General features: G+C 32.6%; 1 protein-coding gene across 5 annotated transcripts; it reads left to right on the top strand.

The window, feature by feature from the left end:
• Window positions 1-31236: 31236 nt before the first annotated feature.
• Window positions 31237-112221, top strand: LOC118187928 (lactadherin-like). 5 transcript variants are annotated; one of them, XM_035358225.2, is made up of 11 exons: window positions 31237-31454; window positions 68363-68443; window positions 85828-86027; window positions 89201-89323; window positions 96282-96420; window positions 97363-97503; window positions 97648-97820; window positions 98003-98147; window positions 101059-101106; window positions 102645-102878; window positions 106594-112221. In XM_035358225.2, exons 2-11 carry the CDS (start codon window positions 68371-68373, stop codon window positions 106854-106856), a joined length of 1539 nt encoding a protein of 512 aa, XP_035214116.1. In that variant the 5' UTR covers window positions 31237-31454; window positions 68363-68370; the 3' UTR covers window positions 106857-112221. The 5 variants fall into 5 exon arrangements, with proteins under 5 accessions (XP_035214116.1, XP_035214115.1, XP_035214117.1 ...); XM_035358224.2 differs by lacking the exon at window positions 31237-31454 and adding an exon at window positions 35920-36076; XM_035358226.2 differs by lacking the exon at window positions 31237-31454 and adding an exon at window positions 35920-36076 and having other exon boundaries at window positions 102645-102872.
• Window positions 112222-130072: the final 17851 nt, after the last annotated feature.

Raw genomic sequence — 130072 nt, forward strand, 5'->3', positions numbered from 1 at the left:
ACTTAAAGGTACATTGACTTATGTTATTACAGAAATTTATTATCAGAAATTTATTATTATTTTACTATTACAGAAATTATTTTATACATTCATACAGAAAACAAATTTTTTCCCCAAAATTCTGCGTTTAATAACACATAGAAAGAAAAAATAAATTCAGTCGTTAGGGTGGTACAAAAATACACATAAACTTTATTATTATTATTTCCATTTTTCAGAGGCGTGTCTTTCCCTTGACTTAAGTCCATTACTAAGTTAGAATCATATTGCATAAGCTAGAACCCCTTGAGAAAGCTAAAGAGTTTGAGAATAATCAGTTATTTTTTTTAAATAACTCGAAGATAATAAAAATTCCCTACCTTCCTAGAAAACATTTCCTCAATCCCTCTTGCAATTGGTTGTGTTTTGGCCCCTGGAATAAAACAAAAGTTCTGTATGGACCTGATTGTTATGCTAGTCGCACCGAAGCTTGGGTGTGGCTATTTCATTAATGCCTACCCGATAATAAAGATTAAACAAAAAAATAAAAAAAAAAAGAACATTCAGTACAACTTTCATTCTTTACTTTTTTTTTGATTTCCTAGTCACAATTTTCCACGTGAAAATGCTTTCTAGTTTCATAGGACTAGTATCATTTGCAGAAAGATATCTAAAGATTTTAGTTTGCGCAGCCAGCCGCCTGGATATATTCCGAGTTCAATACATTTTTATTTAAATCAATCATATTAAAAATGAAAAGAGATTATTGTTAAGAAATGTGTTAATTGGTTTAAATTGCTTAGTTTGTTAGTCAATAACAGACAAATTAAACTTGTAAATTTATGTTGTACCTATATAGTTACGTGTTTTCATGCTGGCAATATCGTAGTTTACCACAGTTTGGCGAAATTAGTTCCACTTCTAGAGCAATGCGATCTTCAGGCATATACGATTTTAGGAGGTAGATGTCTCCAACTACTTTTCCAAGGTAGTCCCATAAGTTCTCTATCGGTTAAGATCAGATGATTTTGTTGGTCTGGCGTTCGGTCAATGTCTTCGCTTTCAAGGAACTTGTCAACAAGGTTTGCTCGATATGAACGAGCATTATAGTCCATAAAATAGTCAGATCCATATGCATTTTTGAAAAGTCTGATATATGGTTCTAAGACCTCATCCCTGTTCAGACACAAGACCGTTGGTGAAAATGTATAAGGGCGTACGTTCATCGATCATTATTCTTCCCCATAACATCACACCAGCATTATCGAAGCGATCAAGTTCCATCATGTTCGAAGGAAGATTTCACGTTCTTGAATCCTTCCTGAAGTAAACAAATTTAGAATGAGATACTTAACAAAATCTCGACCCATTACTAAAGAGTACGTAGTTACCATCGGTGTGTTCACTTCAGTTCTGATACTCTTTGCTGCAATTAAAGAGATCTCTCTGTTGTTCTGAACACAGTAAAACACATACCCTTTGCTTTCCGACATAAAGGCTTTTTTCATTAAGCTTTCCGTATACAGTTTTCCGCGATGCAAATTCCAGTGGTGACTGCAAGATCTGAACATAACTTCTGAGCAGTAGACTTCCTGTTACTAAGAGGAATTATTGCCAGATTTCGATCTTGAGAAGCAATTTTGACCTTTTCCAGGTCTCCTTATAACAGTTCCTACTCTCTGTCTCTTCCTGGCTTTCTGGCATTCTCATTTCATTCCAAGCCTTTTCATTAAGCCTTCTGTTTACAGTTTGCTATGATACAACATTTCGATAACGGCTGCAAGCTTTGAACTTAACTGCCGAGCAGTAGATATCCTACTACGGCAAGAAGTTACTTCCAGATATCGGCTTGAGAAGTAGTAGTTGTTAGTTGTTTACTACCTTATTTAGATTCTTACAACATTTCCAGAGTTTTGAAGTTGTTTTATCATAGCGTCGAGACTTTTGCCTTGAAATATTCACACGTCTCATTGCTTCCAGGATTATCTGCTCTGCTTCTAAACGGCCGATGATTATCCACTTCATAGATTGTTCCAAATGATACTTTGGAACATGAGAAATCTTTTTGAGTCCGTACACATTGAGATCAAACTCTGTATTGTAGAAATTCTTTCAGGTAATGAGTGAATTTCTGCAATACAGATGCTTTGCAATAGAGATAATGATACTTTGCTCATAGCGCTCTTGATTCACTGTCAGATGAAGATGATTTGCATTTTAGAAACCCTCTGATCACTTTAAATTAGTTCTGTCTTTCACATCTTTTCTACAAAAAAGGATTAAATATCTCGCATATTAATAGAATATCATTATTTTTGTGTATGTGAAAATAACTCTGGACATGTGATTATTGTAACGATGCCCCAGCGTCGCTGCTAGACATCTCTCTAAGAGGAAGGTCACTGGCTGAAAACTCTATTATAATGTTATTTATAAGCACCAACCGAACATCTGAATGCTTAAAAGCAAACATGATGTGATGTTTCAACAAAAAGCATCCAGTTGAACATTTGATGTTAAAAAGAAAGAAGCTGTTACAAAAGAAAAGTAATAAGAAAAATTATTTTTCAAAAACATTTTGTGACCAAGTTTGCTGTTCATAAATTTCAGCCATTAAACATCGCTACCAAGGGATGTAGCAGACATTTTGCTTAATCTAACTAGGTTAGAGATGTACTGCTAGCCATCAAAACTGCAACACCATATGAAGGAAAGCAAATACAAAAAAGATATATTTATTGTAAGTTAACAGTATGGCATGAGGATAAAATTATTAAATTTGTAAGCTGTTTGGGGGCTTACGGGAGGAGCGGAATTAGTAGAAATAGCTGCCCCCCTGGCAGCTGAAACATCCCTTAACCCGGTTAGGCATGGAGTCGAACTGGCTTGGATGACAGAAATGGGCTACTCATTCCATGCTACTTCAAGTCTATGCCACACTTTATCAACCGTATCAGCGAGAGAGGGGTGGTGAGGCAGTCTCTCAGCAACCTATTACCATAAGTTTTCAATAGGCGACAGATCTGAAGACCGTGCAGGTCAGGGCAGCAATCTAATACCCTATATATCGAGGAAGGTCAGACATGCAACATGTGGTCTTGTATTAGCTTGTTGGAACATGGCGTTTGGGGGCCTCAAAGATAAGGCATAACCACTGGACGTAAGATATCAGAAATGTACCCATCTGCGTTCAAATTACCGTCGATCCGACCTAGAGATGTGTGTGTCGTGTACTCAATGGCTGACCAAACCATCACCACAGGTGCAGAGCCCCTGTGCCCATATCGAATAGAGGCAGGCGACGTGCGGTCTCCTCGGACACTACAAACACGTATACGGTCATCAGAATACTGCACGTAGAACCAAGACTCGTTTGAAATGGCGACATTGTGCTACTCCGGTACCCAACTTTGTCCTTTGGCGCACCAGAGTCGTCGTCTCTCTCTCTAAGGTGCATTGTCAAGGGAAGCAGAAGTAATGGTCAGCCTGCTGATAATCCACGCTGCTGGAAACGTCGACGCACCGCTGCTGGAAACGCCGACGCGGATACTGGGAGAGCTGCAAACAAGCCCATTTCCTGACTAATGGTCCGTTATGTGGTTGCACGATTTTTCAGGGCTGACCTCACAATATGTCTGTCCTCTCAGGCGTTAGTCATGGGAGAGCGTTGAGATTCTGCATGCCGTTCAGTAATACCCTCAGCAATCCGTTGATTCCATATTCGCATGATAGTGGTTGGATGTCGACCAGTGCGACGGGTGATATCACGGAACGATAATCCACACTCTCAATAGGCAACGAACCTGCCTCTATCGAATTGCAACACTTGCTAGTAAGCATTTCTTCTTCTTAGTCGAGGCATAACACGACATTCTGAGCAAACCCCGACCTTACAAAGCGCTGTCCGAATGAGATCCACTACGCAACTTTTCTTTTATGCAGTGCTTCAGATGTCGTTTCTTCCTCCTGCATCGTCTAAATGCGCTGAAATACTAATGATTTGCATATCCCAGCATCTTCTTCCTTTCACGCGATTTTGACGTTCGTTAGATTATTCCTTACTGGTGTTGCAATTTTAATGGCCAGCAGTGTATATATTTATTAGTTGATGGTAAGCGGTCCATCTCTATTTCGGGGGAGGAAGCAACATTCGGCCGTGTAATTATTGGCATGAAATTTCAGTACTCAGCTTTTATAAATATGCCATTTTTTTAAAAAAGCAGAGTTGTAACTGATATTTTAGAAGAACTTTTCCGACTGAGAACAAGATTAGAAAATTCACTACACCATTATTGGAGACACCCTGAAAAATGTGGAAACGCCGAATCTAAGCCATATTTCTGCACATTGTATCCAAAGTATTGCCATATAATTAATGATATTAAGGAAAAGGACCTTTTTATACAATTTGTCTACGTACGAATAAGAGCTATTAGGACATCAGTGGAATAGTTTGATGGTTGATTGTATTATAATAACAGATAATAATGAAGCGAAATGCAAAGCAGGTCCAGTCCTTGTTCTAGCTTTGAGTCACTCTGAAACAGTACCGTTCAGCTGTTTCATGATGCATTCAGTGTACGATCAACCTAATGGGCATCCAAAGCTTTCTCCTATGTTGACAGTAATAAGATTACATGTGAATTTGGAAGTTGAAGAATGTCATTTGTCACGTGGTGCACACATTAACGTCCATTTGTCTTATCAAAACCCATCCTTTATGAGTAAACTGCTCAACTTGGTAAATATATATTGGTTCTATACTCGTTTGACTTATCAAATTTTGCTCCCTGCACTTAACGGCTACGCTAGAACGGAGGGCGAGAAATTTCGTCTTCGTCGAAAAGTACCACTTTCGATGTTTAAAAGAATATCTGTTTGTGAAAGAATATATATTATTGTGATAGCATATGTGTTTTGTATTTTAGTGAGCTAAAGATAAGGTTTAACTGATCTCCTGTAGCTTTTTTCGAAGAAATGTGTTGTGGTCAAAATGACCTTCTGGGGTTTCCTTCAAAGAAATTCATGTGTATGTGCATTCATATATGTGCAGTATTGTATAATAATTCATCTGTGATTTAAGAAAAAGTCAAACTGACTTCCTGTGGCATAGAGAATATTTATTTGAAATTTAAAGCTTTTCAGATTTTACATTACTTCCAAAGGGGCATTTTTGTAACATTTTGTGGGTTACCTTTATTTATTCATTAAGTATCATGTTCTTTGCACTTAAACCATAAAATTCAGTTCACCAAAAATATCGCAAAATAATTTTAAAATGAGCATATCTTTAGAATTTCCGATACACAGTCTCGCTCGCTGCAGATAAAAATGCTTTTTTTTTCGTACAGTGTTGCTATTGTTTGCTTTGAAACCGTTAAGTTTGTTAATCAAAAATTCCTTAAAGTTTTACAAAATATGAAATAGATAATAAAACAAATTCCAACGTACGTTATTCAAAATTTGATGGCTTTAATTTTTTAAAATATAATACAGGCTATAATATTTAGTGGCAACAGTTTGAAAAGTGAACAGACATTTAAAGGTTTCAAGGCAAAATGCCGAAACAAAATTAATAGCCCTTCTGGGCTAACTCCCTTTGAGCTAAAAATTGTTTATTACAGCACTGGCTCTCATTTTAGACACTTAATCGTAGAATCGTTATTGCATGTCAACATGCAACGATTCCATCTCATACACTACATCTTGCTCTTCCATTTTCATGCAGCACAGTATTGGCTAGAATCTTTGCAGAAAAAATTCCGAGTATTGTGTTTCCTCACTTCGAACAAAGACTTAAGCAAATGCCTAATTCTCCGTCTAAGAGGAATGTCGAAAATGTGCTTTGCCGCTTGACATTAGAAACAGTATTAAAAGGGGTAATTGTTTCTTTGCTGGTTTGTCTTTTGGCATTGCATAAAATGCCTGCGCTAGGTTACGACTAAAATTGAATATACGTATAATGTCTAGAAAATGTTTGTTAATCATTCTATACTTTGACGTCCAATTTTCAGCATTCTAAATATTTATTGTGTAGACATTTTGAACAACGTCTGCTTCATGCATAGACGGTAACATATTTCTACAAGCTACGGCTTCTTGGATATCTCTGTAAATAATCTAAGCAGGAAGAGAATCTATATATATAAAGAAGAAAGTCTGTGTGTTTGTTCGCGATTAACTTAGTCACTACTATAGCTATCGTCATTAAACTTTCTACAATTCTTCAATTCTTTTCTGGGTCCTGTAAAAGGTTAACGTCTTAAAAAAAAAAAAAAAAAAAAAAAAAAACAGAGATAATTAAAAATTATGAAAACGCTAATTTTCGACCTTATTTTCCGAGTGGCAACAGTCTCGCAAGTTGGAGATAAAAATATGCTTTATTTCGATAAGTGTTGCCACTGCTCCCTTTCAAATCGTAGAGTTTGTTAATAAAAAATTTCTACGTTTTACAATGAAATAAAAGTAGCATTGCCAAACATTAAATACATTATTACCGATTCCAAAAATTCATGGGAAACCATTTTGACTATTCCCATCTTCGTACGACTTTAATCAGCCTAGATATTAATTAAAAACTATGGAAACACTAATTTTCGCACTCATTTTTCCAAGTGGCAACAGTCTCGCGCGTTGGAGGAAAAAAATGCTTTATTTCAAAGTGTTGCTTCTGCTCGCTTTCAAATCGTAGAGTTTGTTAATCAAAAATTTCGAAGTTTTACAAAATCTCTCTCTCTATATATAAAGAAAATATTGGAAGGAACTTGAGCTTTGCTGATATAATGAGAGAGAATTAGTTTATTTTTTATCGAAAATTTTTAATAGGGTTCCCTGTCGCATCAGACTGAAAAATGTAGGACTATAAATCGTATTTTTTGCATCATCATTAGAGAAGAACTACAGCGATATTGTTCTCTCTGTTGTTACTTTCAATCTAACTTAACTGACATCGGGTACTTCCACTATGGCTCGAAGAGAATGCAGATATTAAGCAGCTCCTCTTTAGTCATGAGAAATAACGTAAATTCACAAAGTAAATTACAGAATAAATTGTGAAATACAATTAAACTAATTTTCTTTGAACAGCAAACACTCTGAACTGATTAAAAGGTAACTAATCCTAGACTCCGGAGCATATTTGTATGGTGTTGCTACACCCTCACCTTTGGCAGATGCTGCTATTGCGCGAAGCGTAATATCTTTAATATATTTACCTTTGCACATAAGCGATTCTCAGAATGTTGTCACTCGGCAGAACATAAAATTTTAATTTATGTTTCAAAATTTATCAGTTTGCAATCGCTTAAATCTGAAACATTTGCAACTTTATTGCAAATGTTAAAAAACATTTTCTGCCGCCAACCAGTACAAAATCGTTTGAATTTCACCAACATATTAATTTATTTATAAAATAGGTGAAGCATGCTTATTTCCTACGCAACCGGCAGTCGCCTACGTAACCGACAACCTAAGTAAGTTATTATAAAAAATAAATATATATAATGATTTTCATGAACACAGCTAGTGTAATTTTACGGATCCATAATAATAGGGATGAAAGACTGCGTTTATTTCAGGCAATGGAAACGTATTTAAATACTGGGTTTGTTGATTAAATTTGAAAAAAAATATATTAAGCTTTATCATATCAAATGGCAATACATTTCTTTTAAATCGCTAAGTTTTCTGATTAAATTTGAGGCATAAGCATCGTACACTTTGCATAGACTTGAGTACACATCGTACACTTGAGCATACTGATTTTAAATCACCGAGTTTGTTAATAAAAATGTCATTAAGTTCGCACAAAGCACAGAATGCATCAAAAAACCAATTCAAAATTCAAAATTTGGTCTTTGCACATGTTCGGTTGGAAAACTACGTGAATTCAAAATTTGGTGGCTTTAGGTGCATCCATTTCTTCACAGTGCGAGGAATGTACACATATAGATTCTTCATTATTTACTAATAGGGAATATAAAAAGATAATTAAAAAAACACCTTTATAACGCCTGAGTATTTTTAATGCAACATAACTTTCTATGACAAGTGTTTGCAATATTTATTTTTCTTGTAAATATATTAATGTATATTTAATAACTAATTTTTTATTTTATTAAATAAATATCAAATGGAATAATGACTCATTTTATTTTTATCAGTTGAAACATTTAATGGAATACTTAGAATAAGGTTATCGCTATTTAAAAGCCTTTATAAAATGCATTCATTTTGTCCTTATAACCTTTCCAAAATTCTCGTCGCTTAGAGAAATCATTTACTAGAAACTTTTTAATATATCATTTCTCCATCTTTCCTTCTATTTTTTTCCATTAACATTTTCATTATTCAAAGCACAGTTTAAAGAAGAAAAAAAAGGATTTTCCTTTAGCCTCAGTGGTTATATATAGTGAGTTATAATCCATTATTAAGCCCACGGAAGATCCTTTAGTTATCGAGGGGCTTTAAATTCCCATGCTGTCTAAATTTTTCCTCTTTCCTCAGCCGTCTCCAAAATTTCAAGTAATCCTCTCCTGCAGATTTTGGAGGAGTCGAGATTAGACGTTATCCGGTGTTTACGTCGCCGGAGCCGAGTGAACTGGTCTCCTTTTTATGAAGAAAAATGGCGCTAGGGCGTCCCTTAGAGACTTAGTCGCCGTCGTGGGCTATTAGCCTCGGCCACCTCTTTCCACCTTGCGTGAGGGAGTGGCATAAAATTTTACAATAGTCTTGAGTGCTAGTCCTGCAGTAAATTGCATGTTGGTTATAAAAGATTTTTAAACGTTTGATCAAGGTATAGTCTTCGATCTTAATTTCTATCTGATTGTATCTAAATACTGTATTAAATGGAACATTAATTGGAAGTGTTTAACAATAAAATCTGAAGTTTATTTCTAAACAGTGTTTCTAATTTAGAGCAAGAAGATTATAACGTCTCAGTGAGATATTTAAAGCCTTTATTTATTATTATTTGCTAAGTTCTAAGACTTAATATGCCTTATTTTAGCGAGTTATTGTGAAGACCAGTTTACTGCATAAGCTAACAATTTTTCTGAATATGATATATGAAATATAAGATGCCTTTGCGGCTTAAAATCCCAGTTCAGTTAATTTAGCTCATTTCAGTTTCATGTAATTTCAGTTAACTACATTAATATATAATGGCTGAATATTACTATTTAATCGTAAATAGGCCGGTTACTGGGAGAATGATTAACGCCACACAACACTTTGTTTCTTGATGTTTAGATACTATATGAAGTTTTCGCGATTTCTTCCCAAGCTTTGAGTTAAATAACAAAATTTAGTTAAGTACTTGAAACTTTCCCATAGAAAGATTTTTTATAAAAGTATTTCTTTCTTTCAGCAGATAGCGTTTATTGAATTTTACTTTGATACAGTGATATTTACAGTGATATTACGTCTACAGTGATATTTATCGGTGGAATAGCCGTTAACATCTCAAAATTGCGTAGATCTGTACAAATTATGCTGTTTACCTAATATAGATGGTTCCACGAGACCCATATGATCCTTCAAATGATAGTGGCAATAAACATATTTTTACACTCGCCACCATATATTCTTCGTTTCATTCTTAAACCGGTGTAATGAATTAAAACGAATCGGATTGTAAACTAAAAAGATTATATGGTAATAAGATAGATTCAATCACAAGACATTAACCTACCCTTCCTGATTCTGTTTAAGAGTTTCTGTTTATTTAGACCAGTAATTTTTATATGCGCAGCTGCATTACAGGTACTAGCTGTTATTACGGAAAATATGTGCCAAGGTAGAAAGTAGTCCTAAAATATTTAAGCCCAGCATATTGCCATGCTACTAACCTTTGGTAAATATATTATCACTTTATTAAATGACTATTTCTTTAAAGGATTGATTTGTAGAGGGCAATATTCATTGCTCAATCATCCCAGGAATTGTTCCTGTGAGGGATTCCTGAATATCTGCAGAAATATTTAAGATAGAACACACGCATTATAGAATTTGTGCTACATTCAGTAACATATCAAAAATCCTTTTCAGACCAAGTTTGTTACAGAGCAGCGGTTGACACTTGTGTCACTAGATAAGCTTATTTTCAAACATGTGACATAAAAATCTTTTTTGTTTTTATATGGGAAGTTCAGAAATTAACATAATTTCTTTTATTATATATCTAGCCAGAACACCTTATTTTATTGATGCGCTTTAAAAAGAAACGATGAAACAAAAATTCTTTAAGAAACACAATAATTATTATGCAAAAGAAATTTAGAATTAAAATAAGAATTAAAAAAAATGTTCTTATTTTCAAAAGATGTACGAAAAAGAAATTTCCTTTTCCTATTGTAATGACAAGAAATGAATCAATGGTTTCTCTTTTGTGGAAGACAGTCTAATACACAAAAGGAATTAATGATGGGGATAAATCAGTTATAAGATAAACGATTTCTTATGTAATTTTAGCCACCTATCTCAATGCTGTGATCAAGAAGCCTATGTTTTCCGATTTCCCCGTTTAACATTGTGAGAAGAAGAAGAAGCTCCTTTCCAGAAGCGTTGCATTTGTGATCTCCTTTTTTAATAATGGGTTTTGTATCAAGTATATCTAGATTTATCTGACTCAGAAAGAGGAGGAAGAAGGATGATAAATAGGTTCAGAATTAGGGCTTTGAATAGATGAAGTTTCTGTTGTTGCGAGAGCGAAGAAACTGATTCGTTTATAACTTAGCCAACAATCTTGTTTTAAAGAGATGAAACAGGACTTTTTATATGAAAGTTTGGAGACTTTAGTTTACTTGAAATAGGTCTCTTAAAGTGAAACGTTGATAATTTTATATTAATTTTAAATCCTCTAGTTTCTATGATATTACATCAGACATAAGTATTAATACTTTGCAACCAGTTTCCTGGCATTATCTGATCCATTTGCTAAGCAATATCTTCAGTTGCTGCTACAAGATTCATATGAAGATACAGCTTAATTGTCCCCACATGGTTTGAACGGTTGTATAAATTGGGTATAATATGTGTCAGAATGATAAAGTCATATGAAAACTCAAACTCATATCGAGTAAAATATTCTGATAAATTAGTGCTGAAATCAAAATAAATCCCAAATAGATTTAGCATTTTTTTACATAAAAATTTCGATATTGTCTCGAAATGATAGAATTATTTCAAAAAAAAAAATACTCATGTTATGCGACTCATGTTATTTCAAAAAAATACTCATGTTATGATTCTGGGATTAGAATTGACAGAAACATGGTCTATTTTGTCGAAACTAGAATTTTTTTTCCCTTTCCTAACTAGCCGCCTAAAATATTTATTATGAAAAAGAAATATGTATACATTGGTTTTAATGAATCTAGCTAATGTAATGTCACGAGTCCAGTTAGTTATTATGAATAACTAAATGAATTTATGTTTATTATTTCTAAATCCCTTAATTTGTTGATTAATAATAACGGAATAAATGTGAAAGGAAAATTAAATATTATCTTACGGTTTGCTGTCGCTTTGAAGACAAAAAATATTCGGGCAATAACAACACACTTTTTTAAGTCTCTGAGTTTGTTGATTAAATTCGAAAGGCAAATACACCGCGGTTTGCGGATTGGCAACACACTTCTTCTATATTGTTGACTAAAAAGTTGAAATATTAAATTTGAAGGTATCATTGAGTCATATCGTTAATTAAATTTGAAACATAATTTTTTTACGCTTTGAGGAATAGCAACACAAAGCGTTTAGTCAAAAGTTCTTAAAATTCCCACAAAATATGAAATAAATAAACAAATAATTTTTTTAAAAAAACTGAAATCTTTCAGATTTTATATTACGCACAAATGGGCGTTTTTTCATTTACAGACGCATACTCGTTTCGAGAGCATTTGGGCTAACGCCCCATTGGGCTAAAAATATTTAAAAATAGCATATCTTTAGAATTTCCGATAGACAGCCTGACACGCTGAAAATAAAAATATTTTTTTTTCTTACAATGTTGCCAATGCTTGCATTGAAACTGTTGAGTTTGTTAATAAAAAATTCCTTTAAAGTTTTACAAAATATGAAATAGACAATAAAAAATTCCGAATTCCGGCTTCCAGGTGCTCATATTCGGGTGGAGGACTTTATTGTTCAAGATTTGAGGATTCTAGGTACCGTTATTTTTCACTGTGCGAGAAATATACATACATTCATGCAGATTCTTCATTATTTAGTTTCTTTAAATATAATACAAGGCGATAACATTTGGTGGCAATTTGAAAAGTGATTCGGCCATTTCATGATTCGGTCAAGTGATACGATGCTAAAGGCACTTCCGAGGCTAACAGCTCGAGGAAATAGAATATTCTATTTCACATAAAAAATTTGACCCAGCATTATTACTTGCTACAATAATAGCTCTAAAATGAATTGTCTTGAATATTTACAAGATTTGGACATTATATAAAACTATATTCGCGTTCACAGTCAAGAGAATTTGCAAATTGTGACTACTTTTGCGAAGAGTATTGAACCAAAAATCCTGATTATGTTCCGAAGAATTATGCAAGTATTCAAAGTCGAATACTTAACCTCTTACGTGCGTTTCTCAGCTGTGATTGTGAAGGGAATATGAGCGCACAAGGGTCGATTTATGTGCTCATAACTCTTTAAGGATATTCGCCATGTCTTTCGCAAGAATTGCATAAATTTTATAAGGTCAGACGAAGTGAGTAGCCACGAACGTATGGAGAATTACAGTGCGTATTGGCAACGCCCACTCTCTGCAATTTGTAGACATAGTTTCAAGATACTGGATTTATGTCGAGAGGTCGACAAGACCTGGACATGGTCGACCAAGATCCATAACAACGACTGAGGATCATTATTTGGAATGTTTAGCGCGACGAACTGCTACAGCTGCTGTAAGAAGTACAAGACTGCTATAGATTCCCAATCCTCACGTGAGCTGTATAGTGCCACTGGAACCAGAGTTTCACGGTGTACAGTTGCCCGAAGGCTTCATGAGATAGGGCTGTACGTCAAAGAAACCAACGTTTGCGTCCCGCTCACTGCAGTACACAAAGAGCGTGTTTATCATGGTATAGACAACATGCGCCATGGACCAGACTTCAGTTTTTACAGATGGGTTGAGATTCGACCTCGACTTTGATTTTCGGCGTACATGTATCTGAAGAGAGCCTGGAACACGATATCTTCCCTTGTTCATCAGGGAAAAGGACTTGGACGGTGGTGAGGTGGTGGAGGTGTAATGGTTTGGGTAGTAATTATGTTGGACGGCCGAACACCTCTGCATATGTTTGACAAAGGTTTCCCGACTGCTATGAGATATAAGAGAGGAGATATATGTTCGACTTTTCTAAGACGTATTTGGTCCTAATTTCCTCATTGTATTTGGTCACGATAGCTCTCATTCATAGAGCTCAGCTTGTTGATAATTACCTGGAAAATAAGGATAATTGGCGCGACGGTTGGGCAGCCGGATCTCCTGACCTTAACCCTAGAGTTCACATCCGAGAACCATCATGGAGTTGAAAACTGCCTACTATTCAAAATGCCGTCTTGCTGCGAGATTTATCTGGCTGTGAGAAGGCTGTATTCCATATTAGACTCATTTTCATTTCGGATATCACAGCGTGGATTTTTGATACACATATATTATGAGCTTTACTGATAATCATGCGTATAAAATGACTTTTAAATTGTATATCGCTTTCATTGTTATAAATGTATATTCATACCAAATGAGATTAAAAATCTGTTCATTAGGTTTTCAGAAATTCGACATAATGTGCAGATCTTCTTAATTTTACACACGAGTGTATATGAGCAAAATATCGCGGATGGTGTCTGAGATGGATGACAGTACAACAATGTTTTATTGTTAAAATATTCCTGATGACTCAAACATTTAGCATTGAAATACTGAGTGATCAGCAAATAAGCCTTGATTTCAAAATTAAATATCTCTACAACAAAGATAGATAGAATTATGTGGTAAACTGTACGTTTATTGGCAAAACTGTAAAAATGGTGTACAAAAGTTTATAAAATTTAGTTATGAAAATCGTTAAAAGATGGCGCTCTAATCGCAGTGACCTATAAATAGACTTTAAAATGTGCTTCGAAGTCGAAAGTGATCAGTACAACTGTTGGCTAGAGAAAAGAGGCTAGAGTAGAAAGCGAAATAATGTATTCCATTGAACAACGTGTATTTTGGTTCTGGAATTTCACAAATTAGAACACAGTCCTACGGCAACACGTCGCAGTTTTCAAAACCGATTCAATGTTCCAGTTGGACCCGATGCGAAAACCATTCGCATGCTCTTCGCAAAATTCGAATGGACTGGCAGCGGGGCTGATGATCGAAAGGCAAATGTTGGCCTAAGCAAACTATAGTCACCCCTGAAAATGCAGCCAAAGTTTCTGGATTTTTTTCAGCAAAATCCTAGGAAAAGCATCCGACGGATTGCATCAGAGACAGGTTTGAAGTACACGAGCACACAAAAAATATTTAAAAATAGCTTACAGCTGTTTCCATACAAAATCCAAAGTCATCAGGCCATACCCATGAAAGCTGTGCAACAAAGGGTTGACTTTGCGAATCAGATTCTAAGAATGATCGACAACGACAGTGATGTGATGTGAGCTGCATCTGGTTGAGAGATGAGGCACATTTTCATTTGAATGGAATCGTTAATAAACAAAACTGGAGATTTTGGAGTACCGAAAATCCTCATTTGTGTGAAGAAACAGCACTGCATTCGCCTAAAGTTATGTCATGGGCTGCGGTATGCGCCAGAAAGTTTTTCACTTTCTTCATGAATACTTTGGGAATAGAGTAATTGCGTTAGATTATGCTCAATTTACTGACACAGGAATAGCTTGGCCACCATATTCTCCCGATCTGAGTCCTTGTGACTTCTTTCTGTGGGGCGCATTGATAGACGCTGTCTATCGAAACAATTCTGCTACTCTAGATGAGCTTGAATCGTTTATGGGTGTTGCATGGGATTCCATTTCCGTCGAGACATTGCAAGACGTGATGTCAAATTTCATTGTTCGTTACGACACCTCATTGTTTCGAACGGTGAACATTTTGAAAAATTTGTATTTTGATTGCAAAGGCTGCTTCACTTTATTTTTTTAATTAATATTTTTGACTCTTTTCAGAGAGAGGTTTCAGTGCAGAGCGCCATCTGTTATCGATTTCCGTAACTAAATTTTCTAAAATTTTGTACACCATTTTTACAGTTTTGCTAATAAAGGTACAGTTTACCGCATAATTCTATCGATTTTTGTTGTACAGATATTTAATTTTGAAATCAGGGCTTTCTAATCAGAGTTGATCACCCTGCAGAATCTCAATGTTAAAAATTAAGCAAGAGGAAGACCTTTCACTACGACGAATTCAATATGAAGCGAAAGACCAACTTTATTGGATACTGAAAATATATACTATCTAATATAAATTTACGAAGATTTCATATTCGGTTCCATCATTCTAGGACAGATTTCAATCAAATTACTATTATTTTTCACTTCTAAGAAAGTTTTATTTTGCATAATTTAAAAGTTTTTAAACAAGAGATTTGAAGACCTTTTCCACTTGTTAATCTGTTCAACTTAAATAAATAGATTTGATTATTTACTGCAATTTTAATATGGATTTGCCATTTAAAAATGCACCTTATAAACGATATAATTCATAACATTCTAATTTTATTGAACGAGAAATCAATTCTGGCATGATATGAGATGATTGTATCAAAATGTAATCAGTTGTACTACTGATTTGCTCTTAAAATTATTAAAAGTTAAGCTACAAGTCCAAGATGATAATTTGTTTAAATGAACATGAAAAATCTATTGAAGAGGGCTATCGTTCTATTGTAGATCTCAATCATTATTTGATGTCAAAACGTCCTTAAGGTCTTTGCAAAATTTTTACGCAATTTTATTACTCTATGTTACCAGGGATATATCATTTACTCATCATGAAAAGTGTTGCCATTGCGCGAAACATAAGATGTTTAGTTTATTTTCCTCTAGTAACCAGGATGTTCGTATTCAGTAGAACATAAGATATTTTATTTATCCATAAAATTCAATTTAACCAATCCCTAGATACTCAGTGAGTAATTTGAAAGAAATTAAAGCATTTCTTAATATTTAAAGCTTTATTCTGATTTTTTAATGGTGCATCTTTCTGATGTACGCTAAAATACACTATTGTAATGCATAAAAAGGTTTTTAACGTCATATAATACGTTGCGGTGGAAAATCATTTAGTTTCAGAAAACAATTTTCTGTAACACAATTCTATAATTAACTTTTTTTCATATTAAACATAATTAATTGTTTTAGAAGTATAAATTTTCGCCCTTCTCTCTTAAACATTTCTTCATTTACCCTTATATAATATGAGAACCTATGATATATTCAAGTTAATGGTCTCCTCTGCACACTCTGTCACTTATAAGAAACATCCAGTGTAATTTTAGCAAGAGGAATGAAGAACATTTAAATTTTTCTGTTTGTGGAAGATGATAAGGTGCCACTAAATTGTTACGGATCGTTTCAAAATAAGAATATTACCTAAATGTGCATGCTTTCCATGTGGGCGAGATTTATGATTATGCTTTGAAATTATATAATACTCTGATAATGTTTAATGTAAAAGTTATGACAATTTTTGAAAAAGTAATGTTTTGGTGGTTCTGATTTTTAAATCCGTATGAAGTTTTATTTCTTATAAGCCAAGGGAGCATTGGCTACATTTTCTCAGGGCTTCAGTTTTCAGAATTTGTACTTTGTAGAGCTTTATTCTTTGGTAGCATGTCCTCATATAGCATTTAGTTCTATGAAAAGATTCCAGTGTGTATTATCTTATGGACTATATGTTTGTTTATTAGCTCTGTATTATAAATTGACTAATGAACTAAACTAATGAAACAGTTAAAATCAGATAAAAAATATCATTACAGATTTTATTATTAAAATATGGATTCTGTGAGATTCGAAAATTTTAGGAAATTCCAAAATGAAAAATAAGTTTTCAAAATAAAAATTAATTGACTGGTAATTAAGTTTTTGCATTTTATTTCAAGAAATAATTTATTTTAGGAAGTGTTAGTTTCATTTTTAAGCGTGTACAGCTTGGGGATGATAACAGAAATTCGTTCCTTGAAGACTTTATTATTTTTGGAGAAAGCAAACAGCTTATTGGGAATAGTTAAGACTTGTTTTAACCAGAAATAGCAATACTGTTCAGAGTTTTATAAAAAAAACTACATTAATTATAAATATATAATTCATTTTTCTTTTCTAGAGGGACGATAAAAGCTTCTTTCTTATTTCTTTCAAATTCTTGATTTACACTTCTCACACTACTTATGTATTTATTTCGTTGAAGTTACTGCAATAAAATGCAATAACTGTTTTTAAAATCGTTATTGCTTAGTGTTTTACATTACCTACTGAGGTAAACTCATCAGTATATTTTGAATTTATAAGTTAACACATAACTTAATAGTACTGAATTTATAGTTTGTCACAAATTTTCCTATTTTTCACAAATTAAATTCTCATAAATATCAAAGAAATCATTAATGACCATTAAATTATCGAATCTGGAACTCTACATTATTGTAGCTGTTTGAGTAAAGGCAGTGAACCCTTTTTGCCAAGACCCGAATAATGAATAACGAGAAATATTTTGTCCCAAAGATAGATTTTGGAGTAAATATGTTTGTTTAGATTCAGCTGTTGCGAGTGAATTGCCAAATTCACGGAGGCTCAAGAAAGCAGACTGAAGTAATTTAATATGCAGGATAACATTTAGTCAGTTACGAATAGCATCAATTTATACTATGACTGGGTGTTGTTTATTAATGGTACAGTCTATGTGCCCTACCTACTTATACATGACTCTGCCAGTGGGTGGACAGTTTGCCTATGTTTGAATAATTCAGCGTTTCTGGAGGGGACGTCTTGAACTGCCTCATAAATAAGTGAACCATTAGCAAGAATCTTTATAACGGGAATATGTTCAGGTGCAGGAAGAACGGTAATCGTTGGGGAAAGCCTGGAGAATAATGAAGCGCGTAGATTCACCTTATCAGACAATATATCTTATGTTAATATGTTCTTAAGTTCGATACTTGGAGTTCTTTCAAACAGAAAAGCATAATGTATGTTGAACAGTACTGCATGTTTAAGTTTACGTTTTGTACTTTTGCTACAGTATTAATAAAAACGTTTTGTACTTTTGCTACAGTATTAATAAAAACGTTTTGTACTTTTGCTACAGTATTAATCTACTTTTATGGTTAACTAATCTACTTTTATGGTACAGTATTAATCTACTTTTATGGTTTTTATGGTTTACTATTAATCTACTTTTATGGTTGCTTACAGAATTTGACGTTTGAAATAAATCTGAAAATTGTCCTCGAAATTTTCTTTTCACTTTCACATCATTTAATTTACCATATTTAAATTTGGCACTATCTTTAATTTTTTACTCAGTGGCAAACGCACCACTGCCTTCCCACCTCTCGGTAAGAATTTGGTGAGAACGAAAAGAATTTGCGGATGGTAAAGGAAGAACTGAACTTCTGAACTAAACACATTGTAGTTTGGATATAGTAATCATATTTCAACGTACAATATTCAAAATACTTTAACTGTTAAATTCTTCATGTTTATTCTTTCGGGTCAAATGAGCAAGTTTCAAAACATATTGCCTTATAACACTTTATGAGTTCTTACGATATTTAAATATCATGTTTCTTTGTTTTTTCGCTAGTGCTAAGTGGCAAGAATAATTTAATAGTTAGCGTTTAAAGCGAAGTGAAAAAACAAAATAGTAAAAATCTGCATTAAATTTAGTTGAAGCCCTGCCCACATTTTTTAAAAAGATCCTTAGTCAATTTTTGATTTTACCTTATCATTTTCACCTTTGCTGGTTTATATGCACATTATCGGTTTCTATTTTACCCTTGAAAAAGGAGTAAAATTACGGTGACGCATAAGATGATTTATGTAAATATTAACTTCCTTAAATTTACAGTTTTTTTAAAGCAAGTCGTCAATTCACTGTAACGTCCCTTTAATTGCAATCTAATTAGCTTTCAGAAAAGTACCCAATATGTTTAGCGCACGATAATAGCTACCGTTTGTCTGTGTTTCATAAATTTTCGTGAGGTGGTGTGGTGTATTTAATTATGGCAAAGCACACTAGGGCTATCTGCCTAAGAGGAGGGATGCCTTTCGTGGAGGACTTTCTAAGGGAAACTGGCTCGTATACACGTTACACATGGGGAAAACCACGAAAACACCCATGCAGCCAGCCCGTTCGCGGGATTCTAACCTCGGACCGAACTACCAGTGTTCAGCGACTTTACCGCTCGGCCGGTGGTGGGCAAATTTTCGTGAGGATTGATACGTAGTGATGATGTTTCTAACATTTGCAGGATAATTCTTATGTTAATTTTGAACTTTAATATAAAAATGTAATATTAAAAACATTTTTCTATGATGTATAAGTAAATAATCTATTTTTCTATTTTATCTTTCTTACAAAACGATTAAAAGTATCGTTCCCGTTATATTTCAATGCAAACAAATTATGAAGAAAATTACAAAATTTTCCGAAAAGTTATATTATGTTGATTCTGGAAGAAATCCTTTCGTTCATTATCTCAAGTGTTTACCATTTTTGCTAAATTAATATCAAAACATTCGATTTGTTTTTACATGAGTAATTTTTGAAAACTATTTTCTACTTAAAACAGAGCTTGCAGACTTTTTAAAAAGTTTATTTTATTACTCCTCGAAGATAGTGTAATATTTTCACTTAACTTAAAATTCTATCTTAATAAAACTATCTGATAAAAAGAACGGAAAGAATCTAGAAGCAACCCTTTACAAGTATTATCTTCTGGAGAAATATAAGCCCTTTAATTTATCTCCCATGCTCTATCGCTCATGGCCATTTTTTAAATAACCATTTAGCAAAGTATACGATCTTTAATTTGTCTTTCAAATATAATCGCCTACCATTGATTAACAAACTGAGCGATTTAAAAGCAATAAACTCAATTCTTAATAATTTAAATCTTCATTTCACTTTTTAATAATGTGTAACTGATATGAATTAAATTAAATGTAATTCATAATATATCCAATGGTAACTTTTATGAATATTTGTAGCTTTACTGTCATTAATCACAGATGTTTCTAATGCTGTTTGCTGCCTAATTGATATAAAATAATATATTTTTCAAATTTTTGTAATTTTGAATACTTTAAAATTTTTAACCATAAACGCTTTATTGTGATGTTAGATTGTAAGTCGGAGCTTTCGAATTTGCTTATTTAATTTGGTTATCTAATATTGCTTCAAAATTGATAGATCCATACCATTGGGCGACCAGTGTTTACAGAAATTTGTATCTATATTTACACTAAAGCAATTTGTGCTCCAATCCCGTTGGCTTGGAATGAAAAATCCTCATACACGAACTCCAATGTTTTCAAAATATAACTTAAGTTTATGCAGAGCTTTCTCTTCCGTAAAAAAGGAGACCCTTGGGTAGACATGCAGAAGAAACAGGCCTCGTTTCTTTATGATTCTTTCGGGTCCTTGAGGTGATAATATACTACACTTCGTAAAGAGAGCGAAACCAAGGATGAATGGAGATATAGTTCTCTAAACGACGACTAGATGTCAGCTAAATCTTCATTTTGTCTCTGGGACTAAGGGAATATGGAGAACAAAATTTTATGGAAGAATAAAAGAAGCAGAAAAATTTGCAAATGCTTTCGTACAGCTGCATCATAAGACACGAAGTTGCTTACACCTTGTTGTTCTTAATGTTATATGCAATGTGATGTCATTTTATTGACTTAATTTTATGAAATGCAAAGTCTTTTCCTACGTTTCTTATTTATGTGTTTCTTATTTATTATTTTTCGTGACACCATAGCACTTCTTTTCAACGCTTTTTAAAAGTAAATTTGTGAGAATTCATACAGAAACTTGTTTAAATATTCTGAACTTTTCCTTTAACTAATACTTTAAGAACTCACTGCATTAGTTTATTTGAAATGTTAATTGATCTAGTTGTTTAAATGTAATTTTATGAACTTGTAGAGTCATTAGGTTATTTTAAAGGAGGAGTGATGAAAAATGAGCAACGCCCTCGCCGGGAATCGAAACACAGATCTCTGGAATACGCGCCCAGCGTGCTGATCACTACACTACGAAGGCATGCTAAGAAGGCGGGAGAAATACCTTATAATTTGTTTTGCTTAAACAGTTATAGAAGGAGATCCCAAAGTCATAGGAACGGTTCCTGTAGCCGCAATTTTGAGGTTACAAAAACTATGAATCATAACATTTGCTCTTTGAAGTACCTCTATTACAGGTTCCGCAATCACAGCGAACATCGCAATAAAACAATCAACAGGACTCTTTAGCTTAATTATCATTTGAATTTTCGTCAGAACAGCACTTTTAATGTCTTTAAAGAATTTTCCTTTGCGTTCATAATTTGGCTAACTATTTGATGTAAGAGGACTGCTTTTCCATCTGTCTTGGATTTCGTTGAGTTTTTTCGTCTAAAGAATTACTCCTTCACTCTACTAATGCGGAAAAATCATTCGTAAACTATGACATCCCCTTCTCATTATAAAATATTTTAATAGGAAAATATACTTGGAGAACTTTACGACAGTCGAATAATCCCAGTTTCAAAATATTAATGAAAATATTTGAAATACCATGGAGGCTACCGGCCTTGGAGTTTAATTATTTAATGCCTTTAATGTTTAAAACAATGTGAATTGGTGAAAAGCAATTTACACAGTATTCACAACACCAGTTATTCACAACACCAGTTATTCACAACACCAGTAACCACCAGTTTTTCATATTAACAAGAATATGAAAACGAAAAGTAAATAATTAAAATTCTGTAAATCCTCGCCGTGGCAAATAATCTAATGACTATCGCGATTACAGAGGCTGTTCACACATTTTTTAGACAATGCATATTGTATTCACAAAACTAAATTACATAAAATTCTTGTGTTTTAAATGTTCTATTTGACATCCCTTATTCTGTCGACACCGCAATTTCCAGGATAATAATGCCTTTTGAAGTGGCAAAAGAAATATTCTATCCCATTCCTCCCGAACAGCTTTCCAGAGTCTTGGTAGGGTTTTGAGACAACGTTTGTATAATGCAGTTTTTAAAAGTCCGAAAGCACAAAAATCCATAGGGGACACATCGGGAGATTTAGTAGGGATATCAGTGAAGGGTATGGCCTTGATACCAGTTTTTTGTTCCATTTCTTTTAGGAAATTTACAGTGGATTTTGATGTGTGACTGATAGTTTTGTTCTGATGGAGTCTCACAGATTGATGGCACTGTGGGTAAAGCGATGGTATTTCATTCAGAAAAATTGGCGATAAACTATGTTCCTGATAGTATTTGTAGTTAATTTTGACATTTTTTTGCACTCTCTTTATTTTTAACTTGCCATTATAAGAAAAACCAGCAACAATCATGAATCCCTTAGAAAAACTTTCTTTCGATTCTTTGAATCATGCACTTAAATTTTTTCTCCCCTTTTATGATAATAAATGTCTCTTTTTTGTTACAATAATTTAAATACACCCATGCTTCACCTATTGTGATAATTGTTTTCCATTTTTCTTTGAATAAGTGTTTCGCATATAGAATTCTGCAGCGTTGAGCGATATGCTTTGGAAGAAGACGATGCACATTGCATTTTTTTGCTTTCTTAAGATTTAAATCAACGCTTATCATTTTGTTTACAGTGATCACTGAGTATTTTAATGATTTTGCAACTCTCCTTTGACTAGGGGGATTTTCTTTTAACTTTAAACAACGTACCTTTGCAATAGTCGAAGATTTCCGTTTTTTCCTTGGATACTTGTTTGGAATTTTTGTCTCATTTGAGGCTCCAATTTGAGTTTTTTTCCTTTCTTGTTGATGATATTACCTATCGACGCTTTAGATATCACAAAACCGTGACTCACATCGTTTTTGGATAACGGAGTATGCATATTTCTCTTTGGAAAGAGCGTAAATGTAGCCTTAGAACCACTGCTTTGTTAAATTCACCATTTTGAATAAAAACAAAACTTTCAAGCCACAGACGATAATTTTCACTTTTAAAAACATAGAACAATTGCAATTACTTCTTGTGCAGCAAACGATTTTTTATTACCGCTTACCAAATTCGTCTAAAAATATGCGAACAGCCTCTGTATTTATAATTGAAATAAACAGTTTATTTTTAGTGCTGTTTATCCGCATATATATATATATATATATATATATATATTTTTTTTTTGTGATCAAACAGACGAATTCTTAGCTCAGATGCTAAATTCCTTTAATTATTTCACCAAACAGGTAAATAGTGCTTAATTTATTTTTATATTAGCCAGTGTTCCTTTAACACACGGGTAAATTATATGAAAGATTAACCCTCTGGCTGATTATCCCGCGATTTCCACGGGCAACTCAAAAGTAATAAAATTTGCTCATCCCACGAATTCGGAGAGCATATGTTTTTCTTCCTTTATTGAGCAGCGGATCCCGTTTTTCTCCCGTTTAACCATTGAAATAAATTATATACAGTATTAGGCGTTTAGTTCACGTTTCTGGCAAAAAAAATATCGTTTAGTTGTCCATTGAGTTGCGGCATTTGAAGGCACGTGGTATTAGCGCTCAGACTTCCATTTTTTCCGCTGTTTTCTTACAGAAATGGCTGCTAGAAAACGTTCAGCGATTATCTTGATTATTTAATTAAATTATTGAATTATTAATTAAATTAATAATTATATTGATTATTAATTAGATTTATTGAATCTGGTGCAAAGATTGTGAAGTTGGACTTTGCCTTGAACCTGTTTTGAACTGCTAAACTGCATTTCTAAGGTATTTTTCTCTCAGCGCTTTACATTTTGTTAAATTTTTTACATTTTACTTTTTAATATTGTGCAATAAATAGAAATTAACTGTAATTCGACTGAAATTTATTTCAAAGAAGATTTTTTTTTTGGTGATAACATCTGAAATTGGTTTTTCTGGCAACTTAGTTTTATAAAAATCTATATAAAAAATATTTTCTAGGAAGAAAAAGTGCATTTTTCAATTCTCCAATATATATAGATTTAAAATATGAAAAAAAAAAAAAAAAAAAAAAAAAAAAAAAAAAAATTCGGAAGCGATTTCGTTCCACAAATTGAGCAGTCAGAGGGTTAAAACACAGTTTATTGCAGTTTCAAGTTTTAATCCGCTAGTTCTATTTGCATGGATTTACAAGTAAAGCATTGCTTCTCCTATCCAGTAGAAGAGCTAATGGTAGAACGAGAAAAATAATCACAAGAACAAAACAATCATTTGAAATAAAATGAAGCCAACGTTGCTTTATAGTTATTTTAAAATAAAAACTTCAAGGCCGTAATGACCTTTCCCTCATTTACAATGGTAGTGTAAGTTCTATCCGCACAGAGGGAATTTGGGGAGTTTGGCAAATTAGAGGATTTTATCTTTTCTCTGAATCTGCCATTGCCGTAGTTATGAGTCATGATTTAGAAGGAGGGGAAGAAAATGGTCTTGAAATGCCTATTCTAAGGTAACAGTATGAGAAATTTGTGAAAATAGTGCAAAATTCTTTAAAAAACAGGGAAGTGGATAGTTCTAACAGTTGAAAAAATTTGTCAGTAATTGCCGGTTCTAGAGAATCCAGATGCAGTATTATCGTTTAATAATTAGAGGCACTTTGAAACAGTTTCAGCGAGTAGTAATATATAGAAAATACATTAAGAATGCTGTGAGACTTGTCTGATCGGGGCACGAAATAAAAATTGGGATTGGCAAATAAAAAGGCTTAAGCCATAATTGCTACAAACTTCGATTAAAAAAATGCAATATCTCCAAAAATCAGGTAAATGAAACATACGTGAATAAATCGGGAATTACTATTGAAGAAGATATAAGTTTCAACGAAGGCAGATCCACGTTATCTATAGTAGTTTCTTTTTATATACAGTAAATGTTTTTTAATACACGAGGAGGCTTTCTTTATAACTTTCTATGTATGTGGGAAAAACACATTATTATCTAGAAAGTGAAACCCTTGAAAATAGTTATCAGAGGGTTATGCCATTGCTTGAACTGTACCTGGAAAATGAGCCAGGCTCTGAAAAAAATTATAATGTTGTAAAAGTAATGCATTTTATCATAGAATCATAAAAGTTCAAAGATGGGGTGGCCCAGTGCCACAATCGTTAGTTTTTTTTTTTTTTTTTTTTTTTTATCGTTCCTCGGACGAGAGAAAACTCATTCCGAGGGGCGTAAAGTATGCACTGCCGCACAAACGTTCTGACACCCAGGCTAAATGGATTCCAAAGCTCACGTGTTGCAACTGTGGAGGTGAACGAGCAGACAATTTTTCGAAATGCCATCAAAACCCTTCCAACACCAAGAAAAAATTTCAGGTCAACCTCAGAACGTAGGAGCACGTAGTGACGCGGCGGTTAAACATATAAAAAGGTCTTAGAAGAAGTTTCGGAAAATAGACCTTCGTATTTCTGACAGGAAAACTACCTCGATGATGAAAAATGTAAACAGCCTCGGACAGTATTGCTGCTACCCATGCTGACATATTTAAGGTGTTTCCTGAAATTAAGAAATTATTTACAGAATATTATTCCATCATTGACATTATTAAAATCATTTCGGGAAGGCTTGTGGAAATCAAAACTGCCCAATCAAAACTCCAAAAGACAAAATCTTTGTCTTAATAAATATTTTTGAAGAAATATTCAGCGAAGGGAACACTAGCAGTTTAATTTAAGTATTTTGTGATGTATATTCAATATATTTTATTTTGTGATGATTTTGGCTGGCAATTGTATTTTTCCTTTTTCTATATATTTTTATTTGTAATTTAGCATTTGTTATTTAAGTAGGATACATTTTTCATTATTCGTTACGCTGTCCTACTGACTCATACTTGCCTTTAAACCTTGATTGTATGTACTGTATTAACCAGGTTGACAGCGTTAAAGTTTCTTCTGTCTACTTCGGGATTAAGTTCGAAAGTTGCCAATTTGCAAAGGAGCAGGCTCTCTGAGCTAGTTACTCTGGTGTGACACTACTAGCAAGGAATCTGCGATGTCCATCATTATCCTTAAGAAATTTTTATATTTTTAAGAAAAATCATAAATCAAACTCAGGTAAATGAACAACCAAATTTTCATAAATCACAAATGCTTATCTCTGTTCTCAAAAGTACAAGTAACAACTTAGATATATGCGTTGCTAGATTAAAAACAATCCTACATTACGAAGTTGTAATAAAAACTAAGTAAACTGCTCAGAGAAAGAATATCAAACACTACAGTCAAAAGTACTCAAAATAGAGGGTTGCTTAAAATGCCTTCAGCAATAGTTATATGCTCTTTACTTTTGCAGTTCATTTCTTGTATTTTATGCTAAAAAGGTGAGTGGTAATTAAGACACAATAACACGCCGAATAAATACTAATTCAGAAGTCAAACAACAAAAATCAGCGTTATATTTAAGAAATTTTCACAGGACTAGTTTCGATGGTTTTACCGAACCATCATCTTCAGCTGCAAAACCGCAAATGAACAAGATAGGAAATAATGTTTAGATAAGATAAGAAAGCCTGGACAAGAATAAGCAAGTGGCGCCATCTGTTGGCGAAACCAGAACTAAAACATAATTTCTCTAAAAGCCGAAGGCAAATTTGGATTGGAATTAGGATCGTTAACTAGAACAGAAAGATTTTTATGAATGTGAAATGCCTCTAGAAAATCCAGTTCTCCAATGGAAGATGTTTTTTGAATAATTTTGGCAGCAGAAAAATTGAAAGTGTGATTTTCGGACCAACAATGCTGAGCAACAGAAGACTTCTGTGTTTCCTTTTTTCTAACATATGCCTCATGTTCTTTGACACGAAATTTTAAGGCTCTCTTAGTTTGGCCAATGTAAATTAAACCACACTGGCAAGGAATCCTATAAATACCCCAGGAATTCATATCCGGAATGGGGTCCTTGAGTATAGAAGTTGGAATTTTATTGATGGGAGAGTAAACAACCCGAAAGTTAAATTTCTGCAAAATATGTGCAACTTTATAGCTAATTGATGGAAAGAAGGGAATGACAACAGAATTTTTATAATCTCCTAAAATAAGAGTGTGGCTTTTAGTGTGTTGAGATAAGAAGTTGTGTTGAGTCCCAGTGGAGGGTGCATTAAGATGTCTAGAAACCAGACTTCGTGAATTTCATTTCTCTTGCATCGAAATTGATGAGCTAATTTCTCTCACTCAACTCTGCTTGAAACAAACACATTTTGTTTTCCAAAATAAATATTACAAGCAAACTGAGGGATTAGCCATGGGAAGCCCCCTCAGTCCCATCCTGGCTGATATCTACATGCATTATTATGAATCAAAATTGTTTGAAACTTTAAAATTCCCGGCATGGTTCCGCTACGTAGACGATACTTTTACCCTGTTTGAAGGTAATAAAGATGATTTGAATAAAGTTCTTTCAACAATGAATTCTATTGATCCTGCTATTCAGTTCACTTTTGAACTTGAGACTTGCAATTCTCTTCCGTTTCTCGACATTCTGGTCACACGTAACATATCCAACTTCAGTACTACAGTTTACCGTAAACCTTCATCGGTTTGCCTTCCACCACACTTTAAATCATGTCATCCGACTAAACAAAAGTTAGCTTCATTTTATTCCTATGTTTTCCGTGCTCTTCAAGTTTGCTCCTCCAAACTAGCCCTTGATGAAGAACTAAATTATTTAAAAGCAATAGCTATTGACAGGGGCTTTTCACCCAACATTATTAATCAAGCAGTTAAAAAATTCTTATCTCAACACACTAAAAGCCACACTCTTATTTTAGGAGATTATAAAAATTCTGTTGTCATTCCCTTCTTTCCATCAATTAGCTATAAAGTTGCACATATTTTGCAGAAATTTAACTTTCGGGTTGTTTACTCTCCCATCAATAAAATTCCAACTTCTATACTCAAGGACCCCATTCCGGATATCAATTCCTGGGGTATTTATAGGATTCCTTGCCAGTGTGGTTTAATTTACATTGGCCAAACTAAGAGAGCCTTAAAATTTCGTGTCAAAAACATGAGGCATATGTTAGAAAAAAGGAAACACAGAAGTCTTCTGTTGCTCAGCATTGTTGGTCCGAAAATCACACTTTCAATTTTTCTGCTGCCAAAATTATTCAAAAAACATCTTCCATTGGAGAACTGGATTTTCTAGAGGCATTTCACATTCATAAAAATCTTTCTGTTCTAGTTAACGATCCTAATTCCAATCCAAATTTGCCTTCGGCTTTTAGAGAAATTATGTTTTAGTTCTGGTTTCGCCAACAGATGGCGCCACTTGCTTATTCTTGTCCAGGCTTTCTTATCTTATCTAAACATTATTTCCTATCTTGTTCATTTGCGGTTTTGCAGCTGAAGATGATGGTTCGGTAAAACCATCGAAACTAGTCCTGTGAAAAATTTTTAAATATAACGCTGATTTTTGTTGTTTGACTTCTGAATTAGTAAGGTGAGTGGTAGTTACACACATCTTCTACCTACTACAAATAATAGCTGTTCTCATGCTTGCACGCATTGGAACTACAGCGAATACAATTCCATAGGCTACATGACCAAGTAGCGTTTGGGGTTGTTTTATGGTGTCAGCCGTGCAGGAAATGGAGCAGGATCAGACCAGTGGGACACAAGCCTCATCTGTGTGCCGCCGTGGAAGATTGTCGACTCTTACAGCATTTGCAAATCACCGTTTTAATAAAATATTTTTGCATTTACATGTTTACTCTGTTACCCGGCTCGGTGAGCTCAGCTTTTTATTGTTATCTTTTGTAAATTGTGCATTTTTTGCTTTAAAAGTAATTGAATTGTGTTATTCTTAAGGTCCGGTTAAGGTTTTTATGCCTTTAGTTAATCTGCATGAAATAGTTGTAGAACTATCAACAACTTAAAAAAGTTAAAGTGGTGCTAAGCCTAACGAGGTTACCATATTTATTTCCATTTGAAACTCTTAGTGGAAGAGTGAATTAAGTCAGTTTGTGCTCCAACTTTAGTATCTTTTCGCTGAGTGGGACCAAAAGTAAACTTTCAGTTTTGTGCACCGAAAAATCTATTTTCTTGCCTCTATCGAAATTGCTTGCTCTTGCATAGAAACTATAATTTTAATTGTAAATGTTTTAAAAAAATTTTAATGAAGATATTTTGAGTTTTTATGCATTTTTGTCTTGCTCCGAAGTAAGAATTAAATTAACTGAATGAGAAATATATCTCTAATGAAATTCAAGGAAATAAATTTTAATGAAATGCAGAAAAGAAATGTGTATAATTTAATAGAACGTACAAGGAAGTCATGTGGTGTCCACATTAGATATTTTTTTAAAATCCACTTAGGTTTTTTTATTGCAGGATTTTTGATGCAAATTGCTTATAACTAATAATTATGATTATCGTGCAAAAAAATGTTTTATTTTTATTTCGCGTTTTATTCACCGTTTTTTTGTTTTCAATTACGATTTGAATTTTAGCATTATTTTCCATATAATGTTTATGTTTTACTTACTGAATTAGTTCTGTTTTCTTTACTGAATTAGTTCTGTTTCCTTTTTAATGAAAACCAAAAACTGATAGGGGATGGGTTTTGTGAATGGTACAAAAGGTCTTTTATTAATTTTGTGATAAATGTTTGGAGCACTCGAAGAACACTGAAACGTTTTTTCAATTTCATAAAGGTGTCTTACAAAACGTTCGGATTTGTCCTTCCCCTCTGACGTAGTAAGATAGAGACATTTTTAATTCGCTGCTTTTTTTAGTTATTTTGATGTTTTAGCTACGATTTCTTTCCAATTTCGGCCTAAGGCTTACTTTTTCAAAAATCTTTAAAAAACATGCCTTCTTTCTCTTCGGTTTAACAGAATTATTTTATGAAAGTTTATTGGTTTTATATTTTTTCATTATATTTTTCATGCATTTTAATGATTACAAAATTCTTCCTTGGTCTTTGGAAGTAGTTAATTTATCTTTGTAATTTATATATATGTATATACATACACACACAAAAAAAACATCCGGCTAATAAAGGTTGTACTGAATTAAAGATCTAGGCCTGTATTTTTAGTAATGAGTTTACAAGAGGATGTGAAAATGAAACATGGAACAAAATCAGCATTGAATCCTCCATAGGTTTGGTAACTTCTGATGCGCTAAGTAGGTCTTTCATAAAATTTTATTTTAAAGGAATTCAACTAAACTCTTGTGGTTTTTAAAAATTGAAATTATTTTGTGGATTGCGTACCTAATTGCTTCTGTTATCTACAAAAAACCCGCAGTTTCATAATAAGCTTGTTGATATTGAAGATCATAATTGTGTTTATGTAATTAATCATTATGTAAACACTATTGAATTATATATTGGCGTTCGTTAAAACTGCTACTGCATTTAGTCACTAAAACTGGCAAACTTAATCACTCGGTTTATAATGATAAGTTTTCAAATGCTACCAAAGACATATGCGATGGCTGTTTTAACAATGAAATACCATGCATTATTTTAAAATAGAATTATTTTGATGAAACATCGTTTCGGTTATAATTTGATAGACAAAAGATTGATTGGTTTGATTATAGTAAATCACGCGAGGGCTATCTGCCTAAAACGAGGAGTCCCTTCGTGGAAGAATTTTTAAGGGAATCTGTCTCGTATTTACTTGGTAAACAGGGAAAAATACAAAAACGCTCGTATACCTAAGCCGTTCGATGTAATATGAACGTGGGTAGTATATGGAAGATCTTATACTTAGTATATTGACAAGAAAAAAAGGTTTTTCTTTGGGTACAATTTTATGCTTTTCTAAAAATAAGAAAAAATTTTTCTAGATATTAAAAGATCGCGGGGAACTTTTGCCGGAACAAAGCATGTATCAAAATCTTTAGTGCTCAAAATAAGTTCCCAACTTAAATTTTTAATATCGGTTTAATATCTACAGATCAACAAGCATTTAACTGATGCTGTGGCAACACTATGTGGATCGTTTGGTTTGGTTTAGACAAAACATATTCGGAAGGAAATGGCTGAACTATTAGACATTTCTTGTTTTTAAATATCATATTTTCCGCGAAATCTCTTTATTTAATTTATGAGTAATAAAACAAATTTAAATCATAACTGCATTTGATTAGTTTATCTTGTTTTCGGATTTTTTTCTGAATTACACCCAAATTAAGCTCTGGTGTAAAATCTTCGAATTCTTCAAATTTATATAACATTACAACATATGGGGATAATAGGTGATGGAATGAAAGAATGAAGGTTAGTTTTCTTACTTATTATGACTAAAGATGAAAAGATTTTGTTTTCGATGTATTATTAGACCAAAAGATTTTGTCTTCGAGATATTATTAAATTAAAAGATTTTATTTTCGAAACTTTATTAGATTAAAGACTTTGTTTTCAACAGTTACACTGATCTATATATAGAAGCTTCTATACACTAATATAGTATGAATAAGATCCAAATTCTTGGATTCTAGCTTGCTAAAAATAGATTTTCATAACTATTTAATTTTTTTTTATAAAAAAAAGCCATTAGCTTCTTTTTAGAATTCAGATAATAAATTCTGTGCACTTCATAGGTAAAAGTCACAAATCAAGAGTTTCCTCATTTTTGACGTTTAGGCTTCTGCAAGTAAGCCTTAGGGTTTGTAGAAGTAATGAATTATAGCTATCAAAAGATAATGAACACATCTTACCGCTTTCATTATCTTGAGAAATTCTGCTAAAGGTCAAAGATCGAATATCCTATTCATTAATTGCTTGCCTAAGCTTGTATATCACGACTTCTTTCTTGTACATTGTATTAGAAAAACACTGCAAACGAAATATCGAAGAACGTAGATTTTCTAATAGTAAGTAATGATAACATAATGGCAAATGAGTTAATCTTTACCTATTGTCATTTAATAATAGTATGTCTATAGGCTTATATCGTAATTTGATCGAAATAAAGAATTTCTATAATATTTATAAGACAAAAATTTTCAAATTCGCCATTTAATCGTTGAAAGCCAAGTTCAGGGCTGCAAAAAAGAGACAGGGATGCATGATCCCTTTTTCACATTCTTTGAGCCATCTTAAAAGAAATAAAATAAATTTTCGAATGTTAGTCTAACTGTATGTTAATTATATAATGAGAATTAAACATTGTTAAAGAGAGTGAAAAATGTTGTAGAGACATTAGGTTAATTGGAAAAGCCGGAGAGATGAAAAATGAGCAACCGCCTTCGCCAGAAATCGAAACAGGTACCTCTGGAATACCGGCCCAGTGTGCAGACCACCACACCACGAAGGCAAGCCAAGAAAGCGCGAGAAATACCTTATAATGTTATCACAAATATGTTTGTATAGAAAAATATTTGATATCCTTAACATTAATATAATTATAAAGAAATGTTTGCTTGTTACACACATGCGGTAAAACATGACTGCAATCCGTCTAAGGGAGCAAATGCCTTGATGAAGACTTTTTAAGAGAAAAAAAGAAATTTGAGGGAACGAGATGCATTCACGTTAGAATCGTCACCCACGAAGTTTTTTAGGTTCTGGACTTGATTCGTGGTCGAACTACCAGCGTTCTAACCTTTTCAGCCCAAAGAAAAGTTGAATAATTCAAGAACTGACTTACATGTAATGTACACAATAAATTAAAAACGGTAGATGTCGTTAGACCAGTTCATTAAATATATAATAAAAGGTTTATAAATAACGCTGTTGTTAAATATCGTAGTTCATTCATTTCTTTAATTTTTAAAGTGTAAAATTCTTAATATATGTACGACCTTTGTCCTTTGAGCTTTTCATTAATAATCAAACCATATGATTGAGGCATAATCCGCTTTTTTCATCTATTCGAAATGTAATGTTAGCTTTTATAAGTTTTCTGAATGTTTGTGTTCATTAGATTCACATTAAGTGATATATAGGCAGCATACTAATGTTACTTTCCTTCTACTACAAACACTTCAGTGTATTTTGATAACTGATATATAAGCTGAAAAAAACATGGCGGATTTACAGTTTCCTGCAGTATTCTAAACCTCTAATTTGCTAAATCATGCTTTCTAGTATGTCTGATTTTTTAGAGCGTAATAATTGTAAAGTAATAGTGCATAATTAATAAATTATCATTATTAAATTATTCATAATTACTTGTTAACTATTCAACATAATTTAAGAAAATAATAATAGGGATAATAGAAAACGCCTTTTCTTCCCTGAAATCTGCGATGAAGAGGAATGTGCTCATGAGAGTATTTCTTCTCTCTCTTTTGTTCAGATTTCCAGATTTATTTGCGAACCTAAATGTTACAAAGCCGTTTTCGCGCCATATAAATTAATTGTTCTATAATACTTACAATGGGTGAGATGCTTTTCTTCCTGCAAATTTTAAATGTATGATCTGATGGAATTTGGTACTTACGTATTAACGCAACCATCTTGGCGCAGTTTAGCGTTTTTTTTACAGATGAAAATGTAAAAGGTAATCATCGGGTGCAAGTTGGTGCTTTCGCGATTTTTTAAAAAATGATTCTCGAAATATCCATATTTATTATAAGTTGGCAGATATTATCAACATGTGAAAATTCAACATACTTTAGAAATTTACTCGGCATCGCACGAACCCCAGAAGCACTGACCATCGACCAAACGCATCTTCTCGTTGTTCCTTTTAGAGATTTTGCGGCAAAATTCTATATGCCTGCAGAAATTTCTTCCTTTGCTGGCAAATTCCATTAACCATTTATTCATATTTAATTTATTCATTTCAAACCAAATTCCATTTTAATTTTTAATTTTGGCCCACCAGCGGCCGAGCGGTAAAGTCGCTGAACACTGGTAGTTCGGTCCGAGGTTCGAATCCCGCGAACGGGCTGGCTGCATGGGCGTTTTCGTGGTTTTCCCCATGTGTAACGTGTATACGAGCCAGTTTCCCTTAGAAAGTCCTCCACGAAGGCATCCCTCCTCTTAGGCAGATAGCCCTCGAGGCTTTGCCATAATCACACACACACACACACACCATTTTAATTTTAAAATTAAAGCAAAAATACCAGTTTGCTTGTAAGAACAGTTAGAACTTGGAATACAATAAAGAGAATGCATAAGAATATGGCGCCGTTTCTTGCCTGAAGGATTGTTATAAGCATGGTTGCCTGAAGAATGGTTATGAGCATTGCTGCCAGAGTTTGGCACATTCTGAAAGTTTGGCGGCTTCTATTAAGGTGGTTTCTATAACACAGAAGTACCTCAAATTTCTACTACGTTGGATATGGAGCGGATATATTGAGTTGTAATAACTTTACGAAGAGAAGAACTTTTGGGTTTTTTCCGAATTTAGAATCGAGACCAATGTCTGCTTGTAGCCCTACAGTTGTATACTTTTAGAATAACTTTTTATAAACAAAGTTTTGAATGGATTTTATTTAGGGAACTAGGACGTCTGGAAATTAAACCATATTATCGTATAATAGCAGGTTCAGCAACATTTTCCGTAGGTAGTACAGCAAAATTTTCATTTTCAACGCTATAAAAGTACTAAAAGTTCGTTGTTTTTATTTTGCATAGTGTTTGATTATCAGGACAATTTAATATCACTGATTTAAATATGTCCGTGTACATATATTTTTATACAGGATAGATATTCATCTGGAAAGATTTTGACATTTCTAAAAATTTTTCAGCTCTCAGAAATGGAAACAAATTGCAGCAAACAGATTTGAACCTTCTAAGGCTTGCTATTGCGTTAAGTAATCATGGCTTGTATCTGATCGCGTTCACAATTGATAGTTTCATTCGATATTGCTTTTTTTTTTTTAAACCTAATACAAAGTGTCACTTGATGATATTTAAACTATGTGAGTGAGAAAACGTTTTTTCATTACTATTATCCTGGCAAGACTTTTTGAATTGTGCAATTAATTCTCACAGGTTTAACCCTGATAATACAGGGCAGCCTCTTTTAAAGGGAACATTGATGAGTGGGTAAAATAAGTGGTCTTTCTTTGAGTTTTTTATAAGCCAAATTACTTATTAGTTTTAAGATAAAGAGAATTTTTTCAAGTTAAAAACTCCTTGTGTGTTTCTTCCAATGAACGGAGAATTTAATTTTTTTATGTCTGCTTTTATGCTGTTGATTGATGATGTTCTGTACCTTGCTGTTCTGAATAAGGGATGATGTTGATTTTTTAAAATGCTGCTTTGAAAACTGTGCAAACGTTAAATTTGAAACTTAAAAAAAAAACTTGTAATAAAATTATTTTCTTCTATTTTTAGCTTTTATAATAAACAAACGTAGTTCGTTAATTTCACCTTGAATTGTGGTATTTGGAATATTTAATTGATTTTCTTGTAAAATACTTTAGCATTTCAACGCTTTTGTGACAGGTAGTCTTATTATACAAGCTTTCAATATCTCTAATTACTTTTGTTTCAGCTGATATAGCACGCGTCTAATATTCAGGCGAATATGGTATTTTCCTAATTATTGCTCTTATTTCATTTTCAAAAATTTTGAATTAAATTTTTTGAAGGATCATTTCGCTTGACTTATAGAGAACAATAAAAAATACCAAGATATGTAATATATAATACATTCGTAGAAAATAGAGCGTCCACGCATTTTTGACTGAGACTCTTTGGCGAATGATTAGTTTGGCGAAGAAAAAGTGCGGGAGTTGGCGATCCCCGCTTCAGAACTCCACAATTCGGTGGAACTTGCAGCGGTCCTAATTCGTTTTCACCACCGCCGAATCAAAGATGATGCTGTCAGTTTAGATTTTGAAATTGCCCGCTGATTATATGCTGCCATGAGCAAGCGAACAATTTTTTTTATCACGTCATTCTGACGACTGGCTTCTGGACGGAACAAATATCGGGCGGTAAGTTTCAATTTACCTTGAATTTAACTAATTTATCATGAAGCAATTACAATGTATTCTTTTTAAGAATTCATACGTTTATAAACAAATTTTCCAAGAGTAATGAATGTCAATAAGAATACAACTTATTTTATGAAAAAAAAGTTTTGCAAAAATATTACTAAAAACAAAATGATATTTTTGCAAAATAATTCAGAAAATTAATACCATATTATAAATTAAGTGATAGTTTAATCAAATATCTAAATTCTTGGTTATAAAGTAAGCTTTGCGTTATATTTATCAAACGTATTTTTTTTTTTTTACTTTTCATTGTCAACCAGAATGAAATACTGGAAATTTTAAGTCAGAAACTGAAATGCTTTGTTTTAAAACTGAATTTAGCTGAGAAATCATTTAAACAATTTGATGTTCAAGTAAGATGAAAACCAAATATTTAAATTATTTTTTCATGGAAATTTAATAAATATTTTTCAAGCGAGTGATAATTTTATTATGAAGATTACGAAACATGCAAAAATATTTGTTAATGAAATATAAAATAGTGTTTTTATGTGGGTTAGAATTTGCCGGCTTGTTGACAAAGATCTTGAATGCCAAATGATCAGTAAATTCTCCCAGTAAAATACTGCATTATTTGCCTTTCACTGAAAACGGTGTAAAAATTCAATAGATATTTTTTTCATGTAATTGTACATTAAAAATTTACAAAACTGTATAATTTGTTCAGACTAATACATTATTTTAAGGGGGAAAATTCTTAATATTTGATATTTTTTAGTTATCCTTCAGTAAATATATAATCTAGCTACAGCCTTGTTTTTAAACTCATGAAAGTAAAAAGTTTTAATAAGAAGAAATGATTTGTAAAGTAAAGACAGCTAATAGAAATTTCGTAATATCATGGCCTTTAAAAGCTGGAAGTAGCATTTTAATTAATAATTATCTATGTAAACAAAACAACTTTCATCTGATGATTTTTAAATATCTTGCAAATTATAACGTAAATCGTTTCACGAACCAATGGAAGAAGAGATATTTTGTACACCAAGTGCTTTTGAGTTACAAAATGTTGTTCTTAGATTAGAAAAATTATCAGAAAACTCTGTTATACAATGATATTCTATGAACACTTGTTAACATAAATAATAATGTTAAAAATGCTGCTACAAGCAGGTACCATTTAAAATAAATATTTTGCTTAACTCGGTAAATATTTAGTTTGCATTTACATATTAGACAGTCTATTATTTTACATCTAAACAATGTCTAACAAAATGAGGAAATAGTTCAACTGTGATTCCTAGAATAACGAAACATATAAGAGTTGAATATATTTTAAGCAAAGAATCTGATTGTTTACATATATATCCTCGCATTTAATTTGTAATGGATGAAAGAAAAACCTTATAATATGAGCTTTGCAACGAAAGAAAATTCAATGTTAAATTCTTTCCCTTTATAGAGATTGGAATCCATTATTTTTAAGGAGAAAAATTTCAATAGTTTATATATGTTAACAACAACCTAGAAATTTTTGCTTCCCATGAAGAAGAAATTTAACCAGATTATTATTAACACAAAAGAAAATGTTCTGAAAATTTTTTTCTTCAAGAAGAAATTTGTATCATATTCTCCCGAAATGCCTTACTTCTCTACAATTAATTATAGTCTAATGCTATTCCGTTAGAGGTTTTTGCTGGAAAACGTCCTTATCTAGCATGATATTATTAATTTTACTTCATTTAATAAGTAATTTTTGCTGCAATTTAAATATTTTTTCCTTATTTCTAATTTAAATTTGGGAAAACTAAACAGGATATGCTAAGACTCCGAGAATATAGCTCAGTTTTTTTTTATATGAATATATTCTACACTCCTTTGTTAAGGAGGCCCACCAGCGGCCGAGCGGTAAAGTCGCTGAACACTGGTAGTTCGGTCCGAGGTTCGAATCCCGCGAACGGGCTGGCTGCATGGGTGTTTTCGTGATTTTCCCCATGTGTAACGTGTATACGAGCCAGTTTCCCTTAGAAAGTCCTCCACGAAGGCATCCCTCCCCTTAGGCAGATAGCCCTAGTGTGCTTTGCCATAATTAAATACACACACACACGTTTCCTTTGTTAAGGAATTGGTCTTTTCCGTGTTAATAAAACACTGAATAATTTTTCTGATGGATTAAATAATACAAAAAAGTAGATAAAATCTTTCGTCTCGTAAGAACCTTTCGTACCTTTCGTTTGGTAAAGCAATATTTCGTACTATTCTAATAATAGAATTCTTTGTTAAATATTACTGAATAACATTTCTTATTTAAAATATTTGATAAGAATAAATGCGAAGCAAAAGATTATTAATGTATGAAATTGTTCATCAATCGTTCCTTTTCTAAAACATTTCATTTGAAGTAATAAAATATAAAAAAATTGATGTTGCTAGTACATGACCTGCCGCCAACTCTATGTTAAGACATAGAATTGAAGGAATAGCAACGAGCTTTAAGTAAACTATCACTTCCGTTTGGTCCCTCGTAAATAAAATTTAATTTATTTATAAATTTTATGATTCATTGTTAATTATAAACACTACACATTTTTTATTATTTTGTTATCCGACTTATATTCAGATAAAAGGAAAGTTAAAATTTTATTGAAAGTTTTGTTTTCTATAACTTATACTTCTAAAACCGAAAGAAACTTTTTTTCCCATTATTCCTTTTCTTAAATGGACTTAAACTGAACTTTTTATAAACAGGATATGTTGTCTTCAAAATTTATGCGAATGTTTGTCTTATGGAAAACATTTAGAGAGAACCTGATGTAGTATTTTCATTTTCAAGGAGCTGAAATATTCTAAGGCATTTTCCAACTGAAACATAAATTTAAAAAATGCGAATAAATAAAAATAAAAAAATAGAAATATCGTTTGTAGAATAAGGTAAAAGAAATAAATAGGGAATTAAATTTACTTCTCACTTTTATCTATCACTTTTATAAACTTTAATTAATTCTTTTAGAAAAAATTCTATCCAAATTATTTAAGAAATTTATCTAATAGAATTTATGTACTTCTTTACTATTTTGCTTAATAAACACCATGTAGCTATTTTCATTCCGTTTGTTTGAGTAACGTACAGGGAATAACGGAAACACTGCGATTAAAAAAGCTAATTGTGTTTCCATAGATTTTTTAGTAAACCGCGAAAGCAGCCATCACTTTTTTCATGGCTATTTTACATACCTTCTCAAAATTGTCTAAAACTTCAATTTTTAGTTGGGGTTTCTAAAATTCAGTTCGTGATGAAGGAAAATATGGGGCTTGACTGAGTTCCAAAAAAGTCAGATTGTTTGCGCCGAACTCTTTTGTGTGCATCTATACCTTTAGCTGCTAAATAATTGATGGTATCGAGTTACTGTATTTAAAAGCATAACAACATACAGTATTCCCAGGAACACTTGTTTTCGAGATACAATCGATGTAGAATCATTAGACTTGATTCTGAGTAGAAAACGTGAAAAATGAGCAATGCCCTTCCCGGGTTTCAAACTCCGTAGCTCCTAATTGCCAGCTAGTCGTGCTTCCAATTACAGCATGAAGGAGAGGTAAAATAGGAGAACAGTCACTTACACCCCCCATCATATCAAGGGCGACCGACGACGAGGTGACTCAATCGCCATATGTAGGTGGCTACGAATTATCGTCGTCCACATTTCAGTTTAGATGCCCCATTTAGAGCGACTGGAACTTTTTTGAAGCTAGGAAACGTGAGGAATCAGCTATCCCCTTATTGGGACTCGAATCCCGGACCTCTGGATTACCAACTGGACGTACTTCCTATTACTTTACAAAAAAAAATGATAAGGAGGTGAAAAATCCCTTGTTGCGGGAAAAAGAAATTTTCTGACAGAGCCGGAATGACATTAAAGAAGACTGTTATGTCAAAAAGAAAAGCCAGTGCGACAAAGATGAATGCTGAATTTAATATGCATCTAGGAGCCCAGATGCGACACATACAGTGAGAAGGGAAATGTATAAGCAGAATACTTACGCAGAAATATTAACTCAAAACCTCTTATTTCACAAATAAATCTAAAAAGGAGACTACATTTGTGTTAATGTACGAAAAACGTGGCATGCAGATCAGTAGAAATAAATACTCTTTTCTGATAAATGTCTTAATATTCTCCAACGCAGAATGAGTTTATGCGAAGGAAACACAATAGAAACTTAGCGATCTAAACTGCTTTCAACAGCAAAACACGGTGGTGGTTCAGTTATGCTTAGGCAGTCATATCATGGTTTGCAGCAGGCCCAGTTATCACCTCCATAAAGAGAAATAAGTAGCGTTGACTAAGAAACTGTTTTAAACTAACACGCTCATTCTGTCAAAATGTTAAAAAATTTCTACTGTTTGAAAAACAGAGACCTGTTTTAGAGTTTCCTAAAATGCACAGAGATTTTCTGTATAAGTAATGCCATTTAAAAGCTTAATAACCGTTTGCCTGATTTTAAAGATGACGAGCTTTCCATTCATCTACTAGTATAGTTGCTTTTCAGCAGTTATGCAACAGTTGCGTATTTCCTAACCATAGAAAAATAACTATAGGTAATAGATGAGTATTTTGTTGTAAGGTAAATACAAGTCTCCATTACTCAACAGAAACTTTTTTTACTTCAGTAATTAACACGGAGTACACAAAACTTATCTCATAAGTGTGCTTTCCAGCATTTCAAACTGCATATAAATGCTTTTCGGAAAACTAGTTAGATAAGCTATTATATTGTAAATTTTATGCTTTTTACCGCTACTGTTCGTTACAGTTAATATGATGGATGATATCGTTAGGTTTCTGTAACATGACTGTGCAAAATTAAACTGCAGAAGACAAAACCAAGACTTTAACGAGGATTTCAGAATTTAGTTTGATGAAATTTAGTTCAGAAACGTGGATTTTAATGTCTGATAAATGTAATATAATAAGAAAGTCTACTTACTTATAATCGTGTAGCAAGCTTGGTACAAAATGAAAATTGAAATATTAGAGAGGCAGTTGCGATGTATTAGAAGAATTAAGATGTGTAATTGCTTTTAACTATATTCAATTTCACAAAAGGCTGAATACTTTTTACTACATTGGTAATGCTAAGTATATTTTATGGCAATAAATTCCATTCTGCTACGAGCTTCGTAATCCCCGCAGGATTCTGGGAACGGCATGGCGACTTGAAATTTCTTTTCTACGGCATTCCAGACTTCATATATGAAGTTCAGTCAGAATAAGCAACTCATCTGCCCATTACCTGAATTTTTCTTGCAATTAAAGTATTCATCAAGTAACTTAGTCTATAAAGATGAATTTTATCATCCACACGAAAGAAATGGCGCAGAAAATTCCAGAGCCTATTCTATTGAGGATCTATAGAATAGGCTCTGGATTCTATCTCTAATTCTATTGAGGAGAACGCAAGACCTTGGCTTCACTAAGTTTTTGATATTATAGAGAAACTTACAATGAATACATATGGGAAAAAAACGAGGGGGTGCCAGTCAAAAATAAACGTGAAAATCGAGGTAAATTATTAAGCAATACTGATTATTTTACTTCTTTCTACCATTGTAAGCCCCGTTAGCACGCCGGAATTTACGGCGGTGCAAAAGTCCTCAGTTCAAATCTATAAGCATAGTGAGAACTTTTTTTTTTTTTTTTTTTTTTCCAAAGCGGTGCAAACACAATATTTGAAATACTTCAACATATCATGATTTGACGGCATCAAAATAAAAAAAAAATGTATCATAAGTAAAACGGTTTTTCTTAGCCTCTTATCTTATAATACTCGTCTCTCAAAACTATTGCAGCTATTTTACTTCCTTTCCGGCAACAATACAAAAATGGGTAAGCCTTTCTATCATGCGCTTCAAATAACTACGGTGCAAAATGTTCAGAATATTTTTCTTTGGAAATTTAGTCAAAGATAAACCATAAAATCAAACTAACAATACGTCCATCGTTCCCGTTATCTTAGTATTCTTTCTTTTACTTGTTCTATTGGCCGTGCTAACTTGCAATGCCACTTTATTGTATTTTCAAAAGCTTCTACGATTATGCTATGAAACAGGATGAAAATATTATAAAACGGCGCATGTTATCTTTGGTTCTGAAATACGTATTACTACCGAAAAATTTCAAAGAATAATCGAAGCTACTTTTATATGTAGCATTAATATTACTTAAATTATCTCTCATCTTATATTTCTTAAATTACCTTATACAAACTCCCAGCTAGAGGATCGGTAACGTACAGCACTACAAATTAGTAAGCCTTGTGAGTCTTTATTGTAATGATTATAGTACAGTAATGTTTATTATTCAATAATGTTAATTATTTGCTCAGTATATTTCTTATTCGCTATACGTTGCACGAACTAAATTTAATCCAGCTCCAGACGATGCTCTCTTTCATTGGCTTTGTTATTACTTTCAGTCCTACTTTATTTTGGAAAAAAAATTGTATTGAAAATTATTTTTAACGGACTATCATAAAATAATTAAACTCTGTAAACAGAACTACGTAAAAAACTGTTTTTATTTAAGGCCACCCTTATTGTGTCATTCAAACTATTATACATTTTTATCATAAAAAAGCTTTAAAAATATTATCATAGAACAGATTGAATAAACGATGATTCATCAGCTTTCAGTTTTATTCATAAGATGTTTATGAATGTTATGTTTTGAGATATAAGAAGATATAAAGCAAAATCGCAATGCCCATCTAAACTCGTGAGCAACGTATGGCAAAAACTTTTATGAAGATCAAAACGTATGTTTCCCCACTGAAATGTTTAAAGTAAGTTGCTCCCAAAAACATTTAAATTGTGATAACTATCATTTGTCCCTATGCTTTCGATGCCAATATTACAAATTTCGAACTCATTTCTAGTAAATATCATTTGTAAATTGAAAAAAAAATGAAATAATATAATGATTTTATAAAATATTACTTCTTTATAAGAAATTTTTGTATTGTTTAATTTTCCAGCTTTTTCTTAAAATTATTTTCACGAATACATTGTTGCCACTTATCAGTTAATCGACGACATTATGAACATATTTTAGATTAAAAAATCCAATATGCAATGTGAAAAGTAAAATAATCGTGTGACCAAGGAATAACTATAAATCGTTATTTAAATTAATTGTAAATTTATCGATTTCACGCTTTCGAGGACAGAATGCATGGTTTCTGTTTAAAATTACTCTCATTTTGTTTATTTTTCCTCTAATGAATTGCAAGTTCGACTTCTGTTTGTTTATATGTTATTTATTGTAATGCAATGTTATACATGAGAAGTTTCAGTTTTCACAAAAGATACGATGACATTTATGATATTTATTTCATGTGCGCATAGCAGGAATTGCTGCTCTTTTAAAATTATGAAATTTTCTTTCAAAATAAAATAGTATTAAAAGATTTAGTATGCTGGATATTGGTAATATTCTTGTGATTGCTTGTAACTCATGTTTTCAGAATGTGCACTAATCAATCTTCTGTTTAGTTAAATAACCTTAATGTACTTTGCCATAATTAAATATGCTAACCCAATTTAGTTTCTATGTATAAAATTCTTATTATAATTAAGGGAGTGTTATTCATGTTCCAGTTTGTTGCCTAGAAATGGTGTAAAAGCTAATAAATCTTTCTGTATGTCTTTAATAGGCAAGGAAGTCGACAACAATGGTTTAAAAATTGGATCATATTCTAGCAATCCAAATGAGTGTTTAGGTTTTAGTAACTATCATTTGTAATATTCATAGAAGGGAGATATACCTCTTTCAGAAGTTCTTTAACGACAGGATATCAATTGATGTGTGTAGCAGTCATGTGCTTTCCTTAATTTTACTTATCATAAAAAAAGCGATATTATAAGAAAATAATAAGGTTTGTAAAAAATTTCTGAATTATGGTAACTTCCTCAAATAATTAAACAGAAGATACATCTTACCAAAATTTACACTTAAATACCTGTATTTGAATGTTTACTGTCTTCTGTATGAGACAAATTTCATAGAACACATTGATACTTTAATATAATATGTGAATGTTTGAATTAGATGTAGATTTTATTGTATAATCATTCACTTCGTTCAAAATATGTTGCGATGTGTTGGTTACATGTAGAAAGAAATCGATTGGAAGTTTTTTTTAAAGGGAAGAAATGTGTGTCTCCCCTTTTTACTGTGTAGAAAAGGGGTGTCGTAGTCAAATCATATCACGTCACGGCGCTTCCAAATTGGACATAATACTGCAATAAAAAGCTATAAATTCCGATCTTCTCTCGTTACTGTTCCCGTTCAGCGACATAAATAAATAAATAAAAATCGAAATAAAACATCCGACGGTGCGTCGAGCTTTATTATGAGCTATTTATTGCGCGTAGAACGACCGGCTGAAGGTTGCTACGATTCTTGCCTCCTACATTTTCATACACCGACAATGGTTTTGAATTTCAAACAGGCATCAGGGAGAAAGATAGCACCGATATCATCCTTCAACAATCATTGGGTTGTTGAAATCATCGGCAGAGGTGGGGGAGTGTTCTATAATTTTATCCTACTAGGAAAAGAGATGGGATATCTAAAAAAATGAACATCCCTCTGCGTGACAGCTATGAAATTTGAAAGTATTCAAGAATTCGCAACATTTCATTATATGCTAAAGATCTAGTTTTGCTAATTTGTCTGCAATGAAGAAAATTCAGAATTAAATATTTCATAGATTAAGAATAGAATTTGTAAAAGTAACCAAGTGGAAAAACGTGGAAAAGTTCAAGTGGGAAAAAATGCCTTAAGCTATGCTTATTTGATGGTCAATCCATAATTTAAAAGAATGGAATATATGCAATATCTTTGATTAAAATCAAAGATTTCTTATTTGAATTAAAATTCACCTGACTATCGTGCTATTTGTAAATCTCATTTCCAGTTTTATTGACCAGTTAAGATTTTAAATTGCTCTATGCTCTACATTGTGATTTTTCTGTTTTGTGCCCTTCCAGAAGTATGTAAATTTGTTTGGTATAAGAGGATGATCGAAAGCAAGCGGTGTAGTTCTGAGCTGATTAGCGAGTGATTGCTACTAACTAAACTGGTGTTAAAAGAATAAGAGAATTTTCACATTCAGCATACAGCTCGAGGGTGGTGCGGAGTTATCTGGAGAGTGAAACTATTCCATATCTGCCGTGCGTGGTCTGCTAGATCCCCAGATTCCCGGACCTAAATATCATAGAGCATGGGTGGTGTGGCACATGCTGGAATGACTGATAGCAGGTCGAAGTGTGCCTCGAGGCCCCTCCACGAGCTTCGACATGCATTACTACAGGAATGGACGCTACTGCCACAACAAGCAGTTAACGCCATTATTGCCAGCTTGACTTGCCGTGGTCAAGCATGCATTTCAGCTAGGAGGTATCATATCCGTTATTAGCGTGATATTTCCATTGCAAATTCTTTCGATCCATTTGGTCTTTCGTGATGCCATAATTCGTCGTAATAAATATGTTTTCGTATATCTTTGCATTATTGGTTGCTGTATAGTATAGCAATGCCACGCGAATCTCTTGGATCAATCTCAAGCATATCCATTAAAAAGTTTTGGTTTTATTCATTATTTTGCTTTTGTTGTTTATTTTTTGAGCAGAAATGTATATTGGGCATTTCAAAAATGTGTCTGCTATATTCTTCGAAAGAAATCGTATTGTAATCTTTTTATTGAGGAGTTTCAAAATTACAGTAGGACTGCAATTTGAAGCAAATGTCAATAATTTGCAGAGTATGCAAACAGCAATATTTGCAGCAATGTTACATCTCTGCTTACATGCAAAGAAGCCGATGCATGATTAGTGCCTCGTCAGCTCTGGCAAGTTAGTGCAAATTTCAATAAGCCAAAAAGAAATGGCTAAACACAGGCCAAAAAAATAATGATCATTATGAAATGTGTATATGAAACTGTGTTATGAAAATTTATACTGAAAAGCTTACTCAGAACGCAAGCAAGAGCTATAAGTACAACGACTGTCGTGGAGTTCAACTGAGGTCTCAGAGAGTTACTAAACGTTCTAGAAAAGATTTTCTAGAGGCATTTCACATTCAAAAAAATCTTTCTGTTCTAGTTAAAGATCCTACTTCTAATCCATCTTTGCCTTCGGCCTTTAAAGAAACTATGTTTTAGTTCTGGTTTCATCAACAGATGGCGCCACTAGCTTATCTTCTGTCCAGGCTTTCTTGTCTTATCTAATCATTATATCTCTCAAACTTATAATAATATCTTTTAAATATTAAAACAAGATCTAGGAAAAATGTAGTGCCGTTGCTTTTTAAATAAATCTTCATGATGCGTTTTTTAAAATTTTGATAAATTTCTCCTATTTTCTGCACTTAATTAATATTTTTTAAAAATAATAATGATTAGTTTCAAATACTGATAGTGTATAATTATAATAATATATTTTAAATATTAAGACAAGATCTTAACTTATAATAGTATCTTTTAAATATTAAAACAAGATCTTAACTTATAATAATATCTTTTAAATATTAAAACAAGATCTAGAAAAAATATAGTGCCGTTGTTTTTTAAATAAATCCAAATGCTTTTCATGATGCGTTTTTTAAAATTTTAATAAATTTCTCCTATTTTCTTTACTTAATTAATATTTTTGTAAAATAATAATGATTAGTTTCAAATACTTATTTAATATTTATGAAAAATAAAACTAAAATGCGATTAAAGGGTTTTCATATTGTATTTCTTAAAACAAGTGCTTCGTGTGCAATTAAGGTACCCGAACAACGTGTTCTTAGAGTGATTAAAATTTTTCTATGGCAGGAAAGGGAAGAAATCGTCGCCGGGATTCGAATTCCGAAACTCCCGAAAACGCACAAGCGTGCTTCCAGTTATACAACGGAAGCATGCGGAAAGGAGAGAGAAAATTCCTTATGCCTTCCCTTTTCAAAGGGCGATTGGTTATTCGTGGACCCAATCGCCAAATCCTGTCGAATTATCGTCCCCTACCTTTTAGTTCGGGCGCCACTTGTAGAATATTTTAGAATTTTTCGATATAAAAAAATTAAAGAAATCCGCAATAGCCATTGCAGGGATTTGAACTCCAGACCTCCCGAATGCTCGTCGAATGTTAAAGTTAGAAAAGAAGTTACACCACGAGGGCATGCGGAAAGAAGAAAGAAAATATTTTATAACCTTAATCGTGAGGTTTATTTTTATGTATTAGGTTACTTAATTTTGTATTTTTGGAAACACACGTTTTTATGGCTGACTTAAGGAAAATTATTTTATCGAGAAAATTCACAAGAATTTTTCTTATTGTATTTATTTGGCGTATTTTCTGCTTATAAGATAAGCACTTTATGAGTGAATATTACAAGTTCCTGTATCAGTAAGATTCTAAGATTATCATTTTCTGTGAATTTCAAAATTATCAGTTCCTGCGTATTCTAGGATAAAAGGTTTCTGCATATTCTAGGACTATAAATTTATGTATTAATCTAGAATGACTACTTTCTTTGTGAGCTTATAAATTGTTTACTTAGCTGAAATTCGGCCTAATTAAGAAGTAAACAAAAGTAACGGAAATACGTTGTCCATTACCTTACCAGAAGCCGTATTATTAAGATTGTTGAATACCGGTAGTTTAGCGCGGATTTAAATGCCGTGAATGGACTGGTATATGGGCATTTTCGTAGTTGTCAAACGAACGCCTGAAACTCCTTTCAGCATACCTCATTGCTATTTCAGCAAGTATGTCAAAATAAATTCGCTGTTTAAGCTAAGTTTCCCCTATCTGTAACTTATGCCTGTACGTTACTCTGTACTAACGCCTGTGCTGTCAAACTTACAAAAGAAGAATTAACATGAAATCATGTTAAGTGATAATTGTTCTGTCTTTTCACATTTTCCAAAAATAATTCTTACTTTCATTTTATTCCTTAGATAATTCAAGAAATCGTTCTAAAAGTCAAAAAGTCATTACCCTTTAAACTTAAAATATCATAATCATAATTTTTAAACATAAACTATTATAATTAATTTCAGATAATGTAGAATCAATACAGTTTGCAGGCTTTATCAGTACTCAAATTAGATGTGCCGGAGCTATTTGGCACGAGCAATAAACAATAAATAAAATATATAAAAAAGATAAATAATTACTATTAAAATATAATGTGATATAAAGAGGTAAATAAAAATGCTAATAATTTAAATTAATAATAATATGTAATTAATAAATTAAAATATCGCATAAATTAAAGTAATAAAAAATAACGAGATATGGTACGAAGAATGAAACAAAATCAAAATTAGAGATTTTTTTTCACGATAAGACAAAATTAATTTCTATTAGGATTTGTTCTCTTAACTAAAGTTAGTTAAAGCCTCTTAGTTAAAGCCTTCATGATCATAACAGTTTATGAATTTGTTTCCTAAATTATTTGTATTTCTACTGTGTTTGTTCAAATTGTAAGGATCATAAGTTTGACTAACGTTTATTTTGTTTTAAAATTTTACTGTCCTCTCTTATTTTCCACTTCCGGCCAGAATAAACGCGTTAAATTGTTTAAGCAAATTGTACTTGCTAACGCTTAAGTATTTAAGTTGGCTTTTCGCCAAGAACAGAGTTAGATGGAGAGATTGTGAGCTTTCTTGCCACTGTATTCCACGAGATCATTCAAGCAGTTGCTGTCCGCTTTTAAGGCCAGAGGTTTCGTCCTCTGATATCTAAGACATATTGTAGTTTTCCGCAGTTTGCGTTCTACATACGTAATGATCTGAAAGGCCAACCTTAGTGTTAGTCATCTGCGTAAAGTATTCAAAGTTAGCTCTTATTTAAATAGTTAGTTCTTATATTTTTACGTTCAGACCATAAGTGGTTGGTCTTTGTATCCCGAAGTGCAGGAGCACCTGTAATATCGTAGAGAATAAAGGGTAAAGTTAACCCTTCTTACTTGTGTTGTCCATTCCAACATATACGAACATAGCTTGAGTAAGCTCCCTGTTCCCATTCAGGACATTGATGCTTCCCAAGGCAATTTCGAAGGAATACTAGTCCTGATAAAATGTTCGTCCTTTTGCCCCCTCTTTTCTGGAAAAGGGAAACATGAATTAGTTTAGAAACTATTAAATAAAATGTTGCATTGATAATATGTATTTTATACTAATTTTGCAGTTCAATTTTATGACGATGTGCCCAAACTTGTCTTATTTAAGGCTCCAGTGAGCTTCCTTTGGAATTGCGATTTCACTCAAAGACTTGATAATTAATATGAAATGCATAGTACTGCACCTTAGGTAAAAAATAGTTAATAAATGCGGGCACCTTATTAAAATTACACGAGTTTGGTGTAGCTAGCAATAGAGTAAACTGTGCATTGTCTCTTGTATAATTACTATATCATTACTATATGTAGCTTTTATTGCTAGGGTAGTTTTAGAAATGGATTTAAGTAACAATTGCAGTCTACATTACATGTAGATATTCATCTGATTATTTCTTTACATGAAAAATGCTATTTTAAACATATTCTTGGTCCTTAACCAATTGAATTTGGATGAAATGAGAAAAAATTAGCTAGCAGAGATCTCGATAACGTTAATAATAATTTTATCTTTAAAAAAAGGAGTAATAAACCTCAAATTAAAAGTTTATGATGATTATTTCAAGTGTAGGCATTATACTTTCATTCTGTTTTCAAAAATAAATAAATAAATGTTTTTCATGATAAAGTCATCTTCTTAAAACATTGTTTTTCAATTTGTTAGAATCTTTCAACAGACATTTTCCTTAAACTGCAAAGTACATCAATGAATTGATTAGTTATTCTCATTTGTATTTAATTTTATCTACTCTGAAAATAAAATGAATTTTGTAAATGAATGATCCTTTACGAAAAAATTTGTTAGATCTGTTTCAGCTTTTGATACTTATTATCCTTATTTCTGAGCAAGAGTGAAGACAGCCCATAACTTTCTTAAGACATTTTCCATTTGCATCTTTGAGATTTATGTTGCAGTAAATCGCCTGTGGCATGTAAAATTATTTCTAGTTCTGTATACGTAAACTATATTCATAGTTATTTAACGGATCAACATGCAACCGAGTTCTGTTTGTTTTATGATTTAGGAGAAGAAATTGTGTTCTGCATAAGCAGTTTTAACGATTAACTTGGGACTTATTTTTCATAGCCTGTATGACTTCAAGTGCAATGTTCCATATGAAATATAAAACTATATTTGTTTCAGTATGAAAAAATCGTCTCTTCGTTTAAGCATATAAGAAAATGAGTTTCATTTTTTTAAATTAGTATGTTGCCTTACGAAGAAGCGAAATCCCATTTAAATGCTGAGTAAGAAATATTTAGAATATTAAAATTCAAAAACAGAAAGGAATGCATTTAATTTTTTTAATACTCGATTGATAATTTAGGTTGGATTAGGCTATTTATTACGGCAAAGACTTTGAAGGATCAGCTTTTGTACAGAATTTTTAGAGAACTTTTCTAAAAACTCTTGTCTCATTACCTTTAGCAAAAACCACGGAAAGCCTATTCACCTTATAAGGTATTTCTCCCGCCTTCCTAGCGTGCCTTTGTAGTGTAGTGGTTCTGCACGCTGGGCCGGTATTCCAAAGGTCCGTGGTTCGATTCCCAGCGAAGGCACTGCTAATTTTTTCATCTTGCCTGCTTCAAAAATATGTAATGTCTCTACAGTGGCACCCGAACTAAAAGGGTGGTGGATGGTTATTTCTCCCCACCCAGGATTTGGCGATTGGGTTCCCTAAAAACCCTTGTCACCCTTTAAAAGGGGAAGTATATAAGGTATTTCTCCCCGCCTTCTTAGCATGCCCTCGTGGTTTAGTGGTTCTGCACTCTGGAACGGTATTTTAAAGGTCCGTGGTTCGATTTCCGGCGAAGGCGTTGTTAATTTTTCATCTTGCCTACTTCCAACAAATACCTAATGTCTCTACAACCTAGCACGTGCTGTTCATGGAACCGAGATTGCAGATGAGCTATCATTTAATACTCTTATACGCACAATTTAATAGTGAACTCGTTTTCGAAATAATTATACCCATCTAATTGTTCCTTATTGTTATTTTATGTACTTCATGATTTTCCTCTTTATTATAATCCAGCTTAAAACATCTCTTCCTAACAAACTAGTTATAGATCACGAACTAAGAAATTTTTTGTAAGGAATTAAAGGCATTTCTCCCATAAATCCTTGTGATCTAGTTGTCAAAATATTAATTTGCAGCTAAAGAGTCACAGGTTTGACCAAAAACTTTAATGGTTGTATAGTGAGACTCAACGAAATGCGGTGAACAAAAAGTCATCCCCATCTTATTTAGCCTCGCCTTTTGTCCTGAGTCCCCTTGTAAGGGGGATGTAATGAATTAGAGGCATGCCTTCCAGTTATCATTGTCAGCAACTACATATGGAAATTAAAATGTCTTAAATTCGATTTCTGACCAGCGCACGGTTGAATTTTCAGGTTTCGGTTGTTAACGATTCGTAAATAGCTGTCGCACGATTACCAATATCTGTCTCATCTTCTTTTGCCAGCGGCTGAACGGACTGATTGCATGGGAATTTCTATCTCCGTATATTTAACATAAACATAAGCGGGTTTCTCTAAAAATGTTCTCTACAAAGGATAAAGGGATAGTTCAGAATTTCAAGATTCCAGTTGCCAAAAAAATCTAGTGACTTTACGTAATTATCAACTTTTATTCAAATCACTCAAAGTAAATCTACCATCGACCATAAACTGATATTAAACGGTAACTTAGCGTGGCTGTGAAGCTCACATGTATGAAGATTCAAGCTAAAAGTCAGCAGCTACGAAGATCGATATATATGAATACGAAATTATCTTTCTTTCCTTCTCTCTTAGTAAAAGTTCATCCCTATACACTAGATTTCAAATTTAAAAGCAACTAGTCAATTATTTATATTTTAAATAGCGGGAATTGCATTTTGCAATTCAATTTTTATGTGTAATTTTTCAAAAAGTATATAGATTTTCTTTTTTTGTGAAGACATGTCAGTAGCCGATTTACTAAAATAGCGAATCATTAATAGCTGTCTCATATTCGGTTTCTGGTTCGAATCCCGAGAACGGGCTGGCTGCATGGGCGTTTTCGTCATTTTCCCCATGTGAAACATGTCTGTCCCCTTAGGCAAATCGCTCTTGAGGCTTTGCCGTAATTACATAAACCAAACGTTTGAATGGGCTAACTGCATGAGGATTTTGATGTCTACATGTTTAATATAAATATCAACCAGTTTCCCTTAAAACATCCTTAACAAAGACATTCTTTATCTTAAACTGATAATTTTAGCTTGCATTGATATAATAAATGAACCAACTAAGCTACCTTTTTAAGATTTATCCTCAACTATCACTATAATTTTTCTTAAATTTGATGATCAGTTTCTTAAAGTTCTTTTCAAGTATTCCAAAAAAATATTATTTGTCGAATGTATTAAAACTTGAAAGACAGAACTAGACAGAAGAGAAGTTGTAAAAAAGTGGGGAACTTTACTTAGTAGATAAAAGTATTTGCTTAGTTGATAAAAGCATTAGCTTGTCTCGAGACTGAATTGAGACTATTCTCGAAATCAAGGTATCGTAAACATTGTAAACTAAAGTAGAACCTCTAAAAGGCCTGTTTCCTTTCTTAGTATTGTATAAGGTATTTCTCCCGCCTTCTTGGCATGCCTTCGTGGTGTGGTGGTCTGCACGCTGGGTGCGTATTCCAGAGGTACGCGATTCGATTCCCGGCGAAGGCGTTTGCTCATGTTTCCTTTCTCTTGCTCCAAAAATTATCTAATGTCTCTACAACAGTATGTATGTTATGACACGGCTTACTGTAATTTGAAAGTACGTTCCCTAAAATTCGTAAAAACCTTATATAGAGAGAATTTAGTGGTCATTGCATTATGGTCTTTTTCTCTCAGAAAGATGTTGATAGTTTCTTCTTAATTTCTTACGCATTCTAGAGGATTGCATGTTTCTGCAGTACTTGCTTCTAGGTTGAAATGCTAGATTCTGTCGAAAACAAAATTAGTTCGTTAAATCATTTAATAACATTAATTAAGATATAACGGTTAGTGACATAAACGATCAATAAATTAGGAACTGTAACTCAAGCAGAGTTTTATTTATTTATAATATAACTAAGACGTCAAAAATTATTTGTTTGTAATATACTTAAAAAGTTCAAACAAAGGATTTAGTCTCTGTTTAATAATTTTTGCGAAATGATATAACTTCTTGTTTCCGTGCGAGGCCTGGACTTTTGCAATTCTATTAGAATCTCGCAAAAAAGAGGATCGAAAGATGGTGAAAAGAATCAAAATCTTGATCCAGAACGAAAAACAAAACTTGTACCAAATTAAAGCATTATCCCTGCATATTCTTATTTGATTGCGTATTGGGGCTGAATATCATTCCGATGTGTGTAGAAACATTTATATGCTTTTCAGATTTTTTTTATGACTTGTTTTTGCAATATAATTTGATACTTAAAAAAAAAGCTTTTTTGTGGTAAATCTTTTTTTAACGATTTTATCATCTATAAAGTTTCCAACATAAATTAGTTTTTTTAATTTTGCGTGTTATAAGAAAGATTTAATTAGTCTAATCATGAACTAAAACTGAAAAGTTTGAATGTTGATCTTCGCTTTCATTGTCTTTTATTAGATTAAAAATGTTCACTTACTCTGGATTTAATTTCAGAAGTAAGTTTGCAATATTATTTTCTTGAAATCAGGTTTAATTTTACCAGCCAACCACTATTCGTGATTTTACGGATTACGATATGTTTACCTGTAAAAGCATCTACTGAGAATTTTAAAATTACAACTTTAAAACTCTGCTTAAATTACATTTTATATAAATTATTATTATAAGAGCTTCTTTAACAAAGAAGTATGATCCTTGGTTAATTTCAGGATCTAATTTAGTGTGATTGGAACACGAGCTTCTCTATCATCTATCATGCAATTCAACATCACCTTCTTTTCGAATTCTTATGGCATTTTTCACCTCATGTCGAACTTGTCAAAACTCCTCAACAGTTTTACGAGGTAATTGGCTTTTTAAACTCAACCACTTATTACATCCCTCTTAATGTCAGAATGAACGATAATCGTGGTCAAGCCCTCCCCACTTAAAGCGTAAGTCGGAGGTGGCGGTTTATGTGGGACATACGAGTAAATCCTTAGAAGCATCTTGACTGATAACTGAGAGATCAGAAATCAGGAAGAATTCTAAGATCAGATAAAAATATTATACGACTTGGAAGAGCAATTTGAAACGTGTACTTCTCTATAACTTTGATCTAAAGGACTGGTAATCATAAAATTTCCTACAGTGTATTAGCCTATGGCGTTTGATCTTTGAACATTATATCTAAGATGATTTAAGCAGAATCATCCGAGAAACGGTGTTATTGTTAGTTCTGCTTACGAAGGCTTCCCCCCTGTTTACTTCACTTGAAGTGGAACAAGTAAAACATACTAAGCTTTTAACTACAGTGTGCGTTTTATGTGCATGCACTTCATATATCTTTATACAAATCTATTAACATTTTATTAATGTTTAATTTTATGGAATCTTTCGTTTTTGTCCTTTTGTAATTCAACGGCATTACATTTTATTTTTCATTTTTTGACTTTCGGCAGTATTGCTTCCAACCATAATCTGTTTTTCTTTATTATATTGAGACTCATTGTTTCAAAATTTAGGAAAACATTTGTGCCTAATTTTAAACCTCCAAACTGATACACATTTGCTTTTCCATTCATTGGGATATCAGAAAAGTAGCACCTAAGGATTTTGTTGGTTGCTTTGCAGTTCTACTTCTTGATAAACATTGAAGATAAATCAATATCTTTTTTCATGAATTCTTACACTCTTATTTTACTATTCACGATCAGTTTTCAGATACTACACATTTCGCTTAGCTTTTAAGAAAGCAATTAGAAAGTTAATCTTTGCAAGTTTAGGTGTGTTTTGTTTCCAAATTTAAGTTTTTTTAAAAATACTTTTAACATTACATTTTCCTTGAAACCAAAATCCATTGATATTTTACATAACTTCTCGAGAGGAACTGAAACGAAAATGACCGCATAATCTTTTGAAACTTAGGCTACAATATCGTTACCAAATACTATATGATTATGTCACATATGAAAGAATTCTTGAACTACTAATCATCAAAATCAAATAGATCTTTCCGATTTATACCGAAACTCAAATCGTTTCCTTAATCTTTTTTTTTTTTTTTTTTTCATGTAATGTAGTGTGCATTTGCAATTATCATATTATAACCAATGACCTTCTCCAAATAAATTAAATGTCAGTCATAATTAAAAATTCCCGTAATGCACAAAAATATATTATTCCTTCAGCTTGCTAATTCATCATGCAAAACTTAGTTTTAAATTAACTATAAAACATGCACGAACTAATATGTACTAAATAAATGTTTGTATGTAGAAATAGCATCTCTCTTATGAAAATTCCTTTAAATGTATTTAATTAAAATTCCATCTGACCTTTAATACTGAACTTTATTGATTAACGCTTCATAATTTGTAGCCCAGAATAATGTTTATTTTCATAAAAATAATAAAATATTTTTACGTTAAATAAAGTATTGAATTACGACAAAGCACACTGGGACTATCACAGTTATAGTTATGTATGAATCTACTAATTTCTTCTTGGCTTCACAGGCTATTTTATCTAATTCTTAAACTGTATCAGATTGCTAGCTAATTAAATAAGACACAAACGCTGTGCTTTCAAAATTCAACTATAATAAGCTTATTCCTAAAATGTTATTCTAAAGAGTGTTACCGATACTCCTGCAAGATGCATAAGATTCATCTGCAGAAGTCAATTGTTGTTTTAAAATGCCTTCTTTTCTTTTATATTAGTTTAATTTGTATCTTTGGAAAAGAACAGGCGCTTAATTAAAATTGTAGCATTTTTACAAAATTAAAATGAATACTTTGCAAAATTAAAATTAGAGTTTGTAGAGTTATTAGGTTAGTAATGTGCAATGCCGTCGTCGGGACTCGAACCTGTACCTATCGCATACGCGCCGAGTATGCTAACCGTTACACCACAAAGGCGTGCAGAAAAGAGGGAGAAAATACCTTATAAGTTCTTAACTGAAGTAATATTTGTTGCTCATTTACATCAGAGTGACAGTAGCTGTTTACTTTGTAAAGGTTTTATCTCTGTTTATTTTAAGATTGTAAGTCCAAAGTTGCTACAGCTGTGGGACAAATTATGGAATCCTTCAAATAACAGATTATTTTTCCTCTTGAGAAATTTCGTATGGAACCTAGCAACAGCGCGCGATGATTTTATCGTTTGTTACATGATGGAAAGTTGTCAATTTACGAAAATTCACCTCCTTCGATAGCATCAAATGTACGAAACTTCTTAAGTAAATTATTACTATGTCTTGCAAGTAGGACAGAAAATTAAAAAGTATGTAAAGGACCCTTTCATGTAACTCAAATAAAATTTAACAGAAGTGCTCTACTCATGCTCACAGGCAGCCAACATTTATGGCTTAAATCAAAAGTTGTGAATTTCATTTAACTAAGTAATTGTGAGTTAAACCAACGGCATCAGAGATCGAGAAACTCGCAAGTTAGTTCTGATTTAAAGTTGGCGTAACACACCTAATAAACTGAGGGATTAGCCATGGGAAACCCCTCAGTCCCATCCTGGCTGATATCTACATGCATTATTATGAATCAAAATTGTTTGAAACTTTAAACTTCCCGCTATGGTTCCGCTACGTAGACGATACTTTTACCCTGTTTGAAGGTAATAAAGATGATTTAACTAAAGTTCTTTCAACAATGAATTCTATTGATACTGCTACTCAGTTCACTTTTGAACTTGAGACTTGCAATTCTTTTCCGTTTCTCGACATTCTGGTCACACGTAACACATCCAACTTCAGTACTACGGTTGACCGTAAACCTTCATCGATTTGCCTTCCACCACACTTTAAATCATGTCATCCGACTAAACAAAAGTTAGCTTCATTTTATTCCTATGTTTTCCGTGCTCTTCAAGTTTGCTCCTCCAAACTATCCCTTGACGAAGAACTAAGTTATTTAAAAGCAATAGCTATTGACAGAGGCTTTTCACCCAACATTATTAATTAAGCAGTTAAAAAATTCTCATCTCAACACACTAAAAGGCACACTCTTGTTTCAGGAGATTATAAAAATTATGTTGCTATTCCCTTCTTTCCATCAATTAGCTATAAAGTTGCACATATTTTGCAGAAATTTAACTTTCGGGTCGTTTGTTCTCCCATCAATAAAATTCCGAGTTCCATACTCAAGGACCCCATTCCGGATATGAATTCCTGGGGTATTTATAGGATTTCTTGCCAGTGTGGTTTAATTTACATTGGCCAAACTAAGAGAGCCTTAAAATTTCGCGTCAAGGAACGTGAGGCATATGTTAGAAAAAAGGGAACACAGAAGTCTTCTGTTGCCCAACATTGTTGGTCCGAAAATCACACTTTCAATTTTTCTGCTGCCAAAATTATTCAAAAAACATCTTCCATTACAGAACTGGATTTTCTAGAGGCATTTCACATTCAAAATAATCTTTGTTCTAATTCCAATCCATCTTTGCTTTCGGCCTTTAAAGAAATTATGTTTTAGTTCTGGTTTCATCAACAGATGGCGCCACTAGCTTAGTTTCTGTCCAGGCTTTCTTATCTTATCTGATCATTATATCCTATCTCGTTCATTTGCGCTTTTGCAGCTGAGGATGGTGGTTCGGTAAAACCATCGAAACTAGTCCTGTGAAAATTTGAAAATATAACGCTGATTTTTGTTGTTTTACTTCTGAATTAGTATTTGCTCTGCATGTTATTGTGTCTTAATAAAAAAACTGGTTAGTACTAAATGAAATATTATAAGTTGAACAAGTATATTGCTATTTCAGTACGTTCAATATGTGCATAATTATTTCTTCGGGTTGTTCACTTCTGTATTTTCTCTGCCCGGCTTCTGAAAATTGGTTTCCATGACATAGCAGCAGAAAAGCTGAGAAATTGGAAAAAGTGAGCGTCGAATACATTTCGAATGTAAAAAAGTTCTATTCTATAGATTGTGGCATTAAAATATTTTTCTTTGGAGGCCTGATGTAGGACATTTTCGCAATCTGAAACAAATAACCCTATTACATAGGTTAAAATTCGGAAATTTATATAGACAGAAATATGAAAGAAAGAAATATCCAAAGAACCGCGAAATTGTTTTGAACATGAATATACCATGCTATTTTATTTTGACCAGTGAAATCCAAGTTAAATCCAAATGATAGTTAAAAGTTAGATCCAAGATTAGGTGTGTAAAAATTGACTACTCGTTCGATGCAATATGGATCATAAATTAGACACTCTGTAAAATCTAAAACTTTTATAACTTTACATTTTGAAACATAATGGCTGACAATACAGGATTTACAGCACAGGGTAAAATATCCACTCAATACAAGAATGTTAGCGTCGTGTAAATGTTTAGAAACTAAAATATTTTCATACTTTTTAATTGAACTTGACAATCGGAAAATTTACGAAAGACTTACCTTGACATTTCTAAGGACTATAAGAAATGTTGTAGACGGTGCGACACCCCTTTTTTTGTAAAGAATCTGAAAAGTTTCAGTTTTGGTTGATATTAAGTAGGATATGGTCTGAGAGAAATGTAGAAAGAGAAAGTTTAAAGAAATGAATACGAATCATGTAAAAATTTTACAAATTTTGTTAATAATGTATTATGTTTCATAAAAAATTATAAAAGATAAAGTAGATTATTCATTTATGTAGTCAACAACAAGAATTACCGATGCCTAATGAAATTATGAAACATATTTACATCGTTTTGTAGTACAATCCAGTGGCAAACTTTATAGAAATTTATGAAGTCATATACGTCGTAAAAAACCTTGGATTTTATTTTAGATTCGACTTCAAACAAGTCGAATGACATAATTTCCATCTGCGTACTATATTTACCACAATATTTAAAATGAGTCTTGAAAAAACAGTTGAACCTTCGATTCGATTCAGTGTTACAAAAATAATAAAGCAAAGTCTTGACGACTTATTGCAAAATGAAATTGGAATGTAGAGTTTTCGAAAGAATTGCTTGGTGTATTAATAGAGAGATAATCTAGTTTATTAAAATGTGATGAAGTTATAAATATGCAAAGCACTATGCAAGAATTAGAATCGAAAGTAAAATATTTTATGGAATGCAACGAAGCTGTTATTAGTTATGAATCAAAAATCCACTTAAAATCGAAACATCTCCGCAGTTTTTATGAAATCAAAACTAATTACAACGCTTAATTACTCCGTATTACTTTAGAAACCTTTCATGGAAATTTATGCATATTTAATGAATTTTAGGTCCAAGTAATCTTAAAAAAAAAAAAAAGAGAGAGATTCTTCTATCAGGTAGAGATGGATGTAAATGAGCTTAGATCTTTCGTACACCTAAAGGACAATTTATAAGATTTATCAAACGTTTATATCCTTTTCAAATTTAATCTGAACTTTATTGACTTTTCAATGAAGTTGTATACATTTATTGTAATTTCCTATTTTACTGATATCAGATTTTTGTGTTTTCATTTTTAATAATGATAGCTAGTTTATTACGTGTATTTCAATTTAGTAATAATTTAATTATTTCATTGTATCAGAAATTACTTAGTGACTATTAGTTCAACTTTATTAATATCGATATCAATGCTATCTATTAGTTTATTATTATACAAAAGATATTAATGATTTCTTAATAGTGAAAACAATGTTAAATGATTATTCTTTGATTGTTGCGACGTAAACTTGTATATATTCTGTAAGGTATTTTACGTTAATTAATCAATTATTATGATTTAAACTTTTACTATGACTTCTTCCTTCCACATTTCTCACCAGAATGCCAATTAATTATTTTGTGTATTTCAGCTGAGTATTTTGAATGTTTAGATTAGAGCTTCTGGTAGCCGCCTCTTGCCGTTACCTACCATTTCCAGCTCCGGCAGGGGTATTGAAATAAGCTTCTAGATACAGCAGAATAGTAGTATTCTTTTATAAGAGTATAGATGAAGGGTATTTCGGAGAAAGTTGTAAAGGGCACTATGCCGCTATTTACAAAGCCGCAATGGCTCTTTACAAGCCGTTCTTTATGCCGCAAAGAATGTAAAATGTTCCAATTTTGAGAGAGAATAGAGAGAGAAAGCTTAAAGAAGTTAATGTGATTCATGTAAAGATTTATACATACTTTGTAAATAATATATTATGTTTCATAAAAAGGTAATCGAACTTCTTGCTATTTTTACCTTCTTAGGAAGCAGCTTTGCAACTGGAGGAGGGGTCGGGGGTTAGAGATGCTGTGAGTGAGGAGGAAGATGACGGATGCTTGTTTGCGAAATAAGGTGTCTAATTTTTCACCCTCCTTTTAGCCGTCCTGCTGTGACAGGTCGGTTTTTATTCGATCCATGGAGCATCGCTTTCGTCGATGACATAGATTGCAGGTATTCGAAAAGAGGGGAGGTGACTTTCTAGAGTATTTTCCCGTCGGAGCTGGAAAATCTTGCCTCAGGTGTCACTCTGTCGGTGAATGATAAAGTGTTTTTGAAGTTGGCAACGCCCGTGAAGGATACGATGCTCACCTCATCCGATCCTGATACTTTCCTTGTCCTTAGCCAAGTGGAATGATTTAAGGGGAATGTGCTGTCAGTTGCAATGCATCAGAAACCAAATGGAATTTCGAGAAAGAAAAATGATATCGTTCTCTGCGTGACTGAGCGAACAGCTTTCCTTAATATTATATATATATATAATATTCCTTAATAATATCCTATAATATTTCTAGTTTTGAAACTTTCGGCTTAAGAAACTCTGTTTCCCTTTCCCACAAACAATTTTGTACTCGTTTGTTCTATCATATTTTTATTTTATTACTTTCCTTTAATTTATTACATTTTGCTATCTGTATTGAGGCTATATTATATCTTCTTTGCAGATTCTGAAAGTGGAAACTAATTACGTTCCTTGTTTTGGAAATTTGATATATTATTTTGTAATTAAATGAAAAATTTTCGTCATAACACTAAATTTTTCTGGTGAACTCAATTAATGTTCCTTAGAAGGCTTCAGTTCGCTTATGAAAGGATGTGCACTATAAATTAGGAGTGCTATTACTATTGTCTACTAAAATGAAATTAGTTTTGGTATCTGAATATCTATGTACACTTATGGTTCCTGTATTTATCTATATTCATGTGTATCTTTGTTAATAACCTGGCGATAAAGAAACCTTTCTAAATCATTGACTGTTCCCTGTAATAAGGGAGTTTACTTATATTTCATCATATTAGGGCCTCTTTCATTCAAACAGTTGCAGTCTGACAATAAAAAGGCTTGAAAGAAGCGCATTTTCTTTACTGTACATTACGTATATCGCTTATTAATATTCTTTAGAACCAAAAGAAATTAATGATGAATTTTTTGCCTTATAACCCCAAATTAGCATACTACAGATATACGGTGTACAAAAGGATATTTTACAAAGGGAAAAATAACATACATATAGAAGGGTGCTTAGAAACGATAGCTCAGTAAATGTCTCTTAAGCGCTTAATCATAGATTTCTTATGAAAAATTTCATCGTAAATAGTCAACTAGAGAAGACTTTTAATCTGAGGATTAAAATAAACTATTTTAATTAGAGGATAAAATATAAAAGTATATAAAATTTAAAATTTTATTATGGGATCTTTCAGAAGAAATTTCCAGTTAGTATGTTGTTCCTTAGGCAATTGAAATATTTTAGAAAAGGAAACAGTCCGTTATTTGAAAATATCAATCTTAAAAAAATAAAAATTATATCATTTGAATCATTTTATCTGATGGAAATGTATCGATTTTCCGAGATACATAAAATTAAATTTCTTTCAGCACAAAATTTCAAATTTGAGAATTTCTACGAATAATAATTTAAAACCAGTGCTTCTAAATTTGTATCTTTTTAAAATTAGAGGTGCCTTTCAAACATCCGCATTTGAAAATTTAAACTTTCTTGTATATATTTCTCTCCAATACTAATTAATGACTCGTCAAATAATTTTGATTGCTTAAGAATTGATCGTTCTTTTGTTCGACTGGTATAGAAATTTGAGTTTCATATATTTCTTGTAAAACTCATCACTTAACAACTGTCATAGTCTGAAAGTCCTACCTTATTTGGTTTATTTCTTACACTGAGACTATTAGTTTACGACCAATGATTCAAGAAACATTTAGTCGTTGAAACTCTTAAAAATACCCAGTAAACATATATGTACATGTGTTGTGTTTACGATATAGAATAAATTCTCCCCCCCTCCAATGGCAGTCATTTAACTGACTTAGGCTTGGCCGCTACTAAGGTCGAAAATGGTGGCCAATCTATTGTGGAAGCACCTAACAGGTGGGTCATCGTTACCTTCTGTGAAGGAAGGGGCAATAACAGTCATGCTTTCTCCGACATTCGAACCTGGCTCTTCGGTATCACAAAAGCCTCACCTAATCATTATACAGAATATATTTTAAACGTGACCATAATGCAAATAAAATAAGAGAATAAAAGTCTGCAATGAAAGTAATTAAAGTATTAAAAATTTAAACATGAGCACTAAAGAAAAAAGATACAAATTTAGCGGTCTGAATATGCATTCAGTTCAGTAAAATCTAGTTTAATATAAAAATAAAGTAGCATTATGCTCAAATGATTCAAAAACAATTTAATTCAATCAAAGCATTATCCAGGTTCCTTAATAAAAGAGAAACAGTTAAACTTTATATATTCCCTGTAATAAAATAGATAACTTAGAGACATAAAATAGTGACAACATAGGCAATTAGAGAACAAGTCCCGAGTTAACATAAGCCACACTAATGGAAAATTAAAATTTATCCAGATCGGGGCATTCTCCTAGTTGAGTTAGAAATTTTAATTTTGTAAGATTTTATGTTAGATAAACAGTTTTTATAAGCTGAACCTTTACTATAACTACTTCGCTTCGTAATCCTCACCAGAATGCGAAAAGTTATTGCGTATTTAAGCCGAGGGCTTGAATATTTAGAGCTTCTGACAACCTCCACTTGCTGTTATTTACTATCATCAGCTCTGCTTTAAGTTTGCTTCCGGCTTTAACATTTTGATAGCCGACGTTTAAAATTATCTTTGGCCAGCTTAAGTAGTCTTTTGTGTGTTTAGTCACCAGACTACGTTTAACTACATTTTAAATTTAATTTTATCTTATGTTAAGATATGTTAATTTTATCTTATGTTAACATTAACAATTTTCATAATGCTCCAAAACACCGAACCTACTGAGCCGAAACCATGAACTTCGAACTGAAAGATCTGAGCTCAGTACAGTTTTACGTACTGACATCCCTACATAACAAGTGTGTGTGTGTGTGTGTGTGATTATGGCAAAGCCTCGAGGGCTGTCTGCCTAAGGGGAGGGATGCCTTCGTGGAGGACTTTCTAAGGGAAACTGGCTCGTATACACATTACACATGGGGAAAACCACTAAAACGCCCATGCAGCCAGCCCGTTCGGGGGATTCGAACCTCGGACCGAACTACCAGTGTTCAGCGACTTTACCGCTCGGCCGCTGGTGGGCCCCCCTACATAACAAGAATCAGATGTCCAGTATATTAGTAAAATCAAATCACATGTTTATCCATTTAACATAAAAATGCAAAATTTTCGGTGCAATGATCTCCAAAATATTAACTTTACTGTTTTCACTTACTCCAATATTTTAATGAATATACTAAACAGTTTGCATTATTTATGTAACTTTGTATGTATATAACTTTATATGTAATTTTATGTTATTTCCTTCTTATGTTTAAATGTAACAACTCCGATGTATAATTCCAGTATTACTTAGAAATAGCATATAGTCAGTTCAAGTTTTGCCTATTCTTGCTGTTTAGTGTATTGGGGCAATATCTGTTCGATTCTGTAGTGAAGTGCCTGGTGCCCCATGGACTTTTACCTGTTTACCTTATGTTAAGATCTGTGGGTATGTGAGGAGAGGGGCGGTTCAGAGCATTACGTATTCACATGCACCATAATAACAAGTCTGCACCTGAGAAAACCAAGATTAGAACAAGATTTGAATCCGTACCTCAGATGCGCAATCAATAACAGTCAGGTAAGGAAGCGCATACCCTCCCCCCCCAAAAAAAAACGGGTATCCTGGCGTCAAGGGAAGCTGTTTAACACAGAATGATCCCACTCAAACCAATATGGAAAGGAAAACTCCAAATAATTATTGTTTGAAATTTTAGCTGAAAGTGGTCACAGCAAATAATCAAAACACTTCAAATCACGTGCAGTCTCCATTCAAATAGCATGAAGCACCTAAATACAAAAGCAAGTCAACAAAACAATATGAGTAAATCATAAATGTTCTAAAATATTTCAGCAATTGCTAAAGTGTGTAGTACAACCTACTGAGCAAACTAAAAATCTCGTATTAATAGCTCCATCTGTTAAAATACATAACTGGCTGATTCAAAGCTTAACTTTAGCATAAATGCTATTACAAATTAAAGAAGAACTAAGTATATTATAGGTTGCATTTTCAAGCAACGGATGGCCAGATGTGATGAACAGGCAATCAAGTCGTACGCAATTAAATAGCTCACCAGCCCAAGTCCGGACATAAGACGGAACAACCTATAACATCGCCAGCGATGGCAGGGTTTAAGATGTCAGTTGCACTAGCCAAAAATAGCACTCGATACCAGAACGGCACCGTCGGCCCCAGAAAGACATTGTTAATCTGGATAACTAGTTTAAGGGGTCTTTACCTATACTTAGGGTAAATGATAGAACTTTACCTAACATAACCTTATGTTAGGTTAAATACTCAGAGGTAGCTGAGCTTTGTCTGTCGCAAAAGCAGCGCCTTTCTGTTTATTTAAGGGTTCGTAGCTATCTCGAGACCTAAGGCTTGCATTATAAAGCAGTATGATATTCGAACAACAGCGGTATGATTTGAAACAGCGGAATGATATTTGACTAGTTCTTGAGAACCTAACCTAACTTCGAACCGAAAATTCTGCACGGAAAATTTTGGATTGTTATGTTAAATGGATAAACATATGGGATTTGATTTTACTAATATAATAAGTTAAACACCCGCAGGTAGCAGAGGTTTGTCTGTTGCATAAGCAGTGCCTTTCTTTTCATTTAAGAATAAAATAAAAATGATTACTTTAACCATCTTGGTTATTTGTTTCAGACTAACGCGATAACTCGCTTCTGGACTACTAGGAAGGACATTAACAAAACTTCTCGTAGATACAGCAGAATTCTACAAATTCATTTAGTAAAACTGCTCGCGACATCAACGCATGAGCCAATTTCAAGGTGTCACGAATTGGTAGTCACGTAGTGATGAAAATATGTTGGCAACTATTATTTACAGTTGTAAGATGTAAAAAAACTGCGTGTTGTACAATGCAGCGATGAATGACACCCTCATAATTTAGGTGTTAAACAGTTGTGGGTGACAACCTGGCTGTGCCAATTTTGAACGTTAATTAAATGGAAATGTTAGTTCTTACTGGGGCTGAAGTGATTATTGCAAATAGAATTTAGGACTTTGACTATCTACTCTTTCTTTTAGCAAGTGCTGTTAGATGAGCTTAGAGCGACCGATATTAAAAAAAAGCATTCATAATGGAAAGCTTTATTTCATATTTGGTTAACAGGCATGAGCAAGATTTACCGCATTTCAGATAGGAAATTGTACTAGGTTTTAAAATTAAAACCAAACGTTTTAATAACTTGAGTTTTTTTGAGAGATTCATGATATTTCTGGATACATGGCAGCACCTTTTCTTTTAATTTTCCTCCCTTTTGTTTAAGTTAAAAGAGCAATTTTACAACAAATGTGACTAGCCGTTTGGAAGAATTTTCTTTGATGTAATGCGTCATTTACAATTTTCAGAGGCTAACTGGCCTTTGCTTATTGTTGCAAGGGCTGATCACAGGACAACTATCATTATTATAGCTATATTGTCACTTTATAACTATACATTACTAAGCATACAAAAAAGAATAAATGCAAAGCGAAAAGCAGTTCCCCCCCCTCGATTTTTTAGTTTTTGATTTTTTTAAATTTTGCATGTTTATTCCGAATTAAATATGGGATGAATTTTAAACGTATTGTTTATTTGCATTTATCTTGCATATTACGACAGTACAGCTAAACATTGATTTGGCTAGGCGGATCGGAGCTAGGGCTTCAAATCAGATCAAATTTAAATGCTTCCTGTTTTTAGCAATGCTTTAGCTCCTAGTCAATCAAATAAGTCAATCTGTATTGCCTGCGCCATTAGTAGCCAAGTAGATGAGAGTGTTGATCATTGATTTGATTTTTCGATTGAAAATCTCTTGCGAAAGCATTTCTCCTGCTAGACAAATAGCTTTTGCATGTTTTGCCATCAACAAACAAGCAAGCAAAGGTAAGATGCAATATATAAGAAGAGAGTATGCGCTCTTTTATGGCTTTAAATTTTGATGCTAAACGCATATTTTCAATCACATAGTTTCTTAAACTAAGGTATAGAAGAAAAAAGGGGGTTGGAGGCACAGAACATTTATTACTTAAAATGCAAAAATAAAGAAAAATATGTCTGAAAATGTTAATAAACAATAAATAAGAAATATATTTTTTTATAATATTCTCGCTTAAGTAAAATCTCAGTTTGTTTAATATATAAGGTATTTCTCCCGCCTTCCTAGCGTGACTTCGTGGTGTGGTGGTCTGCACACTGGGCCGGTATTCCAGAGCTCCGTGGTTCGATTCCCGGCGAAGGCGTTGCTTATTTTTCATTTTACCTGCTCCCAAAAATACCTAATGTCTCTGCAGGGGCGCACGAACTAAAAGGGTGTTGGATGATGATTCTCCACACCCAGGATTTGGTGATAGGGTCCCCTAGAAACCCCAATCGCCCTTTAAAAGGGAGAGTATATAAAGTATTTCTCCCGCCTTCCTAGCCTGCCTTCGTGGTGTTGTGGTCTGTACACTGGGTCGGCATTCCAGAGGTCCGTGGTTCGATTCCCGGCAAAGCCATTGCTAATTTTCTATCTTGCCTGCTTTCAAAAAATTCCTAGTGTCTCTACAAATACTTTAAAAAAATTACAAACTATATGATACATACGTTTCCTGGAAGATTATGCGGAGATATCCCAGAAGAAGTTTTCTGAGTTAGGTCCTTTTTTAGTGTTTGGCTGTTGTATTTAGTGTTTGATGGTTAGAATTAAAGTCGCTTCGTTTAATTTCAAGAATTGTGAGAAAAAATTTAAATATGGTTTATGAAACAAACGCTACACATTTTTAAGATGAATGGTTATATATTGGATAAACAATTGCAACTGTGTTAGTCCAGCGTTTTTTAGAAGAAACGCAGAGTATGTTTTTGAGTTTTGTGCATAAAGTTACAGAATGCTTTAATTCTTTAAAGCACGAATATTTGGAAAAAAAAAAAAAAAAAAAAAAAAAAAAAAAAAAAAAAAAAAATGGAAACTTTCTGTATGTGGATACTACTTGTATTAAATTAGATTTTATTTTTTAAAAACCTCTCATCACTTGAAGTGTCGACACATGTTTTGTAAGAATTTGCACCTCTTGCGAAGAAAATTTGAATTTGAAAGTCTTAGATAGATATGCCAGGAACCAACATGTAATCAACCATTCTGAATACCTCATATAACAAAGGAAGATGTGCAAACACATGATATAGAAGTAATTTAATATTTTTCGTTAATTTAATTTTTCATTCTTAATATTTCAAAGCAATATTACACTCTTTTTATTTTCCGTTTTCTTTTATATTATGTTCTAATTATTGAATTCATCTAAGTAACTCATCTTTACTATTGTACATGTAAAAATAAGAATAAACAGAGCTATCACTTGAGCATATTTTAATTCAGGTCTTCCGTTCTACTGGAGGAAAGTTCATCTTTGCATGCCTGATCTTTCATCTTTTTAATCTTTAAAAATTTGCATTATAGTGGAATTTTTTTTATTATGTTAAAAAGGGTTCTTTGTCATTTTCATTTGCAGGTGCTGAGATGTTGGTAGAAATGCTTTGGATTCTCCTTCAGTGCTGTTCTTTGGGAGGGATGCTCGTCGGCTCTGTAAGAGGTGCATGCATTTCGTTCCTCTAATACGAATTGTTTTATTTTTTTTCATTATGCTCACAGAAAAGTATCGACATTTTTCTAAATTTTTTTAAAATTCTAAATTTTTATGATTAAAATCAATATTATAACTAGCTTTTTTAAGCTTGCATCCAGCGTTCTAGCTTAAAAATGCTTTTACGGTGTGTTTGTACATTGGTATTTTTACATACTTCGCAGAAGAAATAAAATGATCAGTTTAAGGTTCAATGAAGGGTAAATTTGTATCTTCATTTTCCGTACATATTTTCCGTACATATCGCAACTTTTTCCCTAAAAAAATCCCGCAAAGCACTAGTTGTTAGAAGCTAGCTTTCGATTTCTTTGCCTTGATTAATTAACAAGAAAAGTCAGAATTAGTGAAAACTAAAACAAAGCAAAGGAAGAACTGAAGCATATGAAAAGATATCACACGAATATTGATTTGGACATGTTGATAAAATAAGAAGGAATATAGAGGAAAAACTGATAGATTAGAAACATTATCACCATCTGATTACATTGCCAGGAATAATCGTACGCCCTTTATTTCTGGAAATGCAGTTGTGGAACTAGCAGCAGAACCAGGTTATCTGTGTGTTTTGAAACTAATATTCTGGAAAAAACCCAGCTATATTGCTCTGTAATTTAACACATAAAATAGATTAAATTCTGAATTTTCTTAAGAATTTCAACTGAGGAAAGTGTTTGTACAGTATCATTTAAATTTCTAACACGTTATTTTATGTTTATATACTTTTCTATCAGTCTCGTTTCTATTTCTCTGCTGGAATGTAAATTTCTATCTCGCATGGTATTCAAATGAGATAGAAAGTACAGACTATTTAAAGGAAGGTTTTGAAGAGTAAAATCAGAGCTTGTTTTGTCTGCTTGAAGGCTACCTTGTTAACTTTGATTCTCTCGATCAGTATCCTGTGGTACTGAGTTATTCTTACTATTAGGCTTGTTTACACCGATTTCGGTCAGAGCCAGCCTGGACGCTAGTTACACTGTAAAATCTTTAAGCTATACTTAATTTCATTAGTTTTAGTTCATCCATTATTGATTTAAGCCAAAGCTATAGGATTCTATAAGCACGGGTTGGTGCCGACTATTTAACTTTCTTTATGTTAAATAAAGGATACTAAACTAAGCCCTTTCCTTGCCTCTGTGGTGCAAGACATACTAAAAATTTACCAATTGTCTTTTTGAGTTCCGATCTAATTTTATGCTGCTTAAGAAGACCAGACTCTATATGTTGAAGACAGTAATGACAATTAGGGAGATTATTACTTCTGCTAAAACTATATATACGTACCTGATGAATAAATAAAGGCCATTTACATGTCATCTATGAATTCTATTCAAATTATTAAACATGGACATTCAAGTTCAGAAGACTATTGGTAGATGTATAGAATATTTCAACGTTGCCTTTCACTGCAATATTAACCACTATTGGCAAACATGAGATAATCCACTTCGAATTCGGATGCAGATACCGTATTATTTGAAAATGTCAGTCACCTTTCTCATGTATACAGAATTTTCTGAAATATAGAACAATGTTTTTAAAAATGTTTTTAAATGCTAAATATGCCATAGATCCAATATTTAGCACTGCAGACTACCTGAAAAATGAATATAAAATTTTTTAATTTGTTGGAAATCTTTTACGAAATTGTTCCCCTGGAATCTTAATAGTAGCATAAAAATTATTCTCCTTTCTTTTTCAAATATATAACATCAGGAATGGAATTCAAATTAGCACTCAGTTCATACTATTTAATATTGTAAGTTTATATGCGCTTTGAATTTTAGAACGAGAGTTTCTGGCAAACGCGTCGCGCTATTAGAACTCTTTGCCATCTCTAGCTGAAAAGTGATTATTTCGGCTTTTGCATTCTCTCGCTAGCCGATACTTTAAGCTTACGCGCCGGTAAATTAATTCAGACAGCTTATAGCTTATTTCATTGAATGCGTAGTCTTAGACTACATTACCCACTTTTCAAATGAATTGATTGCTATTGCTCAATTTACATCACCACAAGTTCCCGTTAGTCTGTAGCGCAAGTCGTGCCTTTTATATTTTAAGTTCAGGATTCAATAAAAAAATATTTAAACCTTCTCAAGATTTTATCATAATATTACAGACGTAGCAATAACTCGCTAACTTGTTTAGTAAAGTCTATAGGACTCTCTAAGGTTGCTATTAATCTGTAACTTCACCTAAGATTAATAGCAACCTTAGAGTTCACTAAAATTTTATAGTTAAACTCATAAGACAAAATTATTAACAGAAAAATAAATGCAATAACAAATATCTGAAACCTTTCTAAGCAGAGATTTATATTTTAAAGTTTTTATTGCGTAAATCTATTAATATATTCCAAATTTCCTGCTGTATTTATGCACGTAAATATATGTATTTTAAAACAAACTGAATTATTTCTATTGACAAAATTTTCTAGAAACAATCACAAATGATCATTATTGAAGCAATAACATAAAAGTTGCTCGTGTTTATTTACTGAAACTCTATTCAAGCTACCCAGAAATATCAGAGCATTAATAAAAGATATCATGTAATTAAATCAGAGGTTTCACAATAAACAAATATACTAAACAATACAGCCTGATGTTGTTTAGTATACTTGTACGGGTCCATTTTCCGTATGGTAACTTTGTAGGAATAAACTCTTCCGAAGTTAAATAGAATACAGTCCTTGCCTTTTTTAGAGATTTCATGATAAAGTACCATACAGAAAACAGTATGATAGCAAATATAGCAAATTCTTTTCTGATATGTTTAATTAATTCATATGAAAATGCAAAATAAGTATCATAGCGTTTATTTGAACGTAATAACCGCATGTAAAAATATTGTAATTTGTTCAATTACTTCTCATTTCTCCATTTATACTTAAATTTTGCTTTTAACGGCATGTTAAAATTAAAATAAAAAACAGTAAGTTTTAAATGCTTTTATTTCATAAAAAAGTTTTGCATAAATGTTGTGACAAAAAATTCTCTATATTCGGATATACTTCCTTTTTTCGTTAGAACGAAAGAAAGGAAGATAACAGAACTTCAACTTTAAAGCAGTGTAAAATATTTTCAGAACTGCTGCAGATTCATTTCGCATTATGAAGATAATAATAATCTCAATAAATTCGTCACATTAGATTTTCTCTGACGAATTCTGTAAATCAGTGGTCTCAAACTAGCGGCCCCCGAAGCAATTTGATGCGGACCCCAATATGTTTCAGTTATGGTTTTGCTTTAATACACTGCTTATATAACATAAATTCATTGTGCAGTTGATTGCAATGTAGAGTTTATTAAGGATACAGAAAAGCATCAGGAAACATTTCAGCAATCAATACATTTCAATTAAGTTCGAAGCTAGCCCTGGCACATAGGTAAAAGTATATATATAACGCATATAACAAGTGTTTTGAGAGACCTGCAAAAGAAGCCAAGAAAAAAAAAATGATACTAAATCATAGCATCTCAAGAAGTAATAGTTTAAAATATAAATATAAATAATATTAGAGACATATAGATTGTATTTATATGCGCGATTGCTGTTGAAAGAAACAGAAAGAATAGATTTACGATGTTATTTAAATGAAAAAAGTTATAGATTTTGTATGCTTGCATGCCAAACTGCATGACTGGGCTAAGGTGGGAGTCAGTACAATCAATAAATTTATTCTTCAAACCGACAATTGGCAGAACATTTATATTCTGGTGTGTGCGTTTATTTTTTTTTTCGTAATGAGCTGGTACTGTAACTTTCTATTTTGGTACGATTTTGAGTCAGTCACTAGCTGGTAACTTTATATGTACAAGTAACGCAATTCATATTGCTAAGATGATGGAGACTAACATACAACCTATAAAACCTTTATTTATGCTTGTCGTAAGATCCACGTTACATCAATGCCAGTCATTTCAAATTGGGTGAAATGTTTGGGTCTTGCTTTCATATGAAATTCATCTTATTGCATTAAAGCTGTAAATAAAATTATAATTATGATTTTAATTAGTAGATTGAACTGGAAGCCATGTCTTTAACAAGGGTAAGAGAAAAGCAACAAAAGATGGAAGCATTTATCAAGATAAACTGAAATTGTGTACTTTTGTGATATTATGCCCAATAAAACTGTATGTTTTATTTATAATAAAGGAATATAAATTTCAAAAGAATACAATTTACGTCGCCATAACGGAACGAATTATAACGAAAAATTTGAAATGTTGGAAGATCCCATTAAATGAAGCTTATTTCGTATCAAATAAGAAAACAGCTTACAGTTAATTAAATGGTATTCATTTGAAAGGCGCATTAAGAGATGAATGATTGTGCTCAACATCTATTCTCAGCCATATTTTTGTATTTCACTTTAAGAGAACAAATGAACGGATTTATAATTTACTTACGATGATCTTTTGCTACTGTTATTATAGATAAGGTTATTTTTCCTTTCCTTGGAAGCAAATATTATAGCATAACAGCGGAATCGTTTTGAAAACTTTAAAAAGGTCAAAATAACAAAATTAGCAGCATATGACAATAATATGGCTCAAAACATTCGTAGCCAAATTTTTTTAAGATTCCATTCTAGTACCAGAAAAGTAGTATTTTCTTAATTACCTTTAACATCTCCCTATTATGCATTGCTCTGTGAAACAGTAGCACCAAGAAAGAGTTGTCACATCGATACGAGATTCGGTCAGATGGGTTGCTTATGACTCAAAAAGCAAGTGACTACAAGCTCAGCTGTATTTGATAATAGGATGCTCTCTCAATGAAGGTTAAAAGAAATCCCACTGATTCAAAAAAATGCAAACGTCTCGAAGAGTTCATCAGAGCACCCAACTAAATTAGTTTGTGAGTATACAAAACGTGCATTGGCAGAAAACAAAACATCATTAACATTTAAGGGAATTCGAAAGACGAAAAGTTATTGGATTCAAAGCTAGTGTTATCACAGCAGTGGAGGACAGAAAAATATCAAGCACGATAGTCCAGCACTGTTTGCAATGATTGTTGCAGGGAGTGGCCATAGTTCGGCGCTCGTTACTGTTACTCAATTTAACCTTCTATCACAAATGTCAACAGTTTCTATGAAGCAAAGAGCGAGTAAACCGAATTCCTGTATGAGCATATAGCTCTTTTACGCTGAAACTTGGTACGATGCTTGAAAACTTGGCAGCGAATCATCATTCACTGTTATAATGCGGAACGGTATTTGGAAAGATGCATGGAAGAACATCATAGCTCCGGCGTGAGCGTCAGCATTTGGATGTTATCACATTTTAGTCATGTTCTCGTATTCTGTAATACACAAGCACTATGACTAATCAGTAGTGTCTCAATGATGTCTTGGAATTATAAATTCTACCTTCATTTGGAACCTTTGGAATCTTCTTAGAAATACAGGGTGTTTATAAAGTTCCGGACCCATTTTGATGTTTAATAACTCACAAAATAATGAAGATATAAACAAACTTATGGCATTTATTGATGGAATAACTTATATATTTTCCTTTTCAGGTTTGAATAGCTTTACTTTTGTAAATATCATCTGCGCGTGTGGTTAATTTCAGATAATCTGTACCAGTCTAAATACCAGTCTTTTCCAGTCTAAATATCTGTACTTTTCTAATATCGTCTGCTTATTAATTGCATTTTTCTCTCTTTTGTTTTTGGCAACTATTGCAATGTTATGGACTTTTTCCTTTGGGGATTTGTAAAGGACAACGTTTATAGGAGGAGAGTGTCGAACATCGATGATCTAAAAGCCAGAATTACAACCGCAATAGCCTCTGTGAATGCCGACATGCTTGCCGGTACCTGGCGTGGAATTGAATTTCGACTTGATATTCTCCTTGCGACGAAGGGGGCACACGTGGAAGTTCATTGACAAGGGTCATGAAACCTTTTTAGTCTATCTAACCATTTATGTTATTAATTTCAATCTATCTTTATTATTTTATGAGTTATTAAACATCAAAATGGGTCCGGGACTTTATAAACAACCTGTATATTGCAATAGTATATGCTGCTGTCTATGTCACTGGCAATATCAAATGTATCCTCTGCAATAAGGATGTACCATCATTTTTAAGGATGTATCATCATCATCTTTACCAAATGTATCTGAAATAAGGATGTATAATAAAATAAAAATCTGATTATTAATGCAATCTGAAAGATTGCACAAGTTTTTATATCATTTCTTCTATTGGCCATGTATGAGATATGATTGCTAGAAGATTGTCCCGAATTTTCACAACTGTATTTACGACTGATACATTGCAGATGCAAATCGAATCTACGTAGAAGAACATTCCACAGACATCCGTCCAAGAATTTTTCTGGTTAGCACAACAACATGTGCAATCTATTTTAACAACTAGAAAGAACTAGAAAAAGGGCAAATTTACAGAGATTCGTCATTTTAGTGTTTTCTTATATCACATTTTTTCTTCGATAAATACCTGTATGTAAATTCGTGTGCTTATTGGAGCTGCAGATGTGCCGAAGTTTCTTTTCTGTTTTTGTCTCTTACTTTTTGTTTGTTTTTCTTTTATTTGTTTGTCTTACTTTTTTTCTGTTTAATAAAGCAGGCTGATTAACGCATTCAAGGTTCTATCAGCACCTTTCACACTCACTGTTGATAGCTTCTTTCCGGCACATGTGCTAGAATACTTTAAGTGTCACGAGTAGAGCTTCCTTCGTACAACTGCGCCCACCAGCGGCCGAGCGGTAAAGACGCTGAACACTGGTAGTTCGGTCTGAGGTTCGAATCCCGCGAACGGGCTGGCTGCATGGGCGTTTTCGTGGTTTTCCCCATGTGTAACGTGTATACGAGCCAGTTTCCCTTAGAAAGTCCTCCACGAAAGGCATCCCTCCCTTTAGGCAGATAGCCCTCGTGTGCTTTGCCATAATTAAATACACCAACACCAACACACCAACCTTCGTACAACTCTGTGTTAGTTAAAAGCTACCGATTATTAACTGTTCTAACTGAGGCTGTCAACTTCCTATTAAATATTATATAAATGTACATACTCATAAAGTTGGTTGAGTTAAAAATGAGGCAGATGTACCGAATAAAATAAAAATCTGATTATTAATGCAACACAGACACTTTACAGCACACAACACTTGTAATTCATCATTTCCAATTCACTGTTATTTAAATAATCATCTTTCATTACCGTGATCGACTGAGAGGGGGAGACAGCTTGTTAAAGGATCGTTCTAATCTGCTAATAAAGTCCGATCAAATATTACGCATTATTTAAAATTAAATATGCAGTAAAATATTTTAATTATCTAGTTGCATATAGTTGCATTTAAATACACCGCAAATGTCTTCTCTACTGCAAAAATCTGAATTTTCTGTTCCTTATTCTATAAAATGCTACACTTTCTCCTTTGCATTTTTAAAACTGAATCAGTGTTTTTTATTATTGTAAATAAAATAAATTTGGAAGTGCTGAAAATTTCAACAATTTCAATTTGCAAAAGCAGTTTGCTTATCTATAGATAAGACATTTTCAATTTAATACTGATTGTTAATTTAATATTGATTGCAGCAAGCTTATTTGCTTACAACAAAAGCACAAGAAAAAACTACAAAGTGCTTCAATAGAAAAACAAGAAAACTCGACACAGATTAAAGGCAACTTAAGTTTTACATATAATTTTGTCTTCAGTTCAGAAGGATTATTTTCCGTGAAATTAGAAGACTAGGGACAGTAAGTGAAGGAAAACAAAAAAATAACAAAACACGGTGATGAGTGAATGTAGGGCCTTGTTAAGAATGTCTGAGATCCCAAGCACAGTTTATTTAAGAGATTCTAAGGGTTACCTTACTTGCATTTTTGAAATGTAAAAGAAGATTTTGGGACCTTAGAGAGTCTCGCAGTCTTTCGTAACATAAACTAACGAGCTCTAGAAAGACTGTACAGGAATTTTTCTAGGTTCTTGACAGCAGACAGAGAACGTCAGAAGGGTCTAAATGACCCTTTCAATCCCAAAGAGTTCACAGACGACCCATTTGAGTTTACATAAGCCAACACTTCTGGCGTAACTTAAAGAAGTAATGTTGATCTCAAAATGTAATTAGACTGCTCGCAGGATAATTTAAACAGGCAGGAAAGCTCTGGCTTGTAGAAGCCGGTGGAACAAGCCTAATGGCTAGAAGCACTCAAAGTCTCAGAATCAAATCGCTCGTAAGTTAAATTTACAACGTGGCCTTCAAGCAGGAATAACACGCTCTAAAATCAACTTCGCTTAAATAGCACTTCTTTCTCCCTTAATTTGAATAACCGCTTGCTAACTGATTTACATTCTGGCAGGAAAGCGTGGGTGAAAAGGAGAGTGACAGGAAAGTTGCTTTAACTAAAAATTCACTATTAGTCAAAATAAAAAAATAAATCCTAACAATCTTTTACAGTCTGAAGCCTCAAGATCAGGCTTTATGAGCCTAGGTGATAATTTGATCTCACCCATGACTTTTATGTTTTATGTAGGTTTAATTTAAGTTGAAGCAGGAACAAAAGATGTGCCATTTCGACTCTATTGCGTATTTTTAACTTAACTGATTGAATTTCAGCATGATGTGCAATTAAAAAAAAAAAGAGAAAGAGAGATTATATTAAGAGAAAAAAATGCATTAAGCTAGTCAAAAATGAGTTGATATCTTACGAGTTGTGATATCGATACGAGTACATATTAATTGGATTCAACTATATATAAATTAATCGTGCATGAAGATAATATTTCCAATATTAGGAAAGACAATAGTCTTTTCTAGAGTTTAGTATTAATATGAAGGAATCAATGTTTATTTAAATTTTTATATTTGTGAACTTTTTCATTTTATGTATGTAAAAACCTGTAATTAAAATACTACTATGTCTATTATAATTTATCTAAAGAATATAAGTAATATGCTCATAGTTCATAGTTCACTTTTCGCGATGGAGATCAGCGCTGACTTACCGTATATTTTCTGAATGATTTCCAAGATTCTCTTCATCTCACTTGTTATCAGCGCCTCACACAAACCTGAACTCTTGGACATAAATCTCTAGAACAAATATTATGTCTGTTTTCTATTAGGCGGATTCGCATCTTGATGGTGAAGCACAAGTGAGCCGTGATTTTATCAACGATATAAGGAAAATGGATAAGGCGAACAAGCTTGTAAATCTGAAAAATGATGTCTCATGAAGCAAAGGAAATAACTATACAATTTAAATTAATGCAAAATTAAATATATCTGATAGAATAATTTCTTATATAGAAATAATAAAATGACAATTCTTTTATATTCTCGAATTTTTAATTACACTGTTTTCCATGAAAAATCTTTGTCAAAAGAATTTTATAGAGCTCAAATTTCAAAAATGAAATCCAAATTCACTAGGGTCACTTTCATAAAATTTTTGCAAGCATTATTGCTTTTGGATAGATATGTTTTAATGAATTAAAAGTTTTAATTTGGTCTGTTTTAAGAGCTACTTTTTTTTGGAATCTCATCATTCAGTCCAGAGGTAAAGAAACTAGCGAAGAATAGAAATGAGAAGTGTTGATTTTGAAATTTGTGTTCTTTAAAGAACCTTGAGAGTTAAAATGCAGTAACGGTGGAAAACCTAGGTTCTCTGCTACAGAAGTATAAATTACGCTAAGTTGAAAACATAATATGTAATTAGTGAGTTTCTTTCCGTTTAACAACATAGGTGAACATATCGTGTAAGACTATGACACATTAGTGAAATTATACGATGGATAACATATGAATGCACTTGACTGGTACAACATGATTTCAGCCTGCTTAACAGTTCATTCGGGCAGGCAGGTACTTGGCGATGTAGAACAATAATCCGAAATGCTTCGATAGATTCCTATTTCCACTTTGATGTTACTTGTTAGAACTTTATGTATTACATTTCTGCACCACGCTCGAGAGAATCACGTCTACTGGCCACGTCGGCAGACACCATCAGAATCGGGACTACACAAAACCCTTTCTCTCTCCATCTCCGTCGGGAGGAACCTTCCACGCGGTTATATAGTTCACCTTTTTTGCTCAGAGCAATCGCGAACGGAAGAAATGCAAATTTTCCAACAAGAAGTAAGAACTTCGATCAAAAGTACAGCAATTAAAATAATTCGAAGGTGTTGAACCTTACCATGATAGGCACAGGTTGAAGATAGACCAGCACCTCTGCAATACTATAGGTGACTGATGTATTGCTGTAGCTAGCTAACTGTTAAGCTTGAACCCTAGTTTAGATTTCCAAGAGAGAACACCCTGTATAGGGATGTGGTTCGAAGGTCTGCAAGCCTTCTTCCTCTACCACCAGCTTCTTGCGAGAATTTCGACGCACCGTATATTTTAAGTGCTGTCTCGCCGTACAGACACTATACGCTTACAAACACCCATGCCTTCTCTGAGTTTCGAGCCTGGGCACATTGGTATTGCAGACAATTTCGCTAAGCACTATAACAGCCAAGCGGAACCTTACTGACACAGGCCAGGAATAAGCATACGAGATAGCAAGACTTACCATATGGGGCTACAAGAGCTGTCCTGTGTTGCTATTAATCCAGTGAAACATCCTACAGAAGCTCCGAGCAAACTTTTCAAAATATTTCCATGCAGCTATTATGTGAATGAATTTGTATACTAATATAAGGAATTTTTTTTATTGCTCACAAATGTCTTGCTCTTATTTTGAAAGGTATTTTACAATATTGTCTATTTTGTAACGAAATTTTGGATTATTTATTATATATCTTCGAAATTAGAGTTTTTTTACCTTAATACGTTCCTTACTAATGTTTACTCCACTAAATGGAAACCTTAGTTATTTATTATGAGGAAAAAAAAAAATTATCATACGTCATTTTCGACGTAGTTCCCTGGTTTGCAATGTACACTGCGAAAAAAAATGCATAGTTCTAATTCAAATTGCGTTTTCATATCTCGAAAGCGCGGCTTAGGATTTATATTAGATTTATATATAGCATTGTTCTAACATAGGTATTTTTACACAAAATTATACTTTTTCTGAAATAACATGCCAATCTTTTTTTGATATTTCGATTCTATGACTCAAATTATGCCTAGTTGTTAAATTTTGTAATTTTTGGTGGGAAATTTATGGAGAACTTTAAAAATTTAGCTTGGCGAACTTTTTTTAGTTTGCTCCAAGAATAATTCACTCGGCGAATTTCTTAATTTATAGCAACCAATTTTCCTTTTTTTTTTTTTTTTTTCTTTTTCATTGTCCTCGAGCAGAAAAAAAGTCATCGTTCATACTTTCAAATAATTTCAACGAAGTGCGTAAACCATATTTTGGTTATTATTGCTTATAATAAATACGCCAAATTTCAAAACGCGCCAAAATATAAATTCGCGTATATCTTAGGAAATTTTCAATAAGAAACTCTAATTATTTGCAGTTATGCTTACTTTGATGATGGCAAAAATTTTATAGGTTATAATTCAAAATGTTTTTCGAAAAATTTATAAAAATTATTTAAAAACATAAATTAAAAAAATAAATCATTAAAAATGGCAGAATTTTATTTGGAATGAACCTAAATTTCGAAGTATGAAAGGTTTGGTTTGGTTTATTAGATTACGGCAAAGCACTCGAGGGCTATCTGCCTTAAGGGAGGGATGCCTTAGTGGAGGACGTTTTAAGGGAAATTGGCTCGTATACACGTTACACATGAGGAAAACCACGAAAACGCCCATGCAGCCGTTCGCGGGATTCGAACCTCGGACCGAATTACCAGTGTTCAGCGACGTTCCGCTCTTCCGCTGGTGGGCCTCGAAATAAGAAAGGAAGAATCAGATAAGTTTAATAAAAAAGAGATATTAATAAACATATCAAATTCAATTAACATTGAGGAGCTAACATTTTGAAGGCTAATTTTTTTAAAACTACTCGTGCGATTTTTACAAAACTTGGCAGTTTGGCATAGTTTGAGTCTTAGAATCGAAATATGAAAAATAATTGGCATGTCATTTCAGAAAAAGTCGGATTTTGTGTCAAAATACCTATATTAGAATAACACTATATATAAATCTAATACATATCTTAAGTGAAGCGTGAAGCTTTCGAGACATGAAAAACTGAAGTTGAGTTTCGTTAATGGGCCCAGTAGAACGAGAGATATAAAACGGCCTGCTCCCCCCCTTTTTTTTTTGCGCAGTGTACGTACTGCAGCGCTGAAGTGTATGGTTAACTTGTGAGAAGAATTCTAATCTTTGGTTGGGACTGTAGCCACTCGTTAGCCGAGTTTTCATTGCTTCAGAAACGCTTGCCGTTCGTCTTCTTTTTTAACAGTCCAGACACAAGAAGTGAGTTGAAAGGTGATGCCTAGTGTATAAAGTGGATATGTGAGATATTCAGATTTCACATGCAAAATCGTTATAATAGTTAAACAGGCAGTATGCGGTCAAGCATTGCCATGCAACAACAATACTTCTGATGGGATAAATTTCTCTGAAGAAAAGACATCGGTTTTAGCCGCTCTTCAAACTTTTGGGCCATTCTGATACATGCTACCAGAATACATAAGAATCACCATACGGTGCGCTCAACCTGAAACGGATTTCACTTGATTTAACATTTTCAGTACTGGAAAAAATGCATCACAAATTGTTATTCTAGTGCGGTGCCTGTTGACAACGGGGCAGTTATAATTCACTTATGCTTCTTACTTAAGCGATGCATCATTATACTGATCTGTTGATATGTCTAATTAGCATTATACTATATATCTCTTGATTATACTTTGCGGCACAAATATAACTCCTGGCAACTTACAAATAAATCGTTTCGTAATTTTACTACTGAATATCTACTTAGACTGCTGAATATTGATTTAAAGTATCTTTTTTCAAATATAAATTCAAAACTTTGTATCATTTGCGCATGATAAAACATTAATATATCGGTCAACGACCAGTTTTTCAAGGAAAAAAAAAACAAAAACAAAACAAAAAAAAAGTTCTACTAGATTTTTCCAGATGATTGTGCTCTTAGGGTAATAATGCAGACTGATATTTAATTAAAGTTCCTTATTTCATAAATTCGATTATTATTGCATTTTATATGCGAAATTAGTAATTTTTAAAAATAAGAACAAAATATATAATAACATAATTAGTAATAGACAAAAAAAAGACTGTTTTTTAATATTTTTATGAAATTAGCATGAAAAATTCTCTTTCCTCTCAATGCTCTTAAAAAAGTTACGTTAAACGAAAGATATCTTGAATAAAAGCACATACAAAAGTGTGTGTATTAATTTGATTAATTTATTTAACGAGAGTTACAGTAAAGTGCTTAAGAAATCTACTTGCTTTCATTTGACGGCTATCAAGTGATCTATTGACTAGAAATTACAGACAGCTTTAACAGATGTTAAAAGGCTATTTGACAGCCGACTATATGAATTATTTGGATTGCTTTTGTTCAGCGATAAATTATTTTTGGATGATATTTGCATAGTGTGAACTTAGTTTTCCATCGAATAAAACGTGAGGACATGACAACTCTCATCATTTTAAGCGTCTTAAAGTTACCGTTATATTTATACTTAAGTCTGGAATTATACATTTTTTATAATAATCTGTAGATTTCTGTTCGACTGTTTTTAGTTCTATAACATTAGTCAACACATTTAAGCTTTTTTTCTACCACATGGAAGAAAGCAATACATTTTCACTAAATTATTCTTTTCCAAATACGAAAATAACAATGAAAATACATAACGTTACAGTTAAAGATGACAGCAAAATTCGTAATCTACATACGCAACATAATACGTGACGTACAAACTGACAGTAAAATGCGTAACGTTGTTATGTAACAACTGTGAGTTAGATCCTAGCAAAAGGAATAATATATTCTAATTTTGTAGACATATAACTATAAGAGTATAGGTAAAGGGGATGAAGACAACTGCGATATTTTTCCGTTTTGTCATCTTAGCGACTATACTCATAAAATATCCAAGTCAAATTTCAAATATTTCGGATTTCTGCAACTTTGCTTTGAAATGAATGAAAAGGTTGTATAAGTTACTAAAGGAAACGGGAAGTTTATATACAACCATATTTAGTATACTTATACATCAAGTAAATCACACGTTTATTGATTTTGCAATTCTAGTTTTTTATGGCACTCTTCTTACGTTTCGGCTTTGTGAAAATTAGTTAATATTATGCTGTTGTACGTTTTTTAAACCGATAAAACCTAATAAAATGATTTACATTTAATAAAATTAAATTAAATATTTTGTTGCACGTTAGTAATATTCCACAGTTTTGCAGAATGGCTGCCACGTTAACTGAAAATACTATATAAGTGAAATTGCTGAATAATGTAACAGGTGTTTTTTCATTTTTGTAGAATGCTCACACAGTGACAGTGATATATAAAAAGCAATATATAATTCTGTAATGCTACTGAACAAAATTTCTAAAAGCATATGCAAGGAGTCTCATGAGATTTATATAATGTCGCTATGCAGGAAAACTGTGGTCATGTCAGTGTCATGATTTATACACCATGCTTCCATGCATATGAATCGTGTCTGCTTGGTTCAACCACGGCACTCTCTACTTACCACCTAGAAAATAATTGCCTGTAAAATTCACAATAAGAAAGATCTTAAACTATTCATTCTTGAAGATTCATAGGAATGGTGGGATTATAAAATGAAGTCATTTGTTATTTTGAATTTAAGTTAGGATTGATAGCTAATTGTGCCAAAGATTCTGTAGTTAGCAGAAAGTTTAGCTATTATCTGTTTAAACTTACTCCATTGCCATGCTAATTATCAGGATGGGAACACTTGAATTGTACTTTAAACAGAAAATGGTACAGAATGTAGTCATTATCTGAACTACCGTAATAAATGTAAGCGGCAACCCGTAACAATGCGTCGATATAGTTTTGTTATTCTTCTTCTTGTGTTAATCACTCCAACTTCGACACGAGAAGGCGATCCTAGGAACACCATCAATCGCATTCTATGGACGTGAATATTGAAGTATAGATAAATTATAGCGGTCCCTTTTCATCTAATCTGCGACCAGAAACTTCAGGGGGTTCCATCGGTCATGACGAGTCTGCTATCTGTAACTGTGTGAGGTCGGGGCGGCCGACGCCCTTGCACATCCGAGAGAGATACCCATCTCTATTTCCCCCAGTGCTCGCTGTGAAGGGAGCAGTCACCTAATTTGGACATGCGCCCGAAATGGGCTTTCCTTGTTCTTATCCCCGCAACCCCCGGTAGAATAATTAGAGAAACTTCGAATGAGTTGAAAATATTCTCTGCCCGATGCAAACTGTCATAGCCTACATTTTTTTCTTCTTACCAGTTCTCTAGTATTTTTTTCCGCAACTTGGGTTTAATTTTGTGTAGATTCTTTCCTCGATTCTGGCTAGTAGAATGTTATTGATTGTTCCATTCAAGACCTGCATTTGAAGTTCTGTTTGCAAGAACACTTCTAGTCTTTTTTTACTTGGTTATGTTTTTTCCCCTGGTGCCCAGAATGTTCCTGGCATTGAAAGAAAAGTTTTGTCTGTTTTTTCAAAGAAACAAACGGTTGTAATACGCTGTTAGGAAATTTCAGTTGCTTTTGGGTGATTAAAAATGAAAGTGACAATTCTTATTAATCGTATAATACTGTTCTAAGCTCTAAATTCATCAAAGTTTGTATGTAACACTTTAGAGTAAAATATGACATATCGCTTCGAAGCAGCTTCCACTACCCTCAAAAAGGCGCTTGTCTGATTTGATTGAATTCCTAGTCTCCAAAAGTTAAGCCAGCAAACGGTTTTCTTACGAACTGCTATTTATTGGATAACTTAAGACCAGTCTATCTTATGAAACGTATTTCTGCGCATATGCTAAGAAATCATACGTCGAGAAAATGAGACCATCCTAAATAATAATGGAGACAGTAGCAGCAACCATTAAATCATTCAGTCATACTTCAGAAGAGAGGCACACATATTTAGTTTTCTTTCTTACTTTTACTACTTGTTGGTAAAAGCCTTATTGTCTCGACGACTAGTGTACAAGGTGCCAAAAGTAGTGTATAAGCCAAGTTTCTTAAAAAAGGTCCTTCAAGAAGATTTTTCTCCCTTTCGACGGACAACTTTCATGCGATTTATCGTTTTCAATTAAATTTAAGTTTAACAATTTTATATAAATAAATATAGGTATTGACAATTACTCGGTATAAAAAGCTGACTACTTAACGTCATTGGAGCGTAAAAGGAGAGAATATAGCACCATTTTATTAGGTTAATATATTTGTAAATTTCTTTAACGCTTAATTAAATTTGTAGTGATAGCATATGCAATTCCAACTTTTTTTTATGATAAATTTTAAAGTAATGTTGATACCTTAGATCTGTAGAACATACTCAGGTATATGCAAAAGTTTCTTCAGATAATACAATATATATTTATTATCAACATTAAAATTTAGAACTTGCTTTTAAGATGGGTCTAAAGTTTAAACATCATGTTTTGCAGAACCTTTTCAAAATGTTCAACTCAAGAATGATAAGAATAATAGTAATAATCAAACTATTTTTCTATCGAACAATGCATTTAGTAGTAATTTCTCATTATCATTTACTTATTGCTATCATTCATTATCGTTTGATACTAAATTAAAGAATAGTACTTCGAAGGTATATGTATCATTAGCGTTTCCTATACGGTATTTCAAAGATCTCTCAAACGCCTTCCATTCTAACAGAGAATTCTTTCAGAATTTATGTAGTAAACTGATTTTGATAACATAATGGAATTACTTGGAAACATAATGAATTAATTTATACACTTTTTAGGAAATTCTTAATAACGAAGAGGAGTAGAAATTTCTTACTACCTTTTTGTTATCTGAAATTTCTCTGTGAAGGAAATCTTTTACAGTTTGAAACTCCACTTAGCTATTCCTCCCGAAAGATTTCTCTTCTACGATTTAACATTTATATTTATGCATAATACTTTATAAGATATAACATATTACTTATTGACTCAATTTTTACTTCTTCTCGTTTTTGATTTGCCTCAGTAGACATAAACATAATCATTGGACTTTTTATTTACTTTCTGGTTAAGAGATGCAAAATGGCGTAAGAATGCAGCATACAAAAGAGATGTAAAGTTCAGTTTTTGTTTAATTATATAACAAATTTATTTATTGATTAAATTTGTTTATTGATTTGCAAACTTAGTTTTTGATCGCAGCTGTCGTTATTAATATTGATTCTCCCGACCTCTCTTATCTTCTCCAGGATGTAGCTCTCCACTGGGTCTAATGACAGGTGCAGTTCAAGATTGGCAGATCAGTGTCAGTTCATCGTCCGACCACCGGAAAGATCCCGGATGCCATATGCGCTACGCCCGGATATACCAACCTCCGGGCAGAGCCTGGTGTGCGGGACGAAAGGCCGCCATGGAATGGATTCAAGTCGATCTCGGAGTTTCAGCCATCGTAGGTGCAGTCAAAGTTTAGGGAAGATCTCTATAATGGCCTTCCCATTTATTAATGTGAGATAAGAAACTATAAATGTATACAAAATTAAGAATTGGCCGTTTTAAAAATTACAACCAAGCGGGAGTTTATTAAAGTGAATGATAACAAAATATACTAATTCCTTAAATTCCACCTAAAAGTGTAAAAAGCGTCTTTACCTGGTATCTTATGGGTTATTCAAGTCCATCAAAGAAATCCAAATCACCTTTTTTACAAGATGAAATATTTGCTCATTGGTGAATAGGATAAGTAAACGAGAAAAAAATCGAAATTGAACTTTATTTTATTTATTTTGCGTGCATGCTTAATTCTGATATATTTGAAATGCAGTCAAATATTTATTCGTATATCTATTTATATGCTCGTCTAAACTTGTATGACATACGAAAAAATTGTAAATTTAATGATTCTAAATTCTATGAGTCGAAAATTTTCATAACACATGACCTGAGGTAATTGCATGATCACTTTATTTTTGCATTTTAAACAAGAATAATTTCCATGTCAGACACTGAATAAAGTTCTTCAGATAAAATATTTAAAAACAGAAAAAGATACAGATTGTGAACTTTGCAGGTACTCCAAATTTTATAACCAACTCAACTCAATGACAAGATTAACCTATATTGGTGTAGGGAGCATCAGAGCTGAAGTTAAAAAGGTGAACTTGTGTTCGCTTCAGTGACCAATTGAGGTTTAATTTAACATATGATCCTAAGTACGTTTACTGTTAGAAACAGTTGTAGGAACACGAAATTTGATCACCAACATTAACACCATCGTCATCATTAAGAAATATTACTGTTACGATAGAGCAGTTACGATGGCTTGAGAAAAGAATAATAGCAAATGAAGACACGTATTCCTCAGAGAAGCTGTGCCTTCCCAAAGATGTCAAGATAAAATCATAACATTTCAGCTTAAAGGCTTTAGGAGTCTGCATGTTAATTTAGCATTTTAGGAATCATAGTATGCGTCTGCATCAAGCAGACTTGTTTAATGAATTTTTGAAACGGAAGGCATTGAGCGAGTAAATTAGCCAGCCTTATCTCCTGATTTGAATCTTAAATAAAACTTGAGGGGCATCATTTAGAGAAACTTCTCGGGAAAATGTTTTTAATAAAGATTAGTCTTTGAATACTATACTGGTGAAGGAGTAACTTATTATAACAAGTTTTCCGACCGAATTCTCCGACTCACCTTGTAAAATGAGTGTAAAAATTAGGGAAGATCGTAAAATGAGTGTAAAAATTAGGGATTACGATTACTATAGGACTACTATAGTCCTCTTTTCTCCGGATATAGCCTGTATATTTTTTAAACCCTTAAATATACAAAAAATCTTCTGTTCCGTTACATTATTTTTAAATAAAATTATGTAATAAAATAAGCAAAATTGAAATATATTAATATTCCAACTAAAAATCTTCCGGAAGCAAAAGCACTGAAAACTGGCAAGGGCAGAACAGTAATTTTTGGAATTCTGTGACCTACCTGAACTTGGTTGATTTCATATTCATAAGATCGCTACTTATTTTGAAACATTATTTTGCTATTTAATTAAATAATATTTTTAAAACTTAGTATCTTATTCCTGTAATTGTATTTTGATTTAAATGAAATGGAGACTTGATAAAAGAAACAAGAGTTTACATCATGACTACAGACGTTGAATGTATGATAGATTTATTCCTAACCCTGTGAAACATTGTAAAAATTCAAAATAAATAAATTATGCAAATGTAAAAGGATTTTTATGACACAGAAATAGATGCAAATTTACTAAAATATTTTACATTTTTCGCCAACGCTCAAAGGGTCCGCGTTGCTGATACAGCAGATATTGATGATTAGTTTCGTCTGTAGCTAACATATCATGGTTGGCTAAAAGCACAACATTAGTTGCAAATATTATTTCTGTAAAATCAAAGATCTATATGATCTTTAATTTTACAGAAAATTTTGATTGAGATACTATTGTAAACGTTTTGTGTGATAGTGAACTGGAAAAATGTCTTGCTGAAAAAGATTATCATTACTACTGTATTCAACTGTGTCATCAATTCACCCAACCAAATTTTTCCAATACACCCAACCAAATTTTCCCGTAATGCATAGGTGTCTACCGCATCATCAAATGGAACATACTAAACATTTGTAAAATATATAAAAAACTTTATGAGTTTACTTCTATTTCAATATGATAAAATTTAGTGCTGGTTGCTTAGTTTATTTGTTATGAATTGCAAAACTATTTCATGATATTAGTACCATTATACAGTAGATATATGGAATCCTGTGTTTGACAGCCGTAATTGCTGTTAAGTGTTATTTTTTACTTTTATTTCGAAATGAAATGTCATAACCAAGTAAGCCATGTAAAAAGAAATGTGTAAAATTCAGTGAAGAATCAAATAGGAAATTTTAGGGCTTAAAATTAAACCAGAATAACTAGAATCTATTGAATTGCGTAAAGCTGATTTTTTTCTCTGTGGTGGGAAGAAATATTGTACTGTTTTTGATTTAAAAGTGTATTAACTGAGAAGAGAAAAAATGCAAGAAGACTACTAAAAACTAATAAATTTCATTGTATGAGCGCCTGTAAATCTGAAGGAAAGGAAAATGACGGCATCTAAAAATGCTTTAATATATATAGTCTTTAGTGTCTTGTTTTCTAATCATCAGAACATAGAACCTTACCTTAAAGACAGCAATTTGCTTTGTTTTTTTTAAATATTTGTTTTTACTTCACAATTGTTGTTGTTACATATTATTTCAGTTGATGTACTATTTCATAGCATAATTTTAAGTCATACGCATTTATAAACGAATTTCGATTTATGTTTCTGTGTTACAGTACTATATGTACAGCTTCAAATAAATTCATGGAAATTTATCAGATAGATTATGAAATATAAGCATTGTTGTGTTTATAAATATAATTTTGGACATTGTTGTTTTTTTACCAATGGTGGATCCTCAACCGACTTCGGCTTGGCCATTAAGGCCAGAAGGGGTGGTTGTGGGCGGCGTGAACAACGGTGTAATGAATTTTGGGTACTTATTTAAATTAAAACGCAAAATTAAGATAACTTCATAAAAAATTAATCACTCTTTTTCACTTCATTAAGGTAACGGGAATGATGACACAAGGACGAGGTGACGGACATCAATGGGTGACATCGTACTTCTTGTCATACAGCTTGGATGCTTATCATTGGAAATATTGCTCTGATATGTACAGCAATCGGAAGGTAAATTTCAATATTTCCTTTGGAAAAAGCGTAATCACAGAGATTAAAGAGACTTGTGAAGATTTGTTTTTAAAAGTGATATTTTTAAACGAGTTATGTAACATATTGTTATGAAGTATAGCCAGTAGGACTTCATAAAAACGTCCTGTAAATTGATTTTTGTAAAATCGATTTAATATTAGAATAGAAAGGTTACTCTAAAGAGCTCTGATGGGGAGAAATTGAGATAAATTGCTCGATAACTTAACAAAACGCTAAATGACGACGGCTAATCCAACAGAGAAAAATATAAAAAATACATGAATAATCGTCACGAACTCAAATGTGGTAGAATGGTAATATATGGCTTGATAACAAAATTCAGATTGCATGAAATGCGGCTTAACGATTAAAATTAGAATGTTTACTTTTAATCTGAATGCTAGCCAAGTGGAGATAGCTGTATTAATCGACTCTAATATAAGCATTTACAGGAGCTGTATTTTCTTAGTTTCTAATCTCTGTTATTGAATAAGGAAGAATATGTATGTGATTTCATTACATTGTGAAAAAGTCTGATGCGGACACGCCATGACTTCCTTGTACGGAATTTTAAATTATACGCATTTTTTTTTTTTTTTTTTTTTTTTTGCTGAAATTCATTTAAACTTATTTCCTCAAATTTCATTAGAGTTCTCATTCAATTAATTCAGTTCTCACTTTGTGGCAAGCCAAATACATAAAACCTCAAAATATCTTAATTAAAATTGAAAGATATTAAAAAGACATAAAACACCAAATTCAGTTAAAATAATTTTTAAAAAATTTACAATTAAAATTAGAGTTTCTACGCTAAAACAAGCAATTCGGCCATCAGGCAAGAAGACAGATTTTTCGGTGCACAAAACTATACTGGTTATCATAAATTAAGGAAAAATCACAAAAATCCCGATTACTGAAAAAGTTACATGTAGAATTAAAGGAAACTTACCCACAACAAGACATAATAAGGTATCAAATAACATAAAAAAAAATTACCAGACAAAGATGGTAGTGTAGAAATTAGCACATGTATAATATAAATAAATCGAAGGTGTCAGTTTGCTGTAGGAAAAGTACCTTCAATATGGAATATGATCGCCTCTAGAAGCAATACAGCGATGTGTGATGCTTTCAATTATGCGGTCTGTCAGTTCCATAGGAAGCGAGAGCCATTGTTTTTGCAAAGCAGTTGCAAGCGCGACAAGGGTTTGAGGAGGCGGATTGAGAGCAGCTAGACGTCTCCCTAAAGCATCCCAAACGTGCTCGATGGAATTCAAGTCCGGGGATCGAGTTGGCCAGTCCATGCGCATAATTGTTTCCTGTTGAAGATAATCATCTACGATGCGAGCCCTGTATGGTCTTGCGTTGTCGTCCTGTAACAGGAAAGCATCACCTATTGCCCCGGAATATGGGCGCACATAAACATCAAGGATGTCATCTCTATAAATCTGAGCATTCACGGTTCCCCTTGGAAAGACATGGAGGTCTGTGCGTCCACCCAAAGAGATGCCACCCCAAACACAGACACTGCCTCTTCCGTATGCATTTCTTTCACGGATGTTTGACGGATGATAACGGGTTCTAGGTTCTCTCCATATCAAATAACGCCTACTATCGCTTTCTAGACTAAACCTGGACTCATCCGTAAAGAGAACCGCCCTCCATTGATCAGGCGTCCAGCGGACATGTTGTCGTGCCCACTGAAAACGGTCGCTCCTATGGCGTGACGTGAGCGGCACACAAATGGCTGGTTGCCTCGCATATAGACCACCTTCGCGAAACCTTCTACGCACAGTTGACGTTGACCACGAACCTTCTGGTGGCTGCAGCAAGGGAGGATATAAGAAGAGTCGGAGTAGCGGTTCTATTCCTGCGTGCACATAATGTCAAATATCGGTGAACGGCGCTCGTCGTAGCAGTTGGCCGTCCTTGGCTGAACCTCCTTAGATGCCGAATCTGTGGTTTGAAATTGCCTCAGTCTATGAACCACAGAAGGACTCACATTTAGCCATCTGGTCACTTCTGTTTGACTTTGTCCTGCCTCTGTTCTCCCAATGGCTCTCCATCGCAGTTCTGCAGGCAAATGATGCCTGGAGGTCATTGTTACGAATTGGCTATCTCAGATTTCTGATGTCACTGTCACAGTGAAATATGTGGGCTTGCTCTCAAAATTGGACTTTTATGCTCCTCGCAAATGACCTATTCCGAAAGCAGCGCCACTAATTTACATATCGCAGTTTTACTCAGCTACTCTTATTTGACAACATATTCAAATTTTACACGGTTTGGCTTATTTTTGAGGGAGTTATCGCTATTTTTGTGATATTTCCTTAATTTATGTTAACCAGTGTAAACGTTTCCTTTTGATCTCGTTGGGCAAAAAGACACAAACAGATATTTATCCATAATGAAAACCGATATATTTCTATGATTCAATCATAATGAAATATGATAAATAATCTATGTACATTGCCTTTTAAAAAGAAATGACGTAAGCTGTTAAGCAAATGTAATGCGACGCGATGTTGACAGAGCAGCAGTTAGGGAAGGGAAGAATGACGTAATTAATTCTCCAGCGGTATTTATATTAAGTCTGATGTAATTGTAGAGACAGGTTAAAATTGGTTAATTAAGGGTTGTTACATAGTCATGGAAGGAGGTCGAATTTGGGAGAACAGCTGAATTTAGGAGAAGAGCATCAAATGTAGAATCATTAATTTTGAGGTCACCAATTATTTTTAAAGCAGCTATCGTATTTTGTTATATCTTACACACACGCACACACACACATATATATATATATATAGGTGTGTGTTATGCGATAGACGGGTGTATATATATATATATGGTGGTAGGGTATATGGGTGGGTGGGTGGGTATATATATATATATATATATATATATATATATATAAAGCTGAGTGGGTAGCAGAGTGGGTATATATATATATATATATACCCATCTGCTACTCTGCTGAGTGAGCTCAGTTCTTTGTTTCTTATATACTGGCAAATTGTGCACTTTTTGCTTTTTTTCAATCATTAAAAATGATTGAATTATGTTGTTCTTATCTTCCGGATAAGGTTTTTATGCCTTTAATTAATCTGTATGCGATAGTTGTATAATTATTAACAAGTTAAAAGTTGCTTAAGTGCTGCAAATCCTAATCTTTTTACAATAGCAGCCACATTTTTTTTATATTTGAAACTTAGCAGAATAGTGGATTTGTTGCCAGTCTAGAGAAACTAAGCTGCTCAACAACAAAGTTAACGTTTTCTTTTATTATTGCGAATTAAATCATGCTTAATCCTTTCTGGAATTATCATTTAAGTTATTAAATTATCGCATTTATTGAGCGAACACAGCGTTCACAACAAAATTAAGTCAGTTTTTACGCCTCCAGTGTCTTTTTGCCTAGTGGAACCAAAAGGAAACTTTTAGTTTTGTGCACTGAAAAATCTGCTTTTTTGTCTGCTGGCAAAATTGCCTGTTTTTTCGCAGAAAATCTAATTTTAATTGAAAATTTTTTTTAGTTGTTTTAACTGTATTTGGTGTTATGTTTTTCTACATTTTAAAATTTTAATGAAGATGTTTTTAGATTTTATGTATTTTTGCCTTTCGGGAAGTAAGAACTGAATTAATTGTATGAGAAATAAATATTTAACGAAATTCAAGGAAATAAGTGTTTCGTATTAGCACCAAATATTGTCGCTAGTCTGACTCGAAGAGAGGAGAACGTTTACGAGTAACGCTTGAGCATTAGGTAAGAGGTGTTATGTGAGAAATTATTTCTTTTTTATTTGTATAATTTCTTTTATACATCGTTTTAGATTTATTATAGTATTTGAATAAAGCATAGGGCAACGCTTAGCTAATTCTTCAAATGATATAATTTTTGTGTATTCTGAGTTATAAAATAAATGACATTTAACGCTGTTAAGTGAACCTAACGCCAGAGAGTCGCTATGGTAAATAAATATATCGAATTTTAAAGAGTGCATTTATACTATTGTGTTTATGCGCTATCGACGAAGTAGAATGCAATAAGTTTAAATGAAATGCGAGAAAAATGCGTATAATGTAATATTCCGTACAAATAAGTCATGTGGTGTACACATCAGATTTTTTATTTAAATCAATAACATTAAAAGTAAAAAAAAAGTTCTTGTAAACAATATCGGAAATACGGAATATTAAATTATACGCATTTTTTCTTGCATTTCATTTAAACTTATTGGATTGAATTAAATCTACATCGCCGACAGCGCATAAACGACAATAGAATAAAGGCATTCTTTAAAATTCACTCTAGTATTTGTTTACCACAGCGACACTCTGGCGCTAGATTCACTTAACAGTATTATATTTCGTTCATATTATAACTCATAATGCACAAAATTTATATCATTTAAAAAATAGAATTATCTAATCGTTGCCACATGTTCTATTCAAATACTATAATAAAGCTAGAAAGATGTATAAAAGAAATTAAGCAAACAAAACAAAAAAGAAACAGTTTTTCACAGACGATTGAGTATTTCTCATTCAATTAATTCAGTTCTCACTTCGCGAGAAGACAAAAATACATAAAATCTCAAAATATCTGTATTAAAAATTATGAAGTAAATCTTAAACACTGATTTCCTCGAAAAAATACTAGAAAGGATTAAGCATGATTTAATTGGCAATAATAAATGAAGGCGTTATCTTTGTTGTTGCGAATCTAAGTTTCTCTAGACTGGCAACAAATCCACTAGTCTGCTGTTTCAAATGTAAACATCAATGGCCGCCATAAAAAAAAGGCTTAGCGGCACTTGAACAACATTAAAATTGTTGATAATTCTAAAAATATTGCATACAGATTTACTAAAGGCATAAAAACCTTAACCGAAAGATAAAAACAACATAATTCAATCATTTTAAAGCAAAAAATCTACAATTTACAAATATATAAGAGTAAAGAAACTGAGATCATTGAGCCGGGTAACAGAGTGGATATATATATAAATATATTTATATACGTTTGGTGCGGCCGATTGCAACCAAAATACGAGGTGCACATCTACATGTTATAGCAGTCCTATATACAAAATTTCAACGTTCTGAGGCTACTGGTTTTTGAGTTATGCGAGATACGTAGGTACATACGTACGTACATTCGTACAGACGCCACGAAAAATTCTCTTCAGTATTAATTTTAAAGCAGTTTTATAATTTTTTTGGAGGAAACGAGTCTTTTATTCTGTTCTTACGTACAGATATCACGCAAAAACATCGTTAAATTGCATTCGATAGCGGTCAAAATGAATATTTTCGTTGAAATATGCTGCCTGAAACTTTTCGCGATTGCAATACTTCCTTTTTACTTTGTACAAGGAAGTAAATATAGCATTGCTTCCAAAATAACCTAATGGTTTCGTTGCACGAATTTTGAAACCAGAATAATGCTGGAAATGAATGTTTACGTCTTTCTTGTTATATGATAACATAAAAACCTCTAACATTTTCTACTGGCCAGTATTCAATTTAATATATTGTTTTTAATCTCTCTTAATAGTATTCTTTTTTATTTATTAAATAAGTATTGTTAAAAAAGGATTTTAAAGTATGTCATTTTATTTCTTTCTTTATTTAATGAAACAACTTGCAGAATCTCACTCTTTTAGACAGCATACACCAAATCAAACCTCTAATAGACTTGAGAGAATTATCGGTATGTATAATTAATCACGCAGAAGCGTAAGAAGGGTGAAAAAGAGCTTTTTAATAAAAGCTGAATATAGTTGAACAGAAAACACTTCTTGTGTTTACAAACCAACCAGAATTTATGACGTAACTAAAATGTAATAAATTCAGATTCAGATTTAAAGTCGTTAAGCTAGCCAAAGGCTACATAGAAATAGTTAATGCGCAAGTTGTGTCAAACCTACATCTGCGTGGCAGGCACTCTCGGCAAGAATAAAGCAATGCCAAAGACATAATGCTGTCGTAGAAATTTAACTTAGCAACGTGGACTTCAGCAGGCGAAACACGCTCTGTCTAAGCAATCTAAAATGTCTCTTTAAATACTATCTCTTTCTTTTTAAATACGCGCGAGCTACAATTTGCATTCTGACAAGAAAACGGACAGTAAACATACGTAACATAATATAATGGTAAATTAAAATAAATAAATACTTTACAAACTATCAAAGGAATTTACTAATAGTTAAAGCAAACAAGAAAAACGTTTTTCATGTGGGGGGGAAACCTGAAGAAAAGACACACATTTCTCATGTTTAGAATAAGTTTACCACAGCAAAAATGAGCTGATAAGGAAAGTAAGTTTTCTTGCTGCAAATATCAAGTTGCACATATATCTTTCTAAAGAAAATTGTTTGGATCGGGTTATTCTGTAACGGAAGAGATTCGAATATTAAATAAATTTCATCGCCTTTGTTTGGGCACCCACTAGTTTCAGGCTTTTTTAATTTCTTTAATTTGGAATAGTGATTATTTGGGAGAACTGATGTTATAAATTAGATCAGTTATTTTAATTATTTGTGTATACAAGGTTTTCTTTCTTTAATTTAGAGTTCGTACTCATTTTCTTCAGGTCTACACTTTTTTAAACTCTTTTAATTTAAGTGAAAATCAAATAATAGTGTTTTAATTGTATAACATTTGAGTTTTGTAGGTTACATATTGCTATGTTTTTAATTTTATTTCAGAATTAATAACATTTTTAACATAACATCTTATTTTGTTACATCTTATTACATCTTATTACATCTTATTTTGTTGAGGGAGTGAGAAATCCGAATGCTAAAAATATTTTAAATATATCAAGTATGTTTGAAAATATATAGTTTAGCAAAACAAAATGAACTAAGTATTTCAACTTTCACATTTTTTCAGACCAAAATGAACTAAATATTTCAACTTTCACATTTTTCAGACTTTCAAGGGTAATATCGACTCTCATTCCACCCAAACAACTTACCTGGACCAGAATGTAACTGCGCGTTTTCTCCGTCTTCACATTTTGCAATGGCATCAACACCCGAGCATGCGCATCGAGGTTTTAGGATGTCAAGGTAAGAATATAAACCAAAGAATTCCAGTATTCATTTAAGCTATTGCTATAATCAACCACTGATGCGTTCCATTGATCCAACGTATATATGAGTAAAAAGGGTAATAAGTACCAGTTAAGAAACAACTTGATTTCAGACTTTTTTAGTAAACATTAGAACATTTAATAGTTTTAGCATTTGCAAAAGAACTTACCTACACCATAAATTTAGAAAAATATATCTAGAGTAATATTTCAATAAAAGGTGAAATTTTTTTCGTTCAAATGGTTTCTACTAAACCACCCTGAAACAGAACAGCCATAATCTTAATTACCCAAACAGATGGCTAATGGCTTTCATTCTAAGTAGAACCAATGAGAAGAAATTTTAAATAGGAGAAAATAAAGGCGAGCAGAAGAAGCGTTAAAAAATGTAATACTGAATACTGGATAGTTTTCCAATTTAAAAAAAAAGGGAAAAAATAAAGAAAATAAATAAGAAAAAATTTCAGCACAAAAATCTGAACTCATTAGCAAAGTTTTTATTACATCAGTTCTGTAAAATTTGTTTATATCGGTTTATCAATAAATGTTTCTATTGATTTATCTCGGGTATATCTTAGATAGGTTTCGTGTATCTGAAGTACATTCAGAAAGTCACAAATATGTTTTTATGCAGAATAAATCTGATAATCTGATAAATAACTCGCAAATTTATCCATACAATGTATTTTTAATTTCTGATATATTTCCTTCATATTAGCCCACTTCATAAAAGCCACTTATCATAAAAGTAAAAGAAATTATTATAATTTTGTCTTATTAAATAAAGGAATTTTTAAAAAACGTGTGAAATGTTATAGGGATTCCTAAAACCTTTTTTACTGTTTTAATACTAATTCTTTTGGATTATGCTTAGTGCTTAGTTTGCATTATCAGTATAGTATTACATATTTTATTTCAGATTGTAATTCCATAATCAGTGTTCCACCACAGGCCCAGCTCTCTGCATCTTCATCGAGACCGTGGAGCAAACAAGGTACCTGTACGCCAGAAGATGGCCATATCTACAGTCATGGAGGATGGTGCGCTAAGCACAGTGATAGTAAGACACATTTCTGACATTCATCAGCTTCTGTTTAGAAATCTTACTTTGTTTACTTTTCTGTCAGCCGGAAAACTATAAAGAATTAATTCATATTGTTCTTTGCTTTTAAATGATACTCATTTCTGGTTTCTCGTCTTCTAGCTCGGCAATGGCTCCAAATAGATTTAGGACCACCTACAAGAGTAACTGGAATTGTCACCAAAGGACGAGGAGATAGTCGACGAAAACAATGGGTGACATCTTTCGCATTGTCATATGCTAATAGTACTAATCACTGGCACTATTACAAAGATGACAATCTGGTCAGTCCAAAGGTAAGTTAAGCGAGCAGTATAGTGTATCAGTCTCAAACTTTTCTATATATAATTTCGAAAGCATCCACACTAAACATTCTTCCAAATTATCCACCTCTTTAACGAAATAGTTACCGAATTATAGTTATTAACTATACATATTCAAACTTAACCACCTTTACAATGCCTTTTTTTCGTTTCAGGAATTCGGAGGAAACATGGACAAGAATACTGAAAGAAGACATTATTTCAATCAACCGTTTACCGCAAGGTACGTCAAAGTACATCCGTTGGCGTGGAGAGGGAAGGTCAGCATGAGGCTTGGTCTGATTGGTTGCCAACTGAAAGGTATCCTTTTGTACACAATATGATTATTTTTCCTTCGCTAGCTAGGCCCACCAGCGGCCGAGCGGTAACGTCGCTGAACACTGGTAGTTCGGTCCGAGGTTCGAATTCCGCGAACGGGCTGGCTGCATGGGCGTTTTCGTGGTTTTCCCCCTGTGTAACGTGTATACGAGCCAGTTTCTCTTGGAAAGTCCTCCATGAAGGCATCTCTCCCTTAAGGCAGTAGCTCTCGAGTGCTGATAAAACCAAACCTTCATCGGCTAGAGGATTATTCATTTAAACTTTATTATTGTTATTTATCTGTATATGTGTTTGAAGTTTCAGCTATTCCAACGACTTTTCATGTACGAAAGGCTGAAAAGATTTATTTTAGCATATTAATTTTAAAGGAATAAAGTAACTGGGAATAATTGATCATGTAATACATCATGAATATCACTGTAGACTTAATGTAATTTCTCCAATTTCGAAATCGTAAGGAAACTAAACTATGTTTTATTATACTGTTAATTTTATGAGAAAGATCCTTCAATAAAAAACAGTTCTTTTCTGTAAAATGTTAACAATTAGCCGGGTCGGTATAGTGTTAGTGTAGCTGGCTGCCGTATCGTTGGGCTCAAGTTCGAATCCCTGAGAGGACTTACATGTATAGTGTCTTTGCAGCGTGGCAGCACCTAAGGTTGTAGAGACATTAGGTATTTTTTAGAAGCAGGAAAGATGAAAAATTAGCAACGCCTTCGCCGAGAATCTAACCGCGAACCTCTCAGTTACGCGCTGAGCCTGCAACCACTACACGAAGGCTTGCTAAGAAGGCGACAGAAGCAACTTATAAGGTAAAGCCCTCAGCCTAAATTCCTCTCGAGTAGTTTGTTGATAGTAAATGAGAGGTGTAAAAGGCTTGGACCTGTTCCGCAGGGTACAAGGCTTTCGTGTAGTTTCCCGCAAGGTATTTACTCTCAAAATTGTGAAAGAAATAAGCAAAGTTATACTTTAAAATATTTTCATCTGTCAGCTGCTCAAGGCCCATGACTACGACAGACGCAATCCTGTTGTTCTCGCAAAGATAAAATTTGTAGACGTGTTCCGATATTACTCCCTCAGCCTAAATTCCTCTCGAGTAGTTTGTTGATAGTAAATGAGAGGTGTAAAAGGCTTGGACCTGTTCCGCAGGGTACAAGGCTTTCGTGTAGTTTCCCGCAAGGTACTCTCAAAATTGGGAAAGAAATAAGCAAAGTTATACTTTAAAATATTTTCATCTGTCAGCTGCTCAAGGCCCATGACTACGACAGACGCAATCCTGTTGTTCTCGCAAAGATAAAATTTGTAGACGTGTTCCGATATTACTGTCGTAAAAGGGAGATTAGTCACAACACATTGTTATCAGACGAATAATATTTTTAGAATTATCCAAAATTCTTTCTTCAGCCCTTCGTTATCCCACAGAAATTTTGAATCAACGTACTATTTCAAGTAACTTTGTTCTAAGAAATTAGGGCTCACTCATTTCTTTCTTTTGTTAGAGAAAAGGCTGGAGATTTTTTAAAATTTATAGCTTATCGGCAATCTATATTTCGCTAATAGCTTCATTTTGGAGCTATCCCCTGAGCAGATAATTTTAGTAATCTCATAATAGTGTGGAAATTTACTTGTTTAGTGTGGAAAACATATTTAGCAATTAATCGCCCACAATGTTGTAAACAGCTTACGCACTTCAAATAGGTTCTTTAATTACGAAAGGGACTTGAAATATATTTTAAGATATTTTAACAAAATAAAGATGAATTGTTATTTGTAATAGATTTTTATTCTAAAAGCTCTCCTCTTTAAAGTAACATGAACTGAAATCTAGCGAGTTGGGTTTAAATATAAGTTCTTCATTTAGAAAAATGCGTTAGTTTTCATTACAGTTTCTTTATATTATTATTTTTTTATGTGACATGTTTTAAATACTAACTTAACTACTGACTTATTCTTTCAAAATTTTTATACTTTCAATAAAACTACAAGATTGGTATGTTAAGTGTTCTAGAGTTATGTTTTAAAGAATTTTGGAAGCAAACTATTCCAATGAGAAGAATTCATTATCGAAATAATGTCAAAATGCAACAATAAGCATTAGAATTTATTGCTAATTTCTTATTTGTGATATTGCTGTGTTTTATATATTATTATTATAAAATAAATTTCTTTGATTCTCACTAAACAGATGCTGTTGGACAAACTCTATTATTCAAAATATTTCCTTTTGATTTAAACTGTGTATCTGAATATACAGGATTTATGATATTACTTATATTTCTTATGTTGAATGAATTTAAGCATTTCATTTAGAACTTGTTTAATACAGAAAGTAAACCAATGAATACAAACATAAAATATTTCATAAAGTTAATGATCAGTTAAGTAATTTTGCTTCTTCATGGTATTCAAATGTTTTCTTAATTAAATTTAAAAAATAATTTCTTAGAAAGTAGAATGATGAAACTTAATTGGTCTATTAGTTTAATTATGGCAAAACACATGGAGCCATTTCCTAAGGAAGGTGATATCTCCATGGATGATTTCATGAGGGAAAGTGGCTCGTAGGCAAGACATGTTATACGTGGGCAAAACACGAGAAAATGCAATCTAATAAGCCGAGATTTGAGCCAGATTAAACTGCCCGTATCCAACTGATTTAAACCACACGGCCACTAAGAAGCAGTTAAGAGTTGGTTAGAAATTAATTTATGTGACTTTTTTTTAATCATGAATGCAGATTTGAAAATGGAAAGTGTTTAATTATAACTTGAAGATATTTAAAATAAAAACAGGCCTTGTCTTGCGGTCTATCATCTTACTCTGCGTTATGTATAATTTCAAAATGTAATAATTTGTTATAACTTTGCAATAATAACATATTCTTTATCTTTAGGAGAGTGCGGTCAAGGGTTTTTTCGAGTACACACCGATTCTGAATGTGGTAAGTTAAATAAGCATGGTAAATTTGATTTTTTATTAGTCCAGGACGTAAGAAAAAACGTGATTTTCATTTTTAAGTACTCGAAGCAAACATTTTTATGCAGTAAGAACTCTGATCGTTAATAAATAAAAAAATGTTGATAAAATGGCTTCAGATATAAAGCGCAAAGAAAATTAATAGATCTTTTCGGCACTTTTTCGTTAAAGGCATACTACTTGGCGCTTTTTCTTCCATAGACGCTACGTGCCACAGTTTAGTTTTGACTTCTTTCTTAATTACACTTACCTTTATAACCATCACCCGCGCAATCGTTTTCTTAGCTGCATTGGATTTACTAAAAAGAATGGTAACCACTTCATGAAATTAAAATATGACTGGGAGCCGAAATGACTATGCAGCTTTCGTTAACGCTGGATAGAAAAGACGTTTGGAACAAAAAATCGCCTTTTCGGATCATTCTTTTCTTTCGTTACTGCTATACTGTTACTGCATTTGCTTAACATGTTAGTAATTAGCATCTACTGAATTTTGCGAATCAAAACTTGGTTCAAATAAATCACGAAGCAGCAAATGATCGGAATAAATACATCCGACAGGAAACATTAAAATCAATTGGCAAATAAAACTGTGGAAATTCTTAAAAATTTAATTACATATGGAGAAACCTCCGCGTTTTATACCCCACAAAGGGTTTCTGAAAAATTTTGTTGTGAAATTAGGAATATTTCTTTGTTTCTATTTCAGATCGTCTAGTTTTATTTAATATCCCACCAAAAATGTGGGGCATGAAATAAACCAAAATGTGACTACGTGGAGTCAAAAATGAATCGTTTGGTTTTAAATAAAAAGTATCAACCTACTTAATTTATTTTGGATTTAAAGAGAAAGATCCATTACTATAATGCTGAAGATTTAGAGAAGACTTTTAAACTCGAAGGATATGAAATTCATTGAGACTAAATTGCAAAGGCTTTTTTTATTGAAATTATGTTAAATAAAAGAATCATTTATCTTACACATTTTACACATCACTGTAATTTCATATATGCTACAACGCATGAAATCTGAAATATTAATTGTGTTGGTGTTGTAATTGACACAGAAAATTTCATTGAGCAAAACGAAATGTGGTTAATTTGAGAAAATGAAACCATCGAAGGAAAAAATAGAGTGTGAATAATTGGCCAGCATCACTGGCTCCTCAAAGAACCGTGGCTGTGGGGCATCCCAGAACACGTTGTCAGTAAAAGTTTGTTGAGCTGATAAAGAAATTAATAAAAAATAAATTTATTTATTATTAGCACAATATTTTTTACATTTCCATAGTCTGTTGTTTGAAACATGACGCTTAGTCAGTTATGTTCTACATAACAACTTCAAGACATGCAGCGATTGTGTTGCGGTTAAGATTAGTTCAGATCAGAAGTCTTTAATGATGATTAGGTAATGACTAATTACGCTAGGAAAACGTAAAGTATTTCTTTATAATTCATACATTTGTTTATTTTATCAGCCTTTAATTTTTTCCTTTTTTCTAGTGGAGAATCTAGCTTACAAGAAAGATACTTGGGTGAATGACAAGAGACATTCTTGGATGGGATGGAAGGATGGACATTCATCCTATGCTGTGGATGGTGATGAGGACACTCACCTTCGACGCTGTGCCATCCTGGATAACTACTACGTTGATTATCCTGTTTGGATGGTAGACTTAGGACATAAGAAGCAAGTCAGGGGTGTGGTCATCATTACCTGGCAAGGCAGAGGTGAAGGTACACTTGCAGTCTCTGCGTCCCAGTCTAGGATCGATGGCCCCCATTCATCACAAATGCCCCAGTCTAGTATAAAAGCTAGTCATCATTCATTATTAATATAAAGAAGAAACCAAAAAACTACCTCATTGTTTTGATCACTTTGTAGAAAATAATAGATTGAATAATCACAGATTATTTTTTTCACAGTCTATAACTCCTCTCTCGCAATGCTGCAGTTAATGACTAGACAATTTTCGACAGCTTGCAGAGAATAGTTATTTCTTATAACGTTGAATCTAATTAAATTTATTTGAAGGCTTTGTGTAAAAATCGATGCAGCCTTTAACAGTATGAAGATATTTTGTTTTTCATATGTTATCACAACGAAAAAGATACACTGTAAATTGAGAGGATAGGATAAGTACAAAACGATGTGTTATTTGTAAATAAAGATGTATCTTTACGTATTGCAGCTATGTGAATGGTATTATGATCAAATAACATCATAGACTTTGGAGCTTTTGTTGCCAATGCAAATGAAACTTCAGTTTTTGCTTTTAAGGAGATTTCATTTTACAGAGTTAGCAATAGGAATTTGACGTTTTTGAAACTAAGATCAATCTCATATTATAAATTCCAATATTGTTTATTTTATGACATAATAGAATATACAAAGTTATTTATTACTCAAGAGTTACTCGTGTCTTCAGCTTCTATTTTTTAGTAATACATTTTTCGAATGTTTTCCGCAAAATCTAACGTTTCCTTTCGATTGTATGAGTTGGGAATACTGTATACCTCAAGAGGCTATGGTTTCTAGAGGATGCATGCTTTGCAACTACAGAATCCATGCTGTGCAACATTATAAACTATCAGAGAATCTAAGTTTTTTTTAAATCATGCAATATCTAAAGTAGGAGGATTTGTCTGGGAGGCAAGTTCTCCAAACACATCAGTTTACGACTATTTCTCTGTGTTCTGTGTCTGTTGAAGTCTCAAGTAGGCATTAAAAACTTTGGAACATTAAAGAATCCAAGGTAGGAGCTACCTGTAGCTGTTACAATCAGCTTGATCCAAAGAGCGATGAAAGCCGCGGGAAACATTTTAAAAATGTTTCTTTCAAAACGTAAGAGGCTAAAAAAAGGTATGGCACTGTTGTAGTAAATGGTGCTGTATATCCTATCATTTTGGAAAATAAACAAATATTTGGTTAGGTTTTTATGATGTTTGTTTCAGTATCCAAATATCAGATACTCTCAAAGTGTTTAACTACTTTCGAATAACAAGAGTCATTCGATTTAACAAGAGTCTAACGAGCTGGGTGGAAACTACATGTCGTTATTCCGAAATTTTTGTTCTGAATCGTTGTGACCGGATGATACATTATCTTACGTTTTTTGTAAGTTAGCAACATCTGATAAAGTAACATACTTTTGTAAAATATTTTAAATGTTTAAGTTCGTTAGATGGTGAACAACGCTTAAGAATATACTTATACTAAGCATATTACAGCATTTGAAATGTATGCAATAATTATTAATTATACGTGCATATATCGTAATTGCATAATAGGCAAATCTTTATTCTGCTTCTTAAATACAAAAGTAGATACCGGGAAACTTCTTTCAGCAACCATTTCCCATAGACCAGTGTTTCTCAACCTTTTTAAAATGGAAAATACTTTTATAAATTAGAAATGTTGTTCGGATAACTTTACTCTTGTCCCATTCGAAAGTGATTTTTAAAACATATGTGCATTCATATTCTACCAGTATACTCATATATACCAGTATGTTTATTTTAAAAATAGAATTAGATACAATTCATTTAACTTCCCAAACCTTTTTAATTTCTTATGGGCACTGATAATAGTCAATGAATTATCCTGTAGACACATTTAGGTCATTTAGTTTCAGGATACATTTGAAAGATATACTAATGTACTTAGCCACGTGTTATCAGTAAAAATTATTTAAAATCTTAATTTCACTTAGAATTAACAGGACATTTTTGAAAAACTAGGAGAACAAAAGCAAGCTTCGTGGACCACAGTTTGAGAAACGCTGCCATAGAATAATTCCTTTAAACGTGAATACTTATTTTGTTAGAAAATAAATATATACGTAATATTTGTAACTCGAAAACTTCTACAGAAGTTTTCAGAAGATTATAATCGTCTGGAAACGTGGATGGTTATTTTAGTGAAATTTCATAGTATTTTTGTAAACTATTATAGATGCATTAAATAAGTATGCGCCTGTTGCAAATACCCTGCATTTCAATTTTGAATTACAATTGTCATATATCAGTCTTTTTGTTAATATACTATATTATAGTACAGCATAAATTTAAGAAATGCATAAGTTTCTTAGAAACTTGCGTCTGTTGAATTATTACCTCATATTTTGTTATGATCTAAAATGTACTTTTTTATACCAAAAAGAAAGTAAACACTGAAATTCTGTACGTGTTTTGAGTACATCTACATTCAAATTATCTACTTTATTTGAGCGCAGAACTATCCATTATATGCATGCTTCCTCCACTTTCCATTGATTTGAATATTTGTAAACTAAAATAAAACATAAATTACTATAACATACAATCATATAACAATATAGTATAATGTTCACACTTTTTTAATAACAATAATTGACAGCACATTTAAGTCGATAGTGTTTAACCTTTTGTCATCCGACTTAACTTCCCCATTAAGTTATATAATTGTTACGTTACATTGCTCGTGTAACTCATCTTCTAGACTTGCTGTAATTATTTTGTCAAACAGCCGAGCGCAAAATTTTTCTTGGCAGTTCACTGCCCTCACAACAGAAGAAAGAAAGCACAAAGGCGATTACGCGCATCTAATAAAATAACACTCGTTCATAATTTGCATAAATTCTCATTTCCCTGCAAAAAAGCGCGTATAAGGATAGAACAATACGAAGCCTAATAATCTAGCGGAATTAAAAATTCAGATAATTTCAAATTACATACTCATTAAAGAATTCAAATTAAACGTTTACCTTACCTTGTATAAATTAGCTTTCTTTAAATGCTCTCGAAGAGTAATTTGCATTGAACACAGTGCTCTTTTCTGTTCTTGCGTTCCCTTCGTTTAATAATAAATAATAATAAGAATAATATTAAAAAATGAAGTTTCTAGGATTTTAAATATAATTTGAGATCTTGAGATCATATCTGCGTATATCGGTCTGTTTAAACTTATGAAGAATAAACATTGCTTTGAAAATAAATAATTTTTTTTAAATAATGCATATATAATTCCAACTAAAGTTTGTTTTCATTAGATTAAATTGAAGCATTTTTGAACTGCTTCAAGTAGAAGAACTTTCTAAAAGAGTAAAATTACCATAAAAGAAATATAGTTATTTCTTGGATTCCTGGGAAAATTATTTTCTAAAACGAATATTGCATTGCTTTCAACACTATGAGTTATTATCTGTTATGTATTTTGTAAACAAGAATGAACTGATTCAGGCGTCAAATTAAAAGATGTCCAAAAAATAAACTGAGTTGTATTGTTAAAGGCAATTTGCTTCTGGGCATGCTGGAAATTTATTAAACATAAACATTCATTAAGATTAGACTAATTTGTTAAGGATTTTTTTAAAAGTGAAATAATTGTGTGCAGCATATGAAACATTCATTTAATTAGTATAACAGAGTTAAAATAACAAAAGAAGTAATTATCATTTTTCTTTCATTTCAGATCGCACCAATGTGTATCGCGAATATTTATACAATCTGGAGAAACTGACTGTCTTTGTGGAGGATAAACCTAGGCTAGAAACCAGCTCCAGTGGTTCTAAGTGTGCCTCTATATCCAGGCTTAATAACGCTCTTTTCCGAAGAACATTGCATTTCGAGTGTCCTAGCCATCTGATAGGCAGATATGTCTACGTAAAAGCTTACGGAGTTCCGCGTTGGAACAGACTGTATTCTGCCATCCTTTGTGAAGTTAGAGTCTATTAAGAATTTTTTATAATCGATTTGATCACGATGTGTTTACAAAGATGAAGATTATTGTTTTTTTCAGCTGCAGTTTTCTTTAAGAAGAACTGTTGAAATTTTAGTCCGCATCATCTTTGTAGGAAGTATAAATATCACATAAATTAAAGAGAAAATTGATATCTCGCAGCTATGAAGAAAAGTAAATTTTAGACTTTAATAAACGGAAACCAAATGGACAACGACTAAGGAATGCCCTTTGGTTACATACCAGTATATTAAGAACTTGCATTTTTCTCATTTGAATGTATTTGCATAACTATGGCAGCAGAAATTCATTTGAGACATATTACTAAATTACATGCTTTTCTGTACACGATTTCGTGTCCGGAACTTATCTACTAATGTATAAAACATATTTCTTTCACGTGAAACTATGTAGCTTCAGAAGTTCAATAGCAGTTTAGAAGCTTTGTGCCCTATGTGCGTCAAGAAGTCATCTCATCAATTCATTCTCCTTGAATAATCAAAGGACTTGTTTTCATTGATACCGGCTCATAAATTAGACTTTTGACCACTTTAAATGATATTCTTCACAAATTCATCGAATATTTTCATCATTAATTTTTTCTTTAAAATTTCATTGTTGTCGTCAGTGTAAAATGAACGTTCTTTTGCTTCACATTTGCTTAACTCGTGAAAACTTCAACTCATCCTTCAGAAGTTTTCTCCCTTATTCAATCAACAAAGCATTCTAAGTTATTCAATCAGCAAAACATTTGGCTTCGTGTTTTTTGTGATTATTCCTGCTACCCAAATAGAACTTGAAACTTTTGTTTTCTAAACTTAAAAATAATATTGATGTAAGAAGCGTCCTAAGTGCTGTCTTTCTAAAATGTTTCGATAAATGCGTTACATTACCAAGAATCATCCTTCACTTACCTTGGCATAGCGCAGAACCTAAGATCTTTAACTTACCATCTACACCTTTGAGGACACCAGTTCTAAAAGTATTGCTATTTTGAAAAACATAACATCTTTAATTTATCTTTCAAATTTGTTGCTTTCGAATGCTTAAAAAACGTATATTCCTTAATTATTTAAACTTTTTTGTTTATAAATAATGCGTACATGTAACTAATATCAGTTTAAGTATATCGAAACACATTATTGTAATTGACAAAAGACGTTTCTAACGCCCTAAAACTACGCATTTAATGTACAATCGTTTGATTTTTCAGAGTAAATGCTTCCATCAATCGAACTGTTTTTACTTCACTAAAATTTTTGATTACGCTGAAATATATTTTATTCGTGTTTCTGCAAATTAAACGTGAAATTTCCTGATATCTTTCCATACTTATAAGTTTCTTGATATCTACCCTAACCTATATGTTTATCACGAATTACCACAATAAATTCATTATTTTCCATTTTAATTTACTTTTGATCTAGAATTATATAATTATATGATCTAGAATATGATCAAATTGGATTATGTTTCCTTAGAGTTTTAAGTTCCTTAGATATTTTTCTATCCATAAAATTATGCATTTTTATTGATTTTTATTTGTCCATAAGAAGCCAATTAATAATTATTGTATTTCCCGAAAATGTCTTAGTTATTATTATTGTCTCTTCTGAAGTCATGAAATCATTTCCTATGTTCTGAAGTCATATAATCATTCCTTAATTATTCGCATCAAAGCATTGGATGAGTCCGCTTAATAGAATAAATGTTTTCACTAATTACATTTTGAAGAAAACTAGCTGGTACTTAATGTGACAGAAATCAATGAAAGCCTCATGTAAATAAACCTTTAAGCAGCTGATTACAGAACTCGGGACGAACTACCATTTTTTTTGCCTGTTTGCCTGGATTACTAATATCAAACATAAATTATGTTATGCATAAATTGCTAAGTCATAGATACTACTTACCATTAAAAAGTAATATTACCTGAAAATTTATGCGCCAAGAACCAGTTAGTTAAATTTGGTACGTTGTTTCTTTTTACATATCATATTGAGTAACAATAACAAATAAAAGATTTTTCCAGACTAAGAATGAACGTCAGTATTCGATTTCTTTTTTAGATTTTCTTTAAATTTCAAGCTTTCAAAAAAATCTACCAGTATTAATCTATGGTATTATAACAATTCCATCTATCTAAAGTTTTTACTTTTATCTTACGAATTATTTTGCTTCATTTTAATCGGCATATTTTGCTCAAATAGAGAGCGCTACACATTTTTCATGTTTAAGAAGTATTGTGCACTTACATTATGAACCAATACCTTTGAGCAGAATAATTTATTCATGAATATGAGAGAACTCTTATTTCTCTCTCGAAATCCTTTTCCACTAAAATCATCGATAAACAATGGCTGTATAATAATATCTATCTAATCTTTTATAACGTAAAAGGTAAAATTTTACTTTATAAAGTAAACATTTTACGTTAGGTAAAAATTCAAGATTTTGAGTAGGAAATTATGATAATAATTTATCGTATCGTTATATCATAAATATTTCATAAATTATTCATTTTTAATGAGAACAAATTCTTTTTTTCATAGTGTAGGAAGTATTTCATTAATTTTAATTATGCAAAATATTCGAGTAGGTTAACATTCCTTCTATGTAAACGCATCCAAGTTTATTCGCATTTACTAAGGTAGATTTTATTCGGACAAAAAGTATAGACAATAAAAACTGTAATTCATATCATAAAGGAAAAATCATAACTGAAGCTTCATTAAGATATTACTGAGACATCTTAAGTGATGAGTGTTAAATAAAATAAAATTAAAAATTCATCAGAACTTTATACCAGAAGTCTTTGAATGTCTTTGGTACCAATATTTGACAGTTTTTGGTAAAAGAAATTGAGGATCCTTCGACTACTAGAGACAATAGGGAGGACCTGTGTCATTTTATGGAACTGAAAGCTCGGATAAAGCGAATGCCCATTTTTATTTTGGATTTAAAATAATTGAAGTAAAATAAATCTCTAATTTTCATAACATAGTACCACATTTTTATCTTAGTTAATTTAGTCTTACACAAAAATAAAAATGCATGTTCATTCTAATGACAACTTGCCATATATAGAAAAAACGATGAAGGATGTTATATATACATATGAAATTTCTTTTTAAAATTTACGTAAAAATTAATTTCAAATGTGAACTCGATAAATTACTAGATCGATATATTTATGTGTTGCATTTAGTGATATACATGGTAATGTGAAAGCACTTAAGCTTCAGAATAAAATGTTAATTGTATTTTGTTGTATTCGTGAAATTAATGCTAGAACAAAAATGCAAATGACCAAATGTTTAGAGCATAATTAGTATTCTATTATTACAGTCGGTAGTCGGTTGAGCTCCCTCTAATTTTCTAGCCCGTCAGAAATCGTTTTAAAATTAAGTTTTTGCATTTATTTAATGTAATTTTATTCTACTGTTGCTGCATCTTAAATATAGTAATTACTTTTAATTCTTCTTTGGATCTCTTTTTTCACATACTTCATTTTTTGGTGTCTCAGATATTTTTTCAGTAGGCTTGAAATCTATATGGATCTACTGTGGACAGTTTAGTAACATCTGTTTTATATTCTTTTTAGCATTGGTTAACATTTTGAGACCTATGGCAAGAAATCTTGTCATTCAGAAATATAAATGGCTTTCAACAAATTTTTGCTCAATAACCGGAAGCAAAAGATAAGCTTTGTTATTTGCAAATAGAGAGCCCAAAATTTTACTAGTCTCTACTTATTAAATGCAACTTAAAATCATAATTCCGAAAGAATGTTTATGAATATAAGATATGGCGCATATATGAAGTATTTCTCAAACTTTACATGAAACGTGATCCAGCATTATCGCCGTAACTGATGCATTATCTACGTTCATCTGGAAAAAATTTCTCTTTCAATTTACTTTTATTTTGATCCTTTTCAAATGTGACTTTGTGTGATTTTGAATAAGGGATGATTTGCAGGATCCGTATTACAGGCAACTTAAGCTCACATTACTTTCTTTTTGAAATAAAGCCTGATTAACTTGCAAAGTGCTTTTAAAATTTTTATCTTCCGCATGTTCACGTCTTCTTGTTAAATTTATTATTCTGAATCTTCCATTTAGTTTATTCAAAATACTAGCACATCATGTTATATCTTTTAATAACTTATATGTAAGTGGCATTTCCATCTGTAAAAGCAGTGAGCAGTAGCCATTCAATGTTTAATAATAAAAAAATTGAAATCCTATATTTTTAAATATAATTTCGCGGCTATTTAACAATGATATGTGGATTTCATTTCCCGAAGTTAGAAAAACATATTATTAAAATTAATTATTGGTGATCCTATATTTTTCATCTTTAAGTTTGTTTTTGTATTCAGAATTATGTAACCATAGCTTTTAAGTGAAATCTTAATTTTAAGTGAATCTTAAGTGAAATCTTATCTTTAAGTGAAATCTACATCTTTTCATTAACAGGTTTTTAAGTGCCATGTTCATAGCTAACAATTAAAAATATCTTAAATTAGCTACCTCATAAACAATAATTAATATTTAAATTTTGTATTTTTGCTAACTGAAAACATGATCTAATATCCACCGCGTCTATGGAGTAATCGAACAAACGGGAATGGAGGAACGTATAAAAATTTAGATTTCGTGCTTTTTCCAAAATTGATATCTTGAAATTTAAAGATGCCGAAACATGTATATTTGTATCAGTTAAAACATTTTTTTTTAGTTCGAAGTGTGTACCTACGACCAACGGTTGCGAAAATTAAAGCTGGGGAAGAATTTTTTAGAGATGGAGTATATTGTTCTATTTGTTTGTATCTTTGATATACGTAACTTATTGCGCAGGTAATATGTCTAATAGTTTCAAAAATAAAAGCATATGTACTTTAGAAACTTAACATAATTTATGTTACAAGTTATTATTACTTTGTACTATCTTAAAATTAACCTTAAGAACTTTTGTTTAATGCTATTGTTCATTTTAACGCCACAATGCTCCGGAATCGCTTCATCAAACTGCCAGCAGATTTAAGTTCTTTCTGCTGTCAATCATGCGGAAGAGTTGCCTGAATGATATTTGGGCCATTTGTAAAGAAATGTGTGAATTTTTCAGCATTCGGGACAAAACTTTTATAAGCTGTAACAAAAATAATATACTGTATAGAGTTTTTTTCCAGTTTATTAGAATTCTGTTGCTTATAATCTGTTTGTTGTTGACTTAACTGTTTAAAAAAAAAGGAATAATTTGCATTATCTGTAATTTCAGCTGTTGTATAGAATTTCAGACAGTATTCGTTTTCGGCCAAAGTTTAAATCAATAAAAATGATCGGTATTATAAACATATTTATCATTTGATGTTTTGTCCTATTTGCTCCCCTCTGATTAAATCCTAGCAAATACTGATAAGTCTTAGCACATATGAAAGACATCAATTTAAAATTCATCTCGCACGGTAGGCAAAAATTTAAGCAATGAATAGTTCTTTAATTCTTAAATCATATTACCTGTCATATAAATAAGAATATGCCTAGAATGTCGGATTCTTTAGCACTTTGGGTGAGAAACAAATCTTTTGAATTTCCTTACCTTTTTGCACTTTATTGGCTGTGTTCTTTACTTGAGACATGGTAGTACTTGGGTAGGAGCATAGTTTTGCGCAATTCCAATGCTGCTGTTAGCATGACATATGAAACCAGCTTAATTCAAAATATTACAGAAATTGAAAAGGATTTGGATAAAAGTGCATTTATATATTTGGAAAATGGATGAAAAGTGTATATTTTGGAAAAGTGTATTTTAAATTAGTCTTAAAGTTCATAAACAAAAAATATCTCTGTAGTCAATATTTGTGGATACTAAAATGAACATTCATGTGAAAAAGATTAAGAGTGGTTTAAAGCCAGTGAAAATTATGTTTCAGAATTTTTTCCTTGTTTATTTTTTAAAATATCATTTTGTTGTAGGAATATGTTATAATCCTATTTAATTTATAAACTTATTATGAAAAAAAAAATCAATTTAAGTTTATTTTAATGATAGTTTCTAAAATATTGGAAAGTGCAATATTCAGCAAACGCAATTTACTACAATACAGAGTTTTTTTTTATCGGAAATTTAAGAAGGGAAAATTATTAACATTTCGATAGATATCATTATTTGATGTAAATTTTCTACGTTATTAAAATGTAATTTATATTTAAATTGAATTTATTGTCATAGCATGTACAATGTTGAAACTGAAATTAAGTATTCGATATGCCGCTTTCACTTATGTAAATCCTTAGATCAATCGAAAAATATTTTTGTTTAGTGAGTAGACTAGCCCACAATTAAGTATACTGCATGCATTATTCAACTAGCTAACAAACTATAGCTTAGATCAATCGACTTGTTTTTTAATACACTAAAGTGTCACTGAATTAGAAATAGGAAGTCAATAACGAGTTCGGCCTTCTCTGGTATTGAAATGGCTGCTCACGACGAGGCATAGATTCAATAAATTTGCGGAAGTATTCTACGAGAATGGTTTGCCAAACATCGGATAGAACTGTCCATAACTCAGGAAGGGTCTCTAGCGTTGTATGATGTAGTTTCATACAGTTCTCCAAAACATCTGAAAGGTGCTGTGTAAGATTTAAGCCAGCGTTTCTAGGTAACTTTGTTTTAAATCAATTCATGACAGAGAAGTCAAAGGAATGGTCATAAAACCAGGCAGTAGTTAACCGGGACCTGTGAGAGGTTATCTTATTGGAATAGTTATCTTATTGGAATAATCCATTTTCATGTTAATGACAGGACGACATAAATGGATGGAGATGATCTCCCAGCAACTCTGCGTACCGAATCGTGTTGACGGAGGTTTGTACAAATATCAAAGATTCCAAACACTGTTAAGAGAAAACACCCCAGACTATGACTAAACCGACAGGGTCTTGTACAGTTCCAACCTGCAGGACCAATGGCTTCATGAGAATGACGCCATATTTTTAGCCTCCCGTTTGTGTTAGGCAGTCGGAATCAACACTCATCACTTCATGTTACTCGTTAAGTCCTCTATAGTCCATTCTGTGTGTTCTCTTGCCTTGGAAAGACATCCAGCTCAATGGCATTCATTGAGCAATAGTACTGTCGTGGTCTACAGACTCAAAGCCCATATGAAGCGAACATTGCATGATCCATTCATTGACTATGCGACTGGCGCCCTGATTCAGGTGGGTGGTAATTTGAGCTAACGTTTGGCTTCACTGGCTATGTACAATATAGCTGAGCCGTCTCCCACCAGGGTTGTTCAAGGTTAATTATCCCTTGCACTTTACCCGATCGCTAGTTTTTTTCTCCACCATCCGTGTATTCTCGTTATACTCTTGACACTGTCGATCTTAAAAATCGTAACCCTCTGACGATTTCAGAAACTGAATGGCCCATGCGTCGAGCACCTACTATCTGTCCGCGATCGAAGGTGTCTAAATCAGAAGTTTTACCCATACTGGCAATTGAAAAGATTGATTAACAACAGCCATAGTACTAGCTACATAAGCAGTTAGCACAACGCCCTCACGTGAGCATAAAATGCGGCGCAACCTTATAAAATTTGCATAGCCATGGCTATCCCCTATCCCTAATTCAGTGACACTTCAGTGTAGTTTCGGATAGCTCGATAGAAAATAAAATGATAACTAAGCCTTTTTTGATTTCCAAAGAATATGAACGCACAAAACTGCAAAATAAAAGCTTTGCAGGTTGACAAACGTACAATAAATGCAGCTTTCAATTGCACTAACTAGCGACATCATTCACAAGAATTAACAGGGCTAAAATAACAGGGAGGGATTCTTAGATAAAATTTCCCACTGAAATTCAAACATTAAGTGGTGATTCATATTTCTCCTTATTATAGTCTATTATTTTAGAATATGAACTTTAAGACTATTCCTATCCCTCGAATCAAACCTCTTAACCATTGTAATGACTACTGTGGAAAAAAAGATCGAATCCCTCTAATTTGCTAAAATCTGAATATTCCCTTTGTACAGCGATGACGGCACACGTTATGATCGTAAATGAGAGGGAAGGATCGCTACGAACCTGACGCGCCTATTTAAACTTGCAAGATTTCTGCAAGTTTAAAGAAATAGCCCTTAAAAATTTTTAATACGCAAGCGTGTTGGGTAAAAATACAGATAGGTAGGCGTCTGCGAACAAAAGATGTTTTTCACTAAGCTAATCTGCACATATTGGAGAGAATGACGGGTATAAAAAATAAACAGAATCGCAGCGAAGTTCGCTAAAATTTCAACTGTTAATTTAAATTGTTATAAAAGCTGTGATATTTTTCAGATCTAATATTTATTGTGTCATTTTAATAAATCTCTAAAAGTGGAATGATATTATTAGTTTCACAATAAAACTAATTGTTATGTCGTTTTGTTTGAAATGTACCTGAAAGGTAACCTATTAGTTGACCATAACACTTAAAATACTCTTACAACAGTAAAATACTAGTATCAATAAAATCTTTTCATTGCGTTGTGTTTACCGGATTAACCCTTTAATCAATTTGAGAAGTAGACTGGTGAAAATCATGAGCACACAAAGTAAAATAACCATTGACTGATCTAGAAAATGAACCTATTTATTTAATTCTTCTGCAATTACTATATCTATTACTTAGAAAATCAAAATATATTGAAACAGTTCTATAAACTATTGAGTTTTACAATCCATACTCTTACTGAGTAATATTACTTTAACTTTAGCCCTTAAAATATCTAGTATAATTACTTTTACAATCAAGTAAACATATCAGAATAAAAGTTTGAATAAATGAACAATGCCCTCCCCGGGGAGAAAAAGAAATAAATTTAACAAGTTACACTTTCAAAAAAAAAAAAAAAAAAAAAAACTCCAGACTATTGCACTTAATACCATTAATTAAAAATACATAGCTTCAGTTATTGCACATAATAATTTTCTATTTTTAAAAGTATAGTTTAACCGGATAAAATATTAATCTCATTCATGCTATTACAATCCTACAAGCAAAGTTAATCCCTGAGAGGAGCAAAGAGACTCAAATAATGACACTATTACAAATTAATCCTCACCATGAAGGAAAATCCACAAGTTCAACTAAATAATTTCATGAAGAACTTATTTTCCTTTAACAATTAAACTAAATTACAATAATTTAAATAAGGTTATAATTCCTTAATCAATCTAATACTTTTACTTAATCGGCACACAAAAAATGATTTTTATAGAGTTAGGTTAAATTTATCAACTACAAAAAATTTAAAGTTCAGCAAATTAAAATATTTCAATCCTTTTAACTGCAGAACTCTATTACCTCAGACAATTAAAGCAAACAAACAAACAAACAAACAAAAAAACTTAGCTTTGACAATCCAGACGGGCAGCTATGGGATGGGTGATAGGAAAACCATCTTGACGCAAATGGACGTCGTATTACTGAATAAGGCGCAATCATCTGTTATTAAGAAGCAGGCGACAGTTCTTGAAAATGGCAATTAACACTATGCAAGATGTATGACCGAACAAGGTGGGTAGGGCAACGGTGACAGCAGGAAACCATCCCTTCAGAAGGTGGACAACACAGCCGATTCAGTTGAATTGAAGCAAACTTCCGCTAAGATGACGCTCCGATGCTCACAGAGACATTTTTGTTAAATTCGAATCTGAAGTGTGTCTTAACACACACTTAAGATGAAAGTTCAATCCTGATGCAACGTAAAGGATGAAAAGTTCCTAGAACTCCGAGGAGCAAGAAATAGATGACACTACATGAGGATCTTCCTTTCTCTCTGGGTACGGTGTCTTAGTTGTTTTCTTCACGACGGTTAGACCCAGGGTTGGAAGTACTTGATGACATATTGAAAAAAATGAGTAGTACGATGGAAAATTTAGCTAGTATCGATGTTTAAGGTATTAAAAAAATTCTGTTATCTCATTCCGTTATTTCACTTGGTAGCTGACGCAGAAAATTTCTCGGGCCGAAGGCCACGAGAATCCGCAACTTGGACAAATAATTAAGTAAGCCTCAGGAAGCAACGGCCTAACAATGGCCCTTCCAAAAATGGTATTCTCTCGAACATGATTCCGAAAAATCAGCTGACGGCTAGTACACCATCAATATGCAAGTGAAAGAGTCCAAAAAGTGACCTCGTTCCTCAAAACAACCCGTTAAAAGGGGACGCGCCGGAATACCAACTTGGCATAGCTCACTCCCCGCCAAAAATTAAACCAGTTGCAACTTCAGCATTCCTTCATGTTAACAATCTCGCCAAAGCCACCACTTTGAAACCCCAACGGAAATTCTAAGCCGCCAAGCCGTCGCCAATCAGCCACGTCTCGCGAAGGGAAGAACTTGGAATTTCAACAACCCTGTAAGCAGTTCCAACGAAGGAACGCTGAAAACTCGAAAAACGACTATTTTACCGGAAAGAGGGCACTTCTTCTCCCAGAGTAGAAATCACAATGACAACGGAAAAAACTATTAATTAAAGCTCATAACTAAAATGCAATTAAAGTTAGGAAAACGAAAGTTATGTCAAATTAAAGAGCTAATTTTTCTGCAACCAATGATATTAAATACTAAGAAATCGACTTAATTTTTATCATGAAAAAATGAGTTTATTACATGAAAATTCCCCTATATCCATTGTCTGAGTGTACAAGATTGAAGACGCTGTTCGCGTAAACTCGAATAGCCGAAATAGATTACACTAGAATTAATAAGCCAAATAAATGAATATATCCAAACTTGTTGTGTAGCTAAAATTTTGAATATTTACAAATTAAAATTTTGATTCTTATGATTCACTTAATTATACTAAATTTGCTACACAACATAATTATGTGATCTAGACTGTTTTTACTGCACGTTTGTAATTTCCGAAACTTTGTATCGATAAAAGAAATAAATTTCAGTCACGTCACGCTCTTTTAAAGACAGTTTTAGGCCGACAAGAGAAATTTCATAAAAAAGTTTTAATTTCGACTACGACACATCGATAACATATTGAATAAGCGAAATTTTGTTATTCATAATTCCGTAATATTTATTGATTACCAGGACTTTTTCATTATAAAAAAATCTTGATTCAATTAACAAATACAGAATTTTTTTAAATTATTCAAGAAATTTATTTTATTTAAACATACACATATTATATTAGGTTATTTACGGAAACCTTATTAATTAAAGACTGTAATACAAGGAACAATAGGATAAATGTATTGATCAAGTAACATTTTGCTGAACATTTTATATTAAATTAAAAAAATTGCTTTTATGTCTATTCCGTCTATTTTGCACGAATACTGTTTGATAATTCAAAGTGGAACTTAAGTGGAAACAAAGTGGAAAACACGGAACCCAAATTTTGGGTACAGATATATAATGAACGGACAAAGTATCGACAACTTCTAGAAACCTACGTCGTGTCATCGTAAATTACATTATGTCATACATGTAACTTTCGTTTCCCGAGAAGCACATGCTACCGCTGTGATGACTGTTTTTGGTTGCTTGGAGCTAAGTGTACCAACATCAGTATCTTAAAACTCATCATTAATGCTCTGTTCTAAATTTTCCTGTAATTTACTTGTCTGTAACGTACTTCGAAAAACATTTCAAAGCTTTCCCGAAATGAAGTCTGGACTTATCACATAGGCGACTGTAATACTATAGTCTGTTGGTTTAAAATAGGAACTACAGAGTAAATTTTTTCTAGCCGGATTGCTTCCTAACCAGAGAAGAGACAGCTGCAGCAGAGGATTCGAATTGCCTAATTTTTCGCCCACTCCATTTGCATTCAGTGTATTTCACTTCGTGCAAAGCACATGAATAGAAGTTGACTTCAACTATAATCTCAAATGAGGTGCAGAAAATAAGCGCCGTGCGATAATGACCATACGCACTACAGTCGCAAAAAGGAAGAACTGGAAAGCCAATGTGCTGGGGCTCCTACTACAGCCACTCACAGAATCTCAATGTAAATGAAATGCGTATGGATTAGTATGGGGCCTCTATGATCTTGGGGTCACGGGACGGCTCTGCCACTGATAAGTAGCCCAATAACCCTTGCAGGAAACTAAACAGGCTAGGTGAGAGAAGAACGTGAGATTAATTCAGTATTTTTCTAATGTAAATTTAACTGATGTATATCAAAAAGTTTTTAATCTTAAAATTTTACTTTGTTATACATAAAGCAAAGACGAAAAAAAAAAAAAAAAAAAAAAAAAAAAATCTATCACCGAGCATGAAGGAAATAAATTAACGAAACCTTAGTTTCGGATTATAATTAAAGACACCTTTTTGATATTTTTAGCCCAAAGGAGCAAGTTTCCCAGAAGGGCTATTAATTTCGTTTTGGCGTTTTGCGTTGCTTCACTATAAACGGCGTTTCACTTTTCAAACTGTTGCCACCAAGTATTAGAGCTCTGTATTACATTTAAAGGAATTAAATAATGAAGAATCTGCATAAATGTATGCATGTTTCTCGCACTGTGATAAAACAACGGTACCTAAAGCCATCAAATTTTGAATAACGTGCGTCTCTTCTTGAATATGGGCATCTGAAAGTCCAAATTTGAAATTTGTTCTATTATCTATTTCATATCTAGTAAAACATTAACGAATTTTTGATTAAGAAAGTCAACGATTTCAAAGCGAGCAGTAACAACACCCTGTGCGGAATAAAATATTTTTATCTTCAGCGTGCGAGACTGTGTATCGGAAATTCTATAGATATGTTGTTTTTAAAGTATTTTGTGATATTGCTGTTGAATTGAACTTTATGGTTTAAATCCGAAGAACATGATATTCAATAAATAAAGGTAACACAAAAAGTTAAAAGGTTTCAGATTTTCTTCAAATCATTATTATTATTACGTAAATTCCGAATATATATAATGCAATTTCGAAACAATTGCGAACAGATGTCGCCACTAGTCAGTTTATGACACTTTCACTTGACTCCATTCGTAAGAAAGATAAACTCCTAACGTTGTTTTAATAGTTAGTGTAAATGCTAAATATCGGAACTCTTCAAAAATATAAAAATTAATGTTTCTAGATATGAATTTTACTGTATCAGAAAAATTCGCAGATTACCTTTCAGTGAGGGCCAGCCAAAATTTTATAATTTAAAATGGTACGGATGGGCAGTGGTGGTGACATCTACATTTTCTGAAAGAAATCAATTATAACGAAATTTATTATTTAAATCATCACACCAATTATTCTTATATAGAAAAACGGATTAACCACAGATTTATTAAAATATAACTTATGTATTAAATGAGCTTTATGAATCATTAAGAAGTAACATTTTCCACAAAAGTAAAAGGTTAGATACCACCTTTCACATAAAACTGCCTGTTTTTTTATAAGAATGATGGGATAGCATTTTTTCATAAAATGGTTTGACTTTCTAATGAAAAAATGATATGAATATTGCTATAGCATATTATAGTATTCTGTGCAAACGCTCTTTTCACAGTTAATTAAAACTGGCGAATTTTAATAATCTAATTTTTATTTTTATAAGTTGCTTATGCTTATAACTGTACCGATATATTATTGATGTAACGTACTATATAGAACTTGAGTCCGAATTAATAAGTACCCTGTTACAGAATTACAGAAAATGAATCTTACAGAATATTAAAGATTCAAAATGAAGTAGATTCCACAGGAATTGATAAAACATTTAATTTCTGTCGAAGTTTATTCAGTGATTTGTATCAAAAGTTTAAGTTCCTTAAAAGAAAACTACTAACGGAATTTTTAAGATAGTATACAATATCTTTACAGCATACATAACTGCATCAAATTATTCTGATGTTCTTTTTTACTTTAACCTGGCAAAAAGAAATAAATTTGATAATGCAAAAAAAAAAAAAAAAAAAAAAAAAAAAAAAAAGGAAAAAAACTAATCTTGCAACTGTAGTAGACGTTTCTGAATTCTCATTTCTGGAATTTTGTTTATTTATTTCGATTCCTTTTATCAAGACAAACATTTTTGTTGCGTTTATAAAATGTTGCTTCGCAGTTGAACTCCAAACTTTTTGATGCTGACGTCCGGCCAATTACGTTATAATATGGCAATATACTGAGCGGTTAGCTAATTTATTTCAAAATCAAGTGTTGAAAATAGTCTAGTTACTTGCGAAAGAAGTTTATTTTTGAGGAGAATTTTATAAGACTAAGTAACTCTTATTTGAAGTTCTGCAGATGTAGAAAAAATGCAACTCGAGTTACAGGACATTAATTAAGGCCTCAAAATAACTTGTTCAGAGTAAGGAATAAGACAGCATGTTCAAGACTGATCTCAGTGCAAGCTTTTTTCTTCAAAGACACGCGTGGTATTCATTGATCAAAGACTGAATATTTCCAAATAGCCAGACCTTGGCTGAATACTTAATCTCAGAAATCCGAACAAGAAACTAGCACTGTACCGTTAACCACTTGCAACAATGAACTGACTCAGTTATTAGGAAACTTCATCAAATGCCTGCGTTATCGTGTACATTATCAGTCTTGAAATGGAAAGGGAACATTGGTTTGCATCCATGAAGTGGAAAATCGATTTCATAAAAATGACAGTCTTCCTGCTGACTAGAAACATGACTTTTGAATTTGAACCGAATACTCGAAGAAGAATTCTTTAATTTGCAGTAGGGGTAACTTTTAATATGTCGAAAATATCTAAAAGAAAAAATTAAGCCTGAAAGAATAGGATAAATTGTTAAAAGATTATGAGGCTTTTGATAACTGCAGCCAAAGAGAAGCTGGATTTGAACTGAAAATTTCCTAAACAGACCTGAGCGATTTCTTTTAACAAAGAGCTAAATTTGTTGAAGTGATAATGAAAATTCTAATGTGTCACAAAAGTGCTTAGAAAATCGAGCTGTGTTGAAACTGCTTTTCTACGATGGTTTCAAAGTATGAGACTAAAACATGTTCGAATTTTAAACCTCTTCTGACCACAAAAGCTGTGGAATTGACTAAAATGCCAGAAAGAAATATTCTACCAACTGTCGGATATCTCACAAGGTAGAAAAACAGAAATAGCACCGTTCTTTGAAAGTTGTACACTGAGAAGCAAGAGACAGATCGTTATGCGGCTGGTAACTGGATAACTAGTTTCTGTCAGACAGCCTAGAGAAAATAATATTCCACTAAAGATCAATTTTTCTATCTCAATTAATCTATCATCGATGGTTTTCAAGAAAGACTACCAAAAAAGACCATTGCTATTTTTCTTCATATGTATTCTGCGTTTGATAAAGGGTGGAGACAGAAACTCATAACATCCTTATGGTACTGGAGGAAATATCCTTACCTGGAATAAATGATTTCTTGAGGGATAGGAAAATTAAAGTACGTTATAACGGATGTTTATCCAAGAGCAAGAAAATCCTTGCAGGTGTTCCGCAGGGTTCTGTTTTGAACCCCTTTCCCTTTCTGTTATATATGAAAGACATTTAACACAACCTTGACAAAGATAATAAAGTGGCCTGCCACCAGATGACATCGTGATCTGGCTCTCCAGCAGGGATATTCATGAATCAGAAACAGTGTTCCAGAAATCCCTAAATGGGATCGTAATGTAGTGGTGAAAAGACTTAAAATCAGTTATGAAAAGACTACTGTCTGTGTCTTTTCAACAGATAGGAAGCGTAGAGATCTGATGAATCCAAAATTATGCATTGAAGGCAAATGCATAATAAAAACATCGTGCCCAAAGGAATCACCTTAACGGAATGTGATTTACTGAGCATGTCGAAACCTGTGCTGACAGAGCTTTGAAAAGATTAAGAATAATTAAAAGTCTTCGTTGAACAAAGTGGAGAGCTTTACCCGGGACACTTAGAAATATACACCTGTCTAATTAGACTTATCATGGAGTCGTCTTGGGAAAATTAGAAAGTGACCAAAGTTCGAAAAAATTAGTACCGCTGCAGTGTTCTGAGCTAATAGTTTAAAAGTAATTCAGGAATGCGGTCTCGAAACCTGGAAAAGAAGACAGTCTAATGTAATAAAGTTTATAAAAGAGGCAAGAAGCTGCGTATCAGACTACATCGGTCAGAACACCTTTCGAAATCTCGAATCTTAGCAATAATAATAATAGCTCGAAATCTTAACAGTAATAATGTAAATATCATCTTTCGGACTCAAATACCCTACGAAATACAGACTGAAGAAACATTCAATTCCAGCAAAGCACCAGTTCAGTAACATCAATGGAGACAGATGTATAACTAAAATCATAGTCAGTCTTAGAACAGCCCTTCGCAGAGGACTGAAAATTGACAAAGAGCGTAGGAAAAACCTAAAGAAAGTATGATAACTCCCCGTACACAGAACTGACAACTGTACACATTTTTTATCCTAGCTGAATTTTTAAAAATTGGTGTCTTGTATATGAGATCGAACGCCTACGATGATATCATTTTGCAGATTGCCAAGGCTGTCATTTCGCCCACGTCACTTCATAAATAAGCGTTATCATAGACATGACGACAACAACTGGATAAATGGACACTTTACTTGAGCTCCTAAGGGAAGAAAAGCCTCATGGAACTTCGCAAAATACAGATAAAAATGATCTGCTTTACAAAACATTACCAAAACATTCGTTAATGTTTAAAAATGAAACAGTAACTGATTTTAAAAAATTGAAAGAACGAGTAAGTGTGTTATTACTATGTGATACAGATGCAAAAATTACGAAGATATTGTTATTGAAAGAGTTAAAGCAACAACAATCAGTGTAATATTAAAAAATTTCAAAGTTTTCATTCAGAAAGTTTAAATATAGAACCTTCGAAATTAGACCTGCAAATTTATGAATATTATGCTGATTCTTGTTGCTTTAACTCCTCCAATAATTGTTGTTCGGCGTGTTTATCTAAAAAAGACACTGTTGGTTACTGAAAAAAAAAAGAACCTTGCTAAGGTTGATGTGTGAATGAAGTCAAGTATTTAACTCTATCATAACAGAAGACTTTATGGATGACAAGTAATATTTTTACTGATTTTCTTTTGAAATGGAATATGAACTGAAAAACGAAAAAATAGTTCAATTTTTAAATAACTGTTCTGCGCAACCCTCTGATGTCGTTCTGAGAAATATTAACTTTTGCTTCCCTGGAAAATACAAGTTCTATGCTTTAGCCTTTATGTTAGGATATTTTCCAGTGAAAATGCGAACACTTCAAAGAAGATAATTAAGGCGATATTTTTGTTAGAGATTATGCAAATTATAATAAATTCACGTGGAGCAGGCCATAAAACATAATCAAAAACTGCTTTAGAAAAATGTGTTTCTTTCTTTTTTTTTCCCCCTTTCCCCCCCTTTTTTTAAGGAGAAGCCTAATAGAAATTGAAAGCTACAACCAGCATTTCGGACATCATTGAGAGAAGTTATAAAGATACTGTCTTAGAATACATATAAAATTGAGACTGTGAACAAAAAAAGTCTGACTAGAAAGTTAAAAGAGTTTTAGGAACTAAAACTTACAGTAAAAGTGATACAGAAGAAAGGAAAAGGCATGGCAACCTCAATGGAACCTAGAAAAGCAGTGCGAATATTAAAAACTCCTGAACGGAAAGGTGGCAATCAAAAAAGGCTATCAGAGTTTCACAGACTTGAAAATACAAGTGAAAACTCGTTGATAAACAATACTGAAAATAAATGGATAGACCAGTTTTTTGTAAAAGTTTAAAACTGTAATTAGAAAAAGACTAAAAAAATTTTCAAAATTGAGTAAATGGTTTAATATAAAAATTAACTTTTAATTATTATTTCTGGTTATTACATTAATAACGAGTATTAATTTTTAGATTATCTTTCATTACTATCTTACTAAATAAATTTAAAGCTAATATCATAATTTACAATGCTCAAATCGCTGTTTATTAAACTCAGCCACTTAATAAATTCAAATATATTTAAAACGGAACAGCTTTTAATAAGCGGCGTGTATTGCATTTGTAGAAAATAGCACACATAGCAGATAATTTTTTTATTGACTAAGGCAAGGATGGGCAAACTACGGTCCGCGGGTCAGCTCCGGCCCACCGGAAGTTTCTATCAGGCCCGCGGATAGAATTTTAATTTGCCTGTCCGAGGCAAATTAAAAGAAGTATATATTTATATATTATATACCCATCTCTTTTTTTTTTTACTTTGTTTAAATATTTTTTCTTACTTTTTTTTCAAAGGACTGATGATATTTTTACATTCTCTATTTTTGTTCTACAAAACACAAATCGACGAAAATTGCAAGCACAGACAGCTTCCAATCGGTAAAGTGTTAAAAAGCGGAAGTTCTTTGTTAGCTATAGCTGTAGATTGGCGCCAACAAGCGTTATCTCTTTCTCTAGCAGACATATGGGAATGTGAATTAGACTTCTTAGAAAAAACTTAGTCTTAATTTAAAATTTAATAAAACTTAATCTGTTTGCTGGACATCTAGCTAAGAACGACTTGCCTCATTTCCCGAGGTTAAATTCAATATCCTCAGTAAATGAAGAGAAACTTAAGAATTATGAAGATGGCTTGAAGAATATGCATTTTGAGTTCGAACGCAAATTTCAGTGCCATTGAAGCAGAACTGGATACTTTTACCACGTCTTTCAACGTAAATTGTGAGGCAGTGAGGTCATATTTGCAGCTTGAATTAAATGATTTGCAATCTAACAATCATCTCAAGCAGTTGTTTCTAAATATGCCAAAGTTTGAGTTTTACAAATCCTTATCGAAAGTAAGTTTCCCGAATTTGGTATCTCATGCCCAGAAAATCAGTGCTATGTTTGCTTCATCTTACATATGTGAAGAAGTGTTTTCTATTCTGAACCTTAGAAAGAATTATTTCAGAAGTAGACTGACAGATGAGCATTTAGCCTCGTTCCTTAGAATCCGTGCATCTCACTTCGAACCTTAATATAAGGAACTTTCAAAATTGAAATCGCAATTTCATTTATCTTATTGACATATTTAACTTGTAATACCTGTAGATTGTTTTTAAAATTTTAGATAAACTTAGCTTGGCCGCCAAACTTTTTTCTTTCGATTTTGGGCCCGCGACCGAAAATCTTGCCCGTCCCTTGACTAAGATAATATAAAACTGATTAAATTTGGTTATTTCTCAGATATCCCACGTCTTGCTCAATGCGCCACTGAGTTGAAGTTAAGCAAAGGTTTTAATAAACGTCGGATGTAGTGAGCGGAATATGTGAGTCCAAACAGATCCCCTAAGAATAAAATTAAATGTATTTATATTGAATGCATTACATATAAAAAAGTTGACCAAATGAAACGCTTAATAACAAATGTTATCCAAACAACACTAATTAATTTCTTCTGTTTTTCAATGATAACATTTTTTAAAGTTTAAAAAGATCAAACTGAAATATTTTACATAATTAAAGGTTACTGCGATTATTAGGTGATTAAAAAAATTACATTTAAAAAACGGTAATTATGGTCAATCAGTGTATTATTATGTAATTATTAATAATTATATAATAAGTAATTAATATAACTCGAAACATATAAAAAAATAGTAAGCTTCACCTTTCTCCTTCAATGACAACAAAGCTTTCCCAAGCCGATTCTTTTTTCCTTTTCGTAGCACTAAATTATGATATACAAAAAAAAAGGAATATCAGTTTTTCTTTTGTCTGATACTCGCTTTTAGTACTATTTTAGTCAAATGTATTATTATATGTTTTGAAAAGAAATAACTAAGGTTTGTAAAAGAAGAATTTATACTCTTTTACTAAGAAATACGAATGCGAGTGAAATTTTTTGAATAAAATTTTTTAAATATATTGAGAAAGGATATGGGATACTTAGACAAGATCGGATTTAAATAATTCTAAGAATAATACAAAAATTAAACTAATTTTTCTGTATAATTTTCTGTTTCCATAATATATATAATTTTATTAAATGACTTTGAAATCAAAACGGACGCTATTTTTTTTTTTTCTTTGCTTTCAAATCTTAGGCCATTACAATAAACTTTAAGGTATTGATTAAAATTTATAATATTTAAAAATCCTGTATATAGAGAATTTAAACTTCTTTTTACTTCCTTGTACGAAGTAAAAAGGAAGTATTGTAATCGCGAAAAGTTTCAGGCAGCATATTTCAACGAAAATATCCATTCTGACCGCTATCGAATGCAATTTAGCGATGTTTTTCGTGATATCTGTACGTAAGGACAGGAAAAAAAATACTCGTTTCCTCAAAAAAATTATAAAACTGCTTTAAAATTAATTCTGAAGAGAATTTTTCGTGGTGTCTGTACGAACGTATGCACGTACGTATCTCGCATAACTCAAAAACGAGTAGCCTCAGAACATTGAAATTTTGTATATAGGACTGCTATAACATGTAGATGTGCACCTCGTATTTTGGTTAGTTACAATCCGCAGCACCAAACGTATATAAATATATTTATATATATATCCACTCTGTTACCCGGCTCAGTGATCTCAGTTTTTTTTTACTCTTATATGTTTGTAAATTGTACATTTTTTGCTTTAACAATGATTGAATTGTGTTGTTTTTATCTTGCGGTTAAGTTTTTTATCCTTTAGTAAATCTGTATGCAATATTTTTAGAATTATCAACAATTTTAAAGTTGTTTAAGTGCCTCTAAGCCTTTTTTTATGGCGGCTATTGATTGTTTACATTTGAAACAGCAGACTAGTGGATTTGTTGCCAATCTAGAGAAACTTAGCTTCGCAACAACAAAGATAACGCCTTCATTTATTATTGCCAATTAAATTATGCTTAATCGTTCTGGAATTTTTTCGAGGAAATAAGTGTTTGAGATTTACTTCGTAATTTTTAATATAGATATTTTGAGTTTTTATGTATTTTTGCCTTCTCGCGAAGTGAGAACTGAATTAATTGAATGAGAAATACTCAGTCGTCTGTGAAAAACTGTTTCTTTTTTGTTTTATTTGCTTAATTTCTTTTATACATCGTTCTAGCTTTATTATAGTATTTGAATAGTGTTAAATAGCTTAAGTTCACGCCGGGAAATAATGTTATGAATCTTACTTCACGGCACCAATGTTATAAAGAAAAAAGTTTCGTGAGAGGTTCGAATAAACACAAAAAAAAAAATATATATATATATACACTTATCTGGTGTAGGCATCTTGACCAATGTTATATCTTAAATTCATATAAAAAAATGTTAAATATGAAACTACTTGCCGTTAAAGGAAGTGATCGTATAGTGAAACGTGTACAGCATTTTTGCGTTGTGAAAAAAATGCATTCCGGGACCGCGCCGTGAGAGGATCGAAAACATAAAACATATACAAGATATAAAGGAAAAGTTCATATTAAATATATAAAGAAAACATACTGTAAGAGGTTCCAGATTAAATATCAGTTTATTCAATTACAACACAATAAGAAAAGTCTTAACCTCATCTGAGAGTCTGTTCATTTAAATTCATAAAAAACTTAAGGTTTGTCTGGTGATTTAAAAGAAAGGAAAGGGAAACAATTTATGGCCAGAGAGTTAAATTTTTGATTCGACGTTGTTTTTTTTTCTGCTAAGGACGTTTTTGAAAAGCTTGCCTAAAGTTCAAACACACCAAAAAAAAAAAATAAAACTTATCTTGAAGGGACATCTTGAAGCGGAGGACTCTTATCTTATCCCGCGTTGATGTCGGCCGGGCTCATCTTGACACTGGTTCTAAAAATGTAGACCCACTTCACTACTGTAGAACAGAAACAGGAGCACTGCTGCCCAGAACGGCTATCCGCTTGGTCCTGAAAGTCCTATGTCAACACGCAGGTAACTCGTTCAAATTTCGCCGGTCAGAAACGTTGTTGCTAGGAAATTACGGCTCGCCTGTTCTTACTCATCCCAAGAGCAAGCTTCACGGGTAACGTCCCAAGTAAGTTCCAGAGTAACATCCACAAGTCCAGCCAACCAGTAAGTGCGCGAGTCCAAAAGTAAGAGTGTCCAGAGTAAGTGTGTCTCGCCTCTTAACCAAACGCGGCCGGGGAGCATATTTGCCGCTCCCCGCCGGAAAACATCCCGCTTCGTAATCACATTTTTGTCCAGCAAGCCCAAAAATCAGCGAGTCAGTCCGAGAGTCAGCCAAAAGTAAGTCTGCATCCAACTCGAATTTCCTTCGTCTCCTTCACAAAAACGGGCTCCCACTATGGCTTCACTTATCGCCCCCTTAATTATGGCAAAATCTTCGTTTTCAACTCCAGAATGCGGAAATAAGGGTGATCGCGCATGCGCGCCCTTCTTCACTTAGCCAACAACCGGACCCTCAATCGCCAAAAACCTGAATGACTTACATTGAAAGACAAGTAGCAACCTTTGACCTTTCCGTCACGTACTTTCCTCTCTTAAGGTCAACTAACAATGAAAATTCTTTCTCGAACATTCTAAAGCGCGCGAAATCATGACTTGGCGAAAATTGCCTCCCTTTCCCTGCTTCTTTCACAATGAATAAAAGTTTGTACAAGATTTGCAAATAAAAGAAAATAAATAATATTCATTTATACTAAATAATATTTCCCGAAGCATCTGTTTCTCCCCAAAATTAAAGCCTTAAATTAAATAATTCAGAATCAAAATAAAATTTAAATTTCCATAAATCATAAAATCATTCACCTAATTTTTATAACGCTATCCGGTAATTTCTCTACATAACAATAGAACATGTGGATACGATTAGCTAATTCTATTCTTCAAATGATATAAATTTTGTGCATTATGAGTTATAAAATGAACGAAATATAATACTGTTAAGTGAATCTAGCGGCAGAGTGTCGGTATGGTAAACAAATACTAGAGTGAATTTTAAAGAATGCATTTATTCTATTGTGGTTTATGCGCTGTCGGCGAAGGAGGTTTAATTCAATCCAATAAGTTTAAATGAAATGCAAGAAAAAATGCGTATAATTTAATATTCCGTACAAGGAAGTCATGTGGTGTACACATCAGATTTTTTCTTTAAGAGAAAGTAATATTTGTTATTCAGACAGTATGCTCCGGTAAAATACAAGCTATTGTAAAACAAATTAGAAGGTATTTTCTTCCTCGTTTCTGCATGCCTTCGTGGTGTAACGGTGGCACACTCGGCGTGTATTCGAGAGGTCCAGGTTGGAGT

This window comes from Stegodyphus dumicola, chromosome 6, assembly GCF_044657685.1.
Source record: "Stegodyphus dumicola isolate Sdum_Otavi_A_Nest chromosome 6, ASM4465768v1".
NCBI classification, from domain to species: Eukaryota; Metazoa; Arthropoda; class Arachnida; order Araneae; family Eresidae; genus Stegodyphus; species Stegodyphus dumicola.

What these genes read in the sequence shown, in the direction of transcription:
- LOC118187928 (XM_035358225.2), top strand. Translation starts at nt 68,371, where the DNA reads ATGTTGGTAGAAATGCTTTGGATTCTCCTTCAGTGCTGTTCTTTGGGA. An exon ending in ACAATCTGGTCAGTCCAAAG is followed by an intron (nt 97,821 to 98,002) that starts GTAAGTTAAGCG and finishes TTTTCGTTTCAG; the next exon opens with GAATTCGGAGGAAACATGGA. An exon ending in ACACACCGATTCTGAATGTG is followed by an intron (nt 101,107 to 102,644) that starts GTAAGTTAAATA and finishes CCTTTTTTCTAG; the next exon opens with TGGAGAATCTAGCTTACAAG.